The sequence below is a fragment of the Anoplopoma fimbria genome, chromosome 6, assembly GCF_027596085.1.
Source record: "Anoplopoma fimbria isolate UVic2021 breed Golden Eagle Sablefish chromosome 6, Afim_UVic_2022, whole genome shotgun sequence".
In the NCBI taxonomy this organism is placed as follows: Eukaryota; Metazoa; Chordata; class Actinopteri; order Perciformes; family Anoplopomatidae; genus Anoplopoma; species Anoplopoma fimbria.
Genome location: NC_072454.1, coordinates 12,278,322 through 12,419,782, shown reverse-complemented (window position 1 = coordinate 12,419,782; position 141,461 = coordinate 12,278,322). Strand labels below are relative to the sequence as shown.

The 141,461-nt window shown below is 43.0% G+C and overlaps 2 protein-coding genes across 9 annotated transcripts; both read left to right on the top strand.

Annotated features, from left to right (window-relative positions):
- Positions 1 to 29,105: 29,105 nt before the first annotated feature.
- On the top strand, positions 29,106 to 133,057 carry zmiz1a (zinc finger, MIZ-type containing 1a). Of its 8 annotated transcripts, none has more exons than XM_054600148.1 (24): positions 29,106 to 29,345; positions 54,456 to 54,573; positions 69,832 to 69,906; positions 100,072 to 100,180; positions 103,007 to 103,120; positions 106,265 to 106,370; positions 121,842 to 121,977; positions 123,701 to 123,815; positions 123,925 to 124,145; positions 124,246 to 124,447; positions 124,596 to 124,877; positions 125,560 to 125,739; positions 125,939 to 126,007; positions 126,099 to 126,264; positions 126,368 to 126,509; positions 126,760 to 126,970; positions 127,128 to 127,233; positions 127,378 to 127,538; positions 127,648 to 127,715; positions 127,810 to 127,878; positions 127,960 to 128,237; positions 128,609 to 128,799; positions 129,315 to 129,596; positions 129,847 to 133,057. In XM_054600148.1, the coding sequence occupies exons 4-24, from the start codon at positions 100,112 to 100,114 to the stop codon at positions 129,952 to 129,954; spliced, it is 3,276 nt and encodes a 1,091-aa protein (XP_054456123.1). In that variant the 5' UTR covers positions 29,106 to 29,345; positions 54,456 to 54,573; positions 69,832 to 69,906; positions 100,072 to 100,111; the 3' UTR covers positions 129,955 to 133,057. The 8 variants fall into 8 exon arrangements, with proteins under 8 accessions (XP_054456123.1, XP_054456120.1, XP_054456121.1 ...); XM_054600145.1 differs by having other exon boundaries at positions 126,760 to 126,994; XM_054600146.1 differs by having other exon boundaries at positions 29,106 to 29,502; positions 126,760 to 126,994.
- Positions 133,058 to 135,042: 1,985 nt separating this feature from the next.
- ppifa (peptidylprolyl isomerase Fa) lies at positions 135,043 to 137,933 on the top strand. The gene is made up of 6 exons (XM_054599852.1): positions 135,043 to 135,229; positions 135,336 to 135,366; positions 135,497 to 135,585; positions 135,661 to 135,757; positions 136,934 to 137,009; positions 137,133 to 137,933. Exons 1-6 carry the CDS (start codon positions 135,086 to 135,088, stop codon positions 137,293 to 137,295), a joined length of 600 nt encoding a protein of 199 aa, XP_054455827.1. The 5' UTR covers positions 135,043 to 135,085; the 3' UTR covers positions 137,296 to 137,933.
- Positions 137,934 to 141,461: the final 3,528 nt, after the last annotated feature.

Genomic DNA, 141,461 nt, shown 5'->3' with positions numbered 1-141,461 from the left:
TAGACTGCCATCCTCAGGCAGCTAACATTTTACACTTTTACATCAGTGTGTCTCCTTTTTATAAAGAACCCAGGATGGGTCGTCTGTACGAAATATTTACCTTCAGGTTCTTTTTGTTTTTGGTTTCATGTTTGACTTGGAACAAACTTGAATGTATTTGATAGTGACATCCAGTGGCTCTGCAGGGACATTACTTCACAGTAGCCAAACAAGTGTGTTCATTTATGTACCCTTTGAACTGTTTGGTCACATCAAATATAAATGATTTACTGGGTTTATAAAGTGCTTTAATTATATATTTTTTTCTATTTATAACAGTCTCCTTTAAAATGTGCTGACCGCTTTGGGAATCTTTCACTCTTTGTTTTGGATTTTATTTTGATTAAGTACAAAATAGAGGCCGTAACTTAATTTTCAGTCTTTAGTTTCTTATTTGTAGCCATTTAAATTTAATCTAAAAGTATTAATGTGAAAGTGCTGTTATACGTTGGTTTAAAGATTTAGCTGTAGTAACCCAAATGGCCACAAGAGGACTCCCTACACTGATGAAAATGCATAACTAGTTGGACACACTGAAGCTGTTACTAAAAGTATTACCTGTTTGATAAAATATTAATCAGTATATCATCCTAGAGGCAAAACCCCTGATGGCTAATGCAAAGATAAGCTAGTCTGTGTGGACGTTTGCCATTTTCTGTTTATAAACACTGTTTGGAACAGAATAGATATCCCTCTTTGCAGCGTGACCTTTTCAGATAATTTGCATAGAGAGAGCGGGTAAATTAAGTGATTAAAATGCCAGGAAATGGTCTGTCCTCAGGGTAACCCCACCACCACACGCCGGCCTTCCACTGTCTCCCGTTCTTTTATGGATATCAGTATTTCCTCATCTTGTTGATGCAGGAACTGCAACCAGATCTGCCCTGGAGCCCTGAAATCTTTTGTTTTCAGACTGGGAAAATGTTTACTTCCTATAAGAAGCATGTACATACAAGTAACTGCCATGCACCGAAGTGCTAAAAATTATAACTTCTGACCTTCACTTTCTTGCAGGCAACACCCTCCTCAAGCATTATTATTTGGGACTGCCCTTAAGCTCTATTAAACATATATATATAATCGTCTTCATCGCCGCAGTTTGACATATTTCCATGCCTTTCTTAAGTCTTGAATGTAGGGCAGACACTTCACCACCAGAGTCCTCGGTGCCTACATCACAATGAAAAAGGGAGAAACAGTAGCTTGGAGGCACTTCCATTGACACATTTTGAGTTGTGGGCCCCTTCTTTCCCAGTAGAAGGGCCTATATATACCCAGCATTCCCTGTGGGCTTTGCTTCAATCGATGCCAGCCGGCTAAGATTAAACACTTGACAGTTTATCAAGATCATTTCGTCTCCCAACACAACAGAAACGGGAGTTACTGTATCAAGACCCCATTGATTAAGTGGACGGTGAACTGGCATAAAGGTGAATATATTAAAAGAAAATCCATTTTCCTGAAAAGCACAAGGGCATCTAACAAGTTGATGCCCAAGTAATTATGCTTTATTTTTTCCTGTATCAAATCTTAAACCCTCTTTGACCCAGATAATAGCAGGCAGATTCATTTATCTCTGCTGAAGTGTGTGTTGGTGCCGCTGTGGAGGATGAGAGTGGGTGGGTTGCATAGGTGTGGAGGAGGAATCCTGTGCAGGGGACAGGCAAGGAGAAGACAGTTTGGTCTCCTCACAGCACTGCAGAGCTCTGCTGGTGTTTGGCTGTGGGAGGTTTGACATAAGTGGAGCTTTCAACCCAGGGTATGGTAGCAGATGGTGTTGGGAAATTAAGCTCCTCTCTCAACAGCCCTGTCGGTCCGTCCCAGGAGCCTCTCTGTCTTTGTGACTCTCTTCTTCTGTCCCTGCAGCGTCTTTTTTTTTTTTTTTTTAAAGTGTCTCACTCATTCTTCTTGCTACTGTTTCTCTGTTATATCTGCACCCCCTCCTTGGTTTCTGTTAATGGATGAGTAAGTATCAGTTTCTTCACTGTGTTTATATTAATCACACGAAAGGAGGATGACATATTTTGGAGAGGTAGCAGGCTAAAGAAATAAGCAGGATTTCAGAGTTGAGAGAGTTGAGAGACTAATTAGAAGAAATAAACTGAAAAGATAGATGGGTTAGTGATGTGAAGGGACGATAAGCTAAAGGGTTGAGGATGGAGATGAGAGATAATTGGTCGGGCGATGATGTATGGTGTTGAGGTGCAGCGCAAATGTGATGCGGGCTGGTATGTTTGCAGGCACACAGTACGCTGGTTTCAGTCTCAGTGCAGGACTCCCCGGACCCCCATGCTATTTAAAACCAGACACAGGACTTTATTCACCTCTGATTTCCTTTAGGGCAGGAAGTAGTTTTGTAATGAGCATATTTATCCATCTGCTTGTACAAAAGTGTTTTAGCTGTCAGCTTTATGATAGATTGAACACATGCGTGTGCCCTCGCAACAGGTGCAGTTTTAATGGTCTGTTTCTCTCCATGCAGAGAGTTAAGTTGTGGCATTATAAGGAGAAAAAGGACAGAATTCCCACCTCCATGCGGATACCAATGACTTCAATAGTTGCCAAAAGCAATGGTTTGGCTGTTTTTCATGTCAGAATATTGTGTTTGCTTATTTACCAGTTCATTAATGTGCAACAAGGTGGTTCTAAACTGAATATTATATAGCAATTTACTTTATGTTTCTCTCATATTTGACCTTCTACCACTTGAAAGTTTATAATTACCGAGCTGGCTAGTGTTTGTTTTTCAACCATCAGCTCCAAACTGTATGTTTTCAATGGCATTGTGAACATTTTTGCAAGGGCCAACTTGGTGCTGTAAAGTGCGGCTGGGCATTCGAGGATGCTATGCATCTTAATGAGGTATGTCTCTCTTGTTGGCCTCAGCAGGGGAATCATCACAGCTCATTTTGCAGTCCTGCAGTGTCCTATCAGCTTTGGCAGCCTGCACTAAGTTCACTCCATCTGCCAGTTGCTAGGTGCTGATATATAAAATGATCTGTGCCTTGGTAGCCCCTGAGCAACAGGGAAGTGATTTGCTTTTGAGGACAAACTGTGTTTCGTGAATCCTAATTATCCTCTTTGCATCACCAGACAAGACATGGTTTTGTCATTTATCCCTCTCTGGAAGCAAAAGAGGGAGGGGGAAAAAATGGCAGAGACTGCAGCAAACTACATCTGCCCAAACAGACAGAGCTCCCATGGATATTCTGTAAATTCGCTTAAATGCAACAATGGTATTTTCACAGGTTCAGGGAGAGGTGAAAAAAAAAAAAGATACCTGCCGTCTAATTCTGGCACTCAAACCGGTGTGCACATGTGAAAAATCACTTCTCGGTTTCAATCGTGTGAGGTGTATTGAAACTACTCAGTGGCCTTTTTTTTTCCGACTGTGAACATGCTGTATGAGGCTCTGAGGACATCAGACATGGTGTAAAAGCGTGTCAGCCCACCTGCCTCCACATCATCTATGTCCTCAGGAATTCTGTTCATTTTTTGTAGGCATGGAAGGATAGCAGAATACCATGAAGAAAGGGGAGAATAATGTGGATTGTTGTAGAGGGGGAGAGAAAAAAGGGGGTTTGGCTGAAGGGGAGGTAAAGGAGAGAGGGAGAATCGTGAGGGTGCGGTAATGAGAAAGGGCAGCAGATGTGAGTGACAGTATGATGGAATGCTTTGTGTGATAGCCATGCTGTACTCTGCAGACTCGGAGGTGTGTGTGTGTGTGTGTGTGTGTGTGTGTGTGTGTGTGTGTGTGTGTGTGTGTGTGTGTGTGTGTGTGTGTGTGTGTGTGTGTGTGTGTGTGTGTGTGTGTGATCAGTCATTGAGAAAACATGTGTGCATGTGTGTGTCCTTGAGTTTGAGAGAAAGGATATCAGCTTTGTGCAAAGATTTTGTTATATGCACATCTTTTTCCATGCAATTCATCATCGTCCATCATCTTGCAGATTAAATGGAATTATACCAAATGCTATATAATGCAGCACAACTGCCCGCTAGTTGTAATAGCACACATATATATTTGTTGCACTGCTCTATTCTAGATATAATGTTTCTATTTTTGGGGGGATCATTGGCTATCTAAATCACTTTCTTTCCGAGAGTAGGGTGACATGAACAATCAGTTAGCTTAGCTTAGCACAAACACTGGAAGTGAAGGGGAAACCGCTAGCCTGGCTCTGTCTAAAAGTGATAACATCTGCCTACCTGCACACACCAATTAACACATTCTATCTAATTTCTTTAATGCTCGGACATTAAAAAAGGTCCAGCACATAACCTCCCACCGAACTACAACGTCTCGTTTTTACACTTTGGATTTTGTGCTTAAAAAACAAGATATATCATGATTAAGATGTGCTGGGAGATGGATTTTGCTACCTTTTGACAGTGCCAGGTTAGCTTTTTCCAGGCTAAGCTAACAGCGTTCCGGCTGTTAGATTTATATTTATCAAAGTCACTAATTAGACTATTATATCTCCGAGTGTAATGATAGCAAATTGTAGTTTTACGGGGGTCTATGTGCCGGACTATTTCTGCGTTTTACCGTCTTTATGCAAAGCTACACTAATAGACTCATGGCACTGGCTGGAGAGTCCTATCTAATAGGTTCAAATGCGAGTGGCCAATATTCTCATCTAACTCTCGGCAAGAGAGCAAATAAGGGCATTTTCCAAAATATCAGACTTTTCTTATAAATATCTTGGTCCCACTCTTTAAATGTCAATTACAGTTTCTTGCAAAGGCTTTAAAATAACAACTATGTGAATCCAGTAGTGAGGGGAAAAAGGAAGAGACTATGAAAAGCAAAGATAAATTACATTCCACAAACCCCAAATGGTTTCCTAACTTGTCTTTATCCTATAGGGACATTTACTGCATATATGGACACATTTCTGAATTTAATGAACAAAATGCTCCCTCCAGCACCAGCCTGGTCCAGTTTTCTTTCAATCAATGAAACAAATTTGTGTTTGGAATTTAACTTTGCAACGTGCAGCTTCCAAAGTACCTATTTGACTGTGGTGCATGGTTTTCCGATAGCAGTCTAAAACCAAATTGTCTCAGTCTCTTGTGGGTGCACAGCAGTTTGATATAGTCTCTGTATATCATCGAAGCACTTGGCCAAATTGTAATGGACTTAATTCCTTGTAAGGATGAGACAAGGTTGTGTTTGGACTGCACACAATACTCTGCTGTCCGTTCGGCTGAGTTATTCTGCCATTTTTCAGCCGTGCACATTCCTCCACTCATTGGTATTCCTGTTCATATTACCCTCTTCAATCAGCAGCAGAGGAGCTCTGATTAATGGCAACAGTGAGAGCAATCTCCCAGTGATTCATTAAACAGGACTGGCATGAATAAAAAGGGAGATTTGCTCATATTGCCTCTCAGATCCCATAATATGTTCTGTCGCTGGAGAAATATATAATTCATGGTGTTGTTAGCGGCCCTCAACATATCTACACATATAGTACATGAAGCTATATGAAATGAATGAGAAAGAGTGAAATTCATCAACTCCTCATTATATCTGGTCATGGTTAGAATAATTGATGCACCCGGTTTAAGTTAGGGATTTACTCACCAGTCTTTTAACCAGTCCAAGTAATTCAAATGTAATAATTCTTATTATCCCTGTTCATATTTCACTGATCATCTCGTCAACGGTACATTTTGAGGTCTAAAGCGTAGACATGTCTAGTTAAGCGTTGATCCTTTTTTTAGAAACAGCAAAAACCTCACAGCACGAGACTAAATATTTATTTGTAGAGAAATTGGCTGTAAATATCAGCCTTACCTTTTCAAGGTGAAACATTTTCTTAAATGAAGCCATCTTTTAATCCATATCATCTTTGCTTTTTTTATGACATTGAAACATCTATTACTCCCTCTTCTTTAACCTCTGCCCAGAGAAAATCACTATAATATACTTTTCCTACGGGGGCTGATTGTCTGTGGTACTAAAACATGATAGGTCACGTCATCTCTGGTAGTTTTGATAGTGTTCCACTATGATACTGTTATATTTCTGTATTTACTGACTCAAAATAATGGGATATATATGTTTCTATTTTATGCCTCTTAAATTGATTATTTGTTCAGTGTGATCGCTAAGAAGCTTTGAGATTTTTAAGTGATCCAGTTCCATCATTTTTTACACCTCTGTATGCAGTGTTGTAGTCATAGTTTTTGCCTTCATTTAACTGACAATACAGTTTTAATTTTACTGTTTTGGTCCACATTGAAATACATGTAAAATACTTCCTATAAGCACAACAACAAGCACTGCTAAACGCCATAAGGAAAAATCACCATAATCTTTTAAATGTGCATTTAAGGGTCGTAAGTAAAACATGTTTGAAATCATTGTTTGCAAGCTGATTTGGAAGCCAAAGGAGACATTCCCGGCACCTGAACCATTGCACCAGACAAAACCCATCTCCAGAAAACACCTCAGTGCTCCCATCCACCATATTATCACGGATTGATTTCTATCAAACATTACCCGTGCAAATGTGCATGAGCATGGGCCATCAGGCGAGTGTCATTACTGCTGCTCATTTGCGAGGTAAGAGACGATCGGATGTGACAGGGGCGGAATTAGCTTTGCGTTGGCTCTCCGTCACTCTCACCCTAAACTGCTGCTGGGTGGGGGAGCATGATTAAAAGGATATATAATTCCACCCTGTGCATTAAAGACCCCGTGCCCCACTTTCCCTCCCACCCTTACTGTACAGCACACAAAGGACGTAGCGTTGGCTGATCCACTGTAGCACATGATGCTGCGATGGAAGCCTCCCCTATTCCTGCTGCCTTTCTTCTTCAAGGTGATTGCTGATCTGAGAGATAAAATGGATGAAAGCATCCAGGCGAAAAAGCCAATCATATAGAGATCCCCTGTATTGCTTTTTCATTACAGTACACCTACATGAAATGGTTGTAGCAGCCGGTGTAACTGAGCTTAGGCCATGTTTCTTTACTCTGGCTCTGTAGTGGTATCTTTTGCACCGAGCAGCCAGCTGTCTCATTGAGCAGTGTTAAAAATCAATAGGCTCTGACCTTACCTCTGTCAGAGGCTGTGCTGGAGACCCCATCAGGACACAGTATGTCCTCCACTGTCTCAGTACAAGCACCAGTCCAATACTAAAGCCACTAGTCAACGCTGTGGGTGGCACTCGAGTACTTGAGGACAATATGATTTAAGCTGATATCACAGCAGTATCTTAGCAGTTAATGTATTCTTCGGTTTTTTTGCAAAATGTCCGCAGTTGTTAATTAAAATATACTCTATTTCACTTCAAAGCTTCCAAATACTGCTCAGAACAGCTTGTTTTCACGTGTTTTGCCACACTGGCAGCATGGCTCTAGGGATGGCAACATCTGCTCAGTCCACCACTTTGGTCCAGACTGAAATATCTCAATCGGTTGACATTTTGCAAAGACATTCATGATGTCCAGATCATGTACTCCAACGTCTTTGGTGATCCCCAGACTTTTCCTTCAGCGCCAACATGAGGTCAACATTTGTGGTTCGGAGTAAAATCCCAACATGCCTCATTGTGGAGTGCAATGTTTAGTACAGACATTAATGTTCCCCTCAGATATAATTGTAACACTTTTGTGATCCCTTTTCAGTCAGCAACAAAATTTGAATTTGTCCAATACTGTTTGATCAAATACCTGCATTGCCATCAGCCTCAGCTGTTCTTTGTGTTTCTCGCTAATTAGAAAATGTCAATTATGAAAATGCTAAATAATATTCCTGCTGAAGATCAGCGTGTTAGCATTTTCTTTGTGAGCATGTTAGCATGCTGTTGTGAGCATTTAGCTGAAAGCACAGCTGTGCTTACCTACAGCCCAACACAGAGCCTGGCTGTAGACTCTTAGTCTTGTTCTAATAGTTGCGACCATGACAAATAATAACTATTTGGCAAAACATGACTATTGAATATTAGTAGTCTTGAAACCAGCCCAGCTTTCATGAATAATTTAGATGAGTGTTCAGTAATTACTTTGAATCAAGATCCAAAAATCTCTTTCATAGTCCCAAACTTCAACAAAATAATCAACACACTGTGTTACACAGCGAGGGGGGTTTCCTTTTGGTTGTCAGCATTTAGGTTGTGAATTTACATTTTACCGCATTAGCTTTAGTGAAAAGGATGAACCTGAAATGGTTGAACCTTAAAGAAAATACAACCCTACAGTAAATACTAAATACTCAATTCATTATCACCTTTTTTTCTGATTTGAAAAGGGTGCCAGTCTATCACCATAATTTTAGAGGGATGTTAAAACCAAGTGACATTGGGTCAGCCTCTAATCTCAAGGTTACACCTCAGAAAGAGTGATTTCTTCCTGTTTCAGTATTTCAAGTTGTGTAGATGGATTAGGCCTCGTGTCGAGAAGCCCATTAATAATTAAGAGGAACCCAGAATATAAGCTGCTCCCTGTTGTGCAGTCAACTGCACTGGCGCAAAATAGAGCTGGGATGGAGGAGAAGGGGATGAATGGTGAGAAGTGCTTATGAAATATGGATATCAGGAAGAGAGCGCTTATGGAAAGTTAACGAAAAAATGCTCAATAATTGGTTTATTGATGCAATGTAGGACTCAAACAAATGATTTCAAGAATCACCCAGCTTTTTCCTTAGAAGCTGCATGTATTTCTAAATCAAAGATTCTGGATTTTTTTATTTAAAATCATCTTGCTTCAGTAGTCTGAAAGCCTGTAATCATATCTACTGAAGGTCAAGTGTAAATACAGTTGCCGTAGGTAATAAAGGTTGTAATATATGACTACCACACACTGATATGCTCTCTCTCTGTCTCTCTGTGGCATCATATTCATATAAGACTGCAGTAATTGTCTCCATAGAGCACTGTCTTACATATAAATACAAGGCTCATTATGGTCCATTACAGGAGGAACGATTACTTTAAGCACTTTCCTCTGTGTGTATGTTGGAGAAGTGGCATAAAACAGAACACCTAGGCAATCCCTAATGGCTGCAGTAACGTATGCATGATTTCATGCCTGCTGGCGCAGCTATTCCAAGAGCAACAACTATGATTAGTGTCCCAGCGGTGATGTTTATTCCCAGGTTCAACCCAGAATCTCAGACATCTGATGCAAAGACTTCACATAAAAACCTGATCAAATAAAATGAAAAGAGATTGTGTTGCCACTGCGGAGTTTATGTTTACTACCAGGGCAACATTATTCACTGAACGGTATTGTTGCTTCGGGCTTCTTGGGATATATCTGCCTTCTTAAGTATTTTAGTACACTGAAGAAACGCAGTGAGAAAAGAGCAAGTCTGATCTTGAATGTGAACCCATGCCATCATGAATATTTACTTAATACTTCAAAAGACCAAAGCGTCAGGATACTCCTCGACTTTGGTTTTATTAACTTGAAATGAGCGCATTATGAGCTACTTGAGTTGCTTTTTGCCAAATGTTATATGCTCTGTTGAGCAAATGACTGTGAGACTTTCACTAGCCTCCGTTGAAGACCAGACCACAATATTAAGATTTAACATCACTGCTGACATCGGTTGGAGGAAAAAGCTGTTTTGTATTCCCTCTAGCCCAGCTGAAGACCAGCATCATACAAACAAGTAGGAAGAGTAGCACGCTATCAATGGGCTGACTGGCCGACTGGCTCTGGCGTTCAGCTTCAAAGAACCGCCTGCAGGCATCGTTTCTAATATTGTCTCAGAGTCTGTGTTTTTCACAAAACTACTGATGCATGAGTGGCCTGGAAAAACAGAGGGGGAAACATCAAAAGTGCTTTTGAAGTGCAGACCACAACTAAGCGTTTCCACCTGAAACCTGATTGATATATGGCCATCATTTGAAGGAGATGAACAATCTTTTTGGGATTATGTTTCTGTCGAGATAACATTTAGATCTATTGAACGGGCCAATGCATGCAGATGATGTGCCTCTCAGGGTGATTATACACTTTATCTACGCATGCTGAGAGAGCTATACAAAGTGTAAGAGTGGGCAGAGCACCTCCTTTCTAGCCGGGTAGAACAGCTGTGTTTGCCTATGCATGTTTCATGTCTGGCATGTTAATCAGCAACCAAAACAACAGTATCAAAATAGATGATATGTCTAATTGTATCATCATAAGGCCCAAGCACACAGCATTAGCAGTGTGGAGGTTTCTCCCCCTTCCCCCTCGACCCACCTCCCTTTTTCTTTTTTTGCACGTATGTAGCATTATGTAAGCCAGGGGCCGGGTGTTGCAGAGAGAGTGGCCCTCAGTTGGGGATGTGTAAACAGCTGCAATGGCACACTTTATCATCACAGCATAACACAAGACCTCAGGCATCTTATGCAGCAGAGAGTGTGTGAGTGAAAAGAGGACCTGCATGGAAAACCACAGTGGCCATTAGTTACTAAGACCTTTTCTGGTGGAATTCCTGTCAATGCAGTTTTTTTTTCTATTTTACACACATCATCGCACAGTTTAGTAGATGTATCCACAGACGCATAATCCTTGGCTTTGTGATTAAAATAACTGCGGCAAATCATTGTTATTGTGTTTTTTGGGGGGTTTTTGCCCCTACAATCACCGAGAGAGACAGACATGAGAGTCAGCGCTGTACTCTGGGAAATGACTGGTCCGTCACACACTGGTTGACTTCCATCTTTCATCCTCTCAATCCCCGCCATGTTGTTTTCCGACTGTCACTCTAGATTGGCCTCACAGTACAGTAAGCCTCCGCTCATATCTAATTGGAGAGGCGAGAGAGACCCATCTCAAGCCCTGTGGTGTCCCCGAATGCGGCTACTTAAGCACTTAGAAACTCATTAAACTTGCCAACGTGGTCCTTTAGCTCCACCTGACATTTTCATATCAAGTATCATAAGTATCATCAACATAGCTAAACTGACCTGATGAGGGTCATCTGTGTCTATCATAATTAAACCATGAGCTATAAACATTGTTTGTAATCACAATCAGTCCTAATAATTGTGGTTCTGTGTCATGTTGAACAGTTTTCAGCATGTTTGCGTACTGAAGCATCAATATGGCCAAAAGACTGGAGACAATCTTGTCAATGCACCTTTCTGTACTTTTTGTCTGGGGCTGTATTTAGAATTTTACTACAATTAAGAGAAATCGGAATGATAGTATGCAATAACACTTAAGACACAGTGTGTTTCTAACTTTCTGGCAAAACTTTGGGAAATGCTCTTTCCTTTTTCAACATCACTATTCCGGTGCACAAAGCGAGGTCTATAAAGGAATGTTTTTCCATGTTTGGTGTTTAGAGAACTTGACTGGCCTGCTTGGAGTCCTGACCACACTAACTTGAATGGACGACAGCAAACTAGGCCTTGTGGAGTACATTTACATCCACCTGTTTTTATGCCCATTTTTTCAATATGCATAAAGAAATCTGTGTGGAGCACCTTGGTAGCCAAATGGTTACTGCGAAATTTGAGAAAAAAGTTGATTATGCTTGTATATTTTAAGGTTTGAATGAAACTCTGAAACAGAGAATAACATCACTGTATATGCTTAAAAAAGCTTTATTCTGAGTCCTGGATCACTTTTTACCCTTTCTTTGTCATGTCATGCAGGGGCGTAACCACACATGTGCCAACAGATGCAGACATGCACACAACCAGATACACACTATTCACACAAGAGTAGACAGTTGGAGTAGGCAGTGTACACATTTGTCACTGTGGCAGGCAGGCCTCCCATTCTCTGGGTTGGTGGCCTGGTTTCTGCACGGGGGCTGGGCATCTCCCCGCCTGTGCTGCCTAGTAACTGTCAGATCTAGACTGTGATTTATGCAAATTGGCAGGCAAGGGCTTGTGGGTCAGCCACGATATGTGGTAAGACCATCATTGGGACAGTGTACAAAGGCAAGTCAACAGAAGCAGTCATGCTGCATACCTAGCCAGGAACACATTTTATACCACTACCAGCTTGAAGAGAAAAGTTACAATTTAAATCAAATAATTGGGAGTTTATATATTATGCTGAAAGACACACTTTTAATTAAATGTATACAGCAATATAATATTTTTACAATGCATAATATAGAAAATGGTCCAGAAATAAGGCAACTTCACTACCTACAAGTCAAATTTATTGTAACATCAAAACTCAATAATAAACCAACACAATCTCCAAGCGCCCATAAGTGCAGAATAAATTCTGAATATTACAAGCTAAAAGCACTCAGCCACACAGACAGACCCTTCAATTTCTTTCCAAAAGACAGAACGGGAAAAATATCTATCAATCACGCCTGCTGCCAACTTCTGGACTCAAATCTGTCCCCAATGGATTCCTCACAATCAAACACCTGCTCACTTTGTTCCCCTAACACTTTAGATGATTACTTGTGTGCAATCTGGCACACTATCCACCCATTCAACACTTCTGGAAGGAGATCACTATTAAGCAATCTAACATATTGGACAACTGCATTCAGCTCTCACTATCTCTGTGTTAACCGGGCGACCACACAGCAACTATTCTGAATCACCTCGCTGTAGTCACATTGACTGTAACAGAAGTTCATCCTCCTCGTCAGGAAAAGCAACATTTACAAATGGCATGGGTCCCAAACAACACAGATCTTCCTCTTCTATTAGTTCTTTACTTTTATGAATATGTTGGAAGGAGATTCCTGGGTATTGGGCAGCTGGTCGGTGCTCCTTAACTTTGTCTCTTAACATGTCGGGATGCATGAGTGGTGCAGACTCTATTCTGGGAATATAACAAATCAAGAGAGTGCATCTCTTGCAAGACAAAAATACACAAGGGCCAATTGACCATCACCATTCCATGCCAACACTCCATTTACAATTACAAATGATGAGCTGTCTCACAGCCATGGATTGGATCAAAGGACTGACGTTGGCAAAGGAAATAATTTGAATAATTTACATCGTGCATGTTCTGTCTGCTTTTCAGTCTTCTTCTTCAAACCCTTTGTGGGCGCATTACTGCCATAAGCTGTTGAGAGGCAGCATAGCTAGAACCAATGGCAGGAATGTGTACCATGTTGCCTCTATACTCGCTCGCTGCACTCAGGCCACAACACCCTTGGTTAAATCAAAGCCTGGGTCCTTTGTTGCATCCTTCATCTCTTTACTCTCATTTCCTGTCAGCTCTAGACTGTCTCTAATATCTACGTAGGGCAAAAAAATCTCTGGAAAAATACCAGCTTTAAGAAAATGTTTGTAAATATTCTAAAGGACAATGCCACTTTGTGATTTTCCTCAGAACCAGGTGATCCAGGTGGTGCTAGGGAAAAGCGACATTGCCATCTTCTGATACAAACAGTTGGTCTTTCTATTCTAACAGCTGGGCGCTTGTGGTGCTTGGCACAGTTTAATTAGTGTGAATACATTAGGTCTGTGTGAGATCTTGCTACCTGGCAGGGGTTAGAGCTGGGCAGGGACTGCAGAGGAGCAGGCTGCACCAGCAGCACTCCCAGGCCCTGCAGTAATGACCCTGCCAGGCTGACACAACGCTCCCACCTGGGGGACCACTGCGGCTTTCCAATGACAGATGGAGGGCTGCTGAGACAGGGGAGCTGGGCTGGATTACTGCAGGCTAACAGAGCAGCCATTAGATCAGCCAGTGTGCCAGCAAGCCAACATGTCCTTGTGTTGGCTCCACCTTTGCCCGGTAAGTAATGCGATGGTGTGACCAGACAGACCGCCAAAACACTAAGTACATGTTTACTCCATCATCATCTTGCATCAGTGGTTATGTTTGGAATTAGTTACATGCTGGGAGATGCGTGCTCAGGTTCAGTTATTGTTTCTCTGTATTTTTATATGCAGTTTAATGCAGATCCCTATAGGGCCTGAAGACGTGTTTTGGGATTTAAAGGATCAACAATAGGTGGGACAATTTTTTTTAAATGGACAGCGAAAGCAGCCAAGCAGCGGCACTTGCTTCCTCCTCCTCCTCCTCCTCCTCCTCCTCCTCCTCCTCCTCCTCCTCCATCTGCAGTCCATTATAACCATTACTGTTTTGAAACATTACCCCGACTCCAATCAAAAAGTTTATATTAAGAGATTTTTTTTCTCCATAGCATAATCATCTTCAAATTTTCGGTCTGTAGTTCCCATAATGCTTTGTGGGATGTCAACAGTGAATATAGTTGATTCAGCGAGTGAGCCCCATTTCTTTTAGCCTATTTTCTTTAACTTTTTTGTGGCACCAGTAAAAGTATGCCAAACTAACCAATAGCAGTTCCTGTTTGCAATGGATGTGCAGACAATCACTGGGTTACTTTGATTCTGAGGAAAACTTAAAAACCTGATGATTTTCAGGCCGATGTTCTCGAGTTATAAGGAACATATTTTTATGGACATAAATCGCTACACATTTATCACATCATATATACAAATACGTGTATCATGTCTGTTAGTTTAGATTTCACTGAGTTATGACTACGGGAAAGAGTGCCATCTGTTGTGACGCAAATTGCGGCAATCAGGCACTATGATCGTAATGTTATCTCACCGTAATAGCCTGGACAAGCTGTGTGTTTCACAGCCACTGCCGCAGCTGCAACTGCTGCTACTGTTGGTAAACAGGCCAAATCAGCAGGCCAATATACAATAATTAACACCCGGTTGTTTTTAGGACACAAGCCTGCACCTGTCCAAGTTATACAGTATATTTGGGTCACGTGTCTGCGCCTCCACACCAATGGACATCAGGAAAACACATTCTTTCATGGAACGTTTGAGATTTCATGTCAGACTGGTTTCATACATCAACATCTGACACAAAAGATCATGGTGTGCCAGTCAACCTGTGGCTTTCGCAATCAGGCCAGAATATAATATCTCCCTCTGACATGTTGATCAGAGAATTAATTTGGAGCTTTCAGATCTCGACCATGTGGGGATGTCCATTGTTGCCTCTGATGACCAGAACTGCTCCAGTGTTTCACACAGCAGAAAAAAAAGGAGCTCTTTGGTCTGGTTTGTGTTTGTGATATAATCTGTACTAAATGACAGCTCCTCTACCACACACCCTTAGGCAAAGACGGGCGGCTGGCTGCGACTTCACTAGCGGCGGGTGAGCAAGGGGAATGAACGTGACAGTTCTAATAAAAAGACACAGGGATGGAGAGATTGGAAAGAGGGATTAAAGATGGAGAGGAGGAGGAGGAGAAGAAGAGAATAGACACCACCTTTAATGTGCACTGTATGTGCTGTCCTGAACTGCTTGGATGTAATGGGGGACAAGCATGCACAGCCGACTGAAGGTTGTACAAGCAATTATGCCACTTAGGAGTCTTTGACAGGCAAGGTCGCATTGGCAAAGAGACACGAGGAGCATTATAATATAATGTTCTGTATTCTGTGTGACACAGACCCCTTTAGCTAAGACAATTTCAATCTTCTGAGTGTCACTCACTGTCCTGTGTCCACAGTGACCTATAATACTCTGTAAGCCTACCTGTCCTGGCATAGGTGTGGCAACAAAAATATCAACAGATGTTTAAATTGTTGTACTTCTGCTCTTTAAAGTAAATATTATACATTAGTGGCCAATTCCTGCATGTTTTATTTCCCTCTATGAGGAAGAGCAGTACAGTAAGAGACAGATTTTGCTTGACCCCTAACCCTCCAGAAAGGGACATGAGCCAATAACAAAGGCAGATGCAGTGGAGGGGACTCTGCCAGAAATAGGGTTGATGTAACAGTTTGCTCTGTGTTTCTGGTGTTCATTTCCTTCACTCCATGCAAGCTGTGCTCCGTTGTCAGGGGAGACGTTAGCTTGAGTGTGCATGTGTGTAATCTGTGTAGGAACAGTGTGCTCACCTGAGCTCCTTGGTATCAGAAGAAACATTGTTGCCATGGACACAAGGAGATTATTATAGGATGCAGGCAGTTTGATCTGCGAGAAAGTTCAATTTGAGCCATTAAACTACCCTAATAGACATTTACTCCTTCAGCCAATATGTACTTGCACATATTTTTATGTCTTCCTATATAAGCTTGGTTATGTGAGAAGAGATAGACTTTTAGAGTTCATAGTTTTAACAAGAATAACATTATCTTTCTTTTTAGTCGGAGTTAGACAATTCAATGTGCACAAGTTTTCATTTTTTCTAGAGTTTGTCTTATGAAATAGTGCAATAATGTTGTAACTAGAAGTAGTTGTAATTAAACCCAACATGTCTCCAATCAAAGTCAACTCACATGTTTACACTAATAAAAAACCCATACTTTCCTGTCATATGGTTGGTTGTCCTCCGAGGATGCAGCATATCAGTATTCCTGCGCTGCTGGCTTTTGTAGCTTGAGACCATTTGTTACGCTTGGAGCACACAACGTTCTCCTCCTCCACAGCCAGAGTCAGCTTTAAAAGTTCAGAGCGGTGACAAACTATCCCACTTGGCGCCAGAGTACAGAGTGTGTTCAGACACTTTGCACCAGGGGACAGATATATTAAAGTTAATGGTGTCAAAACTGGAACTTCTCCTCTTTCCATATGGACCATTGACTGCATGTAAACACTTAAAAAAGTGTCCCTTCTAGCCAACAGAGGGTGCTGTGAGATGTGTTAGGAGTGCACAGTACCTTGCTCTGAGGTTGAAGATCCAGAGAGAAGGATAATTATATCTAAGTAAGCTTGAGCCAACTTCAACCAACGCCTCCTACACACTTCAGCGATGACAAACACATAAGGTGTCTGGTTAGGAGGAACAGCAGAAAATGGAGAATTAAAGCACCACAGGTTCCTTCAAGGTTGTCTGATCATCTGGACTGCATAATGCATTGTGCTCTATTGCTTTTTGGTGCTGTTTCCTGGTTTGAATTAGGGAGGAACCTGTTGAGATGGAAAGCATTAATGTGTCATCTCATACACCTCCTTTATCCTCTGAATGGTTTTACCTCCGGGCAGTCATCCCACTCAATCATCAGCTACTGGTCTCTAACAACCTTCCCGATTTTCTCTGTCCCTCCATCCATCTCCTACCTCTTTGCCTTCACCCCTCCACCTCCTCCCTTTTTATACACCATCATCCTCCCCCTACCTTCTTTCCTCTTTTCACTCTCTATCCCTGAACCTTCTCTCTGTCGGTAGACACAGTGTCAGCATGGGAGGAGATTAGCCCAGTGTATCGAACTCCAGGGAAAACCTCTGAATATGCAGCAAAATACCATTTTACTCCACTATTTCTTACTTTTTTCCCCTCTCCCTGTGTGTATTTTTTATTGCTCCAGTGCTTGTTCTTTTTCTCTTTCTTCTATTGAGTGTCCATTTCTCTACTTTATGTTAATGCTTTCACAGACAGTTTCACAGAAAACCTCCATCTTAATGTAGCATTTAGGGGATGTGTTGGCATAAATGGAATTTGACATTCATAACTATTATTTCTTTAGTGTATAATCACCTCAAACAACATTGTTATTTTTTGTTACCTTAGCGGTTAGCTACATACAATGCGGGTCCTCTTTACGGAGCCAGCCGCCATGTTTCTACAGAAGCCCAGAACGGACAGCCAACGAAGTTCTACAGGCCTAGCACTCGGTATAAGTTTCATCTTCACAGCTAGATGTCACCAGATCCTTCACACTAGACCTTTAATGAATGAAACATTTTTTCAAGGTCGACATAATCTTCTCACAGTTTTTTTTTTTTGCTTTGTTTATAAAGAATGCAATCAATGATAGATTAATGTGAAGATGTATTTGTAAAGAATCGACTTGTATACTTGTACCTTGAGATTTAGTCTAACCATAACCATGTCCCCCTGTCTAATTGCAACAGTAACCCTTTTATTTTTTGTTTTATCTATTTTAGCATGTTCATTTTTGTGCATATTTAGCCTTTGAACTAGGGAACTAGCTAGACACAAACTGGTGACATTCTGGTTCATTATTGGTGTCCACCTATAACCAAAAATGTTACCCTGAAATCAATGACTAGTCTTGTGAAGACCACATCTTTGCGGTGAATGTGATAGTGCCAACTGATTATTTCCACCACTACTTGGTGAATACATCACAGTGAAGATGAGTTATTGGACTCCCTGTGTGTTGGTAGACGCATTTCATATACATACGGCAAGGGCTCAATACAACAACTAGCCTACTGTAGTAGCTGAAGATGAAAACTACAAACTATTGCATATGTACCTTCAGGGAATGGTCCAGCTATAATAGCTTCAGTATCCCATTGTAAGTCCCGACCATATGCACATTAAATGCCTGTTCTTTGTAAGTCTGCTGGTCTCATTTTGCGTAGACCCCGCCTGTGTGCTTGTCCTGTTGTCTCCATGCCCTCGAGACGTCCTTGGCTGAAAGTGTCTGCTCTGTGTGGATGTAATCCCGGTGATACATGGTTAACTCCTGACCTGTCTGCGCTGTGGCCTCTTTGTTAGATGCTATTACGCGGGCCTCTAATTGCTGCTGACATTCATTTACCCACTAAGGCTATCACCTTCCCCATTACAGGACCGACTCTTGTCTCTAGGTTTTAGTCTGCACCGCAGAGGGGTGTGTGTTTGTGCACGTGTGTGTCCATTCCATACAGTTGAGGGGTGAGGTAAATGGCGGTAATCATCCTGTAGCTGTAAGCAGCAAGACTATTGCTGTACAACCACTGTTCATTTGCAGTAATCAAAGCATGTTTTCAATTCCCTTCCCCTGACTGCACGCACGCACAAAACACTCCAGCGCTTTCTCTTGTGTGGCGTAGAGCAGGCACTGTCTTATCACATTTGCTCAGAATGACAGCAGTCCCCATTATCATCCCAGAAGACGCCATAGGCTCACCTGTTTTCTGTTGCAGAGCACACTGATTTAAGCTTCTTTGGTATATTGTTGCGTGTATTCAGAGGCCACAGAGCTACTAGACACACAGCTATCACAGTGGTGGGTTGTTGATTGTTCATTATTTCTCACACATCTTTGCAACTAAGAGTAAATTATTTTGGGAAGATAATCAAATCATAATTGGATGCAGAAATATTATGGTTCCAGCTCAGCATCTCCCACCTCGACTACCTGCTGTTTGGGGGATGAAATTCTTCTGAATGTCTACGGGATATTGGAAATCAGAGCTGCTGTCTGTGCAGGGTCAGCCTGCGCCTTTGTGTGACTATAAGGAAGAGGTTGATCTGCGCTGCTTATCTGATGCTCTGATAAGGTAGGATGCAGGATGTGTGAACAAAAGGCAGAAACAAAGAAAGGAAGGGTGTGAGTGAACAGTCATCATGTCAATCATGTCAGTTCATTGCAATTTAAGTTAGTTACTTTCTCTTTTAGGAATGGTTCCTCCTCTGATAGGTGTTTTTATCCATCCTTTCATATTCTTACTGCTTATCCGGGGCTGCATGGTGGGGGCAGCAGGCTTGTAAGAGTATTCCTGACTCCCCAGCAACGCTGTCCAGCCCGTCCTGGTAAAGGAACCTGGAAATAGACTGCAATCCTTTTTTTTACAGCTGCTGTTATCAATATTTTTAGATCACCAATGGCTTGAACGAATCAAAACCATGTAAAAGGTGTCTGAAACACTCGCAGCTCTCGTGAGTGTCATTTTCAGACGGAGCATGCATGGAACGAAACGGCAGACAGACACAGTTAACGATTAGCTGGTGAACATGGTGGAACATTTAGCAGCTAAAGAGACAGATATTTCCCTCAGGGGTTGGCGGGAAAACAAAGCAGAGATAAAATGAGAGTGAATATTGAACGTACATTCATCAGGTGGGCACAAACATGCCTCCAAATGAATTCTAATGTTACTCTTTATCTGCTGGATGACCAACAAGCCATTTTTTTCAACCTTACAGCCCAAATGTTGCTCTTTATAAAAATAAAATGTATATTATCCATCAATAAAAAACATTGTTTACAGATTATACACCCTTTATAAGGTGCTGTATGAGAAAGCAGTGCCCCTTTGATATACAAGCCGCAGTCTTAAGCAAACCCTTCATCACAGCACCACTTTGTGTGTCAGTATTTTATGCAATACTCCACACATGATAGTCCATGTATGTGCTCTTCTCTAAGAGGGCCATTTGAAGAGCACCAGGTCAATACACATTCATATGGAGTGCATTTCCCTGAATGCTTCAACAGTCCGTAAAGCCTCAGTGCCACTTTCCACCGCTTTCTGCTTACCGCACTAATCCATCGTACAAAAGCGTCACTCTGCGTTTGGAGAGAGGACACTCGCTCACACACAGACACAGCAGAGACACACATAGACACACATTTTCACAGCTTCAATGGCAGAAAATCCATAGCCCTTTCTGGGAGGAGGAATTCCATTAGATAATAGATATGGAATCCATTTCGATTCCCCCACCTTATCTTCTCCCGAGGTGAGGGATCAATACTGCGGCTTCGGCTCAACTGCCAACAATAACAGGAAATTGATGGGACAGAGTAAGAAGCATGGAGGTCCAGTAATGGCACTTTCTTGGCCACCCCTGAAATGCAAATCAGAGGGGGGAGTTAATTGGTGAAAGGCTGCTTATAGTAATGAGGAGGAAGTTCATGAACCAACACAGATTAGGTCGTTGATTGTTCGGGCAAATCACTGCAGTTGCAGAAAATATACACAATTGCAAGACGCATACTGTTGTACAGTAGAAACAAAGGACTGGAGATTGACAGAGAAAGCACAGATATCCAGTTATCTGGACAAATGGGTGTGCACACTGTAATGGCATCTAATTTTCCACAGAGCTGCGGAGGTTTCCTGTCGGAGTTGCCAGGTGCTGTGTTTACGGAGACCGTTGCCTGGTAACGCAATCCAAACAATATTAGGACATGAGGAACAAGTGGAGCAGTGGTGAGGTGAGTGTAGGGTCAGGTGCTACGCAGGCTTCATAGATACCGGCATACTGCTCACTGAGGGACCTGGGCTATGCCTTTCTTACACAACGATGAGTCACTATGTGTTTGTGTACAGTAGGTCCCATATGTGGCAACATGTGGGTGGGTGGTGGTTGGGAGGTTTACGGCTCCCCGGTCCAGAGTCCGTTCTCATTGTGATGTTTGCACAGCTAAAACATCATTTATTGCGTCACATCACAGAGGGGTGTCTGCAACAGGGTTAGAGCATAAATGACGGTTAGAAAACAGCAAATATTTTGTGTCTGGGAACAAAAACAGCTTTTTATTTACCGCTTCTAGCATTGGGGGTCTTGGTACTATTGCTCATAGTTGATGGAGTGGGGATTTAACCTGGCAACATTTTCATCACAAGCCACAATGTCTCCACCCTTTTGGCTGAAAGCCTCTAGAAACTCATTGGCTCACTTGGCACACTTACAGTAACACTGAGGGAGATCGTGCGGAGCAGCATCTGGATGAGATTGTCATGGATGTGCTTGGTCTCATTCCATACCGAATCCTGTTCTCTGATCTCTGCACAGTTAGGATAACCCCAAACCCCTCCTACCCCACACCACCGACCAGCTGCAACCAGCAGGTGGTGCTGTCTTCTGTGGTATCACCTTGTTTTCTATGGTTTAAATGTTTTGGCTTATTTTATCCATTTAATCCATCCATAATGGACTTTTCACTGTGTGTCCAATGAGGAGATTTAAAAGTAAATGCTAACACATTAGCGCTCTCAATAAACCTCCATGATTCGGTGCTGCTCTACAATCAGCAAAGATGAATACATGAAGCCATTCTAGATAATTGAGATACACATGATTACAAGTTGTGAGCAACACACTTTTCTCTCTGATCTCTGTGGTTGTCTCCCAGAGCATTATCTGCAGTAATAGAGTCAGATCTTCACGGACAAATCCCTGTAATGTCATCCACAGCGCCCAGGGGAGACCACCCTCATTGGGAGAAGGGTGGTGGGAGCTCATTTCAACCCACACAATAGACTCATCTCAAAGACTGCCTTGTGAGATCACACTATTTCTATGTCGAAAAAGACTGTGTGTGTGTGTGTGTGTGTATGTAGGTTGTATTTAATGGAGAAATGTACTGTGTTAGCGTCGCCACTTTGGGGAATTAAGGTCATGTTTTCATCCCTCTCGAATACTAATAACTGGAGATTGAAGCTCTCCTCTTCATGGACACATAACGGGTCTAATCAGAGTCCTGATCAGCCAAATCGTCTCGGAGAAGACAGATTGTTCTCACAGATAAAATCATGCAGTAAAACTTCATCGGAGCAGAGGATCAGGATGTGATCTCAGGTCATGATTGAGTATTGAGCCTTTGTGGCCGAGCCATTCCTGGCTCTGTGCCTCGCTCTCCCTGCACAATGATGTCATCTGTGGGAAGGTATTTCTCTGAGACACAACCTGTCTGCTCCTGTCAGGGGCCACAGTAACTCGAGATGCCTTGAAAGTCTGGGAGTGAGCACCGGTCACTTGCAGACAAGGGCGTTATTTATTTTTTCTGGAGGAGATTCAATACCTCCTCCTGCTGCTCTGTGGCTCTGAGCTCCGTCCTGAACTCTGAGGCACAGAGCACTTGTCCTCCAGAGACACACGAGAGGTTGTGAGCTCAGCCACAGCGCTTCAGAGAGCTGGAGAGTGGTAGGTTGTATAACATGATTAGTCATTGTTAATGTATATAATCACTGAGATTTGGGATGGCTAAGGCTCTTAACCAGGCTACAGGCTGTGTTACTGTTGTTGAAATGCTAAGTAGACATTGTTAGTGTTCCCTTCCAGTACTTGTGTTATGAATGCCCTCTTCCACTCTATCCCCCTTCAATCCCACAATATACATATGAAAGAAGACTTTACACTAAAATAAAGACTAAAATGCACTAAAATTCATATACATGACCATGCAACGATTTGCTCAACATGATTATGATGATTTCTGGATTATGTTTACCGTATGGTTATTTTAGTACCCTGGACTATTTCAGTGATTTTAAACTACCATCTACAAAACATATACTGTAAGTATATTCTTGAAAGAAATACTTGCCATAATCACGTAAGACAAAATACACAAGCATGTACATGTTTGTTTACAAAGTTTGTGATTCTAATTGATGTTTTTTTCGTATGAATATATTCAACTGCATCAGAGGGTCTTAGATGTGAAAAGCATAGATGGCCTGAAAGACTCACAGTTTATTTTTGTGTTAAACAAACTGGACATTTTAAAACTCACAAATATGTTTCTAACATATATAGTTGCAACTAAATGAATTGAGCAAGCACAAGAGCATCGACCAGCATTATTTCCATGCATATGTTTTTAGTGCAGGTACTCGTATTAGACTGAACCCTTTTAACTACTTTAAAAAATCCAGTTGCCTTGACACCTGCAGCCGCATTCGAGTGGAAACTGCAGTGAGCTTGCAATACAACTATAAACAACCCCAGTGTCTTGTGGCCAATCAGGTTTCTCACAAACTCCCTCCAGGATCAGCATTTACTAAAAGGATCTCAGGAGTCTTTGTTGAGGGAAGAGTCATCATGACTAGCATGTTGGAGAAGCAATAGTTCCATTGAAAACCAGGGGAGCATGAGTCAGCACGGCAAGGATGAACGCACATTACTGCATACGTCATAACAAACTATTTATATCTTTAAAAAGGCTGTTTAAACTTGAGATATCAAGTGACCCATGTCAGAAAGACATACTTGCAAGAGCAATGGTAGAGGAGATGAATTACTTACTTTTAACACACATACTACATTAACATATTTATATGAATGAGGAAGTGAGAAAATAAATATGAATGGAGATGAATTACTCACACATCAGCAGAAAACACATTACAAGACACAATATTTAACATGCAACACTGCAACAAATCCTTGCTTGAAAACATGCCCATGCCTAAGCATTCTGAGTTGGAGTGCAGCAATCGATTGGCTTAAAAGGTTATGTGAATCAATACAAAGTTGTTTTGGGCACCAGCGCTATTGTATTAATGTCATCCTGAGAAATAGGCTCGAGCTTAGGTGGCTTGTCTGCCAGCCTGTTTTCCTTTTTAACTCCAGTCACAAGATCCTTGTTACGATGCAAAGATGGCACTAAAAGTCTCTTTTAAATGGCAGGCTATGAGCTATGTGTTTTGAATGGGGATTTCACATTTCTTTAATTATCAAAAAACAGTTTGGAACAATAAAGGATGAAAATTAATTTTATTTGCGATACATTCAAAAAAAATGTCACCTTTCCTCTCTACCAGCCTTACACCAGACTTTGGTATCAGCGTAACAGAACGAACATGTAACCTATGGACCTGAATAAAGCTGAATTAATAATGTCCCGGGTCCCCGTGAGAGCTGCTCTATGACTAGTGAGGTAGCTAGTTGTGCAGTCAAGGATGACACAGAGGTTGAAGTGGTCACACATTTACTCAGCTCTCTCCCCTATCCCTCTGGCACATTTTTATTCCCAAGGTCAGATACTGCATTGCATAACAATGTAAAAAAATGAAATAATCAAGGCTCACACATACGCATGCATGCAAACACGCAACAATGGGGGGAAGAAGAAGAAGAAGAAGAAGCGGACTAAAAATAGCATTATCACTGCAGCCATCACCCCAAGCATCAGACCACCACTCTTCACTTCACATCTCATAAATGAAGAGCTCTGCTTCAGAGGCGACCAAGAGTTCCTGAACTGAATGTTGACCTCAAGTTGCACACGCATTAGTGAGCATAAACAACCATGAAGGAATATGTGCTCTGGGTGTTTCATGCGTGTTCCCTTATTTCTATATGGTGCGGAAACAACCTATGACACCCATGTGTTAAAGCGCAAAATCTCTTCACCCACCTTCCTCGGCCTTTTTTCTCTCCTTTCTCCCCCCCCTCCTTGTATCATCCCCCTCTTCACCACCTCCTTCCCATGGCCTCAGGGAGCTGTTAGCTATCTGGATGCTGGCGCTCTATTGTGAGGACTCATTGATTGCCTCTGTGCTCCCCACAGCCAGTCGGGCCAGTCAGCATGGGGCCCCGGTCGTCTGCCTTATCTGCCACTGCTCAGTCGACATACACTGTGAGAAAAAAAACAAAAAAAACAGAAGAGAAATGGAGAGAACGATTGAGAGAGAAACAGAGAGAGAGAGAGAGAGAGAGAGCATTTATAAAAGGCTGTCCAAGCTTCCAGAAGCCAGCAGTCGTATCATCTGTTTTCTGTCCCTCTCTCTCTCTCTCTCTCTCTACCTCTCAGCTTCTTGTTCTTCTCGCAGCCGGAGACAATCAATGGTGTACTCAACCAGACCTCTCTTGTCTTGTTTTAAAATAGTGCTCTTCTGCCTTTTCCCTGCAGGAGATGATCCATTTACTGCCCAGAGTCTTCTCTACTTGTCCTGAATGATAACCCTTGCCTTCCCCTCCTCTTCCTTCAGCCACTCGGTCAATCAGTTGTGATCCGTTTCACAAACAAAATGTTTTATAGTATATTCGACATGAGTCCAACCTGCGTTTTACCATTCGTATCAGACTATTGATGGCGTGTTCATACTGGGTTGTTTGCCATCAATTTGAGTTAAGTGCTGGAAATGATTTGTGGATTAATGTAATAAATCCATCTGACCAAAATTAATTGAAAACAAATTTGATAATAGCTTAATTGTTTAAGTCATTTATCAAGCAAGAACGCCACTGGTGGTCAAACAAAACAAGCAAAGGGTTTGGGAAATGAGTGTTTGTACCTGTTTTATGACATTTGATAAAAAAGAAAATCAAACAATTATTTGATTAATAAAGAAATATCAAGAAATAAATTGATAAAATAATCTCTATACGGAGCCTCACTCAGTGCTGAATGTTTCCAACGGGAGCTAAAAGACAAAATGTACATCAATTGAAGACTTTGTATGCAGGCTCACTACAGAATTGTTTTTACACATTAAAGATGGTGGATAGTATGTCAAATCTGTTGAAGCTTCATAAGAGTTCTTTTCTTTCTTTGGTCACTTTATAAAAGGTCAGGGACTTACACAATGCAATCATGGGGCATTTCTAACACTGGTGGCTAAAATAGCCTGATTAGGCTTCAAATTGTCATTTTTATTATAATATTACAATAGTTACCAAATAGCAATCATGTGGTAACCATAGTAATTCTTGTGCACCCTTTTATTTACCAAAGCAACAGTGACTGACCTTTGTGTAAACCTGGTCAGAAGCAGTGCAAAGGACCCGGGTCAGAAAACCCATTTACGTCAACGGAAGCGGTTTCAGCCACTCAGTCACTCTGAACTCCTGATGATAGAACTTGTTTATTAGTATTTCAGTGTTGTGTTTTCAGCAGTGGGAGCCTCATGGCGGCGACAGCAGGGTGGCACTGTAAACAACCATCACACCTCTGTGTGAACGGGAGAGCTGATGTCAGCACTACTGAAAGTCTCCCTCCATCATGTAGCTACATGAGGCCCCAGCAGCATCCATCACTCCGCCCGCTGCCTCTACAGAGAGAAGCCTTGTCACCGGCAGAAAGCCTAGAGCGAGGTGGCCAAGAGAAATGTACATCACTTCGTGTTTGAACACCAAGTCTGGCCTTGATCGTCACTAATGTTCGAAGGTCTAACCAGTTTTTCATATGTTGATTTAATACACTCCAACACAAGGCAATATGTATTAACCTTGTCGGAGCACGCTTCATTGAGAGTTCTCTTTGTTCTCCTTTGATGCATTCATTCAGCCCTTTGAAATACCGCGCGTATGAAATTATACACAGAGCAAAGTCAAGCTGAAGTCACCCCACATATAATCCATCCATCTTGTTGGCAGCCATCTGGCCGTATTGTTTTTGAGAGGCCGAGGCGCACGCCTTGCCACGAAAGAGAGAAGACTACTGACAACAAGCCATTCCTTGAACTGGGGAGTGACCCGACCGGCTGCGGGCCCCCCCTGACACCCGTAACAGGCCTTGTCACCTTAAATTTGGTATCAAACAAAAACTTGATGGATGACCCAGAACAGATTATGATATGACTGAAACCTAAAAGGAAGAAGGCAACAATAGATCTATCAGTTATTGATCCCAAGCTCTGGGGGAATCAGTAGAAAACCTGCGCTTGACTCCTATTAAACTGAAAAAATGCTCAAATCACATGACAAGATGAAGACCAGAGGACTTCAGGAGAGATGGATGTGTCTAACGTGAATCACATCATTCAACATCAGCATGGCAGATCGATACACAACAATATCAGAAGCGGTGTCAGAAAGAAGATTAGGGTCATCTCGGACAGCCATTACCAGAAGAGAAAAAAAAATAAAAATCTGATCATGAGTTCACAGCTACAGCATTGTGACATTGACTGCTCACCCAATCTCCATCTAAGAAACAGCCCCCCCCCCTTCCACGAAAATAAAAATGAGTGACTGCCAGAGCCGTGATGTCACTGTCCGCATTTGTCCCCCCCGTCGGTGTGTGTAGTAGCTGCTTCGACCAGGGGGCTGGGGCGTCCTTGAGACACTGTGATAGAGACACCCCCCTCCCATACACTCCCCCCTCCACCGCCGATACCCCTGCTCAGGCCCTCTCGCTGCATCCGTGTCGGGAGCCCTGCAGCCAGGAAGCTAAAAAGGATGGCAGCCCCTTCCTTCCCCTTCACAACACAGAGGAGCCTGTGCCATGGGAGCGGCTGACAGGAATTTGACCCCTGGACTGATGACATTATGTGAGGGGGAAATTGTGAATTACCTTTTTCAGCAGACCTAATCTCGTCACCTTTATTGATCATCTAGTATCTAAATTTATCAGCAGCAGGAAATAAGGTGTTTGTGAAGTGCACACAGAGGCCTACTTTTGTTGTGTTTATTCGTATGATGGTTTATTTGCAGAATCTGCCCCCCCCCCCCCCCCCCGCCATTGTTCTTTTCTTTTTTTATTATGTTTTTCTGCAAAAAAAAACCCCAAATAAACACTGAAGAAATCCTGTGTGCAGGCACAGCATGAGTAGTGAGTGATTCTATCTGATGCACTGCGAGCTGAGCGGCCCTCCCTCTGGGCAGTTCAGCCTTGCCTGACTAGGAAGAGAGCGAGGAGCTTGTGTGCTCTGCTGTGCCGTGCGTGCGTGCGTGCGTGAGTGCGTGCGTGCGTGTGCTGTGCGTGTCGGGAGGGGAGACATTGTTCCTTGACGTCACCGCTCAGCCCAGCCTGCCGCTGCTCTCAAACACGTCTTTGTTATTCTTCCACCGGAGACCGGCCATCCGCAAAACATGGAGCTCCGCCCGCTGACCTGCTGGAGCGGGGCGCAGGTTGCAAAGGTTCACACACACACACACACACACACACACACACACACACACACACACACACACACACACACACGTGGGAAGTGGGAGGTGAAGTGTAAATCAAAACGAATACTTTTACAAATGAATAATAATGTTTACTGCGATCAGTGCTTGTACTGCTAGAATACTTTTTTAAATGACCTCATTATGCTCATAAGAATAATATTATTATCATAGCGGCATTGCATATCATTATTACCATTATAATTACTTTTAGTTATAATAATAAGAATAATATGACTATAATATACTATTATTATTATTATTATTATATAGAAGATTAGTCTAACTGATTGGATTGTTTGACAGAAAATGAAGCGGAAACTATTTTCTTAATCGATTAATTGTTTATAATATTTTTATAAATCACAAACAATGGGCTCTGGGGAATTTTGACTGGCATTTTCCCCTATTTCTGATATTACTAACACATTTTTTTGCAGCTCTTTACTATTATAAATATTGTACAATTGTTGTGGTAAAAGGTACATAGGCGTCTACTGTAGACTGTCGTTAGTTGTTAGCTGTTTTTACAAAAGTGTTTAGTTTATTTAACTACCCCACTAACCAAATAGCTAACATAAACTGAACTAATAGCTAACCTTACTTGCTTTGATTAAACAAGGCAGTGTCGTATTGAACCGACACAGAACCAGACAATAGCCGGAGCCGGGAGCTGCGGTCCGCTCCAGTGTGAAACGGCCCATTAGAGTCACTCACACCTCTCACACTCGGTGTCCTTCCGCCGAGAATCTAGGTCGCATTTTCACACCGACCGCCGGAGCGCGTCTCTCTCTCTCTCTCTCTCTCTCTCTCTCTGGTAACTGAATAGCCAGTGTAATCTGACACTTCAACTTGCCGTGCTCCACGGTAGTTGATTCAGTCAGTCACTCACACCGTCTCCGGGGCTCTCGCGTCGTCTTTGTGGAGTGTGGAGGGAGCGCGCGCGAGAGCACGAGAGAGAGAGAGAGAGAGAGAGAGAGAGAGAGAGAGAGGAGCGCAGTAAACACGAGGTTTGGGAGAAACAATACGCGCGGATTTCGCCCGCTGAGGTCCGAGGTTTAAAGTAAGTTTCGCGCCGGCTCGTGTGATCGCTGTGCGTGCGGGTTGCTGAGGACGGGGGTTGCCTCCCGCTGGACGGACACTACCTGCTGACGACAGGGTGACCCAGAAACCCCCAGTAGCTGCTGGGGAACTCGTGTCAAAGAGAGGGGCAGATTCCGGTAACGGAGCGTGTCTACGCGGCGTTGTCTCTGTCTGTGTGTGTGTGTGTGTGTGTGTGTGTGTGTGTGTGTGTGTGTGTGTGTGTGTGTGTGCTTCTTTCTGCTGGATCGAAACACCCAATGTGTCTGCAGGAATGATTTGGTGATTTAGTGTGCATGCATTTTGTTTAAGACACCAGACAGGAATGTGGCAGTCAGTCAGTGTGTGTGTGTGTGTGTGTGTGTGTGTGTGTGTGTGTGTGTGTGTGTGTGTGTGTGTGTGTGTGTGTGTGTGTGTGTGTGTCGTCTCGGTGGATCAGCTGATGGCTCGGTTGCTGCTAAACTGAGAATGCATGTCACTTAGCTTACAGTCGGTAGTGTGAGGTGAGGGGGGCTTGTTGCCTTCCCTTCAAGGCTATTATGGGCTACCTGTTGTAATGCAATTAGCCGTCACGTCCTTATGTGACTGTGCTATGTGCTGTGTTAAAGCACCATGCAATGCAACATCTACCACCTTGACCTGCAGCTGATCATACTGATTCCCCTTGATTGGATCCTCTAAAGCGATCATTCAAAGATCAGTGGCTCCCAGTGTGTGAGGTCATTGGGACCCTCAGGGGGGGGGCTTTACTGTGGGACTCAAGTGGGCTCTCTAGTGAGCTGTATGATTGTTTACGTTCACAATTGATTTAATGCAATGAATATTTCTATTAGACAATGCTCAGGTGTGGCTGTTATCTCAATGTTCCATCTTTTCCATAATTTGCATGCCCTGCAACCATCACCCCACCCCAAATTAGTCCACACACACACACACACACACACACACACACACACACACACACATGTTTTTTTCTAAATCTGAATCCCAGATAGAGGGCCAGCAGTACCACATTTTTCCAGTCCTTCTGCAGGAGAGTGTGGATGAGCTGCTTGACTCAGCGCAGCCTTTTCAGCCTCAAGTTTTGGCGGACCCTCCCTGTAAAAATTCCTCCCATCTGGACGTGAGGCCAGCCGGGGCAGAGCGCAGCATAGAGGGGGCTCCTGACGGGAGGAGGTGGAGGAGGAGGAGGAAGGAGAAGGAGACCTTGCGCCCTGCCAGAGGATGGCTAAACTTTTTTTTGGAAAAATAGAGCCTTTTATCCTTGTTAGCGAGGTGCTGAAGTTACAGGGAGTGTGATTAGGAGCAAATCAGTAGCTGCTGTTGTTACAGAGTTGTGGAGCTTTTTTTGCTATCTTTGACCAACCATATCTCACTGACTGTGCTACTATCATGTTATCATAATGCAGGTAAGATAACAAGTGGCTGTAGGCCTACTGTCACCACCTGCAGTAAATCAGCTTACACCTTAAAGCCCTGTTTCCTAAGAATTCTGACACATTCTCAACTAAAAAAAAAAAAAAAAAAAAAAAAAAAAAAAAAAGAAACATTTTAGGTGTACAGTCTGTATTTATTGCAGGAGTATTGCATTGGATTGCAGGTGTTCATGTTATTGTGTCCACTCCCTGTATGTCGGTCTAAGAGAGCGTGTAAACAGATTTCGGGATGCGTGCACCCTCCAGTGTCTCCCCCCCCCCTTGGTAATTTAAATTGGTGATGTAATGAAATTGTTTCAGCAGCAACACTTGTCAGCCGCAGCACATTAATTAGTGCTGTTTGACTTCTTCTTTTTTTTTTTTCCCTCCTACTTACAAACCAAAGCCGCATTAAGTCATCTCAGCAGAGCATGAAAAGAAGGCACGCTCGTTCAGAGTGGGTTACCTGATAAATTGTGAAAGAAAGAGGTCAAGGAATTAAATCCATCTGCAACTGTTTGAAACTTGGAAGTGTGTGTGTGTGTGTGTGTGTGTGTGTGTGTGTGTGTGTGTGTGTGTGTGTGTGTGTGTGTGTGTGTGTGTGAGAGAGAGAGAGTTTTCTTTCCTTCTGTTGTCCCTCCTGGGGCCTCTCTGCAACCAGCCAGCCAGGCTGTGAGACAAGACAGAAGAGTGTCTGATTCCCTAAACAGGCTAAAGGCTCCAGTAGACTCACTTTGAAATCAAATTTGGAGCAGTTAAAGAAAGTGGCGGGTGGGTGCAAATGCAAGCATTCACAGTGAGAACGGATTGTCTGGCCCTCTACGCCATAATGGGATACTGGAAAAGTGTGCCGGGAAAACAGCTAATATGTAAACAGACACAGAAAGACAACACATGGGCTGGCAGCGCTACAAGTTGCAGCTCAACATGAGGAAGAAGATGTATGTTTACGTGCAACAGTATGTTTGTTCCCTAAACCAAACAGGGAGACAGAATAGATAGATTACTCTCAGTATTAGCCAGTTTGGACATAAAATATTGGTTATTTGTATCTATTTAACGCCATTGAATCATTTTCAATAAATCAGGCTGCAACAAGTTGTATCACAAATCCCAATAGAAGTTTTAAACACCTGCAGCTATTCTCCTCTCACTCTCAGGATGATCGTTCATACAAAGCATGAGTGCACCTTACTCCCTTTTTTTTTTCTCTTTGCACTTCTGTGAAGCACTGAACTACTACTGATTAGAAGTATCTACAGGAAAAAACAACTAATTACTTGTGTCTGAGTAATTAACTTTTTGTTGCTCAGCAATTTACCAAGTTGAACCACCTTTGCTGCTGTTTACTGTGTCGGCACAGCTGCAGTCTGCTAAGTGCTGAAAAAAACCGAGGGAACGCTAATCAATGTTTTGACAGTCTGACATTTCATCTCACTGTTCACGTTGGTTCCAGGATCGCTGTGAAATACTAGCTGCCTGTTCACTGGATATAGATTCTTAGTAGGCCGGTGTCTCGCCATCAGACCGAACCCACCCACTCATGTCCCGAGCAGAAGTCAGCCTTTGTTTCTGTCTGTCTGTCTGTCTGTCTGTCTGTCTCTCTCTCTCTCTCTCTCTCTCTCTCTCTCTCTCTCTCTCTCTCTCTCTCTCTCTCTCTGTGTCTCGCTTGTGGTGCCACTTGGCAGTACTTCTCATCTAGACTGAGCCTTTGTTTTTCAAGGTGCCTATTTTGGTCTTTTAATAAGTCAAAACTTGTGTTGCCTCAGAGCATTTTAAAGACTCATTTTCAGAATAAGAGCTCAGAGAGGGAGTAACAACCTGAAATGTTCAGTTTGAGCTGAGGTTTCGCCCTCGTGTCAGACACTTAACTACTTCCTAAACCTTGTTGTAATTCCAACCAAAAGTTCAAGTTAAAATCTGGTAATTGCAGTGTAACTAATAAAGAGAAACTGAAGCACCCAGAGGATTTAACTCACCCTGCTGACGGACTGTGATGACATCAGTTTGGTACAGAGAGCCAAAGGAAACCTCAATGCCACATGCCTGTCACCACCGTCCTTCAAGCTGCAAAACTTGCACTGTGGTTGGGCTTGTGGCTGGTTGGTATAAACTCCTGACTTGACTCAGAAAGGCAGGGGAAACAATTGTGAATCATTCCTTGAGCAAGGCATTTAACCCTTAGAAGTAGCAGCCAACAGCATTGTTTGTGGACAAAGTGTAGGAAGCTGTAGCTGTAGCTGTGCTGCGTTCAGGTGTGTGAAACAGAGCGATGCTGTTGAAGAACATTTGTAACTGCAAATTATGCAGATTAATGTAGTTTAGATAGATTTTATGCATTGAAATTATTATTATTATTTTCTGTGTCTTTGACGGTTGTGTTGTTGACTGATATCTGGTTAAGTGGTATAATTACATTACATTACAGTCATTTAGCAGACGCTTTTATCCAAAGCGACTTACAGTCAGTAGTATATTACATATCATTCACCCATTCACACACTGATGACAGGCTACCATGCAAGGTGCCACCATCAGACTCTAACTAACATTCATCATCCAGTCCACACCGATGGCAAGCCTTCGGGAGCAACTTGGGGTTAAGTGTCTTGCCCAAGGACACATCGACTGCCGAAGCCGGGTATCGAACCACCGATCCTCTGATTGGAGAACTACCTTGCTCTCCACTACGCCACAGCCGCCCCCATATAATACAGACAAAACATCAGCTTAAATCCTGCTTCCGAAGAGCCGTCAGTTCAACCTTGAGCTCTCCCAACATCAGGGATACGCAGTCCTCTAAGTGCCTTTTTTCCCCCTTTTTTTTTTGGACACAAGAGAGTGAAAACGGAGTACAGAGAGGGAGAAAGTGAAGAGAGAAGTTTCTGGTCCGCCCCTGTCACCGCCTCATGCATGTTTGATTTGATGTTCTTTGAGAAACGAGTGCAGGGGACGTCACAATGGCCATGTCTCGTTCCCATCCGTCGAGAGGGGCCGGGGCCCTTGAATCATAAATGACGCCAGGCCTCACCAGGAACAATATGAGAGCCTGAGCCCGCACAGGAGGAACAAAATGTTCCCTCTATCCATCAATCCATTCGCCCACCGCTGCCGCCTGCACTCAAGACTTCTCACCATCGCAAGCAATTACCCTCACTATTTTTTTTTTTTTTTTTTGCTGATGAAATCCTCACAGAGTCTGTCTCAGCTCTGTGTTGTTGAGACAGAGAGAGAAAAGGGTAGCAAAAGAGAAGAAAAGAGATAGTATGTGTCTGAGTGAGTGGCGTTGGCGTGTGTCTGTTTGGCTTGTAAATCCTGTTTAAGCTAAACACACTCATTGTCCTCATCCCCAAACTGCGCTCTGTGTGTTGTGTGTTGTGTGTGCTTCCCCCCCCCCTTTCCCTCCTTTCCCTCCTTTCTCCTCGTCTCTCTGCCTCTCCTTTTGAGTTGTAAGTACAGTCGCTAATTAGTCCCCTCTCCCTCTTCATGCTGGGTCAGTGGGTTTACGCTTTTCAGCACTGATCTGCTGTGTTTGCCTTGTCTCTCCTGATACCGGAGCACTCCTGCGAGCCGTCGCACACTGCGGCTACCTCCAAGAGGTCTTCACACCTAACGCAGCATCCCACATGGGTTCATTTTGCCAGACAGCCACTCAGGACTGTGCTCCAGCTCCCGGCACGCTCTCATGCAGCTCGCCCCGGCGTTTGAGTCCTTGCCAGGTATTAGACGAACCAGTCCAGCAAAGAGCTGTACCTGCTGGGTTGAGTCAATAAGTTAAAACCTGTTATGTCTTCAAACAAGAGCAATGCATCCTGAATAGGATTCCAGATAATGGGAAGTCATTTTACATACCCTTTGAAAAAAAAAAAAAAAAAAAAAAAAAAAAAAAAAGCATACTAATACGCCACATGCTGTGTTTGTAATATCATTCGTGCTATATACAGTCTCTAGTCTAGTCGGCACTGTTTTTCTCTGAGAGCGTGCAGTGGTGTTGATTTTTCTGGTAGAGGTTTGCGTGGGAGATGGAGAGTGATGGCGGAGATTCTCTGAAGGCGGTCGAATTGTCTCCAACATGGCCTCCAGGGATACATACTTCCTTGTTTTCTGACAAAGTAAATTAACTAGGATTTACTAATGCAAAGGGACAGCTTTTATTCTTCGCCTGCGATGTCAGTTGTGAGGCGGAGAGGGAGTCGTGTAAAATCTGCACTCGCATAACACTAATTCTTTCACATGCATGGAGTGCAAAAGCCGAAATGTGGTGGGTATTGAATAGAAGCTTTCATTAGTCTTTGCGGAGTATGATAAAAGGATATTTTTAGATGTGAGGTTTCAGTGTTAAGGCAGGGAGTAAGGCCCTAAACTAGGTGTTGATTTCTCAGTAGTACTTTGGGTCGGCCAATGAAGCCAGTTGTGTTTCTTATGGAGAGCCCCTCACATCATATTGGCATTTAATCTTGAGCTCCACTGCCCTTTTTCTAACAGTTTTTCAACATTTCTAAGTGACAGAAAAGGTCTATCACTTTGTGCAGTGTGTTTGCCTGCTCGGAGCCCCCCTCCCCTCGCTTTTGACACTGGCGGTTGAGCCAGACGCTTTCCCAGGGTTCTAAGGACTGACATCCCTTTCATTTTCCTGCCTGGGCGGCTCAGATAAAGGGGCATATTTTAAAACCTCTGTGTGGTTACACCAACTGCAATGAGAGACGGGCTGGTGGGCCGGGGCCGAGCTACAGCATTAACTTCACATAGAGAGGAAAGGAGATGACGGGGATGTGATGAGGAGTGAAACAAATAAGGTAGTCCACTTTATTAAACGGCAATCTCAGCAATTTATAACGTACGGTTGAAAGTATTATAACTGGCTGCAGACCTGACTTTGCAAATATCACAAACATTATCTGCAATCACACTGCAGATAACCCATCTCCCTCGTTTATCCCTGGTCTATTACAGGGGCAATGTGTTTCACCACTTTTTTCTAATCTCCCCCTGTTACAAGAACGTCCTCCCAGCAAAGCAAAGCCACGGTGGAAGCCGTCATTTATCATATCAGTAATGAGACCAGGCTAATCGTGTGTATTCCGGAGACAGCAATGATACACTGCTTGGAGCTTGCCAGGGATCAGCCTCTAAACAATGTTTATCATTGTCTCCCAGGGCTCTTTAATTATCTGGCAAACATTATTGACAAAACAGCAAGGGTCCCAGTGTTTTATGATTTTTTTTAAAAAGATGCTGGGTTGCTATTCACAAATAACTGAACCAGAGGGGGAAAAAAGTATAGAGATTTCTGATTGTACACGTTTAAGATTTGACTTAAATATGTTTTTTTAAGACATGATTTAGAAGCATTTTGTGTATATCTAGCATCCAGAAAATTTCAAAATATGAGAGATGAGTGAGGACTACAAGGTGAGGGAGAGGCTGTGGATTTCATAAGACACAGATCTGATGCTCCATTTATTTTTGCACTTCCAAAAACAGTTTAATGTCTTAGTGACAAGAAGAGGGATGGCCTGTCTAGAAAATGTATAACTCGCTCCCACATTTTTTGTTGAATCATGCTGAATCACTTTGATTCTGACTGAAAATATCTCATCAACTATTAGATGGATGGCCATGAAATAGTGTACAGACGTTCGTAGTTCCCAGATGATGAATCCCAAAGACTTTGGTGGTCTTCTGGCTTTTCTTCTCAAGCCACCATTACATTTATCTTTTTGTTTTGCCTGAAATGTCTCAAAAACGTTTTGGTGTGTTGCGATGAAATTTGCTGCACACGTTAAAGCCACCCTCAGGATTAATTGTTAAACTTTTGGTGATCCCCTGACTTTTCATGAAGTGCCAAAAAACTGTTCAAAATGATATTTAGTCAAATACTTTGGTTTATGCCCATAATAACTAATTATATTCCCTTTAACCTCAGCTGCACTTGTGTAAGGTGCTAATTAGCAAGCATTAGCATGTCGGCATGCTAAAATAAGATTGTAAGCATGGTATAAATAAGCAATTGTGAGCATGTTAGCATGCTACCATTAGCATTTAGTTCATAGCGCAGCCTCGCAGAGCAGCTAGCATGGATTTGGTCTTTAGTCTTGTTTTAATTGGAAAGATATACCTCAATCTGTGTAATACTTTTAACAATCAACAACAAAGTTTGTTTTGAAATGATTATGTAAAAAAAACAACACTTTTTATTAAGTACCTTTTTGCTTTTGAAAAAAAATCTAAATTAGTCCATTGAGTCCATTTTCAAGTGATACATTCAGTAGAAAGAAATAATGTAACTTGTTTAGAGCTCCTCTATGTCAGCTCCCATACCAACAGCTACCCATTATGTACGTACATTAGCAGCGCTTAATGCAGTTATTACACAGCTCAACCATATTGCCTCCACAGCCATCCTGTAACCTTAACTCTGCTCCCCAGTGGGAGCTGAGTGGACGCTGAATGGCATGTGTTGACATTGTTAAAGATACACGTGAGGACATCACTCTTTTCATGTCTGGCTCATATTTTGAAGGGGGGGGCTGTTGCTCTATATGTGTGGCTACAGTCTGAATGGAGAACCCCCCGCCCCCCCCATGTGTCAAATCAACATGATTGTATAACAAGAGAGGAGGTGTGTCTTATTGATAGTTGAATGAAAGCACCTTTGCTCGTGTGTGTGTGTGTGTGTGTGTGTGTGTGTGTGTGTGTGTGTGTGTGTGTGTGTGTGTGTGTGTGTGTGTGTGTGTGTGTGTGTGTGTGTGTGTGTGTGTGTGTGTGTGTGTGTGTGTGTGTGTGTGTGTGTGTGTGTGTGTGTGTGTGTGTGTGTGTGTGAGAGAGGTGGGGGTAGTAGCAGCAGCGGTGGCTTGGGGTGAGGTCCTGCCCTGATTTTCTCTGGAATTCCTTTGTTTTTGGAAGCCAGAAAGGGGGAAACTGAATCTGCGTAGCCCGAGGGTCTCTGCTCCTTGAGAATTCTCCGCACACATCTCTCTGCTGCCAGTCCTGATGGTTTAAGGGGTGGCTCTGTTTTCAAAGCTCGAAACAGCCAAGGTGTTTTTCACTTCCAGAAAAAAAGAGGCGGGGGAGAAGAAATGATGACTGCACCAGGCAAAGCATCTCAGGCCTGGAGGGACTGATGCTACTCAAACATAAATTTGCTCCATATTTCAGGGCTACGGAAATGAAAGTCAAATGCAGATCCTGTCACTCAGGGCACAAAAAAATACCTTCTTATGAATATGGATGAAAAACACAAGAAGGAAAAGCACTTTCTTTATTCAAAAAGTAATAATAGTGAAAAGTGTGGAGCAACGATTTCCTAATGTTTTATGTTTTTTAATGATCCTCCTTTTGTGGTTTTTAGTGTTTTTCATTGTGTTTCATGGCCATTGAAGGGCCAAGGCTGCTGTAGAAATATTGTCAGCTGCTCCTGCAAGCTGAAAATGTCCCCTCACATTCATGGCTGATTAACTTTGATAAACCCTGGTTAATGGTGTTAGAATTGTACAAAGGTATCTCGGTTTGCTCCGTGCCACAAGTTTTCCGTGACCAGATCTTTATCTGGTCGGCTGTCGCTTTAAGTAACTAACTTCCACAAAGCAGAGCTTTTCCCTCTCGTTTGAAGGGAGGGGGGAATTGAATAGCCTTGTTGCCCGCTCTATTGAGCCAGCCTCATTCTTCTCTGTCCACTGAAATAGGGGGGAGAGGGGGCTCCAGAGAGGGGAGGTGGCAGAGGAAAGGGGAATAGGAGAAGGGCTTGTAGGTCTGTTCAGGTCACGTGAGCGGTGATAGTGTTCGTGCCGGTGCCTTTCAGGCTGTCACAGTAAATCTGTTTGACTTGTCACTTTGTAAATCATTACGAAGGTTAAAAGCCTCTCTATTGGATTGTGGTGGAAGAGGGGAGGCGGAAGGTTTCCTTTTGTGCCTTCTTGACGATGATGATAATCAAGTTTGTTTCTTGCCATCCTGCTGTGAGGCTATAATTAGCTCCCTTCTTTTCTCTTCTCATCTTCTTTTTTTGCATGTTGCTCCTCAAAGCAAAAGAAGAGTGGAAGAGGTCATATGTTGAGTTTTTTGTGCAGAGGCATCAATGGCTTCTGAACACTCTTTAGTTTTTATCAGCATTTCTACTGTAGATTCAGATGCAGGGCTTGTGTGTTTTTTCTGCCTCGTGCAGAAGTTCATTATTCAGTCAGTGTGTGACTGACTGCCTCCCCCGCCTGCTCTAAACCGATTTAAAAAAGAAAAAAAGGAGCACTAATGGTGATAAAGTGCATGTGAGGTCTCCTGTTCCTCCCCCCCTCAGGTCTGTCAGGGAGAGAGAGTCACAGCTTGAGGTATGTCTAAACTTGTAGTGTCACTTTCTGACCAAACTGGTTGCCGTCTGACAGAAACATGACAGAGTGGATCTCGTCCCGCTGGTGAAGTCTGCTTGGTGTGACGTCTGATTTTCCAAAGGGGAAACTCTCCTTACCGCCCTCCCTTTCCTCCCGTCTGTTCCTCCTCTCTCGTGTTTTTTTTTTTTTTTTTCTTCTTTCTCCTTTTTAACGCCGTCCATCTTCTCCTCTGTGCCCACCCTGTTCTTGCCCCTTTTCCTCCCCCCCCACCCCACACACACACACTTGTTCTTTGGTGTGTCTGCCAGCAGCACTCATGCCTGAAACAGAGCGCCAGGGCAGACATCTGTCGCACTGTGTCCCTGATCTGATCTGTGGCTCGAAGCATCGGGGTCACGAAGAGTAGCAGCCGCCCGTCCAGATACCGTGGGAGACAATCTGAGAGCGCCATCACTGCGTTTTGTGCCTCTATATTATTTCACTGTCTCTGTCATTAAAATTCACACACCAGGGTAGTAAGCCGTTGTTGCTGTTTAGAGCGTCTGTCGTCTGGACGGTGAAAGTCAAACGGTGCTGGCAGTGTCCCATGTCTTCCTGATGAAGCTTTCTCTCAGACTCATAGGTGCATAGAGCAGAGCGAAACTTCGGTTTTATCAGGCTGTTCATCAGCCGCAATGATGTGCGTTTGATCTGAGAGGAGGATTTTTGACAGTTAAACTGGATCTTTGTGCCTGGGGCAGCGCCATTAATGACTCAACCAATGACAGAATGAATAAAAGGGTGTTAATTGCGGCTGTTCGGTTCTGTTAGAGAGTGTGTAACTGTGGATTGACATACACGGTGTCTGCCAAGTTTGATACTTCACATACCTTCTTGAGAGATGAATGGCTGTGTATTGACCCCGTGCTGTGTTTTGACATTTATTGCTGTTGCAGTGGCAGCTTTTTCCTCAAAAAAAAGGTGAGTTCATGCCAAGTGACAAGTGACTGGTAAATGCTCAGCTCAGATGTTCATGGTAAATTGTGACATTTTTAAGAGGGTGTTTTTTTGCGAGTTGTATCCCATTAGCTACAAATCAAATGCAGTGTATTTTCATATATTTTTCTAATATTTTCAGATGGTTATCCTACTGCCATGTGTTTCTGTTCATATCAAAAAAGAATTAACTTTAAGAAGCTGAGATTTGAAACTTAACGTAGCTAATCCATTACACTACACACTGTATTATGTTGCCCTTAAGTTATGGTAGCTGAACATACTGATGCAGTTGACAGCGGAGAGTAAAAACTCATCCTGGTGTGTTGAAAATGCTGCAACATCTGAGATCGAGAGCATCTTTTTTAAAGCAAGAAACAACTGGATTCACATGTTCATTTCACATCCATGTTCACTTGCCTTTCTGTTAGATTGTCCGACAACACAGCTTGTCTGTGCAAAGCATTTCAGCATGCAACTGTCAGCTCTCAGATGTTAAAGAGTCTTGAAAATGGTTCCAGGCTGCAACTAAGATACCACCCTTGGTGAAGCCCCGCCCGCCGCTGCAACTCAGTCAAGCTTCTAGCTACTAGGGGCCACACTGTAACAAACTTCACTCACTGAATAAATATACATCTTACAAAACTGCGATTACAGAGAGAAACGGACAGAAAGGTTTACAAAATGCATTTGAATGATATTTCCAGGCTGTCAAACTGCAGATGACAGTGTAAAAGTGAACCACCACACCACCTGGCAATTGAGACAGAAGACTATGAAATTAAGGAACAACACTGTTCCTGTAAAGCCGGGAAGGTCTTTATTCACTGTGATATTCATTAAAATGCAAAAGCAGCATATTTGGACATTCAGTAGCTAGCGTAGCATTTAAGTGCTAAGGCTAGTTAGGGCTGTGCTAATGTAGTCTTCTAATGTTAGCACCACAGGTCTTTAGTTGAAACTCAACGTTTTAGAAACATATATACAAAGCTAGTCTATGATTGGCCAGTCTCCGTTGAAGGGCTGGACAACGTTGAAAAAAAGGCTTAAAGGCTACAATGTCTATCCTAATGCTGCTACGAGTAACTTTAATTTTGTGTTGATTTTGGCGGTCCCCGTGTACAGAAGCGCTAGTAGTTCAGAGCACCATATTATAAAGATTTGGTTTGGTTTCAATTACTTATATAGGTCATATAGAGGCATCAGTATTGAATTTAGCCTGTTTCATAAGCAGTTAAACGTTCTTCACAGTAACTTTAAATAAGTTTATACTCTCTTTAAGTTGAAATAATGAGCACCAACAGCTGTCTGAAAGGCAGGGAAAGGAAACTTAAAAGGAAACCTCTATAAACGCCTGCTTTTAAAAATGGTTGGTGGATAATCCTCAGGATGTCTTGTAGTTAAGGGGCTCAACATGCAAAACCTCTAGCTTTATAATCTGACTATTCACAATGTTTCTAACCGTGGCACAGAGAGACGACATCCCCATTCTCAATTCAGCGCTGTGATTGGGTTTGTTGTTTACTGCAGTCAACAAGCACCAAACACCTTTCAATCGCTAAAAGAAATCCCAGATTTGGGGCTGTGATTCAAAGGTCTGAAACCATCTACAAAACCATTGGTATGGTTCTTTTTAAGATAAAGCAGTTGACCCATTTGATCAACCCAAAGCCTTAGGAATACTTTACAAAGGCTCCTGAGACTCTGAATCAGCTTTGACGCAGCTCATCCCATGTGAGTCAGCAGAGTCACAACGTAAAAGGCAAACATGTGTGACGAGCAGATTATTCCCCTTTATGACGCCTCTCTCCTTTCAAAACCAATATCTTAACATCTTGTTTACTTAGTATAAATCCACGAGATGGAAATCAGGCCCAGATTAGATAAATGACAGACACTGCTGTTATCCTTTGTAAGATAATTGACCTGTGACACTAAGTTGGCAGGAGCCCAAGCCCATAATGATCTGAATGTAAATGCTTTCTCAAGTGCAAAGAACGGTAAGATCGAAAATAGATGTTAACATATAGCTCATAACAAAGAGGTTATACTGCGAGTTGATATACTGTACATATTTACTGTATAGACCAGCTCTTCAGTAGCACTGCTGCACTGATTTAAGATAAGAACAGCTCATATGACCAGATAAACACGCAGCCAATGTACACTTTAAAGACCTACAAAAAACGAAATCCTGCAAATTTCAGATAACGTTCACAAAGTAAATATTAGCTGGCTAGCTCTGTGCATGAATTCTGTTCACCTACAGTACCATAGCCAAGGCTCACACTATGCATACGCTCTATTAATTACTCTTTAATAGCTTTGTGCTCAATAACCTGTTTCATCTTATTATATATATTATTATCATTATGTATTTTATTATCAGTGACTAGACAGTATTTCCCACACATACCTTAAGAGCTTCTTTAGGTTCTTATTGACTCCAACTAGTAATTGAATAAAAAAAGTGAAAATTGCTCATTTCAATAACCCAGAGCCATGTCTTTAAGTTGAATGTTTTGCCCAAACAAAAGATCTCCAATTTCCAATGATATAAAACCAGCAAATTCTCATGTTTGAGAAGTTAGAACCAGCAAATGTTTCCCACTTTTAGCCATGCTAGCGTCATAGCTCTCTGGATGTCTGACAGTCGGACGGTCCACCATTTCGGTCTAGTTTGTAATATTTCAGGATGGATTTCCCTGAAATTTGTACAGACGATCTCATCTCTTCAGGGTGAATTGAAATATCTTTGCTGATCCTTCAACCTCTCCTCAATCGTCATTGTCAGTTCAAAATTTTCGTAAGTTATACTTTGGTTTATGACCAATACTACTAATGACATTCCTATTAGCCACATATGTTCTTTGTTTTATGTGCTAATTCGCATAATGTTGGCATGCTAACATGCTAACCTGAGATGGTAAACCTGGTTATCAAACTGGTAAGTTAAACTTCAGCATATTGGCATTGTAAGCATGCTGACATAAAAATGTAGCTCAAAGCACTACTGTGCACTGCTGTGCACAAAGTGAGCAGGATGCATCTAAATCTAGATGCATCCTGCTCACTTTTGCACCTTAACTCTTCAAACTTGAAGAATCCTCTTGGTGTCCTGTCTGTGCGCACGTTACACAGCAGCCTGGAAAAGGTGTTTTATACCGATGACAGGCAAGGTCGGGCCAGTGAAACAGGACGGGGGGGTAGCTGAAGGAGGAAGAGTGGGAGAGAAAGTGAAAGAGAGTACCACTGCAGCTCTCCGGGTGAACCACCCGCTACTCAGCTGCAGCTACAAATCAAACAGGGCTGCGACGCTGCTGGCACTGCGCCATGACACTGATCACTGGCACGCAGAACAATGTCAAAACCATCTTGGTGGGTAATTAGGAATACTCTATCATTGCTGCTATCACTTAGCTGAGTCTAGGGCGTGTATGATGTGCATGTGGCATCCGAGGCTGTGGGATTGACGGAGCAGATGCTGCAGTGATATAAGTAGTACGTTTTACACTATGTAACCCCAGCTGGGTGGTGGACTTTGAGATGGAGGGATCTTGGCTGATCCCTTAAAGTCAGTAAACTCTCGCTGACTCTTGTGTGTGTTTTATTTGTTTGTGTGTGTGTGTGTGTTTGTGCAGCTGTACGTGCACATGCGGCACTGTGTGTAACCTTGTGGTTGTTTTTAAAGGGTAACATCAGTGTAAAGGCTCTTTGTGAGTGTCGCTGATGCACATCGCGTCCTGTATGACTTTGACCAGGCAGGCCTCGCAGCTCCACAGAGCCGAGCAGAGCGAGCCAGATGGATAGATCGCGCTTTAAACAGCTCTGCATACAAGGCAAAGAGAGGAAGAAAAGTAAAGACGCTGGTTGGCTGGCTGTTCCCCCCCCCACCCCCCCCGCCCCCTGTGATTTAAACATTTAGAATTTTCCCATTAACCCTCATCACTCACAAGGAGACCTCAGCTAAAATGCCTACTTTTACACTTACGCCGTGAACAATTTTGCAATTTGTGCTGTTGTTATCCTAATTTGCGTGAGTGAAAATGAGAGAACGGGAGAGCACATTGTGTGCCCTCTGATTAGGTGGGATGTTTGAATGTGGGCCCCTCCACCTTCAAGAGAGATCTGATACTTGAGGGGTTGAAGTGTTTTTGATGGAAACTCCATTAATGATTGATAACAGGAGGAGAGCGGTTAAAAATCTCCCTGCTCCAGCACCATCAATTATTAAAAGCTCTCTCCTTGCATTTTGGTGGCACATAAAATATCAGTCACCATCTTGAAAATCTTGAGTTGATAATATCTGTCAAAGGAATTAGGGCTTTGTGTTGATTTCTTAAAGCTTTCCTCAGCCGGGGGGGCTCATACATTGTGCATTTTAAAGGTGACGCTCGCAACAGATTGCAACAATTAGCATCAGCTTGTTGTTTATCTGTTCTCATCAAAGGAAAACGTTTCAAGGCTTCGAAGACACAATTTCTAAAATTCTCATTGATATTGTCATAGGTTTATGTTTTATTAATGAAATGAAAATATGTCTAGAACAGAAATAGCTTGGCTAAGTTTAGCTATAAGGCTAGATAGAGAAACATAAAAATCACAACAATTTGATGTGTACTGTGACTTGACAAATACGGTTAATATAACATTTACAGTTCATCTTTCCTGCAGCCTCAGGTGCTAAATCAATGCTGCTCTTCTACATTGATGTTGAGACGGCTGTGTGCCACACAATATCTAATTTAATAGCCAGAATGATTCAGCCCGTCTTTATGCTCAAGCCCCTCTCACACGGCACATGTGGAGTATGATGTTGAGGGACTGAGTGGGTATCTGAAGTGATGCTGGAGAGTCGTGTCAGCCAGCGTCTGAGTGCGTGTCAGTGCAGCGCTAGAAGTTCTCCGGAGCCGATTTGAGCTGCACCAAGACGAGCTGACAGGCCGGCAGGCTTCTCCGTGTCACCGCCGAGGTTTCCCATCAGCCCTTCGCAGAGGGAATTCTCTCATAAAGCACTGTGCTGTACTATCCACGCAGGAGACCTGATTAAGTCTTTATGCCGCATGTGGCGTCTGGCCACTCTGCTCAAAGTGCTCCAAGACTGCTTGAAGGCACGCGAGAGTAGATGTTTTCATGATGCTTCAATTGGTTGTTGAGCCTTTCTGAGGGGAATGATTATTGGCTCACATGAGCGCAGAGAAAATGCCTGGAAGCGATTTCATTTGACGATGCTGTTCTTCCCCCCCCATCTGAGTGACACCCTCATTTACTGGTGTCAATATTCAAGTTATTCATTGACTAGAAATTGAGTCCTGCAGCACTGTGTGTGTGCATGTTGTTCGTCCCTTTGAGTAACAACAACCTCCAGTCTCTTAAGATGAGCTGAGAAAAAAAAAAAAAAAAAAATGCGCCTGGAGATATGAAACTGTATATCAGCAGAAAAAAGGATGTAAAGACGAAGATGAACGCCGGCGGTAAATGAAAAGAAACAACAATGAAGTGACGGCTGTTCTTATCTGCACCCTGATCCACATGTCGCGTCACGGCGGCGAGAGGCAACCGCATGCTGCCCATCTTGTGTCAACAGCCGCGTATTTACATAAGCTGCTTCCCGTCGGCCACGTCTTCTGTCCTGAGAGCACCAGGGGCCGCGATGGTGAGGTGGTGTGATTAGATTTAGAGATGGAGATTAATGCGAACAGAGGTAATAGCACAAAGGCATAAATCAAAAAAAAAAAAAAAAAAAAAAGAGGCTGGAAGCACTGTGCTTGACCTTTTTGAATGGTGATAATGATGCTGGAGTCAGATGCGCTGCTACTGGGCCTGCATGCCCGAGTTTACACAACGCTGTTATAAATGCAATATGTGCGTGCGTGTGTGTGTGCGTGTGTGTGTGTAGAGGGGGGTTAATAGATGGGACGGTCAACTTTTGAGTGCATTTAGATGAAAGTGACAGCATGCATGAAGCTGTCAGAGCATAACACGCTACAATATGAATAAATGAGCACCCAGAGTCTGTGTGTGCACACACACACACACACACACACACACACACACACACACACACACACACACACACACACACACACACACACACACACACACACACACACACACACACACGTAGCCACAAGCTGATACCTGCCGCTCAGGCTCTTCCTTTAAGCGGGAAGTGAAACCTGTCTGCCTGTTTGTCCGTCTCCCTGTCTGTCCTCGCACCGCAGAGCATCAGCAGGGTTATTAGAAGCGTCCTATGGCTGCCGCTGATAAGGGCATGTATGGGTGCCGCTGCCGCTGACAGCGCTGCCTGCCTGCCTGCGCGACAAACACAAGTGGCCTGGCCGGGGATTACTGCCTGCTGCCATTTCTGCTGATGCCTTTTCTTTATGTTATCCTCTCCAGTCAGATGTGCTGCATTTGAATAACTCGGCTGATGTTGTAGAAATGGAACTCCTCGGAAGTCTGCACCTGCATACAAATGAAGGCGCCTCGGATGAAGCGCTCACGTGCACGCGCACATTCACAAAAACACACAATTTAGACGTTCCCGATTTATAAGCCTCCATGTCCCCCCCCCCCGCTACTGGCCACAACTGGTTATTTACATGCTCTGTCACTTACTGAGAGGAGTGATGCTGATGGGTTAGGAGGCTCACTAATCCACTCTGCTGCTGTCATTAGAGAGAAGCAAACAGACTATTACCACCTCCTCCTTCTCTCTCTGCTCATCATAAGCCTGCCTGAACCTCACACACACACACACACACACACACACACACACACACACACACACACACACACACACACACACACACACACACACACACACAGCACAGCTGTGATTGAGAGTGCCTCTTGTTTCTTTAGCGCTACTGAGTGGAGCCCTGCTTTGGTAATTGATCCTGTGTGGTACATGGGGAGGGGAGAGAGGGAGAGAGAGAGTGAGAGGGAGAGGGAGGCCCTAAGTGTTGTCAGTTTGCTGCATTAATTTTTCAACCGTGGCCAGTGAGGCTGGAGGGACGGAGGAGGGGCCCCACCGCAGAGCTCGCTCAGAGGAACCATGCTGTACCCTAATGCTGCTTTGTCTGCCTACACTCACGCTGCTGTTTATTATTAGTGCTCATTCTTAAATAATGTCCTTTTCTGTGGGACTCAATTATGATTGAACTGGTTCATCTACTCAGTCCCAGACTCCCGCTGATGACATATTTGTTATCCTCCGTCTCTTCTTCCGGCACTCACAAATAGCCTCCTTGTTCATTCTGTGACTTGTGCCTCTTTGTCTGGGTGTTTTTTTTTTTTTTTTTTTGCCCTCTCATGATTCCCAGCTGTGGTGGACTGAGACGGTGGACTGAGCAAAGAGGAAGCGTACAGGCTCAGTTTTTACCTGCTGCTTACCGTAGTAGACGTTGCTATTATTACTCCGTTGTTCTTCACAGTTCTCCTCCGTGTTCTGTGTCAAAAATACTCCCGTCCTAAAAATAGTCCCAATGTTCTCGCGATCCCGGTCAGCGGCTAAAAAGGATGCTGCTGAGTGATTTTCTATGTCCGTCAGAGCCACGTTAGCCAACACTTCCATGAGTCATTAGGAGACGCTCACAGCCACAGAGGACGTCACTGCTGACATTTGTTGCAGATATGAGTCATAATTTCTTGCTTTTATTTAATACTTCCTGAGCAATTTGTGTGTGGCAAATTTCATTAAGCATCCCTAATGGCTGTATTATGCGGGGATATTTAAAGTAGCCGCGCAGCAGCTCACTGATGTCATGCAAAGTATCTAAAAAAAACACTTTGTGATGATGCAGTATGTAAAGCACGTCACTGTGGGAGAGAATTACCTGGAGGCCATGCAGAGTTAAGTCATGATCACTAGAGTAACAGCACCCAAAGGACAGGAAGCTCCTAAGTCCTAAATAGTCAGGACGGGTCACATGCAGAGGACAGATCTACCCTCTGGGATTAATAACTCATCGTCACACGTTGTCACATTTTGATCCCAAAGATCACTTAGGACAGAAACACTGTTGTTGACAGACCTGGAAATATATCTCAAAAGCTTTTCTGTCCACACCTGCATAAACTAGCATACATTTTCACATTTTTTCTAAAAGTTTTGCATCTGCATTGTAATGACAAACAATAAGAAACGTACTTAAAGGAGGAGTAGTCAAGGGATTTATTTAATTTTGGACTTCAAGAGAGAGCAATGTGATTTAAATATATCTATATTGTGTGATTGGCTATATTTAACATAGAATGTGCATCATAGAGAGAACTGAATGACATTTTAAGACAACCATTTGGGCCTTTTTTTGTGAGAGTATTATTAAAGCCCTGCCATGTGACAAAAAGTTTTCTCAGAAAGCACAGATTTTTCATTGCAACATAAGGTCATGCACTTTCAAGGAAACATTTTATGGTATTTTGGAAACTAAAACACAAGACATTCAAGGAAAACACAAGACTTTCTTATAAAAAGGATATATCAACAAGGTAATTATACTGTAGTCTGATATCGCTCAGCTAAATCTGTGGTGTGCGTGTGTGCGTGCGTGCGTGCGTGTGTGTGTGTGTGTTTCACCCTCTAAACCTGAACATTCAACCTCAGCGTGAGAGCATACCCGGTGTTATAAAAGGCAGGGCTGGGCCAGAGATGAACTGTGTGATTTACAGCCTTTGTCAGGTCACACAGGTGAGAGTCCTTTTCTTTACCCCGCTCTGTTTTTTTCCCATCCAACAGGTGTGTTTTCTCTCTGGTCTGATTCCTCTGCACCACCCGCCAGCTTAGCTAGCCACGACAGGCCTTCCTCCACTCCAAAACCATGATTGCATTCTTGAGCTATTCCACCTCCCCCTCCTCCCCTCCTCCTTCAGAACAAGAGCCCTCCGCATCTCTCTCCCTTTCAAGTAGAGGCTGCCCGGCCGCGTTTCCCCTTTGAAGATGTAATCTCGGAAAACACAGAGACATCTCGGGGATTATCTTAAATGTCTTCAGTATGTCAACAGCCTAGCCTCGTTGCTGTTGAGTTGTTGAGTTGAGTTGTTGCCGTTTTTAAGGGGTCGGCTGCGATGACAGCCAAGGAAAAACGCCTCATCGCAGAGGTAATCACAGGGTCAACGACGGCGTCTCCATTCAGGGCCAAACTCCCACCGTTAAAACTGGATGATAACAGACACAATGAAATGATGTATTTCCCCCCCCCCATGCGGCAGAGCTGTGTTTACAATTGGAGGTAATAGCAGGCGGTGGAGCGCTCAATAACAGATGGTGCCGGTAGGTGAGGTCCATGTATGTCATGGCATTTCCCAAAATGTTATGAAGATCCTAATACACAATAAGATGAGTAGCCTCGTTGAGCAGTTACAAGAGGGAGAGTTACTATACACAAATTAGAGGCACATAAGTGGGCGCTCCTTGAAAAGGATCTTGACTTTGTAATCATATCAGATGTTATCGGGAGGAGATTTTAGGGAAGGGTAAGTGCTTGGAAACTAAATCAGAGAGAAGCTGCCTAGGGAACACGTTGTTATCATAATTACCTGCTGAGCGATGACTGCAGAACCCGTGTTGATGTTGACGCCGAGCCGCCCTCACCTCTCTCCAGCAGGGCTGTCTTGTGTGGGCTGCTGCCTGCTTCGACATATCTTTGTGCTCTGTTCCACGAGTGTTTCCTTTCTTTTTTTTTTTTTTTTTTTTTCTTTTTCTCCTCTTTTTAAAAAAAAAAAAAATAAAATAGGAACACACACAGCAGGCCAAAATACGCAAATATTATTTTGGGTAAGATCTGGCTTGGAGATTCGGGACGGACTTGCGTCAGAGTGTACGTGTCGTCGTTGGCAGACTCTGTGTTTTTTTTTCTCCCGGGGAGCTGAACGCGAACCGAAGACCTCATCTTCTTTGTTTCAAACGACAACCATGCTCCTTCCGGGCGCACGGCGGGCCCTGCCTGCATGTTTTTTTTTTTATTACAAATGATCTGTTTGAATGAAACACGGCCTCTGTCTCCTCGGTGTTGGCATTTAAACAGGAGGAAATAACAGATGATGATATCAGAGCGGGAGAGAGAGAGACAGAGAGAGAGAGAGAGACAGACAGAGAGAGAGAGAGGGAGAGAGACAGACAACTCGAGGAGGAGAAACACTTGACCTGTTTGTTTTTGGGAAAATGGTATTCCTCTGCTAATTTCCTCCTGATAAGTATCTGACAGCTCATAGTAAAGTGTTTTATCTTGGCTAGAGGGAAATGGCTACTCTCACTCACAGCACCAATCAATTTCAGAGACTCCGCTGCTTTAAATTGCTTTCTCTGGTCTTTCGAGTTCTTCTATTTGCATAGAGGTAATCAATTCCATATATTAGCTTACCGCTTTTAGCTTAACATGGACTTTCTCCTTTCCTCTCCTTCCCCGCCTCTTGTTCGCCTCTCCTCAGCTTCTCCGGACGCTGCTGCAAATTCCCGCACTTTCCTCTTCCACCTCACATCAATGACTGCTGTTTGCCTTGTTGGGGGGCATTGATTTTTACTGCTCTGCCTCTGTCTCTGGTTTAACAGTTGATGAGTTGTGTTAAGACGCCCAGGGACAGCCCTGCCTGTTCTTAAGGAGATGAGGTTGGCTTTTATAGCTCCTCTGCTTCCTCAGCCTTGTATGATAAGGTGTGTGTGTTGTGTTGTGTGTGTGTGTGTGTGTGTGTGTGTGTGTGTGTGTGTGTGTGTGTGTGTGTGTGTGTGTGTGTGTGTGTGTGTGTGTGTGTGTGTGTGTGTGTGTGTGTGTCAGTGAATGTCTGTATGAGTCGAGCAGCCGCTTGAGACTAGGATTCCCCCACAGGAAGCTAAAGTAAACGTTGGTGGTGTTAAGGGCTTTCAACAGGAAAACTTGGGCTTTGTCACATCCAGCATTTGAATCACTTTAAAAGGCTTTGTGCAGAGAATTGGTTTATCTCAGTCAATGAACAGCCGCATCATCAGATACGATTACCAGGACTGAAGTGTTAAGAGAGTGATACCAAGCATGATTATGAAACAGGAGACGAGTGGCTTGAGTGGAGGGTTGACACAGAGTTAAGACAAACTCTTAACTCCCCCCCATCCTCCTCATCATCATCCTCCTCCCGACAGACAGACATACACAGAAAACACTCAGAAGTCATGGATACAGACACAGGCCTTATTTAACACGATTAGTTTCTTTGAGGATTTTACCGCAGACTCTTTATATCCGGGATGAAAGAGTTCACACTTCTGACAGAAAAAAAAAAAAAAAAAAAAAAAGCTGGAGTCTGCAGAAGCTAATACGAAGCACTCCGCTCTTCACTGCAATATTCACCACATTATTAAGGAACACATTGCTTTGTGCTGTGTTGCTCTCAACACCATCTGTAGTGTGCCGCTCAAGTGGTAGCAATTTTCTCCTAGTCTCGTGTCTCTCTCGCAGTATTACAAGTGAAACTCGATTGCAGATCTCCGCTCGGCGTTCTAGTGCGTTTAGTTTCTCATAAACGTTTGCATTCTTCGGTGATTGCTCCCCGGCAGTTTCGGTTGTGCAGAAAATGCACTGCCATCTTAGTTTTTACCCCTCTGTCTCCCGCACTCTTTGGCTTTGAAGCCTGATGTCATTTCAGAGTAATATACAAATATTTGCCCTGGTTTGCTCTTAAACTAGATTCCAGTTCTCCGCCGTAATGAGGAGATGTTGTTTTTACAGACCGTAAGGCAGCTAAACATCGCTCTCTCGTATGCTTGCTTAATGATATAACCTGGAAAAAATGTACACTGGGACAAATATATCCAATTAAAAATCAGTTTTAAGATTATAATTGTATTTTCAGAACTTAATGTAGGCGTACTTAACAATGTGATATTCTAATCTTTCTCTTAAACCCATAACCTTTACACACCGGCTGCACAGCCGTTTTAAAGAGGGTCCATTGGTGCGTGTTATAGCTGGGTAATATCAACCTAATAGGCTTACCTGTCAGCACCGTACAGGAGGATCCTGTAAATCACATTTGTCTGCGACACCTACTCGCCTCCCCACGTATTTATGGGCTTCTACTCCGCCCTGTCCTCATCTTTTTGGCCTCAGTCCAAAACCAACCCCCTCTTCACACAGTATGTTCTTCAGCATGCTCCCCTCTCCTCGTGGATTAAATGAAGGAGCAGGTGTTAAGATGTATGGGGGGCCCCATTCTAACCATACGCCCCTTCTGTTTAAACCATCAATGTAGGCTAAAGATCAATGGGATTCAGATTTAAACTTGAGAAATAAATATTTTTTGTCACCTTTCACCTTTTAGTCCTTGTTTTTTTTTTTTAATTCTAAGTGAATTAATGTGAACCCCTTTAATTGTAACTTTGACAAACTCCTGCCATGTGGAGATTCACATAGAGTGGCTTATTATTAGCTAGATTTTAATATAGCATGACATTTACAAACAGATAAACTGTACACATAAAGATTTACTAAAACAATTCACTCGTATAGTGGGTGTAGTTCCCTCCAAATTTCTGGTATCAAATCTCTTCTACTTTCCCATATTTTCATGTAAATGGCTGTGTCCCACTGGCCAAAATATCCTTGACCCTCATGAGAAGTGCCAAGATATAATATACTGTACCTCTTGGAAAATGGCCACGAGGGCTGCCTGAAGCAGAGGAAGCTTGTTTTAACACCAGTGGTAGAGAGTGTAAGTGTTGAAACAAAGGAAGAGAAAAGAGAGTGGTTTGTCTTCTTTGGGCGGAAAAAGATGCTGCAGATAAAGACTGAAATGAATATACTGGTTTCTGTTTCTGTTGTCGAATGCATTTTTATCTCATGTTTTTCTGTCCGGAGTTGTGTTTCAGTGAATACCATTTTATCAATTTATTATGGCTTTACTTTTCTCTTAGAACGGTGCAAATGCTGATAGTGTGTCTCGCGTTAGTGAGAGTGTGTGAGTGCGCCTGTTGGGTTAAGAGAGCGTTGTATTCTTGATTGTTTGAAGCCTTTATTTTTTTTGGTTAGCAACTTTGTAGCAGTCAGTAAACAGTGAGTCTACTAGAGATAGTTAGCCACATAAGTGGCGGAGGAAAATAAATACATAAGGAAGGAACTTGCAGTAATATTATTGCAGTTATACAAGGGACAGAATGGGAGATGCTGACCCCGAAATGAGAGTTTAATTAATGCTGTTGTTCTTTTGGCTGCTTGGGTCCAGGACAACAAGCTGTAAAGACACCATTGACATATTATCACATATCACTATTATCACATCCCTGTTATGCCACCTGGCACATTTTTACATACATACTTTTAGCTCTGTTTTTGGTCCCCACCAACCTGTGAAGGACATTTCTGACTCTTTAGCTGCAGAATATGTTCACCCACAATTTAAATGTATCTTCATATATTATAAATGTGGCAATATATTTCCCGTATGTTAAATGTGACAATGTAAAATGTTTCTTTCTTAAAATACAATTGTGAAGCAACGCTAGAGGCTGTGTGATGCTGTACTTAAGAGGCTTTAAGCTAAATGCTACCATCAGCATGCTGACAAGCTCACAGTGACAATGCTAACACACTGATATTGACCGAGTTTACCCTCTAAGATAAGCCTGTTGGCGTGATGAACTAAACATCATATGCTTATTAGACACTAAACACAATGTACAACTGAGATTGATGGGAATGCTGGTAGTTTTATAGGTATCTGGTCATTAACCAAAGTATTTGAAAAATTCAATTTCTGACCTGATGATAGCACTTATGTTGCTAGCATGGCTAAAAAGTCCTAACAGGAGATGATAGAGGGTTCAGTTTTTATAATGAGACTTGCACCAATTGAATTGACGCTCATGGTGGATGTCTAGAGACAGAACGGCAATGTGCTGATAGGCTAATCCCAAAACCTGTGCATGTGTGTTCTGGGCCTTTTTTGCTGGATTTGTATCAGCCTCTAAAGGGTGCAGCGAAGCAGTGAGGAGAGACTAAGAGAGGTGTATTAAGGCAGTGAATCTAGCCGCTGTGTGTGTAATGGACTCAGGATGAGGGCTGACCAAGCGCCAGGCTGCTGATAACCTTTAGGAAGGACATTGTTCCTGTGCAGTGGGGGGTGGGGTCGCATTGGGGGGATATACAGGACTGCTGCAGTATACAGGCACGGCACTGTAATAGGTGGTGCAGTTGCTCATTGGTTCGTTGACTCTCCGGCAGGGTTAGGAGGTAGAGTAAATGGGGCAGTATAGCAAACTCCCTCATGGCTTCCTGCATACATTTCTCAACACCAGGGTGTATTTCTCTGTGATACTTTTGTCCTCTGTCTGAACCAGATTCTCCCTGGCATTCCATTAAAAGAAATTTAACAGCCCTTTTTCTTCTGTCTTCCTTCCCCCTTCAGATCGGCGATTAAGGAGGGGGTCAGCGAAGGACCGTGCGTGAGGAATACATGAAGGGGCGGGGTGGGGGAGTGGGCGGCCACCACAGCGGCAGTACCACCAAGGTCAAAGTTCACACAGGTAAAAAGATTTTTCTTTTAATCCACAGCTCGGTGATTGTGCACGCTCTTTGGTTTAGTCCTGGCTTCCCCCCCCCCCCCCGACCTGCAGCAGACTTGGCATGCAATAGTGAACTGAGGGAGTAATGTGGCTGGTTTTGATTGGACCCTCCTGGGCTGGCGGCCGGGGAGGAACTGGGAACTGAGCAGTCTGCAGCTGCTGTTTATGAGGAGCTGTACAGGATCTTGTTTGGCTCTGTCTAAAAAACCCAGCCAGTCCCCGCCGAGAAGCCTGTGGCCAGTGTCAATACTTGGAGAATAGAAGAAAACCATGGGGCTATGATTTAGGAACCATTTATTCCCCCCCAAAAATGTTTTTTTTGCAGTGAGCAGATGTAGGACTGGGTAATAAGGAAAAAAGATTCATGTGTTTCAGATTTCTATTGACAAAAAGTTAATTCAAGTGGAGATTTAGTGCATTTCTAGACTATGTAGTCATGACTGAAGACTTAAACTTTTCTAACCCCAAACTCAAGTCTACATTAACTTTAGCTTCTTTTTTTTTTTTAGGGCTTTTTGTTGGTTCATTGATACGTTTTAAGTGGCATATTGTAGTGATTTGATATTGAATTGAGCGTCAGCCCTGCACTTTCCCAATTAAACGTGATAGTTTGAAGAGCTTACTGTTGTTCAAATTTAAATGTCTAGTGTTTGTTATTGAAATTTTCTCTAATAGCGCTGAACCAGAAAGGTTAGTCATTTTAAAGTAGGTCTAGAGTGGTGCACAACTCTGCCACATAGCTCCAGTTTGACACCCTCGTTTGCCTTTTTCCTCCCGTGTTCGTTGCTACCAGGGATTAGGGGGTGGTTTGCAGGATGGGTGGGGGCAGATCCAGGAAGCAAATAAATAAATAAAGCGCTGGTTAATCTTCCTTTGTGTGTGTGTGTGTGTGTGTGTGTGTGTGTGTGTGTGTGTGTGTGTGTGTGTGTGTGTGTGTGTGTGTGTGTGTGTGTGTGTGTGTGTGTGTGTGTGTGTGTGTGTGTGTGTGTGTGTGTGTGTGTGTGTGTGTGTGTGTGTGTGTGTGAGAGAACACTGAGCAATGGCACCGCCCGGGAACATCTGCCTCACGTATACGACAGACAGACAGACACACACACACACACACACACACACACACACACACACACACACTCGACTAGCAGGGATCAGCCAAAGCAATAAGCACGCGGACGTCAGAGCACAGAAAGCGACAGGTTTAACACGCATACCCTCCCAAGTACACACATGCGCCGACCATCGACACAGTGACAAGTAATGCACAGTGAAGGAAAGAGAGATGCTGCCAGCTGACAGAACAGAGCTGCACAATGTGACAGCACACGACTGCAGACACATGAAAGTATAGGAAGGCAAGTTTTGCAGCGTTTCTCTGCTGCTGTCGTACTGCATTCAGCTCGCCTGGTATCAATGGACGCGTATCTGTTCCCTTTTTTTTTTTTTTCTCTCCTTCGCTTGCATTAACACAGACACAGCGCACCAACAGTTGATCAAACAACTGTGCAATTGAGGCGGAATTTGTCCAGACAGCCCGCCAGGATGAGTAATATAGTGCTCCTCTGGCTTAATTTGTTTAGAAAGCCTATCATCGCTGCAAACATGTTACACACTGTTGCAGTTAACAGAGAACTATTTTCCCCTGCAGCTTTAATTGGATGCATTTTTAATGTTTGCACCACATACTGTGACCACTGTTGACACTGAACACTGTGGCTGTTGTGGGGTGATGGAGTTGAAATTGAGGAGAGAGGAAGTGTGTGTGTGTGTGAGTGTGAGTGAGAGTGTGTGTGAGTGAGTGTGTAATGGTTGGGTGGATGCCTTTAGTGTGTCGTGTCCACACTGAAGGTGAAATTTATAGTTTTGCATAAAAGGGATACGGCTTAGTTGTTAATCTTACGCACATAGCCGCTCGTAGCTACGCAGTAGTTGACGTGTACCTCCTCAAAAATGTACGCTTTTGCATGCAGAGAATATGGAGATTACAAGAGCTGTGATTGGTCAGCTTGGGCTGCTTGTGTTTTCTCCTACAAGTTTCCAATCCTGGTAGAAATTGCTGATAATGAAAGTTGAAGAAGTTTGCACAGATTGCACAGAATAGTCTCCTAATCAGTCATGAGAGTGCTGCAACCTTCACTCTGTATCACAAAGTAAATATATGATTTAAACACAGTTACTGAGTGGAATATAATCAAACTGTGATTGGACCTGATCATGTTCAATACTTCTGTCTAAGGCTGTGGTGACGCTATCAGTATGTGAAGTCCTACGGCAAACAACATATCCAAAACTACGATGTAGGTAAGTATACAGCCGGCAGTTTTTAAACCCAAAACTGACCTTTAAAAAAAAAAAAAAAAAAAAAAAAAAAAAAGGTCTCCAGGGTCGATAAATTCTTGCCTGATATCAGACAGAACTGTCAACTTGGTGGAGTGGGCGGACTAAAGGTCTGGACCCAGGCAAGATAAACTGTAAATCACCGGCCGTGTGTTGTGACATTAGCGGGGAAAACAATGACGTAAACCGGGAGCACTGAGGTTAAGAGAACACAATTATGTTGCCTCTAACCCACCCCCTTGACTCTCATTTAAACATTTTGCAGATCATTTGATACAGGCGTTGTATCGACACATATCTTTGCTTATGTAAAGAGCGTTTGCAAATTAGTGACGTAGTTTTATGACGTAGTCTTGAGTGTTGGGCTTTTTTGGTGTGTTGTCTGCGCCTCGTGCCTCATGGCATTCCTAGATAAAAGCAAAGGATGTCAGAGCCCTTGGGGATTAACTCACTCTAAAGGAATTAGCATCCCATTCCCAGCCTTCATTTTCAGGCCTGACTGTTTCTTTCCCTCCATTTTGTGTCCTTCACCCTCTTTCTTTTCGGTTCGTTTCTCCTCTTTTTACATCTTTTTCTTCTGCAGATTTAAGTTTTTCTGAAAACAATTTGTTTGTGCGATGGGTAGAAGGGCTACTGCACTAAAAAAAACCTCCTGAGTGTCTCTCTATATAACTCGCCCAACATACAGTATAATATCTACATACAGAGACAAAGATCGACTGAGAGACAATAAGAGTCCAATCAAGAGAGAACGAGAGTCTTGAAGTTCTGCAGCTTTGGAGACTGATGATACTCGAAAAGACAGGAATGTGTATTTGTATCCTTCGCGGTGATACTCATTGTGGTTACCATCTTATGGCCCATTTTCAAAAACACAAGCTGGCCTTTTTTTGGATTGTGTGCTGCGAGAGGCATCTCACAAACAAGCAGAGGTATAAAGTGGTAAGAGTGGGAGGATCAGAGAGAACATTGTCTTCTCTTTTCCAGCTCAGGGACGGAGCAGAACAGGTTGTGTGAGGATACTTGCTATCCTTAACAACGTCTAACAACGCCTCAGGGCCACCTCTGCTTCTCCCAAGCAGCAGAGAGTTGTGTGTCGTCGAGAGGAGTCGGAGTATTTGCAACACATTCCTCAGCGTCAGATGGCATTCCTGGTACACTATAATTACCAGAGTAACACTTTTACTTGGACATGTCAAGATATAATTAATGTTACTTAGATTAATGTCTGAAATGATTTTCTTTGATATATTTAGATGACTTTCTTTCTCGTCGACACAATTATGACTCCCTAAATCTAATAAGTACTATACCTACATGGATTTAGTGTGCAACCAAATATGGATCAGGACACATCAGGGTGGTACCTTGGCTTTGAAATCTTTCTTTTTTACTTTGTGTCAAGGTAAATTCTGGTTTTATGCAACTTGGGTCTTATTTTTATTTTTTTGAGATGGACCGATTGCAATTTTCTTGACCAATTCAGATTACCAATGTAAATCAAGTTTTACCTGCCGATTTCCTTTATAAAAACTATAATTGACAGCAAGGCTCCATACTAACTTTTTTTTTTTTTTTACCACTGTCTCAGGACAGATGAGCCGGTCACTGCGATGACTCTTAGCAGCGTTCATTGTAATGTATTACAATATGATAACTATGTTAAGTTGTTCCAAATGTTTTAAGGTTGAAAGCTCTATGTCTTCTTCAATCACCAACACATGTGGCGTGTGTTTGTCTTTGGCTGTTACTTTACTGTCCGTGACGCCGTGTGCTGACGTAAAACTAACATGCGGCGGAGAGACACGTGTGTTAATGTGAGTGGCAAAATCTTTAAAACATGGAACTGATGAAAACCAGCCAGTTTCCATCAGCAACCGATTGGCAACAGGTGCATCTATACTATTTCGTAATTTGCCAATCTTTCCTTTAATGGTAGAGGGGAAAACAAACTAATAATTACATTGTACTGCTAAGATTTACGAGGCAAAAAAAATCACAAACAGGAGCAGTTGGATTTTTATTCAGATTTGAAACAATCCCCAAGGATAACCAAACTTGTTTGGAACCTTAACTGTCCCGAATTATAGTTCAGCTTTGACTTTGACTTCACCTTTTCCTGTGCAAAGAGGGAATATTACCAATATTTTGGTTTCACTTTCTGTTTTGTCTTAGTTTCAGTGATTTCGTCATTTACCCAAATCTCAGCAACCACTAAGCGGAGTTCAAAGATATCATAAACAATAAAAATGGTTGGCCAAACTACAAAAAAAGTGTTAATACACCAGAATTTTCCTTCAAATATCTCCAAATGTTGATGTCATCTAAGATGACATCACTCCTTTAGGCTGCCATCTTTTTGCTGCGGTCGGCCCATGATGTTATCCATCAGTGGGTCTCTCTGTCTGCCGTCGTCAATTACCCAGAGGAAAACAACATTAGAGGCCTGAATGGGACACGGAGCCGTGGCAGGCCTGACATGGCTGTGTTATATGATTACACAACCTGTTGGCTGTCCGCCTGTCAAGTGTTTCCCCGGCCCTGATGAATGGCTGTAATATGCCACGCATCACAACACGCCACGCAACACACTCATTAATGGCTACTCATAATGCCGGAGACGTTCCTCCAATGCCGCGGCAGCAGGAGAGAGAGAGAGAGAGAGAGAGAGAAATGGCGTTCATGAATACTTCAACCTTGTTCCCGTGTCGCCATTCAAGGCAGTAAACAAAAGAAACATGGTGTCCTCATTTGAATAATTTCACAAACGGCGTGGCGAGCAGCCAGCATCACACGCTCACGTAACTGTTGGATGAATGAATGAAAGATAACAGAAAAACGGGATGAGAACACAAGGCAAAGGGAAACGCAAGAATTATTATTTTTAAAAGTGCGACGCATATGTTTCTCAATTAGATGCCTTACTCGTCCATCTGTGGCCTGTTTGCGTAGATTATCAGAAATGTGTGCAATGCGGCATGCACGGCAGTGTGTGGGAGCATTACAATAGGGAAGCCTGAAGAAAAGGAGATTGGATCAGTTGTCTGTCGGATGCCATCTGAAGCTTAGCTGATTGCTCTTTATTTCAGTGAATTGCAGACACGCTACCCAAGATCCTCCAAACTACTCGACTCCTCAGCTTTAACAAACGGATTTGATTCTCATAGTGACACTGCTCTCTTCAGATTAAACGGGTGAAAATGGTTCTGAATGAGCTATTTTTCTAAGGCGTCTGTGGGGGAGTGGCTTTGTGGCAACAAAAGTAAAGTAGTTTTTCACAAAGTGTACCGGCCCAGGAGAGGTTATCTAAAACCTACATGACCCTGAGCCACAATAGTGGGTGGTATTTATGGCTCTGTCAGACTTTTAGTGTATAATGCCTAGTGGGAGGCATCAACCACATTGAAGGAGCCCCATCGATGAGCACATTCTTTCTCTCGATTTGACACGTCTGTGCTCAATATATACCAGGCCTCGGCTTTGTCTTGTTATATATATTTAGCTTTTTTTTTTTGTTCTCGCATTAAAGCCAGCATTTTGATAGAAACAGACACAGATGTTAAGAGATTTTCAATTTCACCTCGCTCAGATGTGCAAGCATTTTTTTCCAGCAGGATGCCGTGGAGGAAAGTACTGAACAGTGCTGCACCTGCAGTGTGTGTATATGAGGAGGGGGGGGGAGACAGTGGGTCTGTATATTCCTCTATCTGTGTGCCTGTGTTAGTGTACGTGTTCTTCCTCACAGCTTGAGTTTCTCAGTTTGAAATGCAACACCTGCAGATGTGTCTTGTAAACTGCAGCCCCCAGCTTCTCTCCCATTCAGAGGGGACCGTTGAAACAAAGCAATTAAAGTAACTCTCTACATGGGGCGACGATCCGGTGTGTGTGTGTGTGTGTGTGTGTGTGTGTGTGTGTGTGTGTGTGTGTGTGTGTGTGTGTGTGTGTGTGTGTGTGTGTGTGTGTGTGTGTGTGTGTGTGTGTGTGTGTGTGTGTGTGTGTGTGTGTGTGTGTGCGCCTGCCTGTCAATGAGCGTGTGATTTTACATCGTTTTAAACTGAGTTTTGTACAAATTGGGTGCCAGTTTTCAATGTTTTGGACAAATTCGGTCAAATATTATGTGTTTATTGAGCTTAATAACAATTGAAAGGGTGGCTATATATAGCATCAGCGGTCTCCAACACTTCATACTGTATCTCAGACCTATCATTGTGTATGTGTGTATATATATATATATATATATATATATATATATATATATATATATATATATATATATTTAAAATAGAAGGATATGTGACAATTAAATTTCAGCCAATTTTAATACAATTCAAATTGTGCTTAGAGGGAATTATATTCATCAGACATTGTGACGAGAGAGATTTAAATATGTCAGTTTTTCTCTGGATAACCAGATAAAAGAAAAATTGAACAGAAAAGAGATCTCGATTGCTGCAGGAAAGAGTTCAGCTCTGCACCCATCACAACATTAGCTGCTCTGTCATATTCATAGTCTGTTTAAATATAGAGGTCATCGGTCAGTGACAACCTGTTGACGCTGAGCAGATTTATGCAACACACACACACACACACACACACAAAACACAGGCAGCCACAGCAAAGTTTTTGGCTCAACGCGTTATAGCTGTGGTTTCTTGTTGCTGATGATCTTTGGGTCCTTCCAGCTCCAGATACCAGAGTTACTCTCCGCTCCGCTCCCTGACCATCCTAATTGAGAACGGCTGTAGGCTGAGAAAGAGAGAGCTAAACAGAGAGAGAGGAACAGATTCTACTGTGGAAAAAAGAAAGAACAAAAATGAGTGAATGAAAGGAGCAAAGAGCTAGACCTGAGCAGGCCAACGCTGATCAAGTGTGCTCAACAGTTGGCTTCATGAAAGCTGAACCTCCTCCTCTCTGGCCACAAGCCAAGCAGAGCCAAGCGCAATGTTCTTAAATGGAGGTGTAGCTGTTCAGTATAGCATATGATAGCTGTAAGAAAGTTTAAAAAAAAAAAAAAAAAAAAAAAAAAAAGAAGTGGGAAACCGTGTACGGAGTGGAGAGAAAATCAAACCAGAGGAGTGGTAAGAGGAGTGGTAAGCTCAGTGACAGCTGCATGCATGTCGGAGTGGGTGACAGTCTGTCCGTCTGTCAGAGCAGATATTTCTGTCTGTTTAGTGCTGCCTTACTGGCTGCCAGAGACACTCCTCATGTCATCGCTGGGTTCCTGCTGTCACTGGCTAAAAAGGAGAGAGGGAGTGGAGTGTGTGTTCGCATTGGGTGTGTGAGAGAGAGAGAGAGAGAGTTACAGAGAGAAACTCCAGCAGCTGTCTTGAAAGCTCCTCTGCTCTGTCAGTACATCTTGAATCTGCTCTCCCCTGGTATCTCCCAGGCGAGACAGTACTGCAGCCAGTTGTCTGGTCCAACTACAAGTCCACCTTTCTGCAGTTACAGGAACACATTTTGGGGGAAATTTAGGGTCCCAAAGTCCAGCAGGAACATATATAAGAGGTATTTTATTCCCAACACCGAACATGCATTGAACATAGAAAGACTGCATCAGTTTTTTGTAAGATGTGCTAGTTTTCATTAAATGATTTGCTGCTACCTAGATAGTATACTTTTATATTTGTATGTTATTAATGGTGTGTTGTGTTATGGTTATTGAATGTACCTTTGCTATACCTGGGATAAGCCAAATACAAATTTCCACTGAGGAGCACAATAAAGTGGATCTAAATCAGGGTGTTGCACAGCTTATCTGTTAATGGTGGATGAACACCAGAAGTCGGTTTTGGGACCAGTTCTTCCCTCCCGACAATGGTCAGCAAATCCCTGATTTTTTGATGGTTCTAAAGTTTATCTTCCCAGATATTCCTGTGGTGTGATGTATGCGAAGATTTTTTTTTTTTTTTTTTTTTTTTTTTGCATCGCCCAAACTGTTCAAAAAATCCAACCTGGCCACACCTGTTTCAGTTTGCAAATATTTAACATGTTCAATATTTACGATCGGATATCCTGTTGAGTGTGGGGAACCCTGAGGAAAGCTTGTGATGCAGAACGATAGACAATTGGAAAGCAACTGTCTGAATTAGGACAACAGTCATGTAAGCCCGGGCAAAAGCAAAAGCATCAAGCAGTAGCTCGATGAAATGGGTGAATTACTAACATTCATATGTGTGTACATTACTGCGTGGAACTAGCTAAGATCATATTAATGTAATGTACATGTAACATGAGGCTAGGGATTGCTTTGGTAGTGGCCTGATGTGACTGAATGAGCATAACTGATACTGAAAGCACTACATTTTGTAGGGACATTAAGAATTTGAAAGGAATATGCCCAAGGTCAGTATCAGCACGGATAAATGGTCCTAAAAGAAGCACTAAAAGGTTTTTGTTGTTTAAGACTTGTATGTCCTTGGCCCCGTTGGAATCTGTTGTAAAGCTCCTTCCAGTGGAGGTGGAAGGTACACTCTTCGGCAGTAGATACTGATTAGTGATTTATTGTTCTGAATTACAAGAATGAAGCCTCAGGGTAGACAGTGTTGACTGATAGTTGGCGTCTATTATTTTATAAAACTTGCAGCAGCTTTATTGAAAAGACATAGTGTTATGTGGCTGTCAGTTTAATGTAGGAGGTACAATTTACATGAACTATTGAATAAAAATAGAATACTGTTTTTAACTGACTGGGCCAAATGAATGTGAGTGTGGGTGGCACAGTGAAGAGCTTAAATTCACTGTGTGCACTGTTTTCTCTCCCAAAATAGCTCCAAAAACGACCCACACTAGTCTGTTCAAAATGAAAAATACCACAGAAAACTGTTAACTAAATAGTTTGACCTCTTATTTTGGGTAATACCAGTACTAACGGCTGCTATCATTTAACATACTGAAGAAAAAAGTATTAGCATAAAGCACATGGAGGATTTCAGTGCCTGCATTTTCATTACTGGAACAATGGAGCAATCTGTTGGAAACATCATGTATTCCTTTAAAATCACGGGTTTCTGTTTCTTACTAATATGGTGTATTTTCCCCTTAAGTGCTGGCCATTGACTGTGTGATTGCAATCATCTGTTTGTGAAAGTGTTGTCTGATTACATGTGCTTTTCGCCAGCTGAGATGCTGTGGAATGAGGTAATGGAATATTTTTTCCCCTATATTTAAGAGCATTATTAAAGTGCTGGGCTGCATGGTGACTCAGTGGTTATCATGAAGGTTTGGAGGGGTTTGCACCCACAATTGGAGGCTTGCATCCAAAACTGTGAACTTTTCTCGCTCTGCTGGTGTCGGTTTGTGTTTTCTGCGGGCGCTCTGCTTTTCGTGCAGTTTTTTAGGTGAACTGGGGAACTGAAACCTGAAAGTGTGAATGTGTGCAACCCTGAAGTAGATAAGTGGGAGTATAACAAAGAGAGAGGTGCATCAGTTAAGATGTCACTTTTGATTTAAAGATCCTCAGATATCTGAACTTTACTTGACCTTCCTTGGACTGTTCCATGCGATCTCTCAATAAGATACTTAGTGTGAATTAATTAATCTAGGAAGCTGGGTCACTAAGTTCCCCAACTGTAATTCCCAGGCTGGAAACCCCCTACCGTTAGCAGTGGTATGAGCCTCTCACATTGACGTTGCCTATAATTTTGTGGCAGCCGTGACAACATTAGTCCAGCTTTAGATCCTGTACTGTCAGTGTAGCTTCCTCTGGCTCCTCCGGTGCCCTGACAGCCCCGTAACCACACACCAGTGTTTATGTTCTTTAGGTTAACACGGTTATCTCTGTACGTAACCCGAGCCCTCAACCTACATGGGCACTTGGCATGCGTGTGTATGGTTGCGTGCGTTTGTGTGTTAGTGTGTGTGATCTTGCAGCTGCAGGACCGGTCTTTTTCTCCCTGCATTTCTCTCCAGAAAGAGCTGCAGGGACTTGCCAGTATTTTCATTCCCTCCGGAGGCATTTCCGCACACTAACAAAGCCCGGCCTGCCTGATGAAACGGAGAGGAAGCAGCTTTTGTGAAGGCGAGCAGTTGATTTCAGTGTGTGTGTGTGTGTGTGTGTGTGTGTGTGTGTGTGTGTGTGTGCGTGCGTGTGTGTGTGAACTGGTAACCCCGACTAACAGTTTGTTACATGCAAATTTACTTTTGAGCTTGCAATTCAGGTTGCTCCAGGCTCTTGTTTGCCGAGCGCCTACTGTAGCACGAGGACAAGCCTACTCTGTACACCATTCAGAAGACATAAATGTCTCTTGTTTGCCTCTAATTAACTGGCATAATACCTAGCTTGTTGGATTGGTTAGTGTTTTTAACAGGGCTTGTTAACCACTGGCCTTTAGCAGTCCTCACTTCCTCAGCAGCCATTGCCAAAAGGAAATGTGTGCTGTAGCCCAGGTCAAAACTCTCCAGGGTGTCTGGCTCACGGAACGGACTGAATCAAACCAATACCAGAATAAAACCTTTCTCTCCTTTTTTGTATTTCAGTAGAACTAACATTAAACACTCATTTCTGCCATACATAAATAACATTGATTTAAATAGAGATATATGTAATGTATATCGATAGAGAGATAATTCTTTGGGGCTCAGTATCTGATATTTAATTTTTCTCTTTGCTGCCGGATCCAATTTGTTAAGTTGGTGGTTTCCAGAAATAACTCCTAGGTTTTGGCCAGAGCTGAGATCTAAGCTCACGCGAAACATTTTTGCTGTCTCACTCGAGGTCATGACCCAGCTACCGAAAATCACAAATGTTTTTTTTTTTTTTTTTTTCTTAAATTGGAGCAAAAGCAAAGTGACTGACGGAAGGGTTTTGGCAACCGCAGTGTCGCTGAAGCTTAGATTTTTTTTTTCTTCTCGGGGTTCTCTACAGAGTCAGCGTCCTGTGGGTTGTAAGCCAGGGCCCTGTGACACACGCTCATGCCCATAAACAGGGATTTGGCTCTCTGGAGAAAATAACCTTGATAATTACTGGGTGCATATGGACCTGCCCACAGCGGGAGGGGGAGGGGGAGGAGACGAGGGTTGACCGAGAAGGAGAGTGAGAGAGAGAGAGAGAGCCACATCCGCTGGTGCATTCCTTAATGCTGCGTCACACTGGTGCCGAGTTTCCCCTCAGTTTGCGTGGAGATTTCCAACAGGCGGAGGTTACAAAGGGCTACTGACGCAGCACTCGGGGCTGTGGACGCTGACATTTAAAATTTAACAAGGAAACACGTTCATAGACTCCCCACGGTAACAAAAAATACAACAAAAGTGTTTGAAAAGTAAACACAAGGGCCAGAAATCTGAGACATATGGAGGTGTGATACACGGAGTAGACAGGCAACACAGCCCGGTGACCTAACTGTTGATGCGCTCATAGTTTCAGACTCGCCCTCTCCCGCTCGTTTTCTGCCCCGTATCACATTGTTTTCTCCGGTCTGGCTGAATTGGCATCATTACAGCAGCCAGAGCTGAATGTGTGTGGTTGGCTCGCCGCCCGTCTGCTCGCCTGTCATTCAGCTGGTTAAAGAGGCCTTGTTGAACCGCTGCACTGTGCCCGGCTACTACGGTACCATTCATGCCTGACAGAAAATGGCCTGTCATCGGCGCTAGCTAACACATAGCAATTTACTACTGGAAATGACAAGGGGCATTTTGCTTGGTAAGCATATTTTCCTCCCGGGCAACCTCGTAACCCCGCTTTTTAAAAAAATAAAATAAAAAATTTATTTAAAGTTTGGATTCCATTTCAGAGAACGTGAAGCTGCTCTCTATCAGAGCGAGTGTCTTTAAACAAACAACAGCGTTCTCCGTCTCTGTTGCGTGTACGCCGCCTACATGTAAAGTGAAATAGACTGATCCGTTCCCCAAGGAATCAGACAACAACAGCACAAAACAACAAAACGCATCCTTTGTGCTGTTTCGAACGCTGGGAATTTCAAACAGACGACTCGAAAATACAGTTTGTCACTCTGGGAGAGTTTTTTTTTTTTTTTTTTTTTTCCCCTTTGCTTGTCAGTTGCTCCGTGTGCCTCCGGCTAATGGCAGCTCCTCCTGTCACAGATGACCTGCGCCTTACCGAAACGTTCTCCGTCCTCTTTTCAGTCCCATTGTGACACACAGAGGGAGGACATGCATGAGAGCCATGACTTCATCCTGCGCTCTCCCTCCTTTCTCCAACTCCTTTTTTTTTTTTTTTTTGCCTCCTCCCCCTCCTCATCCTCCACTCTATCTCATCCTCCCTTCCCTCTCTTGTACGTTTTGTCTCCCTCCCCTTCCCCTCGCTCTGTGTCTGCAGTCCTAACATCTTCCTGCTATGATTAGCTATAGTGTTTTTTTTTTTTTTTTTTTTTTTTTTCCCCAGCCAGTGTAATGTCTAGAGCCTCCCGTGTCCTTGGAAAGCAGCCTAATAAGCTCAGACACACACTGCTGTCTCTGCGCTCCACAGGCCTATTCTCCAGTGTCACCCAGCACACGCTGAGGTAAACAAAGACCGCCACACACACGCAAACACACACTCTCCTGGTGTGCTAATAGACCAGCATACCGGCCCGCCGAGTACGCCGTTGACGCTAGCTTGCTAACGTTGACCTTCCGTGTGCCAATCACAACAAATCTGCTCCTTGATTTGAATACGGAGAGGAGAACGGTGTAAATTGAAAGCAGAAATCCCCCCGGTGTGAGACAAGATGAGCCTCCGAATAAATTATTCAGATGGCAGCCTCTTTTCCTGCATGATTCTCGCCTTCTGCTACATTTAATGGCATCTGTGATGATGCCCATTGGAGATTAATCCAGATGTAAGACGGTGTGTGTGTGTGTGTTTAGTGCGTCTGTTACTGTTTGTGTGTGTGGCCTGCTCACCCTTCTTTTCATGCATTCCGTTGTTTGTGCCGTATGATGGGGAAACAAAGCCTCAACGGGGGAATTTATGTCTTCTCCGGAGAGGGCTGTAAATAAACAACTAGTGAATCAATGCCTCCATTTGTTTTTCTCTGATAATTCTGTCTGTGTCGTGCGGCGGCATGACAGCGTTTTGCAAGCCGGCGTGGCTCTCAGCAGCCATATTTCCTCTCAGCGAGAGTGGGAAAACATGCCACACCGGCCTCATGTTTCATTACCGGGGATCAGTAAATTACTGTGTGCTTTTTTAATTTTTTTTTTATTTGCCTCACTGAAGCTCATTTAGCAGCATGATGTAGAGTTTGTATGAGTGGTAAATGATACCGGCATTAGATATTGTGCCGTAGAGCTACTCGGTTAACTAAAGAGACCGAGGCATAGAAATTAGCAGGTGCATGCGTACGTGAAGATCATTGATTCACTGCTGAAGCATGACCTTCCCCGATATAAGCGCTTACAAATGGTTGAATAAGAAGTCTACTGTGTTTGTGAATACACTGTTTGCAATATTTTTCTCAAACATGCATTATAATAAGAGTGTTTATGTTTGCAAGCCTTTTTCTTATAAGGGATGATGAATTATTATAAGCTGTTAAAGGCTCAGTTCACCCAAATGGCAATAAAACATATTTTGGCCTCCAGCCCTGTAGATATTTTATTTTTGTCTTAGTTGGCGAGGTTTCACCATGCCTGCCTCAACGCGGAAACAGTGGAAGTGAATTCAACTGTTGCAGAAGCGACATTTACAATATTCAAGCCAAACTTGACCTCTTACTCCAAAAACTTGTTTCAGTTAGTTGGTATAATACATTTAACAAGATTTCTTTCACTTCCATTATATTGGAATGGAGGCTCTCATTAAAGATAAATGAGAGAATGTGGGTTTTTTTTATTTGGGGGGGGAAGGAGGAGGAGTGACAGGCCCTTTTTAACTGGAGGAATAAATTGTTATTTTCCCTAATTGCAGTTCTGTAGTCCTCAGTAACAATAATGAGCAGAGCACAGGTCCCAGTAAATATGAGGGGAGTTACTTGTATTAGCTGCGGTTCGATGGCTAATAGGAGCAGTGAATAATGGTGTGAGCAGAGTGATCCCAGTTCTTTTAGGAATAAAGGTAACCTCCCAGTGAGTAAACCTTGATTAGGAGCAATCATTCAGCTGTTGGTAATGCCAACATGGCCACACACAAGTGCCTCTAATGAACGCTGGTTTTTACTATGGTTTCTTTGTGCTCAAGTACCCTTTCTCTGTATCCCATATCCAAGTGTGAAATTACAATATCACATCATATTTAGTTAATTAAACTCATATGACTAATTTAATTTGACTCAAATATGGGGGGGGGGGGGGGAACGAATAAATTATGGAGGCGTATTTAGCTTGCTAGCGCTGGTGTTAACAGTAATTAAATGTGGGGCAATCTGTAGCCTGTAAAGATAGCTCTAGTCCGCCTACTGTACCAATACACATGTGGAGAAAATGTAAGCCAGACGTTTTTTAAGGAAAGCACTCTAGCAGAATATTAATGAAATGAGGCTGGAGTTTCAAACACAGAAATAAGTGAGTTAAAGATGGAGTCCCGTAAAGTAATCTAATGCATTAATAGTCAGCGAGTGGTCGTCCCATTAGGAGTTCTGCACATCCTAGCTAGTGAAGAGCCAGAAGCAGCGAAGAAATGTTCCTCCAAGATTAAAGCCCGGAGAGTTCAAAGACAAGCTGCTTCTGCAACTAGATGGGCGTAGAACACTCACAAGCAAGACGAGAAAAATCAACTTGTATTTGTCATTTAAGTATTTCATGTTTCATATTTGGCGGGGATTAGAGATGCACATTTCCTCCAGCTCTGTCAGCCCTTGTTACGGGCTTCCAATCTGTCAGATTCTCGACAGGGTGCTTTATTACATCTCGATAAATGATGCCACCTAAGTCTTGTTTTCCTATCACTAAAAAGCAGATTGTGTTTTGTCACACTCCCTGACGTGCGTTGCATTCTGTTTTGTTTCATTTTAGACTCGCTCTGTGATTGATGAGGATTAAGAAACGGATTTTGCCTATTAGGAAAAACAGGAACGTCCACATCCACTGGTAAGGATCCTGATTTATCACCTACGTCTTCATCCGAACAGTTAAGCATCGGCTCATGCGGTGACACGGATATGTGTGGTTTTGCAAACAAAATAAGATGGATGCAGTTTGGACTTTGTTCTTTGCTGTGCCATACCAGCCACTTAACACATGGGCCGTGTGTCACTGGGGATTCTATTCTGTTCTAGAACCATGCGTTCTAGAACACAATGCACTGGTGATAATTCTATGAAGTGTGTTTTCAATATATTTTGACAAGCAAAAGAACATACGGCCTTTTCAGTTTTAGGGCACCAAAAACCTCAAACACAAATCATCTGTGGAGAAAAAGCGCTTTTATTTTTCCTGTAATTCTGAAATTGATACTACACTTTGTCTTATTCTCCAAACACTTCCAGAGAACAATACTGGACCACATACACATCAGAACATACTGAATTAATTGGCGTGAGAGGCTGACCGCCATTGTTTTGAATGAAAGCATATGTTTACGCAATGGTTTAAGTGATGGGGATTGACATTTTTGTGGTTGATGGCATTTCCTCTTTCCATTGTGTACAGCTGGTGCTTGTCAGGTAACAAGGCAGTCAGTCACACGAGCTCAAATAAGTTGTGATTCCACGTCAATCTGTGCTTCACTATATCACTGTTCTTCCTCAGATGTGGTCCATTTAGAAAATGCTCCGTTGAAGGATGTTTACACCCCCACATTCTCGCATTGCATACCACCAAGCTGTCCCTAGAGTGTGCAACCTGGACAGCAGTGTTGAACCAATGATGAGTTACCATGTATGGCTATTGATCTGCTTCTATCAGTATCAATCTCCAAGAGGCAGACAGACACTAATCCCCATCCTCCAGTCATTTTCTTTTTTTTTCTGCACAAGCTGCAGGACTCCTTTTGATGCAAACACATGTATGAATACTGTTATAATTATCCTTTTGAAAGGCACGAATATCATTCAGTTATCGTTTTGACTGCATGAATATTAAGTGTTCATTTAAACCTCCGCCTAAGAAGACACGCTCCATCAATCGTCATCCCAGTGTCAGAAAACACTCTGACTGACTTGATGGATGATGTCACTGGGGTGATTGAGGTTGTGAGGAAACATCAGACTAAAGGATGTCCCATTACGACCCCAACACGCTTGAGTAAAAGCAGACCTTGTCCCCCTGCTTTTGTTTGGGAGGCTGTGCAAAATGTCGACAGTGTAGTTTGTACACACGCGAAAAAAACGGCATCAAAGCGCTGGAAGGTGAATAATTTTTGGTGGCATCTGCACATTCTGCAATATGCTAATGAGCAAAGCTGCAAAAGCCAGATTGCCAGGAGAGAGAAGAGGAGATGGAGGGAGTAAAAAGAGAGAAACAGACGGAGGCTGGTGTAAATTATGGATGCAACCTGCGATTTCCAAGAGGAAAAAGAAAGGCAGAGAGAAACCTCAAGTCATGCATATCAGATTACGCATTTACCACATTTTCTTATCATGGTCCGTGAGCAAACTCGTATACAATCTGGCCTCTTTGTGTGTGTGTGTGTGTGTGTGTGTGTGTGTGTGTGTGTGTGTGTGTGTGTGTGTGTGTGTGTGTGTGTGTGTGTGTGTGTGTGTGTGTGTGTGTGTGTGTGTGTGTGTGTGTGTGTGTGTGTGTGTGTGTGTGTGAGAGCACTTACACATTCATCCATGTCGAGTTGTGTGTGGAGCTGTGTCGTGCTGTCAAGCTTTCTCTGAACTTGATGTGACGTGTGTGTCTAAAGCTGTGGTGACGTTCATTGCAGCGTTGTGTTGCTTTGTATCGTGTGTATTCAATCACATGGCCCCCGATAGTTCACACGTATCATTTCAGCATTGAGCACGCACACGGACGCTGTGGCAAATCTGTTCTGTCCGGAGCTGTTTCAATTACTGAACATCACTCTAAATCACACTGTGGATATTTCTATGACTTTGTTTAACTGTACTTGTCTAATGATACATGGACTGCTGAGCTACCGTTTTTTTTTTTTTTTTTTTTTTGGGTTTAAAAACACTTGACTCTCATAATGTATTTTGCTCGCTTGCACATTTCTAAGTTAAGTAAAAGTGAGCGTTCGTGTCCCGCTACCACGTCCCACCCTCGTGTGCCAGTCCCCTAACAGCATGTGTGAATAATGGATCCATTCTTGAGTTGTGTCTGTGACTGGGGCCTGTGCAGCGGTGTGGTTTCCCCTCCAGAGGTGGAGGTGGAGGAGAAGGGAGGGGTTGGTGGTCTGGAAATAGCTCTGCTCTGAGTCGGGAACACGTTAGGTGGGCCTCTACGCCAGCATCACCTTCCTTTAACACGCTTGCACGACAAAAGCACAATTCTGCTGAAGAACCTGGCATATATTACGCACCTTATTTTTCCAGTCAGGTTGTAAGGAAATATGGCTTAACCTCTCTCCATTCTGCTGTGCTGTTTGAATGATCTCTCAAAACATGGCAGGAGATTTAGAAAAAAAAAAAAAAAAAAAATCTGCGTTTTCTAAGAATTGGTCGAGAGCCACGTTGCGCTTAAAGCACAAAGTGTCTTAGTCTGGAAACAGAAACTACGAAGCCGCCCTGGATTTCGCCTCCATGTAAAATGTGTGTTAATGTGCAAAGTAGGTCATTTATTTGGAGCAGGGACAGCCGTGGTGAGCCTCTCCGGAGCAATGTCAGAGCGGGGGAATCATTCCATAAGCAGACATATTGCTGGATTTGGTCAACTGTACTGGGGATTTACATATACTGGTATTTTGTTTATATGCAAAGCCCAAACTGTAATGTACCAGAGGGGGAAGTACAGATTTTTGAGGGTGAAAACGAGACGGCATCAGTAACCATAACCACAGATAGCAGCCTAAAAAAATCTGACTAAATCAGATTACAAAACAAACAGCTAAGAGGATTAATTCTGATCTCTCTTTTCTCTCTCTCCATCAGATGGACATTAAATCTGCAATCTATAAAATCCCTTCAAATCATTTTCTATTTTACTTTGCGGGTCCTCATTCTCTGGTCACATGTTTGAAGTGAAGCTCTCTCTGCTCTCGGTGAACTCTGCCCTTTTGTTCAGCCTTGAGGCCTCTGGAAATTGCTTTACTAAACAGGGTATCATATCGGCCTTTCAAAAATATCTTCACAAGGTACACCGCGGATCTGACCTCGGATCAGATGCTGTACTGCTGTCTGTTAAGCCCCATAATGTTATAATAACATGTTCCGCCCGGCACACTAGCTGTCAGGAATAATGCTGCGTTGAGAGACGCCCGTGGCTCTGTGGCTGTCACTTCAACAAGCGGAGCAGTGATCACTGGCACAGACCTAATTAATAGAAAACATAATATATGGAAGGGAATAATTACACCTTGTCCCCGGCTTTTAGAGATCAAAAAAAATGTTGCCGCATTTCTTAGAATTAATCTTACGGATGATTGTCGGTTCACAGTAAATCAGTTGCAGTACAGTATGTGCTCAGAAAAAAAAGACTGTAGATTAATTTGGTTAATATTTCATAAAGCTTACAAAGGCAGAGGGCATTTGAGGCTTTTCAGATTATTTGTTCTCAGCCAATATTACACACCACGGTTGAGCTGCTGCGCCACTGCGCTGCAAAGTCTACAGCTCTCGAGCACAATGCCAAGACAAGGCACTTGCCGTGGAAAGTGTTTGTCCGCGATAGCGTTGTTTGTGAAATGGGAGCCGTGCAGGAGCACTGCTCCTTTTTTCTTTTTTTACTGTGTTGCGATTCAAAAGGGGGCAAGTTTCTCGCACAGCGTTGATCGAGTGCTGATAGCAGATTTGTTTTAATATCCTCACTGGACCTCTTCAATATCAGCTGATTCATTTTGAATCTCCGCTTGGCTACTCATGCGCACCTCAAACTAAGCGCAGAAGTACAATACATCATTGCTCTTGACAGCTTGACAAACTGACAATCCCACTCTCAATCACTCCCGCTCCCTCCCTCCTGCTCCCTCTGATAGAGCCATATATTGTTACCAACAAGACTGTAATCAGCACAAGCCTAATCAAATCATTGCTCCAACAAGCAGCCCCGGCCGCCTGGCTTCCATGAAACACTTCTTAGATCAAGAGGCAGGCTCTCTGTACAGCAGTATATAACCAGACGCCGCATTAAATGTCAGGAGAAGTAGGGTTATTTTTTTGAAAATGTCACTGACGGCATAATAGCTTAGTAGAAGAGTGGCTCATGCTATGTTTGTATCTCATGTCAGCAGGTGTGATATGTGACACCGTGTGCGTTTCTGAGTGTGCAGTAATACAACTATAGCTGCCGTACACAAATGTAAAAGTAAGCAGAGTGCTGATTCTGTTGACACAAACTGCCGTGTGATTGGCAGAGTGTTCAAGCCATCGAGTTAGCCTTTAAAGTGTGTGTTTTTGATCCGCACAAACAACTGCACATCTCCAAGCCGCCTCATTATCGGCAGCAGGGAAAGCTGCCTTGGCACTGGGACAACTGGTGTGTGTGTGTGTGTGTGTGTGTGTGTGTGTGTGTGTGTGTGTGTGTGTGTGTGTGTGTGTGTGTGTGTGTGTGTGTGTGTGTGTGTGTGTGTGTGTGTGTGTGTGTGTGTGTGTGTGTGTGTGTGTGTGTGTGTGTGTGTGTGTGTGTGTGTGTGCCCTGCTCAGTGGAGGCAGGCTCATTCCAAGATTTGGTTAACCGAGTTGGCTCATCCAATCACATTGCCACAGTGTGTGCAGTTGCTTCGGCCTCTGTCTCATTTAGCGGCACCCACGCTCTTGTCCTCTTGCCATGAAAACACACAGACACTCTTGGTCTTTCTGCACCATAACAGACATATATATATATATATATATATATATATATATATATATACATGTGCAAAAAACACACACATACACAGCTGAATGAGAGAGTGACAAAGTTAGAGAGAGAGTGAGAAAGAGGAAAAAATGAGAAAGTACCAATTAAGCTCCTGAGACAGTTCTGCCAACAGACATCAGGGGGTAGGAGGAAGAGAGTGTTTGTGTGAGTGTTGTGTGTTGGAGAAATGGGGTGGGGGGTTTGACTGGAGCAACAGTCTCTAACTTTGTGTTGTAGTCAATTTTTTTAATCAATTCATTACAGTGAGGTGTCAGTAACCTGTTGTCGAGGCTGGCAATTATCAAGAGCTTGTAGCTTTTATATATTTATATTTATATATATATATATATATATATATATATATATATATATTAAACACCACAGATTGTTGATGTACAATCATGCTGTATGTTTTAACTTTTTATATTAACCTATAAGCTTTTTGCATCAAGTTTGTCGAAGATAAAGCGTCTAAAGCATGATTTTTGAGCTGTGCATGCAGATCATAGATTCATAAATATTTTTTCGCTATAGATCGGTAAAACAAAATATATCTGCAAAGTTATTCATTTCATTTTATAAAAATAAATGATTTAATCTATAAAATGTCCAAAAATTGGGACGTAGTGAATGATTTAATTTAACAGGTAAATGGATTGTGAAATATTCTAAGCTATTAAACAGCACCATAAGCCCAAAAAACAGCAACCAGTAGCTAATCCTTGATCCAAACAATCCCAGAGACAGAACAACTCTTGCTGTATTGTTAAATGAAGCCTCCTTCTCTGTTCTGTCTCCTTGCTGTGAAACAAAAGGCTAGTTTGGCCAAATCAGGACTGACATCATTGGCAACAGCTGCGGGCTGCATGTACTGTGTGTTCACGTGTGTGTGTGTGTGTGTGTGTGTGTGTGTGTGTGTGTGTGTGTGTGTGTGTGTGTGTGTGTGTGTGTGTGTGTGTGTGTGTGTGTGTGTGTCTCTGCATGTTTTCGTCCGTCTGTGTGTGCGTGTGTTTGTGTCTGTCAAGATGAGGTGACCTGATTGCTCAGCTGAGCAGTGAGGGAAGACCCAGCCTCGTGTTGTCAGAGCTCCACCATTAAAGGAAAAAACAAAACAAGAGATGGACCACAATGCACCCTGGCTGGTCCCCCCTCCCCATCCCTCCCCTCCCATCCTACAGCCACACACACACACACACACACACACACACACACACACACACACATCACGCACACAATCACGCACACAATCACGCACACAATCACGCACACCCTGGCACTCCTGACCATGCCAAAGCAGATTTGCAGATGAAAAATGATCCACCACTGGCCGAGCACTGCTGTAACAGCTCCCCTCTTCAGAGTGGTGGGTCAGGCCAAATCCAGTTTAAAGACCCTTTATCCTTATTGCAGTAAAGACAGAGCTAGCTACAACTGGACTTCTATGGGTTTTTTTTTTTTTTTTTTTACTCAACGAGCTACAGGGGCTGAAATGAAACATGTCTCCGTCTGCCTCAAGGAGCTGTTAACCCACTTAAAGGAATTGAATTTGTTTAGGTATCAGTGGAGAGTTTTGCTATTACATGATGGCCTAAATGCTGTTTTTTCTTTCTAAGAATACAGTTTTTAAAAGGGGGCCCTGCAGAATTTGGATCCTTTCCAGCACGAGTATGATCCAATTTAAAGATATTGACTAAGAGCACAAAGGCAGCACTGGATACTGGCAGCTTTAGTCCAGAAAGATACAGTAGTGGATGTTAGTAGTGGCCTTCAGAAAACAATAGCAAGAGGACACTAGTTTGTTAGGGCCAGTAAAAGGTGGGTGGCCTCATCATTCACCCCTCGCAGCATGAACACATAGAGTAGCATCACACACACACACACACACACAGACACACACACAAACAGAAATGGCCCCCGACCCCCCGCCTGGGGCCCCACCTCGGTGGCCCTGTGGCAAACAGTGTGTTTGTGTGTGAGGCTTAATAACCTTACCGGGGCCATCCCACCCCCGCTGCTCTGTGTTATTACTCCATGTACCCTTTCTGTTGTGTCCAGAGGAAGGAAAAGAGATAGGATGGCTCTCGAGCTGCACCTGGGGGTGCTGGAGGGGGGAACAAGGCTGGAATGAGAGCTTCAGGGCGGGAAGGGGTTGAGGTTGGTGGGGGGGGGAAACACTGAGGAGAAGGAAGCACAGAGAGAAAGCAGAGAATGGAGTAGAAGGTGGGGGGGGGGGGAGCAGCAGCAGTATTGACGTAGTTCAGATAAGTGAAGGATTAGTGGATCCACAATGAGCTCGGAGCTGCTGCGCCCCCCTTTCACAACAGCCAGCGGTGAAGTGGCTCCTCTTAATGAACTGAGGGAAGGAAAAGGACACGCTTACACACACACACACACACACACACACACACACACACACACACACACACACACACACACACACACACACACACACACACACACACACACACACACACGTGGATGTGCTGCAGATAGGTGCCTTCCATCAACTTCAGTCCATTCATATAATTAATGAGCATGCTGTTAGACCTCAGGTTTTTTTTTTTCTTTGTCCTCATCCATTTCTGTCTCAAGACTGATTACATGTAGCGTTCTGCAGATAGTAAAATAATACCTTTTCCATATCTTACATTTAGTAATATATAAGAGTAGGTCTGGTGATATTGTGTATATATATATTTTCCCTGCTTTTAATATATCCCGTAAAAAAGACAAGAAAACCCACAATGAATTGATCCTGCAAGTATTGTTTGTGTAGCCGAAGCCCAATGTCGCTTATAGACCGCCATTTACCGCCATAAAATGGCACCATAGACCGCCATTTTTGTCTAAAATGCATTTTTTGTATAAAATAAATTAAATTCAAGAAAAAATTATTTAGGAAAAAAAACAGACTTCTTTCTCTGCGTGTTTGTTTTTACGAATTCTGCCTCCAACAATTTATGTTATGGTTATCACCCACACAACGCCACATACAGATGAACATATGCAAACACCACCACAGAAGAAGCTTTTTTTTATTTATTTATTTTTTATGGAGGCTGTTAACATGCAAACACCACCACAGAAGAAGCTTTTTTTTTTTTTTTTTTTTTTTTTTTTTTTTTTTATGGAGAGCTGTTAACACAGAAGTCTCACTTCACGCTCCTCCTCCGCCTCCCCTCTCTTAGCTATACTTTTCTTTACGACTCTGTCCGTTCTTTAACAAAGACTTGACACGTCTGCTGGAGAAATATAAGCAGTGCATACTGTGCGTCTGTGTTTCTTTTGTTACACACACACACACACACACACACACACACACACACACACACACACACACACACACACACACACACACTCTCTCGCACACTGCAGCAGATACAATAGACAGAACCATAGTAATATCTGCTGCTTGTGTTGAGATATGCTTAAAGTGAGAACTGCTTCTGTGTGTGTGAAGATAACACACACACAGATCCACAAGACTCACTTTGAGAGCGCCTTCCTGCGTGCCGTTGAATTGTTTGTGTCCAGTGTGTACTTTGGTGCGTGTCTATGTGGGGTGAACAGGTGTGTCTGCTTGTGTGTTTTGTGTGTTTCTACGTGTGTGCCGTGTGTTTTGCCTATGTGTGAATTTGTGTTGTGTGTGTGTGTGTGTGTGTGTGAGTCTACATGCATCAGCGGGAACTCGGAGGGTCAGGTGTCTGTCTGGTTTCACGTTGGAGTGGAAACTCAGAGGCTCAGGTTTCAGCCAGGGTCAGCTGTCATGCTCCGTGGGTCTCAGAGGTTAAAGTTCACTCTGTTGAGGAATGGTGAGGGAGGGGCCGGTCTGGCTAGGCTACCTTTATATACACACACACACACACACACACACACACACACACACACACACACACACACACACACACACACACACACACACACACACACACACACACACACTAAAAGAAAAAGGGGGATTACAGCATGTACCTTTCCACCCTCACAAATGCTGTAACATTTTGAATCAGCTACATTTATCCACTTTCAAGCATCCTCGTGTTTTCATTTATTATTTTCATTGTAGGATCGATCTGCTGCTTATTTGATCTAGTAGTTACAGTTCACAGTTTCTCAGAACCCAAAGGGACGTCTTCAAATTTCAAAACCCAAATTTATTATTTATTATTATTAGTAATTGTTTCTGCTCTGAATTATCTCTTTCAGACACTGTGGACACAGATACCAAATAATTCATTCATTCTCAATTCATTCATTATGTTTCCTTGAGTACACCTATTCAGGGTCACTATCCAAGTAAACTCAATTTTTTTTCCTATAAATATTTATACACTCTAAAACGTTACAGGAGAACGAGAAAATGTTGGTTTTCATCAAACTTTTAGTGGCTCTGTTCTTGTTTTTATCTCAGAGTACAATTTTGTGACTCAGATCAGCAATGTTTTTTGATTTCTGCAACACGGACATTCATTGACTTTTTGATCCGCAAGGTTACAAACAAAGGTGTTCACTTTTGCCCTAAATACCATTTTAGAGGAAGGGCCTTTACGCTCATTTTCTTTTTGCATTTTTTAGCATTCCCACCGATGCATTTGAATTTTGATATAAATATATTCAGAAATAAACAAATGTGTAATAGACTTTTCACATAATGTGCTTTCACATAATGTAGATGCCCCAACTTGCTGAAGTAAAAACTCATTGTAACATGTGACTGTTTCCTCAGAAGACTTATGTAATTAGTGGAAACTCCTGGCGATCTGACATGTCGCTGTGTCTTAAAAAAAAAACAGAATAACAGTGACAACAAAGTTACATAAGCAACGTTGTCTGTCTCTTTCTGTCAGTTTTTCTCTCCCTCTTGTTTTCTTCCATTCGACCCCCCCCCCCTTCTCTTTTCTTCTCTACCTCTCTCATACAGGAACTGGCCAATTTCCTGAGCCTGTTTTTCCATTCTGCTTCTCTGTGCGTGTATCTTTTACATGCATATGTTTCTCTGTTCCTCTGTGTGCGCCTGTTCGTCATCCTCTCTCTCTGACTGGCTCTCAGCTAACAGCTTAAAATGTCACAACAGTTTAATTTCATTGGGAGCAGGCTGGTTTGAGAATGACCTAGTGCGCTCAGTGGAGTTTGAGTCAAGTTGTCACGTTTGCAGCTTGATGCTCTTAAATCAAAGTGCGTGTTTTTGGGATGTTGCGTAATCACTTTATTGATTCTGTTGTATCTTTGGGTTTGACATAAGGATTAGTAACATTTGTTTTCATAGAAACCCTTGGTCAACATTTGTTTTTTAAAGTTAAGCTGTGGAGTTTTTTCACCACTAGTAGCGCTCTGGAGCAATGTTGGTAGGCATATGGACAATTTTTGTTTATTTGTTTGTTTGTTGCACATTTACACTCAAAAGATATAATTGCTGCTAATGGTTTAACACTATTCCACTGATCTTCAAGTCGCAGTAACGCGGCCAAAAATGTTGCAAATGCCAACAAAGGCACGGAAGAAGATATATGATATACAATTTTTATTCTGGTCACTGTAGCACTGTGTTGTGCCAATGCATCTTTTTTTGTCCTACATTGTATTATTTTATATTATTATGATATAGTGTATAAGTTGTCCTGGCATATATTGGCAGGATAATTTCTACAATTCAGCAGTTGGTAGGAAAATTCTTTCACTGCCTCAGGGTCTTTATGCAAATCTCTCCGGAGTAACATCCTACTTTGCACCCGTCATTGTAACATCACCAATATATTTCGTCATCTGTCCATAAATGTCACTTTCCCTTGGCCACCTCCCATCCAGATCATTGACAGTTTTTTCTCACATCTTACTTCATGTCAAACCATTTTCTCTTTATCTCCACCACGGTTCTGCCATGACATGTTGATGACAGATGTGGTGATAGTTTCAATGTTTTATTGTGTGCTATGATGCTTCTACTGACAGTTTTTTTGTCTGCTGATTTCTCCTAGTAGGTATTCAAGCACTGCAGTGTGAATGTTTTATATCTCTGGGGTGACATTTTTGTGAATCTTTTTTTTTTTTTTTTTTTTTTTTTTTTTTTTTTTTTTTTTTACCACAAATGGAGCAGAAAAGGCCTCAGCCTTATAAAAATGTAAGGTTGTCAATTATGCTTATTATTCACCTACGAACATAAACATGTAGTATTCAACAAGTAACCAGCACTAACCTACTTACTGCAGTAAAAGAGCATTTTTTAATTTTTATTATTTAACTGAACATTTAATGTCATAGATTGCGATGTTTTTGAGGTACTAATGCAAATATACATATGCCACTTCTGCAGAAAAGAAATGGTCACCAGTAAACTCAACTGAAGCTATTCTAGTAAAAGCAGTGCTATTATATTTCCCTCGTCTCATCAAACATAAACATGAGTTGAACTGTCATGTTTGTCAGCGTGCCCCTCTAATGGCCACTTGTCCAGTCGAGGCTGCACATCTCTGATCAAAGCTGACCGGTGTTTCCCTCTGGCTCCAGACCAGGCCGACCACAAACAGAATAACCTCTCAAATGTTTTTCCTATTAAGATTAGCGGCAATTACTATTCGACATGAAGTTCATTTAGTGCCTTCTGCCAGCGGGTTCTTGTACTTATTGTTGCTTTGTGTGTGTATGTGTGTGTGTGTGTGTGTGTGTGTCTGTGTCTGTGTCTGTGTTTGTGTCTGTGTGTGTGTGTGGCCAGTGCTGCCTCTGTTGATGAGGGAGATCCTTATTGCCCCAGGCACACCGGCTCATGGAAATCAATGTTTGATTTGCCGGCTACTTGATAAAGGATTTAATGCTGAACCCCCCCACCACCACACACACACACACACACACACTCCTTCCCCCCCTCACAGTAAAGAAATTACCTTATTGAGTCAATTTGTTCATATTAGGCATTTGCCTCTGATTGTGTGTGTGTGTGTGTGTGTGTGTGTGTGTGTGTGTGTGTGTGTGTGTGATGGTGTCGGCCGGTAATAAGATAGGTGTGATTACTTGACGGGCCTTGTGTCCACTCGCTGCTGACTGCCGATATGTGTCTGTGTGTGTTTGTTTGTGTGTGTGTTTGTTTGTGTGTGTGTGTGTGTGTATGCAGTGTCCAGGGTGGTGTATAACCCCCTCACCCCTCCGGTGCTCCCTGCTCTCGGTGTGTGTGTATCGACCAGACTCTGGAATGGAGAAAACGCCTGCCCAGCACACAAAATCAATGGCTGCTGTTTTCTCTCCTCCAACGGCCTCCTGTTATCTGCGATGAATACAAAGCACATATTGTAGCACACAAGACACCCGCTCATACACCTCATCTTTATGTCCACCCCCCACCCCCCCACACTACTGTTGCAAGGGGGTGGACATAAAGCACACATACACACAAACCCCCGCAGGAGATTGGGCTAAATTACAAGTCAGTTACACTTAATTGGAAGAAATATGGCCCTCAATATGTGTTCCATCACTCGGATCGTGTTTACAGCAGAGTCTTTTGTCACCTAACGAGACTTGAGTGCGACCTACGCTGCTGCCGCTTTCATTGGACGGCGAAGTTTATTATTTCTTCTGCTGTATACACTCTGCTGTGCCAGCAAATCAAACAAGGCAGCCGAGAGCGTGAATGAAACATCATCTGTCTTCTAGTGTGTTGAGCGGCATTAGCAAAGTGGCCCAACAAGTGTTTATTTAGCCAGCCAGTCCATTTTATTTCAGGCACGGGGATCAAGTCTATTTTCACCATTATGCAAGTGTCCTCCCCTCCCTCCCTCCCTCCCTCCCTCCCTCCCTCCCTCCCTCCCTCTCTCTCTCTCACTGTCTCTCACTGTCCCAAAACGCTTTCTTTCTCGCTGTTTGTCTCTCTGTTGGGGATTATAGGTGGTGCTAAGAGGAGTAGGAAGAGGAGGAGGTGGCAGATTAGCGCCGGCCGTCCGGCAGGTCCGTCTGTCTGCCGTCAGAAAATAGAATTAATTTGTGTTATCCAGATGCTTATGCTCAGCTCTCTGCGTCTCTGTTTTTGTGTGTGCTGCTCAGTCAGAGGAGAGGATTGGCCGCCGGCTGAGGGGGGTGGGGGTGTTTGGTGTAGGAGGTGGGGGCTAGCTCACATCCTCTTGGCAGCTTTTGTACTCGGCATCAAAGAGAACGGCCATGGCCTGATGACTACGTACCCTGTTTAACCACCCTGACAGCGTACGGCATAAACAGAAATGTGTACCGACACGTGTACAGAGCACACAGCTCCCGTCCACGCCGTCTGTGGCGGCAGGGAATGCTTCAGCCATTTACTCTTATTTTATTTATAATATTTGAAGATGCGCCACGTGTTCGTTCCTAGAAACTCCACACTTTGGCTTTCTAACCACAATGCCAAAATCTGAAGGCAAAAGACAAACCGTTATGAATGAATGGTGGCGTCTGTTGCTGAAAGGATCAGTGGATAAATGGATCGATTGATCGAAATCATTCTTCAACCGTTTTTGTTGAATTATTCATTGTTTGTCATCTCCTCTTTATTTATTTGATTTGATTTTAAATCATCATTTTGCCAGTTTTGAGCTTTATTTAATGTAGCGCTTTTTTTTAGTGTATTTTCTTTAATGGTTTTGTATTCAAACAATATTTTTTGTGTTTCTTAAAGAAAGGTGTGAAAATTGCACTATAAACAGCACTATTATCAAGATTTCCCCTTATTTTAAATGTTTTAGTATCATTATAAATTATTATTTTTTTTACCTGTGACACAAAACAAACAATTTCAAGGTCTAACTTTATAGAATCTACTATTTGTCATTAATGAAAAGGATCATTAGTTTCATCCCTTGTGGAGAGCAGACAGAGAGCAGACAGGGGCCGTGTTAACAGGCTGGGTTAAGGTTACTGCAGAGAGGAGCGGGGTCTTCTGTTGTGTCTTGCTACTTCATGCATTCAGGATGGGAGTGGGGTTGATGGATGGAGCCAGACTGGAGATCTCACGGAGGGCTTAGGAGCAGGATGCTAGAGGAGGTCTGTGGGGTCCCTGAAGGAAGTACTGTTGGACAGCAAGGGGGGAGAAAAGAGAAAGAGGGAGACAGAAAGAAAGAGGGGAAAAAAGACCTGCCATTAATCAACCTCCCTCCACCTGCCACCTCCCCTCTCTGCCTCCTGTCCTCTCTTTATCCCTCCTGCCATACCTTCTTAATTCCCCCCTCTTCCTCTGAATTTTTTTTTTTTTTTTTTTCTAAGTCCAAGTGCACTCCTCTTTTGTGTGAGCGGCCCTTTCACAGCCGTTGGGTCGTGGTGTACTTGCTCCCAAACATCACTTTGGGAGGTGTTTAATGCTATTACGAGGTGGCAGCCCCGGCACTGTGCTCTCCAACAAGGAGAGATGGACTCATGCCGGGGCTAAACACGACTTAGTTTTTCTTAATTCACTTAAACTCGGGTGCTCCTGCTCCCTGCCACCAGCCTCTTAACTTCCTGGTCGCCGCAGCCTTTCTAATGCCCGCCTGAGACTGCTGTAATGCGAAGCGTTGCTCTTTTTGTCGCTTTGAGGTCAGTATGAACATTAAGAGGTGCTTTGAGAGGTCGGAAGTCTTGGCTGGGGCTGGTGTGTGTGTTTTACTCGCTAACTGTACTTTCCCCACAGCGTCTGGCTGAGGAGGGCTGGTCGCTCTGAGCTGCCGGAGTCCAGGCAGTGAATTTGGATAACAGTGTGTAGATCCAGCTTCTCCATTTAGGGAAATTTAGGGACTTAACTAGTCACTGGAGAGACTCATTCACCCTCTCTAGTCCATAGTGGTTAATCCTCAGTCTTTGTCCCCATGAAGATAAGACAATGAGAGAGGAAGACAAGGGCCGGGTCATATGGTTGGGTTTTGGACTTTCGGTCGGACTAAATCAAGCTATTAGAACAAGTCTCTGGGAAATTCTGATGATTTTTTTTTTTTTGTGTGTTTTCTATCATTTTATCGACTAAACAATTCATTTACTAATTGAGAAAAATAATCAGCAAAATAATCGCTGATTAAAATGAAGCCCAAATATTAAAATCACACCATTAATTTTTACCAATACTGGTGTAAAATAGATCCGAAAAAGATCACACTGATGTTTGTGTGCAAAACAAAAACTTACAACAATAAATTGATCATAGAAACGCCCTACAGGAGACACAGTGAATCATGTAACAACACGAACACAACACAAAAGCATCACTGTAGTAAAGCCTGTATCTGTATGGATAAATATCTTGAAACAACCATAAACTTGGTATTTGCACATATATCTACACACACAGTACATTGCGTAACTCTCTGTTTAAACAGTTGATTCAGAAGAAGTCGTTCTGGCCCGATAAGACATTTATTGAACACTTGTGCAACAGACTACTAACAACATTAACAATAGAAGCCGCACCTGTGTAATAATTAAACATCTCTCCCTCAGCCCACCCTTCTCTATAAACATCAGCATTTCTCCCTTATCTGCAATCTCTTGCCTATATATTAAATGAGCAACAGTGTGAGCTCATTAAAAATGCATGCTGCGCATTGAGCTTAGGAGACCAATTATCCCACCTAGCTCCTTTACAATGGTTGATAATAAAAGCCCCTGCAGTTGGCCGCTCCCTGATTGCCTCACTCCCTCAACCACTCTCACCCCTCACCTCTCTCTTTCTCCCTCTCCCCCGTCCCTTCATCTCCCTCTCGCGCCGCCTGTTGTCTCCACGCCGGATCATCGGTAAACAGGCTTTTCCCTGGATTTGATGGAGTGCAGTGTTTTGATCTTTTGGGATTTGTGTGTGTGTGTGTGTGTGTGTGTGTGTGTTGTGTGTTGTGTGTGTGTGTGTGTGTGTGTGTGTGTGTGTGTGTGTGTGTGTGTGGGTGTGTGTGTGTGTGTGTGTGTGTGTGTGTGTGTGTGTGTGTGTGTGTTCTTGATGCTGCTGTGCTCTGCAGGTGGCAGTGGACAATGGTATTACAGAGAGAGGCAGACATTTGAGTACACACAGACAAAAACCAACACCTGGTGACACACACACACACACACACACACACACACACACACACACACACACGTAAGCTCACATGTGTAAACGCATAGATGAGCCTGTTATAGTCCACATCGTGCCATCATGCTTTTTGACAGGAGTGTCTTGAGAAGATCAGAGAGCCTGGAGCACAGAGGCTGTTTTCCCGCCACCTGCTGTACATCAAAAATGGATGTGTGTGGGAAGCAACCGGAGCACTTTATAGCCAACACACGGACAACCTTCTCATCAAAAGGCTGCCATCGATGTACACATATGGAACTATATAATGTACAAACCCCCCACCTTGTATTTGTACGCGTGTTTGTACGTGCATCACCGGCGGCGTGCCCTTTGAGGATCAAACACAGGTAGTTACAAATCGCAGCGGGCGAGTAAACAACGCAAGAAAAGAAGGTGACATGACGGCGTTTCTGTAGCCGATGATTAGACGTGTTTTAACGTGTACAACAGCACACATGGAGAGTTGTCACCACCTTCCTCTACTTCAAACAGCAGAGAGCTAATGGATGATAAATTCGGCTCCAACACCTTCACACAAACAGCTAAGGAATTTTCTTCTCACCTGGCTCTGCTAAGCGCTGAAAATAAAAAAATTGTAGGAATGTGTTAAATATTTTGGAGTGTTTTTTTTGAAGAGAACACCTTCAGCTAGTGAAGCAGCGATGGACGCGTGTCACTATTTTGTGACATTTCCGTTACTCTACAATAACTCGATTAAGGGGGAACTCCACAGATCTTACATATCAAAGTATGTCAACAGGTCTTGGGGAGTTCTACTGAATATACTATGTGCTCCAGAGAGAGTTTATGGAATCTCATAAATAGCACAATTTTTTTTTTTTTACTTCTGAGAATAAAATACAGATGAAAAACCTGGATGTCCCATAGAGCGGGTGCACTAGCGTTTCCTTTAACCCCGCCTCCCAGCCCTCATCCTGAGGTTCATTCACATGAACAAAGGAGGGAAAATAAAACTGGATTTGGCTATAAGTACCTTTAACAACTGTAAGGGTCCTAATTATTTAAATAAGGGCTATTCAAGTGTTTGTACTGGAAAGTTGACATACCTAAAAAAAATAATCCAGACGTCACTGTTCAGATTTTTGGGCCTCTTTGCAAACACGTGACGCACCAGAAAGTTGTTTTTCCACCGTTTCCACCTGAGCATAACTCATCTGATTTCGGGCTGACCTGTTGGCAGTCGAGTTGCATTGTGGGTAATATAGGCGCCAGGTTCTTGTCAAAGGATAAGAAAGCTTGGGAAAAAAAAATATATATATATACATCTCTTGTTCTGCTGCATCAATTTGATCCTTTTTTTCAAAACTGCCCATCGTGAGTACGACAATGCTTAATCAGTGGAGTACTCTTTTAATCAAAACAATAGTCAACCGTGAAAATAATCATTAGCCTTGCTTTGTGTCATTTTAATTGGCCACAAAATCTGTCAAGTCCAGGAGCCTGATTTGATTTGATATGTTCGCTGGCTGAGGAAAGCCCTCCTTCACTCCCTGTAGGTGTTGTTAAAAGCACACTGACTTCATTAATAGTCTGATCTGGATGTAATTAAGAATGAGCGGAGGGCGGGCGGGGGGGGGCAGGGAGAGAGACAGCGAGAAGGAGAGGAGAGGAGAGATTCTCCTCCCAGCTTTCTCTTTAAAATCCCTCTGTCACTGGTGTTGCCAGGGCGGAGAGAGAAAACTTGAGAGAGGAGTAGGAACGGGTCAGTGGAGTGGGCTTCAGAGGACGCCGGACCCTCTTAATATCATCTTCCTGTAGCTGCTTCTTCATGATGAAGGTCCTTTACAGCTGGTAAACACTGGGAGCGCTGGGCTATCACTGCGTTCTGATCCGTTTTGGCTCATTTGACCGAGATTAGTCCGCCTGTCTGCCTTTTTGTTTTTGTGTGTGTGTGCGTATCATCTGAAACACACCCATGCACATGCACAGCAGTTTTTTTTTTTTTTTTTTTTTTTTTTTTCCAACACTGGTGTTTACGCAGCACAGGGTGGAAAACATAAATTGGAGACAGAGCGTTCCCCGTCTGCAGGGCTTGGAAGAGGGTTTGGGTTCGGAAAACTGGCTTTCCTCTCAGGAAGTGTTGTTCCTCACCGCTCTCCATAAACACTGGAAAAGAGACCCAAAGAAAATGTCCCAGACTCACTATTTCCACTGTAAACACACAGACATACACATATTATACTGCTCCCTCTCTCTATTTCTCTCATATGTGTCCCTTCACTTTCTAGGATAGAGGGCTGGATATTTTCTCAAAAGAGGTAGACAGTATGCCCTGAGTTTGCCATCCTGAAAAAGAAAGTCCTGACCTCTGATCAGCTGACTCAACGTTTATAAGTTGGCATGTTATTTTTAAGGCTTTGAGAACTCCTACCAGTATATGAGCACAAACCGCAAGGAACCAGAAACAAAAGTGCTCCATTAAATCAGTATTTCACCTTTAACTCAGACATAGAGACCGATTTCCAAGACTCCATTCAAAGTCTACTTTTTCTTTCACGGCTGAAGCTTTTCATTGCAACACTGCTTTCATTAGAAATAAAGGATCAGGATTTGTTTGTTTACATTGAACCCCTGACCAAAAAAATGCCTGGATGTTGCAACTGAATTACCTTTCAGAGCAGCGTAAATGTTTCTTTCCAGTCTGTAACAAGTGGTTGGATTGCAGTTCCCCTTTCGTGTGCTGTGCAAGTTAATAAATCCACACCGGTGAGAGAAAGAAAGCAAAGCCCATTCCATCAATTTTAGTTGTCATGGTATTTATTACCGCACTGGAGCATTATGCTGTGACAATATCGTCAATAAGTCCCCAAAAAATCCCAAATAAGACTTGAAACGTTTAAAGTTTGTCATCGTCAGAGCTTGTATTTGACAACAGGGTGCGGGACTCTGAAATCTATCACGGACACGTTGGCCACTGGTTTCATAGCAGTTCTTTTTAATCAGCGAAGTCCTTTTATCGACCTGTCGATCAGGTTTTTTTCTACATCGATGGTGACACTGCAGAGGCAAACAAATGCTGCAGATGATGTGCTTTGTAGCAACACCAGCCAGACATTACCCTTTGTTGCTATTCTCTCCGCTGTGGTAAAAACACTGAGCTCACTTTACCACCCAGCTGGCTTACACAGCACCCTAACTTGTGTGTGTGTGTGTGTGTGTGTGTGTGTGTGTGTGTGTGTGTGTGTGTGTGTGTGTGTGTGTGTGTGTGTGTGTGTGTGTGTGTGTGTGTGTGTGTGTGTGTGTGTGTGTGTGTGTGTGTGTGTGTGTGTGTGTGTGTGTGTGTGTGTGTCTAAGTGTGTAGAGAGGCAGTGCGAAGGAGTGTCGTAGAGAGAGAGAGAGAGGTTAGAAACCCCTTTTTTATTACATTTCCTCCGCAGTGAAAGAGGAGGCAAGATGGACACTCCATATCTCCCCGCTGCGCCAGAAAACTCATCTAAATGGAAAACACATTGTCTTCATTATTTTGCAAGAGCTGAAAGAACAGGGTTGTCATGGTAACAGCCATCTGAGTGAGCGCAAGCGGGCGGCCGAGGGGCTGGTTTTAGGGCCAGAGGAATGGAGAGAGAGAGAGAGAGAGAGAGAGAAAAGAGAGAGAAAAGAGGGAGGTGGGAGGGAGGGAACAAGGAGTCAGGAGAGAGAGAAAGAGAGGGAGGGGGGTGAGGTTTGGTGGAAAGAGAGGAGAGTGGGGACTGAGATGAAGAGGGTGGAGATGGAAGGAAGACAAAAGAGATGGGGGGGGGGGAGAAAGATAGGAAATTGTAGAATGAAACAGACAGAGAGAGGAGAGCGAGACGAGTGGTGTGATGGAGTGAAGATGGAGGGGGGAGGGGGAAAAAAGGGGAAGAAAGAGAGAGAGAGAGAAGGGTTCGTGAGTATAAGCAAGGAGTGCCTTTTCCAGTGGAGCCAGACAGTGCAAATGGCCAGTTAGTGGCTCTCAGAGAGCAGTTCAGAGGCCCTTATTAATTTCAAGGGGCAGCAACATGGTAGATTTAACATCTCAGGAAATCTCCTCCAGCTGAGTCTCACTGCAGCCCCACTGGTGCTCTCCATGAGTGTGCTTATGTGTGTGTATATATATATATATATATATATATATATTTATATAAATGCATGAGAGTGCATACTGATCCACAGTTAAGGGCGAGCTATCTTTGCCCGCTGAGCTAACATTAGAAGACCCGGTGCTTCGGCAAACATGTTGAGGAGGGCGACGGACTCGACGCTCTGTCTCGGCCAGCAGTGATGGACAATCTGCCCCGCCGCCGTCTTTATTAGTTGCTCCCTTCAGAACAGCCCCCTGGCAGCAGCAGCACAGCCCGACACCATAGCGCCCTTCATCAAATATTTACTCTTCCTGGATCCACAACATGCACCGAGGCCACATCAAATAAAACCAAGTGCCAAAGCGATATCTAATCCAGTCCAATCCCGCTCCTTGTCAACTTCATTCTCTCTCGCGGATTTTTTGCGCGACGCCGCTGTCAGTTTAGCATCAACATCGAGAGGATTAGGGGCTTTTTGCCGCAGAGAAAAAAAAGGGACCTAGACGATTGTTTATTTACAAGTTGTTGCCTGCATCTCAGTTATGTTATAGCCAGTGGCGTTTCTGTGACTGAGGCCTGACACGACATCGTTTTGACAGCCGTCGGGCGATTAAGGAAAATTAAAGTAATTGCATAAGTCGCTGCCGTGTAAATACTCACAAACGTCCCCTGGAGAATTTAGCTTGGCTTTGACATCCGTCGGTATCTGACATCCAACCTTGTGCCTCCTCAGAGCAGCCGTATCATTATCGCTATTGTTTTGTTTGTTTTGGAGACGGGGTGGAATTAAGGTGCCAAATTACAATCCGTCAGATTAGATTGACGTTTGTGTAAATTTGTATTCCGTACTCCGTGTTTGTGTTAGGATCAATTACAATGTTTCCCAGCAGCCACTGTGAACATCCAGATCTATTCAAGGCATTTAAAAGCTGTCAGAACTTAACAGGATCTCTCAGCTTTGAAGCAGTGTGGAAACTGTGTTTGTTTTTTTTTGTTTTTTTTGTCTCTCATCAGTTCCTTCCAGATGTGCAATCATGGTCAAGGGAGGAGCGATGGCTACGGCTCCAGATTGACCTGCACTTAAGGGAAAGAGACAGCGTGCACTCTGTCTGCCGTTTGGCCGCCCCTGTCTTGCCGGCTGGCTGGCTTGCTGGCCGGCCAGCTCAGTGGCTGCCTGTAGGTCTTAGTGATTCATGTCACACTGTAATTGGTTTACCTGCTCCCTGTGTGTCTGCGCTCCGAGAGGACCAAAACAAATTACCCGGGGATGACCTCTCGCCATCTCCCTCTCCTGCTCTGCAACCGCTTCCCCTCCTATCTCCCTGTGCACGTCTCTCTCCCTGCCTCCCTCTACATGTAATATGTTGTATGAGTGGTTTTTTTTTTTTTTCTCTCTTCTCGTCTATTTGTCTGTCTGGTCTTTTTTTTTTTTTTTTTTTTTTTTTTTTTTTTACTCCACTCCCTTATACATACCTTGAATCTCAAAAAAGCAGAGCCACGGTAGAGTAGCATTTTAGAGCGAAAGCATATCAGTTCACAAACGCACATTAAAGCCTCTTGAGGCTCGGAGACGTGTGCTTCTCTCTCTGCCTGCTATGTCAACATCATTTCGACATGTTTTGCACACATGCATGCGTGAAGATAAGCTGATAGGATGGACTTTGTATAACGATGCTTGAGAGCACAAATAAACACGCACACACTAGTGGAGTGCTTTGTAGCACTAAAAGATTGTTTTGTAAAAGCGGCAGTGAGGCACATTAGCCTTTCAACGCTGTTTTTTTTTTTTTTTGGCGCTCACCGTGCAAAATAGTACCTGTCTGGATTGTCCCTTCACTGAATGAAGCCGGTGCTCCGTGTACACCATTAGGCTGTTTCATTTTCACAGCAAGCAGATGTTTTGTGTTCTTTGCTACTCAAACCCTCACTCTGACACACAGTGGTGTGAACACACACACACACACACACACACACACACACACACACACACACACACACACACACACACACACACACACACACACACACACACACACACACAGAGCGGGATGAATGAGCGCATCGTTCTCCCCTCTACATGTGCAGGAAGGCTCTCGCTGTCTCTGAGGTTATTTAGCTGTTTCAGTAAAAAATCCACTGTCAAAGGATTTCACTCGGAGTGTGCAAAGCTCGAAAACAGGATAGGTTTGGATTTATTGCATCGCTGGTCACACAGACTGTTCTGCGATCAGAGGACTTGGTGCATGTACTAGTAAACATCAGTCCTGTTCTCGTGCCCTTGAACAAGGCCCTTAGTCTGTACCAGCTCTAGGGCTGCTCCACTGTAGGCAGGGTGGCGGCAAAATCAATAAAGGAGGGAGAGAAACACTTGAAAAGCTTAGTTGTATGCTCAGCTTATTGGATGACATAAACACGGGCTGGATGGTGTGTAAACAGTATTTTTCCACTACCTACCATCAGTTAAAACTATACCACTCACCTGATTGAACCAATTTTGATGCTAGAATTAAATTATATATTATTTTTTGCATATTTTCTAGTTGTCCAGCCTACATTTAGATATTGTCTTTCGATTCCGTCATACCATAATCTTGAGGAAACATAATAATATAATAATAACACAAAAGAGAAAAATCTATCTGTGATCTGGTGGCCATGTTGAGTTGCTTTATTGACAGTTAATTACTAGCATTTTTGTTAAAGTGTCTGTTTTTATTGAATGTTTTGATGCAATAGATACTTTCCTCAGTTGTTAGATTATGGGTCATCCACTGACTTTGTCCTTTGTCCACTGAATTTACTTATTGCTGTGTGCTGTTGATCAGTTTTGTGGGGATCGATGAGTAAATCTGTGATTATTTTTTCCCATCACTTTTGCATTGAATAGTATTTATTTATTTAGTCTTTCAACAAATGTCATGTACTGTACTTGCTGCCGTGTGTGATTACAGCTTGGTTTCTAATTGGAAATACCTAAGAATATTTTTTTGTAATCATGATTAATGGAATTTGTTGCATCAAAGATCAGAGGGAGAAATAAAGGTTGTTCTATAGGAGCTGCAGCGCTGTAGGTCGTTTTGTTCCACTGAGTGCAGAGAGGCTAGGCCGTTTACTTTTTTAGCAGAGATCATGCTTTTTGAGTGTCAAAGACAAGGGGAATGGAGGGCAGACTGGCACAGATACATTTTTTGCTCTCCCTAATGACACCAATACCATTTCATGGCTTACTGAGCAGATTGAATCACACTCCCTCTTTGTAAGTCTCACTCTCTGCCCCCTGTCTCTCTGTTTCTCTTTTCTGCACACACTTCATCACCCTCTCCCCGCATAGACTATCACATGCACATTCATATGCTAGCGTACATTGATGTGTTACACTCACCCCAGTGGATGTTGTTTAATTGCATTTGGGTCAGCAGTTTGCCGTTGCTGAAACCGAAGGACATGGAATTTGTCAGTTTACCCCTTCAGCAGTCACAGGGGGCGATGTGTGAGCTAACAGCTCTGCTGGAGTCAGGCCCATAAGGTTAGCTTTACACAAGCCTGTCAGACTGCGCTGTCAATCACTCTCCTCCTCTCGCCTCAGATACACTGTCATCTCCTCATATATTCCTCTCAGAGATGTACTAGACTGCTGCTATTCCACTTAATAAAGCCTCACAGAATTATGCACTCTCACTGAAAGGGCTCAGTATTTCAGGCAGTCTTATGACGGCCTGGTACAGTGATAAAGGCTACACATTGGCCTTACAAACACACACACACACACACACACACACACACACACACACACACACACACACACACACACACACACACACACACACACACACACACACACACACACTTTCTTCATCCCCTGTGCATCACGAGTGATAAAATCTTGCCTTTCGTGACAGTGGAAAATCGTATGTGGCAGCCAGGACATACAATCTTCTCCAGCTGGTATTTATAGTCCTCAGCAACTGGAACATTCTATGGAATAAAGAGTTCATTCATTCATCATGTGAGGCTCAAGCTCCGTTCTGCCCGTGGATGACCTGATTTCATATCTCATGCTTAGAAAGATGGCCTTTCCCCTGTTAATGCACTTGAGACGATGAAAAACAAAAACATGGGCTCGTGGGCCCACACACACAGATATAAAAACAGAAAGCAAAGTCTAATCACACTAGAGACGAATAGTTTTTTTGATAAAATATTGTAACTTGATTCAGGATGTGATATGGCATTTTATGGCTTTTTCGTTATGGTTAAAATACCGCTTAAGGGGCAGATTATGGTTGAACAGTACTAATTCGTACGATCATGTTGCAAATTTAAAAGTGTCAAAAAATGGCCTTCTTAGAGAGGCGATATGGTTTAAAGAAAATGGTGCATGGTACATTTTCAGACAGTGTCTGCTGGAAGGCATTCAGAACGTTGGACTTCTTGGTTGTGTCGAGAATGAAAACCCTCGCTGCTTTCTCACCTCTGCACAGTTGGCCAATTTTGGTGTGAAATGGAGTAAATGTCCGATAATCGGTTCCGCAAAGTTTCAGAAATGGACGTACAGTACCCCTCTCCCCATCAGATGATCTGAAGTCGGAGGGGGTGGGGGGTTTCCACATTTTTTCAACCATCTGATGAGCAGTACTGGTGAAGTACTGCTCATCAAATCTGCAATAACTGACTTTTATCGGCACTTTGAGGAAGCCCAACAAGCTGTAAACACAACAGTGACAAATCATGACCTTTAAGCCGATATGATGAACTTGTTAGTTAACAGTGGCTTATTAGTCATATCTCAAGCCACAAGGCAAACGTTTAATGTTCTATTATCCTTTTTGCTCAGTTTTGGGTCCCCACCAACTCCTGGGGGAAATAGAAGTACACAAAACTTTTATCAGCAGCATATTTGATTATTGATTGACAGGGACAATCAAGAAAGAAAAAAAACACTTGCTGGATATGTTGCTGTCAAACTTAATACAGTGGGATGTTAGGCAAAACAAGTAACTAAAAGACATTGCTTAAGAGATCGTATAGATGAACTATAAATCAATTAATCAACAAAAACAATCAATCAATTGATGTGAAAATGACTGTTAGATGCAGCATTGTGTCTTAATGTGGGTTGGTCTATTTAACTGAGTAAATACCTTGTAAAAGCAATACCTAAAATATGATCATGCTACCACTAATATAGCATTCAGTTCCACATATTGTAATATTGAAGTCTCATGTTGCCGGTCCCTATTAGCTGAAAGAGAGGGCACCTCTGTGCTCACTTAGTACCTGGTGCTTTTTTCTGATCTCACACATTGAGTGGTGAAATGATCGGCTGCTCCCGGGGGTATCTGGTGGCGCATACCCCCAATGCTCCACAACTGAATCTCCATATTTATAGATGGCAACAGAGCAGCTCGCATATCCCCACATCACAGCTGTTTGCATTGCAGTGTTGGGTGTCACATAGCAGCCCGGTGCTCCTGTGGTTGTCACATTAAAACAGAAGATAAACAAACAGCAACATTTAGAGTTTATTTTTTCCAGCCCGCTGGGACAAGTCACTTCAGATTTTTATTGAGGCCGGTGGTTATGATGCCGTTGAGTTTTATAAAGGCCGTAGGGAGCGATGCGGCCAGTAGTTGGCTTTTCTGGGAGAGAGAAAAAAGGGCTAGGGGGAGATTAGAGGAGGAGGGGATTAGCAAAATAATGCAAAGAACGAAACATGGCAGAGAAGCAGGGGTATGATGGTGGAAGTAGGTTTATGAAAAAAAAATGAAGAAATGGTAGCTGAGGACAGAGTGGAGTGGACCGGAGAAAATAAAGGCAATGACAGCAAAAAGGGACCGTCTGACTACGGGAGTTTGCCACTACAGATAATAATGTGTGTGTGTGTTTGAGAGAGAGGGAGGGAGAGAGGGAGAGAGAGGGGGAGAGGGGGGGGGGTCTGGTGGCTTTTTACGGACACACTGAGAGCAGAGATTGTAGGAGAGAGAGAGAGAGAGAGAGAGGGAGAGAGCGACCAGCACAGCTGAGTGGTGTTGATTGGCCTGTTTGAAAACACATGAACTGCAGACGGAGGGGGAGAGAAAGAGAGGGAGAGGAGCCCCGTGCACTGGGAGAAAGTGTCGCTCTGTGCCGTGCCACGCTGCAGCCCAAACCACATTAGAGCAAATGAATCCATTCCACCTCCTGTTATGGCAGCTCCCGCACGGGGGCCCCAGGAAGGAGAGGGAGGCGGAGGAGGGAGGGAGGGAGGGAGGGAGGAAGAGTGGCAGGAGGGTTGAGATATGAGGGACGGGGAGAGGAAAATGATAGAACGGAAAATGGAAGGTGGTGGAAAGGAGTCGCATGCTGGGTGGCTCTAATGATGTCTGAGGGCTATAGAAAAGGGGAGCGAAAAGCACATAGGAGTGAGAGGAAGAAAAGCTGTGGCCATATAACTGAAGACGAGGAGGAGGAGGAGGAGGAGGAGGGGAGAAGATGCCCCACTGTGTCCAGAGAGAAGGACTGATAGTTATGTTCTCCCTTTTCAGACTGTTGCTGAATAATGAAGATGATCTCTGGCCAGACTTGCTCCTTTATATTGTTCAGCACTGCCCTCTACACTTTACATACAGGATAGACTGCTCAGAAGATTAAGCAATAAAACGGCACCAAAAATCTGTATTTTCCATAGTTTTGCATGCAAAGCTGAAATGATTTAACTTAAACTGAAATTCTTTCATGCACAGAATATGTTATTTTATCCTCTCAGGGCCTGTGGAGCGCATTCAAACCACAGCAAAAGTAAAATGTAGTACACAACGTGTAAGAAATACTACAGGGAGTAGGCCCGGAGACGCAAAACTTTCTTGTTGCTGCAGGACTTGTACGTCTTAATAGGGCTCATCGATTTTCAGCAGGATCATATTTGAATGATTTGGTCATTAACTGTGATAAACGTCCGCGGTCTCGTGTCGCGGTTTCCACTGCAATGGCGCGGTCTGAACCGAACCGTGGATTTAAAAAAACCCTCTAATGGTACTTTTCAAAAATATCTTATTATTTGTGTAAATTAATTGTGTACTTGTGTTTGCAGACTTCCTTGCCTGAAATTGCCCGTTAAGAGATAAATATAGTATATTGAATTGAATTGAATTGGGCATTTCTATAGGTGATTTAGCATATAATTGCATTGTCCTGATAATATATGTATTGATATTTGGACAAATAATAATATCTTCATACTCATTCCAACCATATTTCCCATTCCTTCTCCTTATGTACTTCGATACTATACACAGTATTGGAGTGCATTAAGATCTCCAAGCAACCCCCAACAACACTCACATTCACATAACCAGCTGCACTTGACAAAGGTGATAGTCATTTGTCTGAAATGAGAAATCACTCATATGAGTGATCACACTCTACGTGTGTGTGTGTGTGTGTGTGTGTGTGTGTGTGTGTGTGTGTGTGTGTGTGTGTGTGTGTGTGTGTGTGTGTGTGTGTGTGTGTGTGTGTGTGTGTGTGTGTGTGTGTGTGTGTGTGTGTGTGTGCTGTGTGATGATGATGGTGACAAGATAATGATGGTGACGAGATAATTTCAACACTCTTAGTTTTTCTCCCTCTCTGTTTCTTTTCCCCACTGACTCTGCCCCTTCCTGCCCCTTCCTGCCATCCTCCAGTGCTTTTCATATTACTTTGCTTTTGTTTCTGAGCGCTTTTATTTCTTGCCCCACTTCCCCCAGCTTGTTTTGCTCGCGAAAGAGAGAAGGAGGGAAACAAAGTGTGTGTGTGTAGTTTAGTTTAGTTTAGTTTTTTCCAGACAGTGAGTGAAATAAACAGAAGCTCCCTCTGATGTTAGTATTATTTGTAGTTTGTTACTCTGCTCTGATTCATAGCAGCATCCTCCCACTGCTGTATAAAGGGAGGTTGTAATATGCACAGCATAATTGGATGTGTAATCCTTTGCTTTGCACCTCTGGTAAGCATTGCTGAGTGGAGCTGATTAAGATGTTTTGGAGACAATATAGATTAAGCAGGCCCGTCTTCAGCGTGCTCAAACAACAACAGCAGAAGCCCTAAAACAGGAAATCTGGAATTTTTTTTTGTTGAAACATTCAACTTGTTTATTCTCATATGATGATTTAACGGATTACTGTGCTTTATTTGGATGATGAACAAGGATGTAGGGCAGGAGGAGAGCTTCCGCCATGTTTCCACAGAAGCATCGTCTGTTATGCAACACATTTTCCCCCTGAACGGAGGGTGTGGTGCTCGAGCTACTGTCAGCCTGGACAGCCAGTCAGTCAGTCAGTCAGTCAGTCAGTCAGTCAGTCAGTCAGTCAGTCAGTCAGTCAGTCAGTCAGTCAGTCAGTCAGGTGGATTGACTTCTTATCTCAGTTACAACGCCAAACTTGCGCATTTCCACCTCAGTCATTTCTCTTTCAGAACCTGAGGGCCCCTTTTTTCATCCACTAACAAAAAACACTGCCCGTTTGTGTGAGGTGGAGGTGTGTGTGTGTGTTTGTGGGACCTTGTGTCAGCACAACAGAGGGAAAAGACTGGAACAAAAGATTATTGGGTAAAACAAGGCAGCTTTCTCCACCCCCTCCCCACCCTCCAATCTTCCCTCCTCCCTCTTTAGTCTTGGCTGCGGCGTGTGTTGGGACAGCAGGAAGGGGAGCTGAAGACGAAACAGTTAATCAATAGCCACAAGGTCAGACGGCCAGCGCCGGGCTGGAGCGTGTCCCGGTTAGCGGTCCGTGGAGCTGCCTGGCCGCTGAAGGGGATTTGTAGCACTTGTCAGGGCTTAAAGGAGCCCTCTCTGGACCACTTGCTCTGGGTGTAGCGTGTGAAAGAGACATGCTGGTTAGCAGCAGGAGAGGGAGACATCTGCTGGACGCTGGGAGACGGCACAGCAGAACTAGGCCACCCAAAGCTTTGGTCAAACTGTGCTCGGTCAGAGTTGCAGAAAGTGGTTGCTGATTTGTAGGGACTTTTTTCCCCGGCGTCCACTGCAGCATCGTGCCCATTTAACCTGACGGGAGACGCATGGCTGCCCACCGTTTGACCACATTTGCTCCAGAATTCCCCCTGACTCACGCGAGCAATGAATCTACGGCTGTTTAAGACTTTGTGCAAGTGCACTCCAGGTAATTCTACTCTGGTAATGCTTAGGCTCAGAGGATTAGTAATACACTCTTATTCTCAAAGTGTTCCTTTGAAGTTTTACCTTTTACGCTTAATCAAAGTGAGAATTCAAGCTTTTGTGTTTACATGCTCTTAAGTGTGAATGTGTGTGCGTGTGTGTGTGTGCGTGTGTGAGGTTGAGAGAGACAGAAAGTGTGTGCAATAGTCTTTCTAAGATAAGCCCACCAGACAGAGCATTACACATAAAAACTCCCCGGCTGAGCACTATGCTTTCATCGCATTCGTACTCTCGCTCTGTTTCCTCACAGCAGGGGATCTTCGGGGGGGGGACCCTTTATCAGTACTGAGCAGCTTTTCTAGAGTCCTGAACCCCCCACCCCCCCCCCATCCCCCCCACCTGTGGTCTCTCAGTTCGCCTTTTGTGCGGAGGAATGTGAGGCGGACCAACACTGATGGAGATAAACACAGAGGGATGGCGAGCGGCGGAGGCCTCGCTTGGTAAAACCAGCACGGTGCCCATTAATCCAGCCTCCATTTCTCCCAGATGGAGCGATGAACACCGGGCCTGAGATTGTTCTTGTTTTTCTGCTGCTCACTGTTTGATCAGAAGAAGATATACACAGAAAGAAAGAGATGCTGAACCTTATCTGCTGTTAGATGTGGGCATACATTTGTTGTCTACGCCACACTGATAACCTTGACTGTGAGGTGTGCTTCTTTTAAACAGAGATAACAGTTTATGTCCTTTTGTGGGCTGCAGCGAGTGTTTGATTTTTTTTTTTTCTTCTCTCCCACAGGTAACATAAAGCTACAAAGTTTTCTTTCAGTTTCATCACGTTTCTGTTTGCTGCTGCGAAACATCTCAGTCTCATGCATTTGCCAAAGAAAATTCAAAAAAAATGCGAGCCTGAGGCGCATCAAGCCCTTCAATGAGTCGGTGCATAAACAAGCTGTCTTACCTGTTTGAGAATTTATCGAGCTGCTAAAAATGCTGTTTGAACTTCATAGGCTACAAGCATTTTAGAAAGGGTGACCCGGCAAAAAAAACCCAAAACCTGTTCTAACAGATGTACCTCTCCTCCTCTGCTTCCTTTACAGAGTACAGAACCTTTAATGGCGTCCCGGTAGAGACATCAAGATGAACACGTTACCATCAATGGACCGGCACATCCAGCAGACCAACGACAGGCTGCTGTGCATCAAACAGGTGTGTATAAAGAACCCTAGGGCCTCCCTTTAACTTCATTCAGTCAAATGCAGACATGGATTCTGGTGGCGACGATACAAAGAATCTGCATTTTCTCTCTTCTCCTACAGTCCTTTCTCCTCTCAGCACCTTATATGGGCATCAGTTTTCTGGCCATTAGCTCCAGTCACACAGATCATGTTGCACGGGGTCATAGAGAGGGAGAGGGAGGGAGGGAGAGAGAGAGAGGGAGGGGAAAGAGGGAGGGATGCAAAAATCTGGCAGTGAACACAAGAAGAGACTTCAAAGAGGCCATCAACACAACAGACTCTACTTTCTCCCTCCTGGCCTCGTGCTTCCTTACATCACGTTCCTGACTCTTGACGTACGCCGGCTCTTGTTGTGGTTTTGCTTAAATGCTTCCTTGACTGCCAGCTTTCAGGAGACTCCTCGCAGACAGATACAGAGAGAAAAGACACAGTCAGACATAACCCAGGGCTACCGCCTCTGCCTGTGATTAATCGTCTACAAGAGCTCGCTGGCTGGCTGGCTGGCTGGCTGGCTGGCTGGCAGGCTGGCCGGCTGGCTGTGGGCTTATTTGTTTATGCTATGTGGGTGTGATCCTTTATATCTCCCAACATCCATATGACACCATTGCCTTACAGTGAATCAGTGCACGATGGGGCTTTGAGCTTGTGATTACGAGGTGACATATCCCTTTTCTCTGTGCTCCACCCTCCCCCCTCCGCCCCCACCTAAACTCCTGAGCACTATAATCACCTTTTATCTAAACAGCCTCTCATTTTGCCCCGGTGCTCTTAAATCCACTGCTTGTAGCGATGTGCTTGATGTAAAAAAAAAAAAAAAAAACGGGAAAAACGCCTTATTTCCAAAATGTCAGCTTTTCTTAAATGAGTAGATTTTTTTGGGGGGGCAGAATTGACACAGTTCCCTTCACAAAACCTCCACAATTCTTCTCTCAGGCGTCACTGATAGGCCCTTAAATAGTTAACACGTCTGGCTTAATAAATGCACTAATTGTACTTCGGTTTATATACTCCTCGACTCCGGCTGTAATAGAATTCGTAGTAAACCAGACTTCAAAGGCGGTGAGTTAGTGAGTGAGCTCTGCGCTTGTGGCGGCTCTGCCAGCAGGGTGTTGTTTTGGTTTGGGGAAAGCCGCTGGCAGAGAGCCAGGTGTTGTGCTGTTTTTATTTTATTTTTTTCATGCGGCCAGGTAGGCACTGAACAGCCTGAGCCTTAGCTGGCCTGGAAAAAGGGTTTAGTCAGTCCATCATCTCACAGAGGACAGTCTGTCAAACGTCTGGCTCTTTGTCTGCTGAAACCACATCGCTGCCACTCACCCCCCACCACCACCACCACCACCACCACCACCCCCCCCCCCGTTCTTGTCCTCATCCAACCCTGAACAGCAACAACAACAAGAACAGCCCAGGCCCCATTCCTGCTCTAAAAAAAAACCAAAAAAAAAAAACAGTGGAGTTATTGCACTCCACTGTCCTCCCCCTCACACCAGAGTGGAGGTTGTCAGGCAGAGTCGGTGGCGAGCAGCGCTGCAGCAGCAGCCGGAGCTGTGAGTTCAGATCGAGGCAGACAGCCCCTGCTGTGCTAGTTCTGATTCCTCTCGTGCTGCAGGCTGAAACGCCTCCTATCAAGCAGCAATGATGCCAGATTATATCACTCATCTAGAAACAGTTCCTTCTCCGTCCTCTCGTGTCACAAGAGCATCCATCACTTTCTCTCACTGCTACTCTTCATCATCAACCGAAACCGCTTTGAGAGTCCACAGCTAGCTCCATAAAGGCTAATCTTCACTTCAAAAAAGATGAGTCACTCAAGGCCTCTCTCTCTCTCTCTCTCTCTGAGCTCATGATATCATTGGAGGCCCTCAGAGATTTTTCTCTGCGGGCGGGAACCAGGCCTGACATGTTAGGCTGCGGTCGCACCCAAGAGCCCTTTTGTCACATACCGCCAGAGAGCTGCCCTTTTCAAAAAACGCTCACCTCTGCTGCCCCCTAAAGACAATAGTTCTACCTTCTCCGCAAGAACACACAAAACAAGACGCTTCAGCTCCAGATGAGAATAATAAATGCTTTCAAGTGGGCTCAATCTCTCCGACTGAACAAGCTGCAGCTCTGCCCCATTTCAGAGCTATTAACCTCCTGAGCCATGAAGAAAGGGAGCCCAATTTTAAAACCGCTTATTGTGCCCTGCCAGCCTGAGTAGCCTTCAGACACTGGGAAGAAAAGACTCAACTGTTTCAGGCCTCAGTGAACAAGCGAGAGAGACAGACAGAGACCGAAAGAGATTAGACAACACACCAACGGCGCGTATTGAGTCTACACACATAGCTGCCAGGACCAAGGTTGTTTTCTTTGTGAACGGCCGAGCCAGAGAGCGGACTTCTGGTGCCGAGGCTCCGTTACATTCTGCAAAACAGGCAATGAATGAGGGGGAAGAGAGAGAGAAGGGAGGATTGGAGGGAAAGATTCGGTTGCTGTGTGGGTCACGGGGGTGAAGGCTGGGTGTTGCCAAGAGAGATTAACAGGAAACACTGGCATCATTGTTGATATGGGTGTGATCTTCTTCCCACAATGCAGCACAGCCCTGAGTGGGCGTCCATTTGGAAGGAGTCAAGGTCCTCACAGGGTTGTGCAGAAACACAAGGCATTAAATCAAGGCAGTTTGGAGGGAGAGCACAAGGCTGCGAAGCTTTTTGCTTTTCAGTGTTTTTCCAATTTGTACTTGACGTGAAAAAAAACCAACCCCCGCTCATTATTTCCCATTGTTTCTAATGTCAGTCTCCTTTTCTCCGTGTTTGCACAGCACTTACAGAACCCGGCCAACTTCCACTCAGCGGCCACGGAGCTGCTCGACTGGTGTGGAGATCCCCGGGCCTTCCAGCGACCTTTCGAGCAAAGTCTCATGGGATGTCTGACGGTATGCAAACAGTAATTATGGTTTTCGTTGGGGTTTTCAGGTACTTTTAAGGAGACGTGAGCAAAACAATAATTAGATGAAAAATAAAATATTAGAAAAAATAACAGCTGATACAAGCTTCATGTCGTAGTCATATTAACATTTGGAATTTGGTAACTTTCAATTTTTTCCTTCAAATTTGAGTAAAAACAGTTGGTAGCAGGCGATAGTCACACTATGTTTGTATCCAGCAGTTATCCAAGCCAGTTGTCCAGGCTGTCAGGGGCCAGTGACAGAGGTTAAAGTCCTTGTCACCCACTGCTTCTCTCCCCACACACACACACACACACACACACACACACACACACACACACACACACACACACACACACACACACACACACACACACACACACACACACACACACACACACAAACTAAAAAAGAGGCTTGAACAGGACTGTGGGTAGCCAGTCACCCCTTGCTATCGCCTTTCAGTTCATCAGCTACCATTTATCGATCTGGGCACAGGGCCAGCTCACACCAGGTGTGTAAAAAAAGAAATAACACACACACACACTAACATACACAGTCACAAGTGTGAAAGAGGCTTTTGAGAGCAGAGAATTGAAAGTTTCTCGCATCTATCGCTAGGATCAACCTTTGAAACACTGACAGAACATTGTCCCCAGCTGAAGTGATAGCGTGAGCAAACAGATAAATGCTCATTAATGTGTAAATCACAATAAAAGCCTCTTAAAGGCTGATAGAGAGCTATACAAAAGAGCCCACCACTGAGATCCCTCTCAGCATGGGGCTGTTTCCATCAGCTAAATCGTTTCATCACAGACTCGGAGCGCAAACGGCTCCTTATCTGGAGAATTACAGCGCGCAACAAGTCCTTGCATACTTTCAAGGATTTTTATCTTCGTGACGCTGCCTCAATAGTTGTCAGAGAGCTGAACTGATTTTTTTTTTTAAAGATGAATGCGGATCAATCAGCCTTTTGGATTTGTTGTAGCTGAATGAAACTGAATGTGTTTGTCATTTTGAGACGCTTGTTCTCTGTGGCATGTTGTACATCTGGAGGTCATCCTCCGATCCCTGGTGGAGTATCGGCTCCAGAGCCAATAAAAGATGACATAACTGAGCTAACAGTGCTGCACTATTAGCTCTGTCTGCTTGACAATTTAATGTCAGTGCAGGCAGACATCCGTTCTCTAGGAGCTGTCTTTCACATACAACGGTTTCAACAACAAGCAGAAAATAAACAACAAAACTGCTGCTTATTTTTTTTCCCTTCAGCAAATAGACCAACAAGAGTATCAGTGGCCCAGTAACCCTCCAGCACCTCTTAGAGCACTTTTCTCAAATTGTCAGCAATATGGGTCTGGATGTACCTCCTCAGAGGGAGATTATGCTGAAATAGGCTTATGAGGTGAAACGCTTGTTAAATCCGTGTTGAATCTATGCTAGCCTCTGTAGCTGGCTGCCTGCCTTCTACAAACTGCAGGGCAGACTCACTCACGCAGGAAATTAAACGATTGACAGCGACATGATTCCACTGTTTGTCAGAATCGTCATTGTTTGCATAATACGGTTGGGCTGAATAGATTATGTTGTGAGCAATTTATCTCTGGAAAGAAAAAGTCTCCCCAACAGCTTAAAATATATTCACTATGATTAACTGAAAATGCAGAACTTTATGTTGCCATTTCTTAACTAAGATAATCAAATAAATCTATGTTTTGACATCACTTCCACAGTTTTTCACTCGGTGCTCAAGCAGCCATATTACTCGTGACAAAGACACTTCATGATCACTGCTAGCTGTTGTGTCGGCTCTCTAAATGGCACCCCGGCTGACCTTGTTAACGGTAATGTGTGTTTTGAGGTCAGAGGGAGCCGAGGAGTTGCCATCTGTAAGCAGATAAAAGCAAAGGGGTTTCCTTTCTAATAATGATTTACCGCTGTCTCCTGAGTCCTGTTTAATGTCACTCAGAATCCCCTCTAACTTTATATTAACGTCTGGGAGGCTCCACGTCCCATAAATAATCAACCTCTTTTAAAAGGCATTAGCACAAAAGGTTTATTAAAACCTTACAACTCAGGACTGGTTCCTCTCAAAATTGGAGGGAAAAGGAGGATTTTTTTAACCTTTGTACTCTCAGGGGATGCTGCTGAGAAGTACTTTACTCACTCTCCTTCTACACCGCCCTCTGACACACACACACACACACACACACACACACACACACACACACACACACACACACACACACACACACACACACACACACACACACACACACACACACAGTTACAGTTTAGCTGGATATCCCAATAGCTATTATTTCTACATTTCCCTGGTCTGTCTGGGTAATTCAACTGGCAACTGTTAGTCAGGGACAAACTCTGTTCACTTGAGGGCCCGAGCGAGTTGTTTGATGATAACCTTTCAGAGACTCTGCTCGCTCTGCAGAGCCACTGTGGTTTGGCTCTCTCACCTCTCTTGGAGGTTGATGCAGTCATCAGACTCGTCCTGACTTTGGATCACTGGAGCAATCCAGACTGCAGACTCCACATTAATCTCACCTCGTCTGTTTTGATCGCGTGTTTGTCTGAAGGAAAATGAAGTTCAGTGATAGCAGTGGATCAAAATACAAGTACAATAACACAAGTAAGAAAAGTGGAAGGATTAAGATGCCTTAGCTACGGCTTACTGTTTATTTAGCATCAATATTGCATGGTGTATATATAGACGAACAGATAGATAACTAATATGCAATGATGGGGCGGCTGTGGCGTAGTGGAGAGCAAGGTAGTTCTCCAATCAGAGGGTCGGTGGTTCGATACCCGGCTTCAGCAGTCGATGTGTCCTTGGGCAAGACACTTAACCCCAAGTTGCTCCCGAAGGCTTGCCATCGGTGTGGACTGGATGATGAATGTTAGTTAGAGTCTGATGGTGGCACCTTGCATGGTAGCCTGTCATCAGTGTGTGAATGGGTGAATGATATGTAATATACTACTGATTGTAAGTCGCTTTGGATAAAAGCGTCTGCTAAATGACTGTAATGTAATGTAATGAAATGATGAAATGATTGCAAAACAATTGATACAGTGCTAATCTTCTAGAGCCTAAAGGATCCATTGCTCTTTCTCCAGGTGGTGAGCCGCGTGGCTGCTCAGCAGGGCTATGACTTGGACCTGGGCTACAGGTTGCTGGCTGTGTGTGCTGCCAACAGGGACAAATTCACTCCCAAGTCTGCAGGTAAGAGAGCCAGCACTTTGCTAAAATGCCAGCAGACGCATGCTCATACATCATCCCATTTACTGCTGTTGACTTGCGAGACAGCGGCGACACAGCGCTCATTGTTCTTCATGCTGCAATTATTCACTTTTTCATGGAATAAAACAGTTTAAACAAACCGCCGTACGGCTTAAAGTCATGATCCAGTCAGAATTGTTTCCTCCCTCATTACTCTGCTCAGTCTGTGAATGCACAACGTAGCTGCTTATTATGTTTTGAGCACTATATAAAGGTTATTAGGATGTCACGGAGAATCTTGTAATTATACTAACAGACAGTTTAATTTGCATATTTTTTTGTTCCTGTCAATGCTTAAAAACAAATAAGGTTATCATGAATCTGTGGTTGGTAAATTTGGGCCTGTGACCACAGACATCAACACAAAAAGCCCACAGAGCATTATAATGTCAGATATTTTTAGTCCACATTAAACATTAATGTGCTATTGAGATGAGCTGTCCGGGTGGTAGCCTCACAAAAAACAGTCTACTCAACAGTCTTTCCACACCAGCCCACACTAGCATGTGCATATGTGCATGCACACACACACACACACACACACACACACACACACACACACACACACACACACACACACACACACACACACACACACACAGAGCGAGAGAGAGAAAAGAGCGAGCAGTAATGCTATCCTCAGACATTTATCTATCAAATCCAATTCCCCCCCCACCCCGATCCATACACCCCTCCCTGCCTCCCACAGTCCTGCAGGAGCGGCCTGTTCTTGTACATTTGTCAAAGTGAAATGTGCAGAGGCGGGAGAGAGGAGAGAGAGAGAGAGAGAGAGAGATGGATGGATGGCTGGGGAGGTGTCGCTGATGTGTGCTGGACCACTCACTCCGGCTGACGGAGCCGTAGCCGGCCGGTCAGAGCGCAGATGAACCCTTGTTTCTGCAGTTACATAAGTGGCAGTGCGGAGACTCAAATATTTTGATTGAACTGTCTGATTTCTATGGGTTTTTTTTCTGACGAGGCGAATATGTCACTGTTTCATAACAGCAAATGCAGGGACAGTAACTGTAACCCTCTGAAATCTTATCCCATAATTCCAGAAACGAGATGCAATGTGGTGCTGCTGGATGTGCAGAAGGCAGAAATGTATCAGTTTCTGCTGTTTTATGCTCACACGATCCTGTGATGTGAACATTTGCTCAAGCTGAATATCCTCTTTCAGTTGTGGTGGGAAGCGTCTTGTTGGGAGGAACTTAAGTGGTCAGACAGACGTCAGTGTACAATATTGATTGCTGTATTTCTCTCTCTGTCCGTGTTCCTGCGTTGGGATAATGTGATTGTTGTCCAGGCATGGCTCGGACTGGCCGGCTGTCTGAGCCCCGACTGACAGTCAGAATCATCCTCAGGCCCGCTGATGGTTCTGGGATCTAATAGAAGACAGCCCTGGGTTTCAGGAAGAGCTGTTTGTGCACAGCGGACAAATGGGAACTGTAGTGTAATTATGCGGGTACTGGGTGGGGTCCGGGGGTGGGGTGGGAGATATGATGTGGCCAGTCATCAAACGAGGCAGGCAGGCTGTCGGGGTGGAAGGCAGATGTGACTCAGGGCAGATCTTACTCACTGAGCATCCTCCTTACCTCCCTTACAAGGACATCTGTCTGAGAAAACAGATGGGGGGGTGACAGAGGAGATATGATGCACATGTGAACTCCATGACGCATGCATGCGCTGATAATGCATCAACAAGGATGCAGAGAAGCATTAGGTTTTCACTGCTCTGTTAGATCTGTCTGTAACGGTCATATTTGTACTGTCTTTGTGTGTGTGTGTGTGTGTGTGTGTGTGTGTGTGTGTGTGTGTGTGTGTGTGTGTGTGTGTGTGTGTGTGTGTGTGAATGAATGTGTGTTAAATTGTGCAGGCCCAGCACAATGTTTCAGCACAAGCCTTCATGGCGACAGAGGGCCGCGAATCTGACACTTGAGAGCCCAGGCGAGGGCCAAGCAGTCTGGGATGCTCTCTGCAGGGCTCCTCAGGGGAGGAGGCAGCCTCTTAAGACTGCAGATCAATCACACCGACCCTTTCTCTCAGAGCATCAGTTAAAGAGGAAATTGATAAAGCAATTATTGCTACCCTACCTTTTTTTTTTTTTTTTACAGTTTGAGGTGGTGCAAAGTTTAACTTGACATGTATTGTTCTTACTACAATTGATTTGCCAGAAATGAATCACAAAACAAATGAATGTATGAGCTCCAGTAAGTAAATAGAGAGGCTACTAGAGAATAAACATATACTGTAAAAAATGACATTTTAAAGCTTGAATTTAGAAGAATTCTTGTGTTTTTAATTTGCTTTTTGCATGTGTTTGTCTGTCAGTGTCTTCACTCCGAGTAACAGAATGCATGAACAAACTACAAATGCCTAAAGTTGCACTTCTCCCAACATAAAACTGCCGCCCCTGTTAGACCCGTTCAGAGAGAGAGATTTTCAGAAACAGCAGACTGCTGCCAGAAGAGCTGTCTGGAGATTGTGACCCTGCAGTGAGGCATTAGGGATTAGCGTGCCGCTCTAATCTGGAATCAGCCAGTGAAGAGACTTATCTGCTGTTAGGTGAGCTAGCATTAGTACTGTTAACTCTCAGTGACAGCGGGGCTACACTGCTTTAACGCTGTTAGCATAGCAGCAGCTAGCATTGTTTAGTTCACTCTCTTGAAAAGAGCTACACCAAAGTTTTGCTTTTTGTGGCATCACACTTTAAGAACGCTTCTTCTTTGTCAAATGTAGTGTTTTAGAATCCATAGTCTAATTTTAAATCTTCTTAATGTATGTGTATGTTTTCCCCGTAATATTCTGTAGTCGGCTAGTCAACTTCCAACTGAGAGGCTCATTAGATAATAGGTGTGCCGCTGTCCTACAAACACACCAAACCCTTATAGGCCCTGAGCTGTTGGGCTACTGTGAAGTTCAGCAGACACCAAATCAGATTAGGCACGTAATCTGTCAAGGGTTTTAGCGTTTCCTTACTCTTAGAATCTGTCACTTTTGTCACCAAGCTAATGACAGTTTGTTCTCTTTCTTTAAGAAGCATAAGCACCAACAATAAACCTGCAGAATTTTCATAATGACAAGATATCCACTTTTTTTTATGTCAACTTTTCTTGCCTCTTCTTCTTAAAGATGTCCCCTCCTGTTAAGGTCTAAAATAGATGAAAGTAAATCTTAAGCGTGACTCAGTGTGTGTATTATGTTTTCAACAAGACTTGACACGCTCCGGATTAAAGGTAGCTGCTCCCTGGAATGATCGCTATGTTCTGTGAAAGCCTATTTTAATGTTTAAGTCAGGTTTCGGCTTGTTGTTCATCTGTCGTGCTCCAAGATATAATGATTCAATCACTTCTGTTGGAATCGCATGTTATCAGGAGGTTAAGCTCCAGGAGTGAATGCTTATCGTTTCGTCAGCGGGTGATTTATTTTTTTATTTTTTTATTAAGATCCCTTTATCTACACAAGTGATAAATGCTTTTGATGTTTTTTTTTTTTTTTACTTTCTCTTCTTCAGCTGATTAAAAAGAGTGTTTGGAGAAGAAAGAAAAAAAGAGAAAATGTGATGAAAAGAGCTTAGCTTTGTTCTGGGTGGTTGGTAAATTTCCCCCACCCACTCACATCTGACATGAAAAATAAATTGTCCCAGCAGAACTGCGTGATTTTCGGCACTTGGTCAGTCAACACAGCGTGCTCACAGAGCGTGCTCAGAGGAAAACAGCCACTCCGCTGTGTCAACAGTGACAGAAAACTTCCAGGGTGTGGCTAGTCTCACTCCATGCCTTTTTAGAACAACACACAAACACAAACAGAGCTCACAAAAAACACCAACTCATAACTCCCCATAATTCAACTGAAAATAAGTACTCCCATTAGACTTTTTGTAGACTCATTTCACAGTGTGTGACGCACACGCACATACACACACATCCTCCGTCGTCTCATTTGGCGTACAACATGTCTTCCACTTATCTGTCTCAATTTACTTTCCCTTGATTGATTTTCGCACCCTGTCTTTCTTTCCAACTTTGAGCTGCGTGTGTAGAACTAGAGGAAGGTGTAGGCATCCTTTGTTACTGACCCAATCAACCTTACAGACTTTTATATTTAATTACTGCTGAGTAAGAGCAGTGCGCTGAATTATTAACAGGAAACGGGGTTTATTTTTAGCAGGCGGGCCTCTCCTCTGACACTCTCCAGTGGTTTCGCCTTAGATGATGAAACCTCTTTGCAACCAAAACTAACCCTCAGAACTTCACTATTAAGTTTGTAGAAATAAAGCTCATGGGGAAAATACTTATTAGGGTAGCTGCATTTGCTGCCTCTGGCTGATTGGGTCCTCTATCACTTGCTACTTAATTGGTTTGGTTTACACAGTTGCAAGTAAATTCATTTAGGTAATATCCCAGCTGAGCCGGCAGTGCAGTTGCACTCCAAACACAGGAGACGTTGTTCCTGTCAAAACCGGATGAGCAAATGATTTAAATCCCCTTTTTGTTCAGGGTTGACTGATCTGCTGGCACCCACACCTCAGGACTCCAGCACCCCCCACCCACACACACACACACACACACACACACACACACACACACACACACACACATCAACCCCCGGGGCTTTAGATACACCCTTTTCAATTCATATTTCTGTCCAACAATGCCTTCCGTTGTCTGCGCTTCATTCCTGCGTGGGACATTTGTGAAACCGTTGATGACTGAGTGTGTCTGTCACACAAAAGACAACTTCCCTCCGCCGTCACAAGGCCAGCGGGCTTTTCCCTCTCTTCGGCTGCACGGCACATCTGAACAGTTAGGTAAGGAAAGAGAGAGAGAACAATGACAGCTTGGGTCTTTTCCTGTTCATTCATCCAGATTGTTTTTTTCACCATGTTGGCTTGTGTCAGGGACAGAGCGAAGACGAGCTGAACTCAGATTCACCCTTATCTTGGCTCTTCTTTAATTCAGTTGCACTCAGATATTCTGCAAGTCTCTGATGTGCCTTGTTAGTTGGATTTACAAAGTGGCTTCTGATTAAGACAAGGGGACGTTGTGAGGTTAGCTTGTTCTACAGGCAGGAATCTCCTCTCTGATGGCGCTAATCATTTACTATAAGTCTGCCTTAATAGATTGATCTTTACATCTCTTACTCTCTTCTTCTCCCACTTCCTCGCCCATGCATTGGCCTTTTCAGTCAGCTAAGCTCCACCCATCTATGCAAGTTTGCAATCTGAGCTTGCACATTTTTTTTATTTTTTTTGTGCTGTTTCCTCTTTTTTTTTTTTTTTTTTTTTTTTTTTTGCACTTCCTGACAAATGGCAGTCACACTGTCGGATTATGCATGTGTGTCTCTGTGTGCACTGTGTCTTAAGTGTGTGATGGCAGCTTAGAGAAACAGGGCAACGGAGCGCTAGACAGACCAGGCAGAGCACATCAATAACAGCAGCTCATGACAGAGGTGAGAAGCTCTGGAATATCTTGCCTTCTCTATCTCTACTCCTGTTTGTCTGCGTCAGCTCGCTGTCTTTATCGCTTCCTCTCATCCTCCCTCCTCCTTGGCTGTCTCCTCCGCTCCCTCCGTCTATTTCTCTCCCTCCTTCCCTCTCTCTCTCCCTCCCCCCCCCCCCCGCGGTCTCGAGAGTGTGTTGGAGCCGGTAGCAGGTACAGCAGGAGCCCATTAGTGCAGAGCCTCGCTCTGATTGGATAAGCCGGAGAAACCGGGAGACTGCCTCTGAATAATTGATGTGCATTGTGCAGAAGCTGGACAAGGGGAAAAAAAAAAAAAGACAGATCAGAGAGCAAGGGAGGAGAAAAGAGAGTGAGCAAAAGAGAAGAAAAGAGAGAGAGAGACAGGAGAGGAAGTAAGGAAGAAAGAGTGACCAGAGTAAGGGATATGTGCAGAGAGTGAGAGTGATAAGGAGCAGGCAGGAGGCTTGGAAGCAGCAAAAGCTTTGAGAGTTGCCACCGGCCCTCTGCGGGAACAGGAGCATTTGTGACACTTGAGTCTTTTCTCTGCGCTATGAAGGGAATAAGATGAGATGTGCAGGGACTCTGCTTGGCTCTGGGTAAGTGTGTGTGTGGGTGTGGGTGGGTGTGTGTGTGTGTGTCTGCTGTCCACGTGTATATCTCTGCAAAGCGTTCTGGTATATTATTTGATTGTGTTTGCATGCATGGGGCAAGATCAGAGGTTAACAGAGGCCAGTTGAGGAGTGGATTCAGGTCTCAGGTGACACAATTAGAAATGCAGTAATTAAAGTAGAATTTGTTTTGTTTTCTCTTTAAAGTTTATACTCTTAAATAGTCTGCTTTTTTTATTTTATTTTGAACTGTGCTTTTCCATTGCTGTGTCTGTTGCAACTTTAATTTAGGCCATACATAACATGGGCATTTATCTTGTCTGGTGTGCCAGAGTGACTGTAGTCTAAAGCACTGGCTGCTCTCACAAGACAGGATCAGGGCAGATCAGCTGACCACAGGTTGACCTACATGCTGTTCTGTCATAGGGTTATTCTGAGTGGGGTTTTTGTCTGTGTGTTTTGGTAATGTTTTGGCTTATTTTCTGGGCTCTGTGGCTAAGTGTTACAGTTGAGTTTGTGGTTATGTTTTAGTCTTCATGTTTTGTATCAAGGCTTGGCATTCAAAGAGTTAGGTTTGAGTGTTAAGGTGGGATTGTAGGTCATGCTTAGGGTTATGGATATGAGTAATTTTAGTAAGTAATAATTATTTAGTTTTCACAAAGATAGAAGAACAAAATACGTTTGGTTTTGTCAGTTTAGATTTTGTTTATTTGAGACCACACACATATACAAAAGCCATAATGATTCAAGAGGTAACATTAAGTCCTAGTGAATAGGCAGCATCATAAATTCAACAACATCTTCCAATTGATGGCACCTAAAGGAGCACTATTCCAAGTCGGTGTTAAAAGTGCAAGTGTATGTGTGTCAGTGTATGTGTTTCTACGTCAGGAGAAGATGACCCACTTTCCCACTGTGGATCCTTTTTTAAGTTGTTGACCTGTGCTTGGAGCCAGAGCCAGTCTGCCTGTCCACCCATTAGTAGGGAAGGAGGGGGAGTGTAGTCATGGAAGCACAGTGTTGTTAGATCAGCGATCGGATTTTTCTTTCACCCTTTCCGTGACATTTAAAAGTATGAAATATACCTTTCATCATTGTTAAATGCGTGTCCGTATCTCATAAAGGAAAACAACCCTGCCTTCACATAAATGAGTAAAGGGCAATCAAAGCAGCATGACGCCGCCGGGTGTACAATCAGTGTTTAACCCAAAAGCTGACAACTTAATGGCTCTTACAAACAATAACCCAATCATCCATTGGCCTGTGTAGGAAACTATAACACAATACGACTTCCAGCGAGCCGCCGTGGAGCTGCAGCACTTCCTGTTAGCCTGAGCAGGGTGTAAGCCGCTGAAACCGTCTGCATCCTCAACATCGCAGCCACATGCAGCTGCTCCCCCTTCCAGCCTTCCTCCTAACTCTCTGGCTCAAAAGCTTTGTTTGTAACACTTACTATACACACGTCTGTGACCTCCTATGACTGCTCTCTGAGTACTTCCCATCAGGCCGTTTAGTGACTCATTCATGACATTTAACTTTGAACTGTATGTTGTGCGGCCTACGTGTTTTTTTAATTTTTTTTTATTTGTTTCATGCTATTTTTGTGAATCATTGCCATGCTTGACATCCCTCCCTCCTCCCACTGAAAGCAAGTTGAAAAGTTAGGTTGTGTTAGAGTGGTTGCTTGAGGAATTGAGAGAGGAATTTCTGGAAGGACGAACTGATGTCAGGTATTGATAGCAGTGAGGGTGGAGCTCTCGGTGCCCCAGGCGACAATGTGTTCTTGCAGGATGTGTTTCAGGAAACACTCGTGAAATTCTTTAGACTTGTTAATCACTTCAATACCTATTAGTGCTTCAGTCAAGATGTTTTAACATCTACTCATGGCCGATCCTCAAGAAATTCTTCCCCTTTACTAATTCACCTGTAAAGAAATATCTCAGCGGGAATTTCCGAACTTTTTAATCACAGTTTTCTCTGAATTCTTGATCGTGTTTGTCACCCTAATGGTTTCACTGAAGCAACAACAGTGTGATTTGAATGACATATTGTGGAAGTAGAGACAAGTAGTGTGTCTGGATATAATTAGGCATGTGATATTTACCAGTTCCCCTCCAGTGGTGAGAAGCTGCGCATGGCTGATAAGAGCAGTTCATTCACAGCTTGCTGCTCTGTGATGCTCTTTCTCGCCGTGTGAGGCGCTTAGCTGTGTAAGCACATATTCACAAAGACACTGACTGTGTTTGTTTACCCACCAACACACACTTTGGTTTCCGTATTTATTTTATTTATTGTTGTACATACGCTTGTGTCCACATACCTGTGTGTGCGCTTCTGTTTACTTTTTCCATGTCTTTGAGTGCAAATGTGTGTATTTAAAGCTCACTATCTGTGACTCAGATGCGGATGATGGGTGTGCGTGATCATATGTAGGATCATTGTGAGTCTTGGGACAGTTCTACGATACAGATGTGGAAGGTCGTGACCCCAGGCTTAGCACTGTAAGCAGGACATGCTTACTGAACCCCAAATTGCTCCCGTATGCTGTGCCGTTTTTGTGTGAGTGTGTATGAGTTTAGATCCTGATTGGCAGCCTCTGCCATCAGTGTGTGAATGTGTGTGTGAATGTGTCAACACCTTGAGTGGTCGGAAGACTAGAAAGATGCTGTTGAAATAAGTCAATTTTTCATGAAACTGTCCTCTATTGTTAAGGGCATTTTTCACTATTATTTATTTAATCGAATTCAGGACAGGGTGCACTTCTTTTTTTTTTTTGTTACTTCACAGAGGGAGTTTTGTAGGGTGGAAAGTGTGCTTAGAGATTATAAATAAATTTGGGAGAACGTTTAAGGCTTTTTAATCATTTCTTTCCCAAATAGTTTTAGAAATAGATTAAGTAATATACATAGGATACGAGCTTTGCACCCTTGTCCGCTCTAGTCCTTGACTCATTGTGTAACAGCACACAAATTCAGAGAATGACCATTTAAAGCTGCTCTAAATACTATGCTAAAACATGTTAATCTTTGCAGTGGGCCTCATTCAAACTCAGTTGGACTAGGCACGCCACACAGCACATTAACAATGTAAAAGACTGTGTTGTTGTTTTTTCGTGGCCACATGCGATGAGGAGATCCCACATTTTCCCACCCGAGCTCCAACATTTTGCACCTTAAGTCAGATCCAGCCGTCATACTGCATTATGTTTGGTGTTCATGCTGATTCGTATAACTTTGCCCCGTTTAAAAATGTGTAATTTGAACCCCACAGAAACCAGCACCTGCAGGAGATGTCAGAGTGACTCAGGTAGAGCTACCCTCCCTTCTGGGCTGCAGCATCTCTTTTGCTTGTGACCCACACACATCCCGGGGAGGAGGGGATCTGCCCACTCCCTCCATCTCCACCTGTCCTCTGTCTAGCATCCTTCCATCCATCTTCTCCCCCCTCTGTCCTCATGTCTGGTGTACTGCCAGAGGTTGTGGATGAAATTCTGTCAAACCAGCCAAATAAGAAAACTGCATTGTTTTACCAATGCAAACGGAACAAAAAACAAATACGATTAATTAACAACAACAAAAAGTCACAATATCAAATGACACAAAATCAGACATTTGAAGTTGGAGGCTGTTTCCGATTTGGAATATTCTGATCTTTGTGAACAGTTAGTTACATTAAAGGCCTGGTTTTGGTTGAGTGTGATTTCTGACACAGAGCCGTCTCTCTGCAGGGCATGTTTGAGTTGTTCTGCCTCTAAGCTGTTGAGACTAAAGCCCATTTGATATGCTCTTCTCTTGGAAGAAGTTGGCTGAACAGAGAGGGGGCAGGATGGGGGATATCATTGACTGCTTAAATGGCTTCCATTACACTTCTGCAAAAAGCATGACTTTTTATTTTTTATTTCGCAGGATTTTATATGCCCTCCATATTCGTCTTTTGCATAATATTTTGTACCCGCACAGCATAGACCTACCTGCCAGTGTTTTACAGACCTCTGTCTTTGATATCTATTATAAAGTGCTTCTTTGTTATCATCCCACACATTGTCTCAGAAGGCTTCTATGTCAAGTGCTGCAGTGTTCATGCTCAGAAAGTGTAATTTCTTCATGTAGTATTTCCTCTTTTGTCTGTCTTGTTATCAACAAAACTACAGAAGAGCTGCATGCACAGTATTACATGTTTCTATCAAAGCCTGGCCGGTCCAGCGATGGTTATCAGAATTTGGCATGACAGCCAGATTTTTGGTAATTTCCGGACCAGAGGTGTTGTAAGGATGTACAGTGTGAGGGAACAACACAAATGTCTCTACGGGCTTTTGTGCAAACCAGCTCAGTTAGCCATGTAACAGAGCTTTCAAGTTTATACTTAGAGCATGCACAGTGACGTCCCGAGGTCGCAGTAAAAATAGTAGTCGATGCAGCTTCATAATAGATCTTCTTTTTTTTCTTCACAAAACCTCCTCTGTGCCATACATTGCCACCGATCTTTGCTTTGTGTTATCATCCAAACAAATGAGGCTGCAACATTCACATGTAACATCTCCTTCACGAGAGGTTTCATGGATGGAAGCATGAATCTGATAATGCACCAAAAGAGCGTAGCCGTCATGAGACCATACCAGCAAAATATCAATATCATGATATTCCAGAGTAGATATTAAGAGGAACCAGGTGTCTCCTGCTCTGAATTTCAGTGAGGTGCAGTTTTTTGAAAAACAAAAAACATATTCAGGATAAAGTGGCACTCTAGAGCACTCTGATGAAGGGTTTGAAAACTCATAAGCAATTTGTCTGCCAACTAGTTAACACACTGGAATAATCATGATCTTAAAACAGTGAAATGATCAAGATATGAGCTGATTATTTTATTTCATTACCACTTGACTGTGGCCTTTTTTCTTGTGTTTGAATTCGGGAAACAAACAAGTCTGTAATTGCTTTTGAAAATATTCTTTAGCAGTAAACAGGTTTTGGTAGTGCACATGAGCCGGCACTGTTGCTGTGGTCAAGGACTCCATATTCAGCTCTTGTTTTTTGGGTGACACTTGATGATGCCATTGTTGTAAAAAAAAGTAAATAATATATTCAGATTGAGAGTAACCACAATTAGACATACATATAATTTTGTAGTTCAATAAAAGGTTTTTACTTCAGATTTTTTCACACTGTGATTTTTAAGAGATTTTATGTCACACTTAAATTAGATTCAAAATATGTAGCCAAAGACTTATCGTGAACCAATATGTTTACTAAGATAGTGTTGGTCTTTTTCTTTCTTTTTTTATATATTCCAAAATTGCACTGTGATTGGTGCGCTGCCCTTTTACCACAGACAATGTCATGAGCTAACAAAATGAATCTGTTTGCACACACTGAAATTTCGGTGTGCGGAGTTCACTACGTTGCTGGCACTTGACATGCACTGGCACAAAATGAGGCAATTTTAGACAAAACCCTTCTCTACTCCATAGGCCAATTGCTCTGTAAAACTAAAAATGATGCTTCCCTATGCAGCCATAAATCACATTTTGTTCAGCAATTCACACCTGGTAACTGTCCAGCGTAATGACACTCTGCTGCTGGCCTCAGCATCTCTTTTGAAAGAGTTGAGTGTTAACTACCTTGCTAAAGGGCACAGCAGCTCATGTGAAGGTGATGATGTCTCTGTCACCTTCCCAACCGTGATGTACCCAGATCTAGGGCTTCACACTTAAATCATATCAGATGTTTATCAACAAAGTGGGGTCACCACCGTCCGGCTAACTCAATTATGTTGGGGTGCACATGTTTTAACTCCCAGGATCAGATAGTCTGTCATGATTTAACAGCGTATGATCTGCTCAAAGGCTTTTACCACACACACAGACACACATGCCCACACACTGCACTACCAGAGTTCATAGTAATTAGCATTGGGGTTTCCTTGTAAAAGAGGACTTTGTGCTGTACAAACACTTTGTCATTAGTTAATGGGCCTTGCAGCCTGTTACCAGGGCTGACTCTCCCTCGCTGCTGCTCCCTGAGGGGCTGGGGTGAGGTGAGAATGAGCCAGGGCTCCCGCTATCAGTCGACCATACAGCGATGAATACAGCCTCAGAGAGAAGGGCCCATATGTCTCTGGGCATTACTCAATTAAAAGCCACAGCTTCTAAGAAATTAAGCTGTTCTAAGAGGGTCAGCTTGTGTCTCTGCTGGGAGAGGACAGACCAGACCACTCGTTAGGGAAAGGTCTCTGCATCGAGTCCCACTACAGAGAAGCCAATGAAAACACCTCTGGAGTTTTTTTATATCCATGTATTTAAAGTTTGACTTCATGAGTGCATTTTTTACATCTCTGCTTGCAGTTTAAAGGTATGAATGGTGAGATTAGCCTTGATAAACTCAATTACTGGATTCAAATGGGATCAGAAGCTTCTCTCAGAACGCAGAGAAATACACCTTTAAATATCTCTAAACAGGGATGATGTCTACCTAAATTATGATGTCATTTCTATGATTTGATAGACGCATACACAAATGTTAGTACAATACAAAAATACTACATATTCAGTTACTGCTAATCGACTCATCTTTACAGGCTTCTGCAGTTGTTTTAAACTTAAATTGTTAATGTTGGGATTTTGTAAGTGCTCATGAAGAAAAAAACTGATACTATTAGACTCACAGCTCCAAACCCTCAGTGCTGGAGAAGGTGCCTTCAGGCAACACTGCAACAAGCTCTCCCGCTAAGCCAAATGTTTCATACTCTATCTACAATCTTTCCATTTTCTGACCAAACTGTAAACTATCGTGTCAAAACTGTATCAAGTAACACTGACGTTCTGCAGAGCTGCTCCTTGATCCTCTGGATATCCAGTGTTTGGGCAAAGCTTGGCTGAACTTTTAACATTCAAGCCGCATGCAGAGACACATAAGAAAAACATCCCTGAGCTCCACCCACTCTGTGTGAGGAGAAAAACTAAGACCATTTACCTAAACTGAGCTATCTCTCTCTCTCTTTGATCTCTGCTGTTGCAGAATATGCTCATTATGAAACAAAGTTGTTATTTTACAATGTTGTAAATCAATAGCGTGTGATATAAAACTCTCAGGGTAAGGTCAACAGTGATTTGACTTAGCATCATGTACCTCTTCAGTTGATCTTTTAATAAGGATAGTAAAAGCAACGTTTCTCTGTCTGTGGAAGCCAACGGTGTAAAGGCATTATGGAGTGAATAAGGTTTTAACAAAGAGCCATTAAGTAGTCGCCCTTGGCTTGTCTCTGCCAGATCGCTGTTCTAGCCTTCAGCGAAAAAGTGTATGATTTAACTACAAGGCTTTAGCGTAAATTAAATGCTTATTAACGGAAAGATGAAAGAGGAGAAACAAAAGAGTGTAACAAGACAAGAGGCCTTGCTTTACGTTCTCGTGTGTTTTTTTTTTTTTTGTTGACTCGGCCGTCTGTGCTCTTGGCATCCGCTCCTCTTGTCCTCCATTAGCGGAGTGAACAGAACTGCTTAATTAATAACAGTGTAGACAGATGGATCCCAATAGAACTATAAATAAAAGTTTTCAACACAAAGTGTAGAAAAGGTGACTGAGAGGAACGTGGGTGCGTACAGTGTGTGAGAGTAAAGAGATAAAGCCAGAGGAGTTGTAGTAGTAGTTGGTGGTGTGTGATGGTGTTGGCAGGGGTTTCAACCTGAGGGACTGTGAGGTGAAAACAAGGTCAGGTACACGGTACTAGGCCCGCTAAATATGCACAGTGCCCAGAGCGGACCATCTCTATGTTATGAATGACTGCCGGCCTTGGCAGCATGTTAGCTTTGGTGGCTCGTTGCCACACTGATATGATACGTCACCACTGCTCTCTTTTCTCCTCTGCCTCTCTCTCTCTCTCTCTCTCAGAGCAACTCCATCACTTGTGCTTGGAGCTGATCTTTAGGTCTAAATGGTGGGTTGCCAGTTGAAGAGACAGTCCCTCTGTGCAGAGGTGGTGATTTAGTGGGGAGATAAGCTCTCCGTAATAGCAGGGTGGAATAATTCCTCTTTAACTAGGAGGCTCGGCTCTCTCCACCCTCCAGGAGAAAATGTAACTGCTCCTCTGCTTTGGTCTTTATTCCTTTTTCCCTCTCTTTTTCTTACCATCTCTCCTCTCCTTATTTCTTTTTCTTTTTTTTGGTATCTTGTCTGATCGGATATTAATCACTCAGAAAACATGATCCTTTGTAAGCTGACGCAGTTTAGACTCTGTGTATCTTAATGTACAGGACACAGATGACACAACTCACTCACTAACACCGTTTCAATTTTGAAATCAGAACAATTGGTTATTTTTTTGTGTTACAGCCATGTTTTTACTTTCATTTCATTTACGAGGCACTTTGACAGACATTTGTTGTTTGTGGCCTTGTAAATTTTCATAATTCAATGCTAATTTAAATCTCACACACTGTTTAAACCTCACGATTTCCTCAGGGCACAAACATTTCCAATAACTCCACATCTTGAAACCCCAAACCTGGCAACAGCTCCTCCTGAAAGCTGATGTATCTGGGTGTACAAGGCTAAAAATAGCATCTCTTAAATTATTTAATTAAGTGGTGAACACTGTAACCTTTCTTTTGTTTGTTTGTCGAGACAACTTTTCTAAATCAAGAGGCAGTGTGTTTAAATAACTGATCGATTTAAGAACCACAATTTGATTGGCATAGGGAAAAAATTCAAATTGGCACATGCGGAAAAGATCTCTCGCCTTCATGAAGAGGATGAGAACGCTTCACGGCTTGATCACTCCTTAGAGATATGAGAGGACATGGAAAGTGAGGAGAAGAATGAAGTGGAGGAAGGGGAGGAGAGTGAAGATATCACAGATTCTTACTTCCTACATAGATCGTATCTGTAATCCCATTCACACCGTCTCTGTGTCTGTCTGCCTCTCACGCTCCATTTCAGCCTCTCCCTCTCTGTGGCAGAAAAACTGGGAGGTCCTTTGTGCTGTTGAGAGATTTCAGTTTATATTTTACACTGCAGGTAGAGATGATGTGATGTAACTGTTGTGAAATCCACTCAGGCAAATGATCAATGAAGGTTTATTGAGTTAGGCTGCCCCCTGCAGGCTTTAACAATAACTTCAGGCTTGGATGGCCCCGGACAACAAGCGTACGATTCAGAACACTGCACTGTTGAGAAACAAGTGTGAAGATAAAAACGAGAAAGTCAAGTTGTTTTCTAGATGATCATTCACACGTAGAGCTTCAAACACGCAGCTAAACGCCACATGAATACAACAGTGCAGACCCACGTGTGCTGATGGGGGAGACTAATGCATCCTGTGCATATGTGTGTGTCTGTGTGTTTCCCTTGCAGCCCTGCTGTCGTCGTGGTGCGAGGAGCTGGGTCGTCTCCTCCTGCTGCGTCACCAGAAGAGCAGGCAGAACGAACCGCAGGGGAAAGTTCCCATGCAGCCCAGTATGAACAGCATGAAGCCCGGCCTCACACACAGGTCAGTGGGGAGTCACCAAGACATTACCTGTTAGATGAATAAAGACTGCTTATCTTACCCAGAGTATCAATTCTGTTTAAGGTTACTGTTTTTACATCTTATTAATGAAATGAAGCTTTTTCCCTGCTGCATAATGTATCCCAAAAAAAGAGTTAAAAAGAGGCTGAACAGCATAAAATCAGTAAAGTGCAGCGGTGAATTGGCAGATTAGAGTCAATTGCATTTTAAAAATTAGGTGATACTACCTTTTCTACATATTTGCTTCTAGTTATTCCCCAGAATGTGATATACATCGGCCACAACCAACACTTACTAAACTCTCTGATTTAAGCCCTTAAATAGACATCATTACAAAATCACAGTGCAACACACTGCTAACATGCAACATTTTTCTTCAGCAACACTAACTTCTTCTTTTTTATAGCGAGGAATAGCATTACACACACAACACAACATACATACTATACTGCCTGCAATAATTATATTAGTACAATAATAGTCTCTAAAGCACATAAGATGAGAGGATGTTTTGGGTGTGGATGTGTGTGATGTCTGTCTATAAGTGTGTGTAGGGAGATGGGGAGCTGTGGGTCTCAGGGAAGATGTAGAGAAGAGAAATGTAAACAAATTAAGCAGAAAGACAAGAAAAATATATGGCTGCATGCATATCCTGCCACTATGTTCCGGGTGGTTTTTAAAGGTATTCCATTTTTCTGTTTTTTTCCCATAGACTTTTCTTTATGATATATTCTCCCAAATTGCACCAAACTAGTTAATAAAAGCCACTAAGGTTCACTTCAGTACATTTAATAGACAGGGTGCAACAGTGGGTCAGTGTTCATTAAGGTATCATCTTGAAGTCAGTGCTTATGTGACACACAAGCCAAGACACAAAGGTTTTCCATTGTTGTGGATCTGAGGTGATTTGGGGTGGAGGGACAAGCCGGCAAAGAAGAGAACAGTGAGGTAATGTTTTTACAGAACATTGTGTGCTCATGCCTCTCTCTCTCTCTGGAAGAAGAAGAACAAGAAAAGCCCGGAGTTAACCAGAGTCCTGTTTGCCTCTGCTGAGGAACTTGGGATAATGTTGGGCCTTTGTGAGGAAATATTGAACAAGTCGTCCATTCCAAGAGCTAACCTCTGAGCGAAAACACGCTGCTCTCCAAAAACATCAGTTCCTTCCCACTCCCTTGGCCACTTGCCTCTCCCCATGAGGAATTAAGCTTGTTTATCATATGTAACAGACTCTCATGTTTTGTTCTCAATTAAAAAAATTATACATTCCAACTCTTCCTATCCATATCCAAAGATTTTTCAACAACTCCAATAAATAGTTTTATCAAATTTCGTGTGTGTGTGTGTGTGTGTGTGTGTGTGTGTGTGTGTGTGTGTGTGTGTGTGTGTGTGTGTGTGTGTGTGTGTGTGTGTGTGTGTGTGTGTGTGTGTGTGTGTGTGTGTGTCTGTGGGCATGGAACTCCTCATCGGCTCATTTGGAGCTTTTTACTCATGTGCAACCATTAGCAGATATCCTGGCCGAAGAAGTGTTTGGAAATTGTTCGCCAAACATTTCAACTTGCCGAAGCATTTTGGCAAGAAGAATTCCCAAATTATTCACATTTCTGGACGGATATGCAACTCTGTTGGCTTTCTAATGACTCTTTTCTTGGCTAAACAAAACTTCAAGTGACATTTGGCGGGTTTTGTGTTTTGATCTTCTTTCTAGTGATGGATCCTTTCCCTATGACTCTGTCCCCTGGCAACAAAACTCCAACCAGCCCCCTGGGTCATTGTCTGTGGTTACAACAGTGTGGGGCGTGACCAATACGTCACAGAGTCAGGTATGTCCATGCAGGAACAGCTTCTAGCTTGACTCAGAAGGTTTGTCTTCTTTGTTCATTTTACAAACCTAATGGATATTTAGTATATTCCTTCCTTTGTTTAATCCAGGTTCTAGGTAACCCAATGGCCAATAGCAATAACCCCATGAATCCTGGAGGTAACCCAATGGGATCAGGTCTGTCTGGCAGCGCGGCAGGGCTCAACTCACCCCAGTTCAATTCTCAGCAGCAACAGTTTCAAAACAAAGGAGGCTCCAACCAACAGTACATGCAGCAGGGCATGTACGGCAGGCCTGGCTACCCTGGAGGTCCTGGGGGATACAGCGGGAGGTAAGAGACTGGATACCACTCTTGTTTTTTAAGAACTTAAGCAATAAAAATGATCATAATGAATAAAACATGCCTTCTGTGTTTTTTGTTTTTTTTACAGTTACTCTGGTGGCCCAAACCCTCCTCAAGGAGGCATGGGATTGAACTCCCACTCACGTTCTCCTGGTGACTTCACTCAGCCAGCCGCCGCTGCTGCAGCTGCTGCTGTCGCTGCTGCTGCTGCTACGGCAACGGCCACAGCAACGGCCACGGTGGCAGCTCTGCAGGAAACCCAGAATAAAGATATGAACCAGTATGGACAGGTAGAGCACACACCTGACCACAGCTGTTTACAGTTGTAAACAGCAAATAGGCTATAGCTATACATTTACATGGAAAACTAGTATCCAACTACCTGCTGGAGACCAAAAGAATCCTATTTAACACTGAAACCTTCTGTTTGGTTTCCAGATGTGTTCTTCGTTCCAAATGGGCCCTACGCAGACCTACAACAGCCAGTTCATGAACCAGCCGGGCCCACGAGGCCCCCCTGGAGGTATGAATCCTGCCAGCATGGGTTCAGCCATGAACAACCCCAATATGAGTGGACCTCCAATGGGCATGAACCAGGCTCGAACCCCTGGCATGGTGCCTTTTGGGGCTCACGGCCAAAGGATGCCTCAGCAGGGGTATCCTGGAGGACCTCGACAGAGCATACCCATGCAGGGGATGAAGAGGCCATATCCTGGGGAGGTGAGTGGAAAGATGTGATGGTCAAAATTATCTGGAGAAAATGGGTTCTATTTACCTCCAGGGCAAACACAATTTCACAAGTTTTTGGCGTCTACGCCTGTTTGGTAATGTCCTGGCACCATACAAACATAACAAAAAATGTTTTGCATTGTTTGTTTTAGATAGGACAATGAATGATTTTGAATTGTTATTTTCCTTTGGATAAATAAGGTCTGATACTTTGCAAATACTAATTTATGTTCATTATACTTAAAGACTTAAATTCATGTTTTTAGATATGCTGGGGAGGAGATTGACAGCACAGTTTAAAAGTTTTATTAATTAATTGTATAAAATAAATAACCAGCCTCACAATCATAATTAGCTTCCTGTTCATTCTCACATTTAAAACATATCTGGGGTGTTGATGGATCTTTATCTACTTTTAAAGGAGATGTGATTGGTCATTACTGAAGCTTGCCCAGACTCCCCCTGCTAATTCTGTATTCACACTACTTATAACGTAATCTCTTCCACGTTGTGAGTTCACAAAATGTAGCTGGTCACGCCCAATTGTATTTGCACCTGGACACTTCTCTTGTTTGCATTTGAGGCCTGTTTCAGGAACATAGAGCCCTACATGTCATACAGCACCTTTATAGATGTTTAACGTTTTTTTTTTCCTTTAACTGTCTTCGTCCAGGCAAGTTATGGGGGTCAGCAGTACGGACCGAGCAGTCAGTTCCCACCTCAGCAGGGGCAGTACCCCCCATCAAACGCCTCCAGGCCGCTGCCATCTCCCAGCTACCCCGGACAGAGGATGCCAGGGCAGCAGGGCCAAGGACAGTACCCACCTGGCATGCCCATGGGCCAGTACTACAAGGTCTGTCACGCCACACCAATCACCAACAACCTACTCCTAGTCAGGGTCAGAATAGGGCCTAGAGCCTATCCCAGCATGCACTGTGGAAACGGCATGGACAGCCAGATCATAGCGCATATTTATATAGCACATTTTTGGAGCAACACATGGTGCAATAAGGAACTATATCAAATTATTATTGCTCTTTATTCCCTCGCAGCAAGAGCCCTTCAATGGTCAGAGCACCAACTTCTCTGGAGGCGGATACTCCTACGGACAAGGCAATGGGGTATGTTTTCAGCAAGACTAAATATGTCTGTCATATATGTGAAATGAGTTATACAGATGTTTTCATTATTGCACTTTCCTGCCTCCTACAGCCCCCGAGGCCCGTTAACTACCCCCACTCCCCGGTCCCTGGAAACCCCACACCCCCTATGACCCCAGGAAGTAGTATCCCTCCGTACCTGTCGCCAAACCAGGATGTGAAGCCCCCGTTTCCACCCGACATGAAACCAAATATGACAGCACTTCCGCCCCCTCCGAGTGAGTAACCCAAAGTGGTTGCTTTCATCTTTGTGCTCTTTTATTTAATCTGGTGCATTGTTTGACTTTTACCCTGCGTTTTTTTTTTCTTCTCCCCTCCCAGCTAACCCCAATGAGGAGCTGCGGCTGACGTTCCCAGTCAGGGATGGAGTGGTGCTGGAGCCGTTCCGCCTGGAGCACAACCTGGCTGTCAGCAACCACGTCTTCCACCTTCGACCCTCCGTCCACCAGACCCTCATGTGGAGGTACGACCTCCGCACAGGCCTCCACTTCCATTATATCATTCACTCAAGTGTTCATGTGGAGAGAGAACTTCTCTGACTGGATTTTCTTTTCTCTTTTTATGCAATCATCTCATGTAAACTATTGAAAATACATTTTAAATCACACATCTTTCATAACAGAATTAATAATACTATCATATACTACTATTTACTATTACAGTGAATAATGTTTTTAAGGTTTATGGCTAACTGCTCTGGTCCTATCCCATAGGTCAGACCTTGAGCTCCAGTTTAAGTGCTACCACCACGAAGACAGGCAGATGAACACCAACTGGCCCGCCTCCGTCCAGGTCAGCGTCAACGCCACGCCCCTCACCATCGAGAGGGGAGACAACAAAACCTCCCACAAGCCCTTGCACCTGAAGCACGTATGCCAACCTGGAAGAAACACCATCCAGATAACAGTCACGGCCTGCTGCTGTGTGAGTACACACTATCAAGACAATGTAACTACTAACACTCTATAAATCTAATTATTTCATTGAACAGAAAGATCAGCTCGGATGATTTCATTTCGTATATGTGTTGTGCTCATTAGACTTTCCTGTTTTTTTTTCATGTTTGTGTGTTGCTTTGCAGTCCCACCTGTTTGTGCTGCAGCTGGTCCACAGGCCATCTGTGCGATCCGTCCTCCAGGGGCTCCTGAAGAAGAGACTCCTTCCTGCAGAACACTGCATCACCAAGGGTATGGCTCGTTTCGTCTCTGTGTGGTTATTATGCATAAGTACATCTTAATTACACAAGCCCCCCCCCACCTGCTTCTCTTTATGGTGTGCTTTAAAATAGGTACTGAAGTACAACTGTTTACAAAGTCAATTTCATTTCTCAGTTAAGAGGAACTTCAGCAGCGTGGCAGCCTCTGCAGGCAGCACGACTCTAAACGGGGAAGACGGCGTGGAGCAGACGGCCATTAAAGTGTCGCTGAAATGTCCCATTACCTTCCGACGCATCCAGCTACCCGCACGGGGGCATGACTGCAAACATGTCCAGGTTGGCTCAGATTTAAAGAAGTGTTAAACGTTACTTGCTACTGTTAAAAAATGTCGCTGTGAATAGGAGAGATTGTTCTAACGAGCGTTTGTGATGTTGTTCTCCACAGTGCTTTGATCTGGAGTCCTACTTGCAGCTCAACTGTGAGAGGGGGACATGGAGGTGTCCTGTGTGCAAGTAAGTGAAAAGATATTCAGTTTTTTGGGATGTAAAGATGAGATTACTAATGAGGTTTGCTTCTTATGGATTATATCTGATTTCTTTCTTTCAGTAAAACAGCATTATTAGAAGGTCTGGAGGTGGATCAGTACATGTGGGGAATCCTCAATGCCATCCAAAAGTAAGGTTTTTTTCTTTCTTTTTTCTTCTTCTGAGTTTATTGTTTCAAAGACTAAACACTTTCTACTTTCTCTTTTAATAGTTCAGAGTTTGAAGAGGTCACTATAGACCCTACATGTAGCTGGCGACCTGTCCCCATAAAGTCTGAGCTACACATCAAAGAGGACCCTGATGGACCACTTGCCAAGCGCTTTAAGACCATGAGCCCCAGTCAGATGACCATGCCCAATGTGATGGAGATGATCGCCCAGCTAGGGCCCGGTTCAGGACCTGGACCTGGCCCCATACTTGGTCCCAGCCCTTACCCACCACACCCTAGTCACCATCCTAGTGGCAACGGGGGAGATTACCCCGGAGCAGGTAAAGAAAAACAGCCAGGACCCGACCTCGTAGATAAATAACAGGATAGTCAGCTCATTTGTGTGAAAATGAGAGCTGTTTTGCTCTTTTATCAGCAACAACTGATGTGTCTCCAGTGCATAAAAGTGCATAAAACAAAGAAAAAGCCCCGAGGAGAGTTTTGTGCTGAACCTGGTTTAAAATAATGTGAGCTCATTGCTTTGATAAATGTTTCATAACAGGAAAGAAAAAGTGGAACTTGTGTATCCCCTTATGTAACCACTCTAAAAAGAAAAAGTTTTTTGCAACAGGAAGGATTCATTAGACAAGTCAGCAAGGCCAAATAGCAGTTGGCCTTTTGACACAACTGTTTCTTTTTTTTGTCCTTCAAGGCAACAGTTACCACAGCCAAGGGAGCTTTGACTTCCCTCATGGGAACCCCTCGGGAGGTGGAATGGGAGGAGGCGGAGGAGGTCCTGCTATGAACGACTTCATCCATGGCCCCCAGCTCTCCCACCCGCCTGATGGCCCTGGTGGTCTCCTCTCCCAGGACAAGCCCCTCAACCACGGCATTAATGATGCAGTAAGTAGGGTCCACTTCCAGAGCTGCTTGCTTTCCCTTTCCATTACACCAATAAAGTATGTTTATGGGAACAGTATATCACTATGCAATCTAGTAGATGAGGATTATGTTTGGTAGTGTTTTTTTTAGGATTTATGTCTCTTATTCACTTCTGCTAAGTAACTTTGTCCCGTAGCGTAATGTGTTACCTTAGTTTGTAGAAGAATATCTCCAGAAAATCTGTCATACTGAAGAAGAGGCTCAGATTTGTGATCTGAACAAGGTGCAGCTTGCGCCTCTAGCCAGCATGTGTGCTGTGCTCATGCTCATGTTGCAGCTGTACATGTCTGCTGATCACAGCTTCCATTAAGAAGGCCTGTTCCACATTATTCACGCTGGAACTCATTCCGCTTTTCCTCTCTTTCTTCCCCTCGCATCCTCCCCCCTCCTTAACACTCTCTCTCTCTCTGTGTCTTCCACATTATTTTTTCACTCTCCATCTCTGTTGCTTTTCTGTCTCCCTCTCGCACCTGCAGATGTCCCATACCAATCAGTCCCATAACTCCATGCAGCAGAGCTTGCATGCGTCTCCCCACCATGGCGGCCATTCAGGGCCGCCCTTACATCACAGCGGCCAGTCAGGGCCGCAGCTGCATCACAGTGGCCAACCATCGCAGCATCCTCGACAGTCGCAGCCACAGCAGCAGTCTCAGCAGCCGGGGCAGAGCGGTCACCCCCACAGCGATCTGAACTTTAACCCCTCCTCAGATGGGCCGATGGGTCAGGGAGCCCAGGATATGCCTGAACCCTCTCTGGATGTAAGTGTGCTCACCCTGGGCACCCTAAGCTACCTGTTAACAGCTAACATTGTCTGCTGCAGCTGCTCTCATCTCTTGGCTGTGTGCTCTGTTTGTGTTTGACTCTCGGTTTGCTATTTTTATGCTGGATTATGTGGCTTCAACAAACACTTGGGCTTGACTCAAAGTCGTCCAGCTGCAGAAAAAATAAATATGTTTTCAGGTTATTTAGCCTCGACACTCATTGTCCCTTTCTGCCTTTTTCCTACAGCTGCTTCCAGAGCTGGCCAACCCTGACGAGTTACTATCGTACCTGGACCCTCCCGACCTTCCCACCAACAGCAACGACGACCTTCTCTCCCTTTTCGAGAACAACTAGCCCCTCTCCTCCCCTAGAAAACCCTCCTGCACCTACAGGAGTCGCGATGTGTTTGACTGTCCGTCCACAGACACCTCACCGACCTCCTATCGATAGTTCAAGCAGCTTCCTATGCTAATGCACGCACACACATACACAGTCTGTCAAAAGATAATGTGTGGCATAGGAGCACGGCTGAAAAGAGGCGCCTGTTTGGGAACCCAGAGGGAGAGAGCAGGAACGCCACTCATCCCTGCACTCCCTTTATCCTCGTGTAAAGATTCCACGTACCAGTTCCACCGCCTTTGACTCAAAACACACCATTTACAGCCAGCCATGTTGGCGGGCACTAAAGTGATATATATATATATATATATATACAAAATATATATATATATAAGATATTTGTGACTTTTTAACAGAAAACTGTGCAGCTATAATCATCATGTGTAAACAACACAGAGGAGACAGGAGCCTTTGTGGGCTTTAGGAAAAGTGTTGTAGCTTTCTTTGTTCTTTTAATTCAGATTTTCTTTTTGTGGAAAAAAACCCATTGTCTTGTTATAGTGTTTTTATCCTATTTGAAATGTGTTCTTCCAAAACTTTGGCACATGCCATCATGCCATCATGCCCTTTGACCCCCCAGACTTCTCTGTGTGTGAGTGCAGGACAGTTGAATAACTGGAACTCATCTGAATCAGAGCACTGAGAGGACGAGCTAAAATGTCCTTGAGTGTCAACAGAGGAAACGAGCGCACGTTGTGCAATTTTAGAGAGAGAGAGAGAGTGTGTGTGTGTGTGTGTGTGTGTGTGTGTGTGGGAATGTGTGTGTGTTGGGGGGAATGTGTGTGGGTGTATGTTTACGTGTCCTCTTCGTTTGCCTGCGAGCGTATGAGAGAGACAGCGGGGAGAGACAGTCTGAGACCGAGGAGGGAAGAAAAATATTGAATGGAAGAAAGTTAACACAATCCACTTTAATAGCTGTCGCAGTACTTTTTCTCCAGTCTGTAGTCGTTCTCGTGTATTTATTGTAATGTTTCGCTCTTCCTCATCAAATTCAGCACCATTTTGTCCACAAGTGCATGTGTGCCAATGGCTCCTGTTGTCTTTGTCCAGCCTAAACGTGCTTGATCAAATCATTTTCTCTCTTTGTTTTTATATTTATTATTTTATTTCAAATTCATCAGTTGTTGTTTTTTTTTTTTTTTTTTTAATTGTCATCCTTTTTTATGTGTTTTATCTTTGTCCCACATTGAAATGAATCAGATACACATCACCAAAGTTGTCCTATGCTTTTTGTAAGTGGTTGGACCTGGATATTATGTTGATGCAAGAGCAGGATTTCAACATCCTACAGACGTCTACAGGAGTTTTTAAAATCACTGTGTTTTATAGACGCGTCTGTGTGATTGTTCTGATCTTTCCTTTTGTCGTTTTGTTACTGTTAAACTGCATCTTTTTGGGAAAAAAACATCCTGCATGATCCAACAGTGTTTCCGGAACTGTTGTATATACCCGTTGTGAATACTTTGTGACTGTACAGTACTGTACCTATCTATTACTGACAACTACATGGTACTGTATGTCTGTCAAGGACTACGCACACACACACACACACTCACACACAAGGAATCCCTTTTTAACCAGTCCAATATTGTACCGAATTGATCCAAATGCACTCTCACTGGCCTTGAATTTGGTACCTGTGTATTGTTTATCATTACCCTGTGACAATGTATCAGTGAAAAGGAATATTCAGATTGGTCAGCAGGAAAGTTATCAGAGTTATTTTTTTCTTATGTATACGAATTGGTCAGCTTTAAATTTGGTGTTTTCTGTCTAAACGGTTGTTAATGCAGCTTAGAGGTCCAAATTTCTCAAAAAAATGATTTGCGCATTATTATTGGAACAAGTGACCTCGTCCTCTTTATTTAAAGTGAGAATGTGCAAAATGTCCTCTTGATTGTTTTGAGAACAGTACCTATCTAAAATTTGGGATTTGTGTATTTTCATCACATTTGCTATTGTTTTAAGTTATTTTTGTCCACTTTTTTAAGTATAATTTGGTTTACACAGTTTTATGCAGTACATTAAATAAATTTAAACATACTGTATGTTATTGGACAAAAGTTCCCCTATTTGAGATTTGTAAACCATTTAAAGAACCAAAATATGGATTTACTGATCCTCATAACGGATCAAATCACCTGCATATAACACAATTGAAGGATCAGATGTTGTCTGTGTTTGTTTATATGTTTGTTGAAGACAATGCACTGCCGCATTGGGATGTTTTATTTCCCTACACAGTGTGTAAATGTAACTGCAACCTTTCACGAAATCACGTCTAGTAATTTGACACAAATTGTACTGTCTGATTGCAGACATTTGAAATTGAGTCGAGGATTTAAAAGAGAATGCAATTAATGTTGTAAAATGGAATTTTATGGGGGGAGACCCCCTCCTGTTTGCATTACAAGGGGAGGTTGTGGCAGAGGGTTGGGGTCGGGGATGTAAGGGATAATGTATATAATGTAAATGACAAATAGAGACACGTTAACAGAAATGTATTCATTTTCTCCAGGGGGAGTGTGCATAGTGTATTTAGAATTTGTAAAGCTTGCATCCTCCTGTCAGACGTTGAATTGGCAAAATGAGTCTGTGTTCGATTGCGTCTGTGCAGACCTCTCTAACCACGCCTGTTCATTTATGGAAGATACTTTATGTACCCCTCCTCATGGGGTTTCAAAGAAAAAAACAGACATTTTTCCTTTGTGTAATATTAAACTTCTGTGTATTTCTCTATTACCTGTGTACTTTATAAAGGTGCTACAAAATTATGAAAACCTTTTGAGGTATAATTGGGACTTGGAGACGTTGAGGTTCTAGTGGCTCTAAAGGGTTGTTTCCAAATTTACAGTTTGTACAAAAAATAGTCAAATTTATAATTCTTATGCAATTTGGCAAAATATGCTATAAAAGGTACAATCTGAAGTGATTGGCACAGCAGGTGGCAGTTGTCGCTTTGGTTTTGTACATTCTATGTACAATCATTTCATATTCTAAACTGGTCAGAAAAAACATTGTGATTTTTAGTCTTGCAAATCTGTATGTAGTTAGATGACGTGACATCCTAATATTTATCTAATAAATATGTATTCAGATGAAACACAATTAATGGCCTTTTGCGTCTTTTGACATGCAAAGTGCAACCAGCATATAACGAACCATAACATATTCCACAAAAAGATAGAAAAGGACTGTCATTTTATGCTACAAAAGCCATAGGATACCCACAGTACTAAACTATGAATACATAGAATTTGTAATTACAGTAATTTCAATATCATTACACACGTTAATAGTGTTTTTCAAAGGCTGGAATAGCAAAGAATAACCAATAGGCCTTTTTTTTACTGAGGACATTTTGTCACAGTAGGAAAAACAGGTGTAAATGATCAAATAAATTACTGCTGCTGCAATTCCAAGGTCATGGTATTATGCATGCTGGCATAGTTAATTAGTTATTAGTAATTTAGTCCTACTAAATGTCTACGGTAAAAAGAAAGGTCTATTTCACCCGTTTAATATTAGATAATTCATAAGCTATTAGTAAAAAAGGGCATTATATAACTGTAGAAAAACAAGTTAAACTGTGAGCTAAAATGAATGCTGGACTTAAACTCTATTAAAACCTCCATATTCATACAGGTACATCCATCAAACGTAACTTCCGCATTTAACCCATCCTATGTATTTAGGAGTACTGGGCTGCTGTAAAGTGCTTTGGGAGCAACTAGGATATATTGATCGAATTACTGTAGCAAATAATCATCTTATTTCCAAAGAACTAGTGAGTCACAGATTGAAGCTTTAATATAATATATATAATAGCTTCTGTGGCCTCAGCAATTTTGTACCTCCAAGTGTTCCAGACTAACAAAACATGAGATAAGTAATCTTATTTTATTGGTGAATCAGTTCAATGTACCTGAGATCACAAGGCTCTCCGTCACTAATGATGCTGGTGATAAAGTTTAAAACTGTTGCAACACCTGATGATAATCAATAATGAGCATCAACTGAAAATACTAATTTATACAAAAAGAAATGCCTCTTTGTGGTTTTGAAGTCATGCATTTACCATTTTAAAAGCATCACTGCTCATCATAATGAAATATTGTTACGTTTTTGGGAAAGCAACATCAAAGCTAACGGCATGACCAGTTTACTCAGGAAAAATAAAGTTGAAAAAACTTCAGACAAACAACAAACACAACCAACCGATCCTGCATGCGAACAGAAATGATTGCAGGATGGCTTAGCACAGCCTCTTTGGTCCAATGAGTATTCAAATTATTTATGTCATCACAGAGAGTAGTATAAAGCAGGAAAACAACAATGCAAATCACATTAATGCAAAACTGGTGTTGGAATGGAAAAGCTTCTTTTCTGTGTCCACTCTTTGAAATGTATATGACTGACAGAGACGATTTGCATCGTAAAATTTGCAAATGTCATCAGTCATTCCAAATACATGTTAATAGTAAAATAATACTCAAAATTATTTGCAGACAAAATATAAACGAATAAAAACTGAAATATTAGTTCAGCAGTGAAGAGTTCTTTGCAAAACATTTAAAAATCAGCTTTGTTTTCTCTTCATAGATTACACAGATTTAAAAGGTTTACATTTTCCATAAACCAAATTATACCCGGGCTGAAAGGTTCAATGTTTTTCAATATACTTATATATAATTTGAGAGAATTAATCTTATACACGGTTCTCACACGCTTGGTGCTTAAAAGGCCTGCAACCAAGGCCCCTGGCTTTCCCTCAGTTGTCATGGAGACAGTTTAGTTATCACGCCACCCAAGTACAAAATGTTGGTCTTATGATAACTGACTATACAATTATATTTTTTTTTTTATTAAATCTAAACTTAATAAAATTTAGGAAAACACCTGGTGAACTTGTTTTGTCAAACTAAAAAAAAAAAAAAAAAAAATAAGAAGGTACTTCCGGAACACCCCACGTGGTGTCGCTGTTTGTTCCACCGCCGCAGGTCCTGTCAGTCCGCGTGACGTCACATGTAAACACAGCGAGCACCCGGGGCCCGCAGGTCCTCGTCGCCCAGTCAGCTGAGCAGCGATGTTACAAGTACGGTACCGTGTGAGGTACAGCACGCCGGGCGTCGTCGCTGCGAGGCTGTTCTCCTCCGGGCCCACCGGGAACCCCGTCGTGTTCCTGGACATCGAGGCCGACAGTGAGCCTCTCGGGAGGATAACAATCGAGGTAGCTAGCTAGCGTTAGCCTCTGCTGGACCTCTGTCTACCTGCAGCATGGCTCCCTTTAAATACCCCCCCATTCATTTGAATATGATGATTGTGTTATCTTGCAGCTGAATGCAGACGTCGTGCCAAAGACTGCAGGTGTGTTTTCAACCATGGTGCTTTAAACTTAAGCTGCTGAATATCAAGAATTGCAGTTGTTTTAATTCACCACTTTTAAGAAAGTCTTTATGATGTGAATTTAATAACTAAGAGAAAGTCATTTTCACAGCAAACTTCAGAGCACTGTGCACGGGGGAGCCTGGCTTTGGATTCAAGGGCTCAGTGTTTCACAGGATCATACCTGAGTTCATGTGTCAGGTGAGATTTAGAGAGAAGATGGAGCACGTAGAAGTGTTTGCTATGTTGTCTGTTGCTGTGTTTTTTCTGTTTCAGGGGGGAGATTTCACCAACCACAACGGCACCGGAGGGAAATCTATATATGGGAAGACATTCAAAGATGAAAACTTCAAATTAAAACACACTGGTCCAGGTATACATCCACAGCTCTGCTTATACAATTACTGTTATACTACTGTATCTTTGTTTAGAGAGGAAAACACAAACCATCCTTTATCCATGCAGATAGCTTTGTATTAGGGCTGTCACAATATCAGATTTTCACTACACAGTTATAATGGCCAAAATAATTCAACTATTATATATATATAATATTATATAATATAATATTCATCTTCAACCTAGTTTATTTTTCGTTTTATGTCTTTTTTTTTGGCAAAGTAATTACCCACATTTGTATGTGAGGTTTTGGAGGAGAGAGACAAAGTGAGAAAGGAAAGCCACAGAAATAATTTAAGATGGACTATTTACAAAATATTATAATGTGTGTATTATTAGGATCCAATATGTTCTTCAAACAAATACCACGGTTATCGTTGAACGGTTTACATCTTGTCACCCAAACTTTGTATTATGATTGTGTTTAGGATGGCAAACTTCAAGACAAAAACACAGCTGATTGGTAAATTGTCTGGATTGTGTATCTGTGTTTGAGATCCTCTTGTGAAATGCTGAAACAATTAGCTCACTCACTGAGTAAAAATGCCAAGCCTTCCCTGTTTTCAGTATCTGAACATGTTCACTATTTCCTGACATTTTGAAAACTAAATGATAAGTCAATAAATCATAAAATCAACAAATTAATCTGTGAGGAAAATAGTTGTAATCTGCATCTCTTGTTTATCATGACATTCTGTATATATGTCCCTTCCCTGGCCTCCTGATGGTAGAATTTCCCAGGTTTATAGCTTTGACTATATCAGCCTCTCCACTAGATGGCAGTGCCCAATTTCATGCAGCAGTAAAAAAACACAGTCTATAGGTATTTTGCAATCCCCAGTTAAATGACCTACTTTTTAGTGAGTCAAAATGCAACTATCTAAATAACTCCTTTTCTTGAATAAACTTAATCCACATGCTGATTGCTTGGTGCTTCATATTAAAGTGTGGCATTATCACAGTTTGCTTTTCAAGACAGAAACAGGCTTTCACCCAAAAAAAAAGTTAGACACAGACTCGTGTCATGCTTCTCTTTTCTTCCAGTCAGGCCTAAATCATATTGGGATAGCGGTAAAAAAGAGGTCAAGATATTGTTGACTGTATCAAGTTTAGTTGACTTACTTGTGTCCTTTTTTTTTTATCTCTGCAGGAACACTTTCTATGGCAAATTCAGGGCCAAACACCAACGGCTCCCAGTTCTTCATCTCTACGACTAAAACTGAATGGTAAAAACTTTGTAGAACGTTTTTAATCCGTCATCTCATCTCTGCCACTCATCATCTCACCACATCCAAAGCCAATCACTTAAACAGTTGCTAAAGTCCCATTTTTGTCCCTCCTTTTGTCAGGCTTGATGGTAAACACGTGGTGTTCGGGCAGGTGAAGGACGGTATGGGCGTGGTCACCAAGATGGAATCCTTTGGTTTACATGATGGCGGTGTGATTAAGAATATTGTCATCACTGACTGCGGGGAGATCCCCCAAAATCACACAATGACTTCTGTCGGATGACTCGGCATGCAACCATTCGGTATTTACTTTCTTTCATCCGTGTTCACGATACTTTCAAGGAGGAACTTTCACCTGTGATCCTGCTCATCCCTAAAAACTGACATTTTTACCTTTTTTTAAAATATTATTTTAGAAGATATCTCACTTTCCTGAGTTTGAACTTTGAACCAACTACTTTGTCTACAAACACTAAGTCATCCGCTTTGTAAAATGTTCTTATTGTGCAATTACTCTCCATTTACAGCCAATAAAATGACTGTTTTCAGATTGTAGTAGCTCTAGTCTTAGTACAGGACACTTCTCTCATGTGCCACCGACCCTGCTGGTTTTAAAGCTTCCTGGAAATGATCCAGCAGCTTTTTTTAGACACCGGCTCTCCAGCGCGACTGACTTCCTGTCCATCGGAGCAGGATGTGACATCATTCGACATCCACCTACAATGGAGCTGAAATATCACTTGAATGCAGTTGACAGATGATAGAGCTGCGGGGCTAAAGCCTCATTGGACACGGTGCATGGAGATGAATTCATCTGCTGGAACCATAAAGGAACCTGAAAAATGCCTTCAGCGTGCATGTGGGCTGCTCTTCCTTCACTGCTCCTTTTATTTAAAACGCAGAGCGTCTGGAGGAGAGAATGATAAAAAGGAGGCTAGGACATGTCTGAAAGACAGAGACTGGGTGGTGCTGCTTATTGAGCTAATACTTTATGAAAGTAAATAATGAAGCGACGCAAAAAAGCAGCTCTTGCACATAAATGAAACCATATGCACACTGACCTTCCACCGTTTGTTTTAATTCTCAGATTACATTGTTGCTATAGAGACTTCTCAGCTCTCGCTCTGTTTGAGCAAGAGATGTTGTAACAAACTTGATATAATTTGGGTCCCCACCCTCTGGTTTAGTTTTAGTTATTTGGAATGCATGTCCAATATTGCTCATGGAAACTTCGCTCCAAAGACGTTTATTACACATGCAACACACAATGACATCTACAACTGGTACGAGCTGGTTCTTCTGCTGCAAATGTCTCCATTTATCACGCACCACCCATGTCAGCTGGTATGTCCTTTTTTGTGTTTTAGTTTTCCTTTTACGCAGTTTGACTCTAGAGTGTTGAAATCAGGTCCTGTCAGTTCGATGTGTCTGTTATCTTTCAGCACTTTCACGGGGAGTGAAAAACAAGTTTAACAAGTCCCCCTCCCCCTCTGCTGTTACACAACCTCCATGAATAATCCATAAAAACCTCTTTATCATAATCTGTACGCTCAGTATTGCGTAAGTCTTTGAGCCTGCAGTAAAAGACAACACATACAAAGCATATACTCTCTGTAATGAATATTATACAGACAGGAGCTCTGAGAAAACAACGTGTTGTGTTTGGCTTAAACAGAGCTGTGTACACCTCCAGGTTACTGGTAACAACAATTCAGCAGAGGACCCAAACAAATGAAACCACATAAACCAAGCACTCGTAATTCAATATGACTTTAATTCATCAAACTCTCGACAGCACTAAAGCACTAAAATGTTTTCCCAACTAACAAATAAGGCACATTTTGGAATGCCATTTCATGGACATGAAAAAACAGACCTGTGGTCTACTCTCAAAACCATGACTGTCCTTGTTTCCCAAAATCATTGACTTTCCTACCTCACGCCTGTGTTCTGTCCAATTCAAAGTATAACATTATTGCAATATTGCAACACAAACACTAAAGTGATACAGACAGTAAAGAATACAAACATAACTTTCCAAATTGACCACATAAGTGTTAACACATTACATTCAGTAAATATGCATTACTCGTAGAGGCTACACGAGCGGTAAATGAAATACTTCAAGACTAATAACAATCAGAAGTTGCTGATAATGTTAAAAACAATATGTACTGTAGCAAACTACTGTAAAATATTTAAATAAGTATACATTGCACAAAATAATATTTAATTCAAAACCAAACACATGCACATGCAAACTCTAAAACAGTTCTTTGTCACACACGCTTTCTTGACAAAAGTATTCACTCCCTAAACTACTAATAACACCGTAACATTTTATAATAGTTTCTTGTCATTGCTGCTTTAGGCAAACTACATCTCACAGTTTAACGTGCTTATACAGTGGTGAGTATCCGTCACTAATTAAGAAAAAAAAAAAAATCTGCATGTTAACACAATATATATCTTAATAATATTGTTTACAAAATGAATACATGCGACTGTATGGACGTAAATGGCAGCTCATAATTAGTTACATATAGCATCTGAATAACATTGTGACTTATTCAACACTGATAACATCAGAACAAAACACAAACATACAATGGCTTACAATTGAGAAAGGGTATTAATTATGTACCAGCTTTTTTTCTTTTTAATAATACTCTATGTAGACATCAATATTTCCTTCTTAGTGTAACTTTGTTGCATATTCTATACAAAAAGTGTTGTAAAAAATCTTTCCATAAATATTTCTGCAGGATAAACCCTCAGATTATTGTAAAACATTAAGAAAAAAAAAAACAAAACAGCTTTGTTTATTTCTCAGCAATAGGCCCTTCTTCACACAAAAAAAGCTTCAATATTGCATAACACTTTAAAAGAGCTACTATCCTTGATAATGATGGCCATCAAATATATACATAGAACAGTCTTTCTCTGTCAGGGAAATAACTCTTGAGCTTTTGCAGATTGCTGTAAAAATTTTAACATCTATTAAGTGTTCCAAAATACACATCTCATTCATAGAAAATAACAAATTTGAACTGAAAAGGTACTAGAAAAGTCAAGTATATGCATTCATGACATTATGTCTGAAAGCAGAGATTTCTTTATTTTTTTTCAAATGTATTCTAGTAACTGCTTCCATTGGCTCTTAAGTTGCCATTTAAAATGGCCTCCTCATAACATGTCTCTTGGCTGAATCGAAGTCTCTAACAGGATTTATCATTATTCTGCCAGAACTCTGTGAATCACGATACTATTATTTGTTAATGAGCTTAGTTCAGCCTCATAGTATGATGTGGACAGTACGGTTCAAACCTGTTAGGTCAGTGTCATCAAACAGAGCAAAAGTAAGAAAAATGGATTGTTCCCAACTAGAAGGAGAATCTTTCATTGAGACTAGGTCTTTGACTTGGTCTTTGACCCTTCTTTTAAAGGGGAGCTCCATGAATTTTACGCATCACAGGGAGTACTACTCAGACTGTGAAAACCATTGTCTTCTATAGCATTGGAGGAGTTTTGTCAAGCCTGACATCACCAGGTGAAAGGTAGGATCCAGCGTTTTGGAGCTTGAGCCACAATAGGGAATAAAAGTTTTGATATCTCAGCCTCTGCTGCATTGATTTCAATTATTCTTAAGTGTATTTTGCAAGCCTCCTAACTATGTGGTACTGCACTACCAAATCACTGGAGTGCCCCTTTAACTTTTTTTCAGATGGAATTGAGCCAAAACTGTAAGGTACCATAATCAGCCACTGCAATCTTTCCCACTACGTCGAGTGACCATGATTGTTTTTTTTTACAAAACCCACGGTTCCTTGGATGAACACAACTACAATAGATTAAAAAAAACAAAGAGTGAGGTCCACAGTTTCATGAGCGACTCCGTTCTGTTGTGAGAATTGACTAAGAAATAACATCTTTGTGGATATTCCATGACAACAGACCACAGTAGGATTGTTTTTGCCAGCTGGAAATGCTGTATCAGCCTGTGCCTCCAACTCAGCAAACTGTGTTAAAGCGAACACCCACCATGCCAGTACAAACTAATACAGGAACTGTATCATTTTCTTTTCTTTTGTCACATCTTGAACCTGCATTAAACTTACTATGCATCTCAGTTACCACATGCATGTATACTGCCCTATCCCCACATTTCTTTTCCCAATTTCAAATGGCCTCCTATAGTCCTGACACTTCAGAATGATTCAAATATTTTAAAGGCACATACAGTATGTTACAGTATAAAATATAGTCAACCAGCTTTTATAAGGCTAGATATACAGTACGTATAAAATTGTTCACAATTTCTATAACAAGGTTCCTTGAAAAAGGCGGGTTTCTAAAAGTCAAAGCTACATTAATTTCCTCTTTAGTGCTTTTCGACCGCACGGTGATATATGTAAACAGGATGTGAACTTCTCTTCCTTTAAAGACATT

Bases quoted from the DNA above. Each gene is read 5' to 3' on its own strand.
- zmiz1a (XM_054600147.1), top strand. From the start codon at position 100,112: ATGAACACGTTACCATCAATGGACCGGCACATCCAGCAGACCAACGAC. The intron at 126,510-126,759 runs GTACGACCTCCG...CCTATCCCATAG, and splicing joins CACCAGACCCTCATGTGGAG to GTCAGACCTTGAGCTCCAGT. The intron at 129,597-129,846 runs GTAAGTGTGCTC...TTTTTCCTACAG, and splicing joins TGCCTGAACCCTCTCTGGAT to CTGCTTCCAGAGCTGGCCAA.
- ppifa (XM_054599852.1), top strand. From the start codon at position 135,086: ATGTTACAAGTACGGTACCGTGTGAGGTACAGCACGCCGGGCGTCGTC. The intron at 135,367-135,496 runs GTGTGTTTTCAA...TCATTTTCACAG, and splicing joins CGTCGTGCCAAAGACTGCAG to CAAACTTCAGAGCACTGTGC. The intron at 137,010-137,132 runs GTAAAAACTTTG...TCCTTTTGTCAG, and splicing joins TCTACGACTAAAACTGAATG to GCTTGATGGTAAACACGTGG.